This window comes from Gymnodraco acuticeps, unplaced genomic scaffold (assembly GCF_902827175.1).
Source record: "Gymnodraco acuticeps unplaced genomic scaffold, fGymAcu1.1, whole genome shotgun sequence".
Classification (NCBI taxonomy): domain Eukaryota; kingdom Metazoa; phylum Chordata; class Actinopteri; order Perciformes; family Bathydraconidae; genus Gymnodraco; species Gymnodraco acuticeps.
Window position 1 is genome coordinate 1,145,767 of NW_022990459.1, and position 144,179 is coordinate 1,289,945.

Genomic DNA, 144,179 nt, shown 5'->3' on the forward strand with positions numbered 1-144,179 from the left:
CAGCTGGCTGCAGGCGGACTGCGAGAGCTTTGCCAAGACGCGGGACAGGGCCCGGTTCTCAGCCTGCAGCCGCTCCTTCACCTGCCGCAGGGCCTGAACCTGCTTTACCTGGGGGAGGTTCTGCAGGGGGGGGGGGGACAACCACAAGACAGGAAGACAGAGAGGAGGAGGACAGGAGAAGAGAGGGACAGAATGGCAGAACAAGGAAGTTTCAAAAGGATAACCAATAAAAGCAAGTCAAAATGGATTTAGATTAAATCAAGAGGACACCAATTCTACGACTCATTTTCTCTGGCAGGTTGTTCCAAAATTCTAAGGGGACTGATGACAAATCCACGGTCACCTTCAGATTCAAACTCAGGATCAGCAAGAAAAAGCGCATCTGAAGGTCTCAGACTGCAAACCGCCTCATATGCCGCCACTAGTTCTGCTATATAGTTTGTTGTTAATCACAATAATGCTTAGAAAGTGATCAGTAGGCTACAATCTTAAATGTGAAGAGGAGCCAGGATTAGGGTAATGTGTCTGGAGGTACAATGCTGAGTCTGTTCTCCCTGAGTTTAAATCCCTTCAGATTCTTGGTATTCTTACTCAACTGTTTAAGTCAGGTTCCTCATCAAGTGATTTATATGACAGCGATAATGGAAGTTTAAGCTCTTATTTCTGCTTGTTTCACCGGGTGTGTCCTGCTCCTGTGATGAAGAGCTCCCACTTTCAAATTAAGTTTTCAAAATAAACGCTGCTATCTGCTGTAATTGCTCAGAGACATGCAAAAAGACTGTTCTGTTTTTCCGTTGCCTCAGCACGTGGTTAGGAAATCTGGTTCGTTTTAAATGTGACATGGACAAGCTTCATTAACAATCCCTGAACAAAATGTCTTCATCGGGTCAAAAAACTACTTTTTGACACATTCCTGGCCTTATAATGAACCCCATTATTATAGGAACAAATGGTTTGAATACATGCAGCCATTTCTTGTTGTTTGGCAGACTCAAAGGAAACTCTTTGCACGTGAATTTGAATTAAACTACAGGGGAATTAATTGTAGGGTCATAGAAATCACAGCAGGAGTATAAAGTCTCTTTCCTGACAGCAGCTCCACCATGAGATGACGCGCTGTGCTTTTCTGAGCTGGAAATCATCCATAAAGAAGGAATTAGATCGCTGCTGTCTCACACACAGACAGACACTCACTCTCCTCTTCTCCTGCTCTTTTTATTTCCACCACGGCCTAATCTGCCTCTCTTATACCGTAAAGTGCAGCAGGCCAAACAAACCTCCTTCCCCAAAATGCAATTTTTAAACACACCACAGATGAGACTTAGACACGCAGGATAAGCAAATACCCCTCAGATTCGAGCAGAAACAGCAGCGGGGTTTCTCCCTCGCTGACAAACAATGACAAATCGTGGCGTCCTGATGAAGTGACAGCTCGAGTCTGTCACTGAAACTAAGACGAACCCTCGGTGGGAAAAAGAAGGGATTCAAAGCAGCGGTAGATCTGTGAGGATGGGTTTAGCGAAGAGGAGACAGCTCTCTCTCTTTGTTGTGTCAGCAGCTGCACTGTGATGCATCATGGGTAGAAGAGGTCACACAAGGAGAGGACAAATGACTGTATAGTGCTACATGATATACCAATTAAAACAGTGTGATTACTGTTGATGACTATTATTGAGATTATAAAATATCGTACATTTTATAAAAAAAGAGTCCAAAGTTGAACATTGAGGAGTCTTAAAAAATGAAAATTATGACAATTTTGATGAGTAATTCATTTTTTCTGTCAATATTGTGACTCCAAATGTCCATCATAAACTTCCAATCCATTATTATAATGAATGGGCTGTTTTGAAACTGTTTCCAGCTCCCAATGCTTTTCTACTTCTTTTATGAAATGCTGGTTTAACAAAGCAAACAGCTATGGAACGTTACCATGTGTTGTGGGAGTTTACAATGACACTAATTATAAAGCGGTTCCTGGTTTACTAACTAAAACATGACTCCTCAGTCTCTCTCTCTGTGTTGAAGGATTCATAATATTCCTAACCTGACTACAGTGTGTGGTAACTGCAGACATAACGTCGGGGAGGCTCTGTCTGGAGAAACATTTCTTGAATACTTAAACTGTTGGATAAACATTTTCACGTGGGCGTGAGCTCCCAGCGTAGACTCCTCGCTACAAAATTACCCATAATGGCTTTTGACTGAAACATTACTGTCAGATAAATGAAAATGTGTGAACGCAAGAGTGCCCAGCCATGCACTGTTAATGTCAGATTACTTGGCATTGCTCATTTAACAGTCGAGCAGGCAATACATTTTCACCTCAAACGTGATATGTGTTACAAAACGCATGATATGGCTATTCATTGAAGAGCATTTGGGATTAAAAACATTAAGTCTAAACACTTACTTTAGGAATGTATCTCTGGGATGGGATTTTTTGTGTTGGCATGGAAGGAAACCCTTATCCAAACTAGTGTGCCTTCTCACAATCTTTGCCTTCCTCAAGAGCAGACAGAAATATGCTGAATATGTAGCAGAGTGACCTAAGTCAATAGATCAGGGTTTATTTTTAGGAAAGGCGCCTTACTCCCTTTGCTCCACCCAAATGTTCTCATTATCTGCAACAGGGTTGGACCTTGTAAAGATAATGGCTGAATGCCTGCTCTCCCGCTCACTAATGTGGGGATGTGGATAGGTGTCACATTTGTTGACATGTGCAGCAAATAGCAGGCAAGAAAGCCTCTTTCACATAAATAATATCGGGTTTGTTTTTATTCAATAATTGTTTCCATTTATTTTGTTGCAAGTCTGTGCTTGATACAATAGTACATGTAAACAGTACGAATAAATAATAATAATTTATTAAAAACAAACAAATACAAAAAACCCAAAAATAAGGGAGAAATACATTTAAAATAAGAGGGGTCGGGGTGATGGGGCTGTAATGATGCCTTTAAATTCATAAACATCCACATTAATCATAGAAAATTACATTTTACACACATACACAGTGTTTCTGAATCAATATTATTTACCAGTCCATGATGCCACTTCCTGTTTCAATCATATTTTGAAATAGCACGGCTAATTTAATACAATTTTTCTAATGGAAGGACTATTCTTAGTTATAGTTTTTTTCCATGGCTGGTTGATTATTTTATGTATTGTAGTTTTGGCTGTATTTAAATTTAGTTTTGTATGCTCTGTAACCATTCCATTTCTTAAAAAATACGATAAAAGAATGTAGTCCGAATATTCCATTGTGTTAGTGATGTTTTTCTTGTTTGCACCAATTACAAAGTATGAATTTTCCTGCTAGAAAAACGACATATGTGTGCTATTTGTATATGGGAAATACATAGTGACAGTCCTTAAAGTTGGTGTAGGCTGCACACACATCTAACACTATAGGGCTGATACCGTTAGTTAACCTATAGTGCTTTTATCCTTGCAAGAAATGAGTTTTCTGACAGTAAGCACCTGTAGGAAGGTTAAATCACAGCGTGTGGAGAAACCTGCTCGTACAGTGAGGTAATGGCACAAATGTTCAGAGACTGAATATCACTGGAATGCAGAATGTAGAGTTATTACAATGGAGCTTTGCATCAGTGAGCGGCGCTGACTTGCAGTAAGTTAGATTAATTATGTTCCCACTAAGCTGGGGTCATTACGCAGGAGAGCTGCAGGAGGGGAGGAAGCTCAGCTGTATGAATGTTTTTTAGTTAAACTGAGATGGAAAATGATATTATTAATATTAATATATTTTTATTTGAATGTGCACTCTTCCAAAACTGTGAAAATTACTTCAGCAAAACACCAATAATAGAACAAGGTAAATTAACGACTTTTTATAGTTTACTTAACTTAATATGCACTATAAAACCATGAAATTGCAGACATACTATAATGAAAAGCTCAAAAGTATGATAAAGTATGCTGATATATAAATCACTGTCTTTATGGGAACAGTACAGACCTATCATAACATACTTTAAATGTCTTAAAAGTACCACTAATAACTATAGACACATGAAAAAGCCCATGACAGTGACTATATTTACGTGCTGAGCTCGGCTGTTGCTTCGGCTTCAGTCGGAAGTGCTCGGGTATTTTCGGTATCACCCGGAGCGACGGAGGGCAGAGCGAGCGAGCGAGCTCGGCGCTCGAGACAGCGCCATTCATCCAAGAGGACCGAGAGCACACCTGGTCGGACCGCAGAGAGCAGTTTAGCGTCTGAAACAACTTCCCACAGGTGAGTTTCTACCTGACGTTTCACTTCTTCTCTTTCTTGTCAACTTTTGCACACTTTGGTGAACTTTTACGCGGGGAAATATCATCAGAGAGACACAGTTAGGTGCAACTTCTACGCATTCAAGCTAGCAGCAACTACCTGTTAACCTGACGTTAGTGGTTAAGAGTAACGAGGTAGAAAACAAACTTATCTGAAAAAAGAGCTGAAATACAAAGTTTTAATTGTCGTGACTTTGTTCTCTTTACCTGTCAACAGCACCCCGGCTAATCACTTGAGGAATGCTGTGGCATTAGACCCGAAACTCCATATAAACTTTAGGTTCATTCTCACCAACTTTTCGATAAAGGGATAATGGCAACGGGTGGATTTAAGTCAAGCGCCACGACTGACTTTTTGGAGGAGTGGAAGGCAAAACGGGAGAAAATGAGAGCCAAAATGCTGGGGGACATAGCCGCAGCGACTGGTGCTCCTCTGGTTGGCAATAACCCAAACAGTAACCGCCACACCGAGCTCACCAATAACGGAAACCCGGAGAGAAGCGCCTCTGCTGGGAACTGCCTCCCCTCCTCCTACACGGTGGCTCGGTCCTCCTCCGGCACGGCTTTAAAGAGACCCGAGGAGGAAACGCACCACCCCGCTGCCCAACCTGCTGCCCAACCTGCTGCCCAGCCCGCTGCCCACCCTGCTTCACCCACCCCGCCGGGGAGCAACCTGAAGAAGGCCCCGCCTCAGACGGAGAAGGATCAGTGCGCTTCCCCGGACTCCAGCTCCATGGCTTGCATTGACAGTGACAAGGGAAGCCCATCGCCCAGTAAAGTGAAAGAGAAGAATAGCTCTGGCCCCAGTGCTAGGAAGGGGAAAGGACAGATCGAGAAGAGGAAGCTGAGGGAAAAGAGGAGATCAACAGGTGTTGTCAGCATACCATCAACTGAGGTGAGTCCTGCTATTGTTGTATGTGATATTAATGTGAATCTCCTGCAGGGAAATCCCATGTTCTCCACCTGAAGTTAATGGATACAAAACAGATTCATTTTGGCAGGTTTATGGCTTACTTTGACTCTATTGGATGTTGGGTCAGATGTACACAAAGTGGGATAATATGGAGACCAATGTGGTGATAGGGGTGGCTTTCAAATGATTACAAAGACCAGGTGACAATTGTTTGCCATCTTAACTACATCTAAAGTCAGAACACCTTAAAAGTTGCATTGAGAGTAGTGACTGAGTGATACTGAGATTTGCTGAGCCAATATCAATATTAAAAGAATGTAATAATCATTTATCAGCTGCTAATAGTTTTTAACATGACATACACAAGCGTTTTGGATAAAAACCCTTACATTTACTTGATAATAAAAGTGTGTGCTGAGTGGAAGATTTTGCAGTTAAAAAGTTCATCTATGATTTGTATATATCATCTATGAACCTGTCAATCGTTTTGTTTTTTTAGATGAATTTGTCAGTATTTTAGTCTATATATTGAAATTGATGTTGGTTAAGTTTCTGCTCCACACAAATAAACTGTAAATCCAAGATAAACAAGACTAAACTATGACTAATATTAAAAGAAGAAGAAGTGTGTGGTGTGGACAAGCTTAATTTGAGATGGTTAAGATACCCTGTCCCCAAGGATTAATGCGTCTTTTTAAATGCATCCTTCATTTACCTGTACGCACTTGTCACGTTAGTCCTGCGATTTCTTATTACTTATCAGGTGACATGTACGTAGATACTCATACAATTGTGATAAGCTAACTTGAACTGATAATATTTCCCCTGTCAGTCAAACAAAAGATAAGTATGGTCCATTTACCTGTCAATCATGGCTTTAACACCACGGCCAGTGTGTGTTCTTATGTAAAGGAAAGTAGAAAGAAGGCCAACTGCTTTATACTAAATATAATATTGTCCCAAAGGAATTATGGGCCATGTGTTTGGATCAATGTGAAAGATTATTAGTCAAATGTAATTTCCTTAGGTTTGCTTTGTTAGATTTAATTATGTGTACTCTAAAGGGTTATTTGTTACCACTGCTTTTCTCCTTCTATAACTTTAACGTTTCTTGGCAGCAATTCTTAAAAACATCTTGGGACCTGTTTGAAAAAAACGTCTCACTTAAAACACATTTTTCCGTGGAACCTGCGTGTGTGTTGTAGATGTAAATAATTAAAATCCAAGTAAAGCATTTGTTTTGCCACAAATTCTTCAAATTCCTCCTCCCATACATGTGTCTGGTCTAATCGAGCCTCTGTAGCAGGAAACATGTAAGCAGCACTCATTAAGGGGAGGGGGAGGCGAAACCAAGGGAGGCAGGGGTTGTGGACTTGTGATGGAGGTGTGTGTATGGGAAGGCGGTGTTGGGGCTTTCATTGTTATTGAATTGAAATCATGTCACAGTGTTGCCTGATTCCTGTGGTTCTGATACGGAGCCTGCCAACAAGCACACTTGGCGAGCACTGTGACTCTGCATACTCAAATTATACCAGCATTGTTGGAATAAATGTTTTTTCATTAAGGCGATGGCAGTGGCACTCTATTACCACGCTGCTTCCCGCATCCCCTTCTCTTTTATATGATCGCCACCCAGAACCAGGTGCCCTCGAGGCAACTCAACTACGAGTATCACCCTTTTTTCACTTGGCGCTCTACATCCTGTTATTCGACGCTCTGCAGGGCCGTTTGAAAACTGGTCAGCAGCCAGGCTGTAATGCTGGGCTTCAGTACTCAGGGCCGTGCCAGTTTTGTTAGATCGAGCCCATAGGCGTCTGATTATGCAGTAAAGTGGCCGAACACACGATTACTGGGGCGGAGGGGATGTTGGAAGAAATCTGATGACGTTCGGAGCTGGATTGTGTGAGAGAGGCCGAGAGAAAGAACTAAACGTATCTGATCCACAACTTAATGCTTTGGTTTTAGGACCGTTTGTTAAAATGTCCCCATCTCATGAGACAGCTCATTATGTGAGATACACTCAGTATGTGTATATGTTAGCTCTACAACTAACGATTATTATCATTAGCAATTCATCCGTCTATTTTCTTGATGAGTCGGTTTATTAGATCTCAGAGGGGAAAAAAGGCCATCCCAGTTTCTCAAAGTCCAAGGTGCTGTGTTTAAATGTTTTAAGTTGACTCATATCTGCGGCTCTGTTACATGTGCAGTAGTGTAACGGTTATGATAAGGCTTTTGGGGCGTTCCTCCATTATCTCGAAGTGCATCAGAAACATTTCAGAAACCTGGATAAGCCCTTAACCTAATATTGATAAACCCGATTATGCTAGTTTGAATTCTGAACAGTTTCTAAACCTAGACAGCCATGTGTGCAGCTCTCTTATCAGTTGTATAGTAGTCTCTAAAAGCAGTGTATGATTTATAAAAAGAATGTGAAAGTCAACGATAATACATTGGTTGGATTTTGGACTTTTGTTCAGACAAAAGAAGCAGTTTGACAACACTGGAGATCTTCCAGAACTTTGTGATCTCTTAAAGATCAAATGATAAACCATTAAAATAATCGGCAGACTTTTGCAACAGTTCCACTGTTACATGCAACACTCCCACATTTAAACCTATAGCTAGGTGAAGCCCCTGACTCTAAATAACAGCTCAAGTTTTATACGTCCACTTTATGAATGGAAGCTTTATCTCTCAGATTTTCTTAAACTGAGAATCTGCCAGCTTTGGAAATCAGAAAGAAACAACAACTGGCATCACAGCAGAGATGTATTCCTTTTGTCAGATGCTTCCTCTCTCCTTCGGTTGCATACAGAGGACCAAACTATGCAAATGGAGACTCTCCTCACACAAGCCCTCTTTGTGATTTGAATGTGAGCGGACAGGTGTGAAAAGAGATGCATGGGATTATATCCCCGCTCGTTCTGTGCAGAATAAAAGCTTTTGAGCGGGGTTTCAGAGCATCAGGGGAACCCAATCTTCTGCCTGTTGAGGGTGTAATGGCCTGATAACAGCTCCCTGCTTTACTAGAGAAAAGCATCAGGCATCAAGGTGTTTCCTTTCTCTCACCCTGCTCTCTGCCTCAAACTGGAGGCCATTGTTGTTTACGCTGACCTTCGACCTGCTCACAAAATGCTTATGCAACAGAGGAATGTGGAAACGAGTGATTTTAGAGAGATTGAGCATCTTGGAAATGTTGGGTTGTGATGTAAGCGTGTTTCCAGAAGGGCACGCGATTTGTACGACCTCGCTGAGTTATGAGTTTGTGGTGGGACGCCGGAGTCAGGAAGTGTGAACTTTGTTTTCATGTAGACGGCTGGATGTGCCGTAACAGCTTTTTGTCTGCAGCGTCACCCCCCCGAGAGGTCAACAGGTTCAACATGCGATACTGTGCCGTGCGCTCAGGCCGTTAACACTCTGGTGATGGAAAGACATGCAGACAAGAGGGGTCCTTGTCCAACCTGATTCTTTGTTCACATGTTCATGTTATGTTTTACATAAACATATATTAACCTCTAAAACATCGCCTATGCTTTGCCGCCAAGCTCCGCTCAAACCCTCTGTACTTTATCTTAGGTAGCGGAAAGCCGAAAGTTTACAAATAAGCCAAATATAATCTGTTGAATTTGACACATTTGTGGGGTGGAAGCTTTCACTTAGAATATGTATTATTCTGTTTTATGATAATGTGCATTCATTCAAAACATATAATGTGTTACTGTCAGAAAGCATCAATAATTGACTTTCATGACCGTAAAGATTATTAAGGGAGTAATTAAAGGGAAAATATGTTATTTGTTGTCCCCTTTTGACAGTTTTACTTAATGCAAGTGTAAAGCAAGCTCTTTTTCTAAAGATTTAGATTCCCTATAAAGCATTCTGGCATTTAAAATGTTATCGTTGAGTTTCGGCATCAATTCTTTCCTCTTCTCTCTTAAAAACGGGCTGCACTGATATTATGATGTAAATCCCCCATGCCTCGTTTGTTTCCAAATGTGTTTCTGCTCCAGTTCAGCGGGGGGGTGGAGTTGTACTGTATGTTGAAAGAAGGGGCATGCTGAGAGCAGAGACAACTTGGATCCTGTTTTAACACAATTGCAGACAATGCATGGTTTGACACTGGTTTAATGAAATGAGCGCTAATGTGTTTGTTTTTGTCGCCTCTCCAAAAAGAGCAGCTAGATTGATGAGAAATGAAACTCATTGTCATGGGAGGCCTTCACTACCACTGCTGCTTTTCAAGCCCCCCACAGTAATGTTTAAACCCACATATTTACTCTTTTGCCACATGACTTTATATCTGAAAGTACAGGCATCTATTTTCGTTTTTAAAGCTTTCTAAAGATGGTTAAACGTTGTATATTTAAAGATTTAAGCAACTAACTGTCAGTGGAACTTATGATATCACTTGAGACACCTTGGTAACAATCCAAATCATTCTCTTTGTGACTTGAGTCACTCCCTCACAGCGGCGTGTTTATTAGACAGAATAGGCTCTGAATTGCACAGCTGTCTAACAAAATCCAAGAATGTGAATGTGCATGTGGTGGAGTGTGTTTTGCTTGATGTTAAACCCTCTCCAAACAAGGTCACATCATTACAGTAAATACCACGGGGATTTTATCATGGACTTAGGTAAGCATGGAGCTATTTAGGCAGGGTGTTAAACAACTAGAATGCTACATTCTCTAATTGAAACTCGTGTTCTTTAAAGTGACATATCCAAAGCCAGTAGCCCCGGTTCCCGAGAAGACCATTTTGTTTGTTTGACTTACTGTATTGAACTCTGGATTGTTTACGAGGCCCACCGTCACTGGAACATTTTCAAAGGGGTGACTAATGGAAATAAAAGTCCCAGTTGAGCTGTTCTGTGGAATTTAAGGGAATTCCAAAGGAAAAGGAACGAAAAGGAAGCGTCGTCTGCTTCTCCCATGAAGTCTCTTTCCATGCAGATACCTGGGAGTCTCTCAGCACCTCATAAAACACGCAGCACCATTTTAATGGGCCGCGGCACGTGGTTTTGTTCACATTGTAAGAACGTTACGTAAACTTCAGTTCCAATTAAAGGGACCCCTGACTCGATGAGTTATTATGAGGATTAGAGCCAAAGAAGCTGTCAGAAGGATTTATTATGGTATGTCTAGTTAGTTTTCACTTGTGGCAATGTACTACCTCACTTTGTTGTTGTCTTGAGAACAGCATCAAACATCAATACTTTGTTGGAAGTGATCAAGATCTGTCTGTAGCACAACATATCGAGAGTACTGTCTCAGAAATCCCAATTTAACACGTTTTGTAGTTAAAGAGTATTCTTATAAAGCTAATTGTCCTTTGAATACATTTAATAGGTTTGTCTATGGGCTCAGAACAGTCTCATAATACACACATGCACACAGAAGGATTCACGCTTGTATTTCCGGATCCACACTTGTGTTTTTCAAAGCACACACAAATGTGTTCCGTTTCATATACATGTCAATAAAATCCAAATACAGAAAAAAGTTTTACATATATATTTTTGATCCTCACTTATTTGTTTTCCGTGTAAATCCTCTGCACCTGCAAACACAACCAGCTTTCTGTGCACGGAGCGCTGTGCATTCGTGTGTGGGTTTTTTGAGACTCCCCTGACGGTCAGCCGATTCGTACTTGTAATTTTTTCTATCTATAGCCAATCACATGTCTCCTCAATTCTAAGCCAATCACATGAGCGCGCCCCCGCGAGGGTATATTTCTTGCATTCATGACGTAGCGCTTCATGTACGCATTTTGCGCAGTCCGGAGCTGACAGCTCCATGGAGCCTGCCTGCAGGCGCTAATCTCAGGACACCTCCACTCTCAGTACATTGCCACTTTCCGAACAGGAAATGCACGCAAATACAAGCCTTTATATTATTAAGGTACAGCGCCACTTTCCGAACCATTGATGAATGCTTGTGTAAACAAAAACGGCAGGCAAACCCGTTTTTAAATGTGTGTTTCCTGTGTGGCGAATACAGCTGCTTTATTTATGTCTGTATGAAGTTGTTGTGAGTGTGGAGGGAGCAGCTACAGGTTAGCTTAGCCTAATCGATCAGTGCACTACGAAGCCAGTGCTAGACAGTGAACTGTTAACGGGGGGGAGCCCCGCCGGTCATTATCGGCCGATATTCACTCTTAATAGTTTGATCGGTGCTCTCTATAAAGGCCGATCAGGAGAGCTGGATCTGATCGATATGGACATAAACGCGAGTGAAGTGTAACCGGACGCCAGAGAGAGATCAGATCAGCTGCTGAGTCTGATGGAGACACGCTGCTCTGCATGATCACCTGATGCTCCGCCCTCTGTTTAGCGAGCTGACCGGACTGCGCAAAATGCGTACATGAAGCGCTACGTCATGAACGCAAGAAATCATACCCTCGCGGGGGCGCGCTCATGTGATTGGCTTAGAATGAAGGAGACATCTGATTGGCTATAGATAGAAAAAATTACAAGTATGAATCGGCTGACCGTCAGGGGAGTCTCAAAAAACCCACACATGAATGCACAGTGCTCCGTGCACAGAAAGCGGGTTGTGTTTGCAGGTGCAGGGGATTTACACAGGAAACAAATATGTGAGGATCAAAAATACATATGTAAAACTTTTTTCTGTATTTAGATTTTATTTACATGTATATGAAACGGAACACATTTGTGTGTGCTTTGAAAAACACAAGTGTGGATCTGGAAATACAAGTGTGAATCCTTCTGTGTGCATGTGTGTATTATGAGACTGTTCTGAGCCCATATTTGTCTTCCATTGTTTAATGAACAAATGTAGAAATTTCCGGTTTGTTTTCCTTAATATATAGCCTTATACTCAGATGACACAAATATTCAAAGTCCCAACTTCTCTATTGCAGCAAAACTGTGTTTGATATTTTCTGTTTGCACACAAAGTCCAAAGTCCTGTTCTATCCAGGTCACTGCTCTTCAGTTACGGCTGTTTAAGAACTATGCGGAACAGAGTGTAGATTATTACTTAAGAGAAATGTACCCCCTGCACGGCATGCTCAGGAATGCACAGTCATGCAAAGCCTGAACTGCCTCTGAACGCTGACGTTGCTCGCTCTAATCTCGTGAAGAAGAAGTGAGAGTGAGAGCCTCTCTATTGCCTGCAGGGCAGCCTCACTCTCCTCACTCAGTACAGCTCAGCAGTTTCTAGCTTTTAGATCTCAAGTGTCCCAAACTCTGGTCAACTAAGGGTCATATTTTCAACTTCAGCATGGATGACCACTGAAACGGTTTCCCAACCTAAACGCTTCGGGGCTCTGCGTACGACAAACTCGCTCAGCTAGTATTTGACACTATTGCTGTCTTTGTGGTTAATCTTTAACTGCCCACTGTGGACATATGCAGGATATACAAGCAAGGCATCATTTAACTATCATTGTATTGGTGTCAACTTGAAATTCTAAAGAAGCCCCTAAATGGAGCACAAATGATAGATCCAGTGGAATTTGACAGATGATAAAAAGACAGTCCTGAATAAATAGTTAAACCCATTGTGCTGTAAATATTTAACCAAATCCACTTTGACTGTTGTTTCTGTCGGCGCAAAACAATGTCAGAGTGAATCTCCTCGTCCTCGTCTCACCCTGGATTCAGGCCATTCATTTGCCGATAAAGTTTGATTTTGATCATCTTCACTCCGAAACGTGACACCTTTTCGAAGAGTTAATTTGCTCATCTTTCAGAGCATCTAAGATTATTCAAGTTCTTGTATTTGTATATACAGCATTCACGCTGAGAACATTGACACAATATATCTTGGGATGCAATGCCGTTTGAAGTCTTAATGTTTGGGATTTGAAATGTCTTTGTTTTTCGGAGGCATGCAGAGATTAGTTGTTTTCATTCGGCCTTTTGGAAATAAGTCTCTCTCTGTTGTACGTTTGTTGGGGATCATTCCCATTCGGCTGCCAGTGTCTCGTTAGTTGAAAAGCACACAGACACACACAAACACACACTGCAGGGGGTGTTAAGCAAGAGAGGCGTGGATTAGAGGTGTTGGTGAGTGTATGTTGTGATTTTGTGTCAATTGTAACCCATTTGTTGGACATTCCTGTGTGCTCGCTGACCACTGTGGGGAATTCGTGAGTCAGTCCTAATCAGGCCGCACTGCATGATAAGGCATTTGGCAGCCAGCCTGTTTGTATTCATTAAAGTGGAATTACTTGGAGAACCCAGGCTCCACTTTCCCACTCAGTTTAAAATCTGCTGCACATTCAGTATGCCTGTTCCTCACGTTTCAACACTGTCGTCTCTGCTCTGCTCTGGAGGAAGAAATCTGACTTTTTTTCTTTACGTGTACTAACTTACTTTTGAAATAAGAAACAACCTAATCTTCCTCTTATAAATCACATCAGAGCGAAAACTGAGTCTACCTGGGCTAATGTTATATATGCACATCATTATAAGGAGGTTTTTAAAGCAACTGACACAGCATCATCTTGGGAAAGAAAAGCTCATTTCAAAATGTCCAAATGAAAAATGGCCACATTTAGGTTGAAACTGATCAAACTAGGAACTGAAAAGCTCAAGTTAGAACATTGTAATCCTCCTTAAGGCCAGTCATTTACATGTTTTCAAATGCTAGAAGTTATCAAATGCATCTTCCTGTAGCTTTGGTCAACATCTGATCAATTACGTCTCAGTTATCACTTTCGACTCATTTCAAACATCAGCTATAATCAATTATTCAAAGCAGTGCTGGCTAAAATGTGCCGCTGCCACAGTTCTCTGCTCACTCTGCCGTTTTATTGCATCAGGGACAATAAGCCTCAGTTATATTTGTGTGAGTGAATGCACACCAACAGCCTGATTTGTCTGCAGTCCAACAGGTTTCACGCACTCTGTGTTATGTCACCATGGGTCTCACTCAAACCGCTTTCTCCTGATGATAAGCATGGTTTCACACGTGTTACCAAACCTGCTTCTGAGGAGGGTATCATCACGGTCCTCCTCTCGGGTAGAAAGGGAAAGCAAGAGACTCCGACGGAAACAAACTTCATTTCCACTGACTGCAACAAAGATATTTCGATACTGAACCCAAATGGTGCTCTTGGCACTTTTGTTCCCCTTGAATGAAAACAAATAGCATTTATTAGAACGAGACATATGAAGATTCATGCGGCAATTTACGCCAAAGTGAGACTATTTCCAACAGCAGCACATTAATTCAATTCCCCTACGTTTAGACAGCCTGAATATTAGATAGATGTTCCCCTCGTGGCTGTCTACAGAGTTGCACATAGGCCACAGAAAGTTTCACTTGAAAAGGGCACAGTATTGGAAACACAGCTCTGAATAACAGCCCAGGAATGCAGTTGAACTCTTGAAATGGAATAAATATGTGGCTCTAAATTGCCAAACGCACGAAGCCTTGATCTTTAAGCCTTTATTCCCAACAAAGAAACCTGGAAGCTGCTTCGGTCTGGAGAAGCGCCTTCCTATTATCAAGCCTCTCTACTTTCTTTGTGTTTGTGCATGCTGTGTGATGTGTTTATGGAGACAGTGTGCCACGTGACACACGCAACTGGAGGAAGTGATCTTGTACTGTACCACCTACACATGCCTTGTTTCTCATTCCAGCTCTTTTACTGACAAATTGCTTTTATCCTTTTGTTTTGAGGCTCTGTTTCCTTCTGTAATGCCATCTTAGCACAGCATTTATGAACCCTTTACAAGGGCAAGTGGTAGCCGGCAGTACTCAACACCGCAAATAAACTAAGAAACAAAACAAAACAACCACTAAAGACATTTAAAAAAAAAAAAAGCCATTTTATTTTCCACAGCATAATACAAATGTAAAATAAGATTGCCTGTGCTACAATTACAAAATATTACATTACATTACATTACATTACATTTAGCTGACGCTTTTATCCAAAGCGACTTACAATAAGTACATTCGACCAGGAAGACACAACCTTGAAGAAAACAGAATCATATAAGTACATCAGGTTTCATAGAGCCAAACATTTCAAGTGCTACTCAACTGGCTTTAGATAAGCCAGTCCTTTATTAGTATAAAAGTGCTTCGTTAATCGTTCTAACGCTCGAAGTGGAGTCGAAAGAGATGAGTTTTCAGTTTGCGCCGGAAGATGTGCAAGCTATCTGCCGTCCTGATGTCAATGGGGAGCTCATTCCACCATCTTGGAGCCAGGATAGCAAACCCACGTGTTTTCGCCGATGGGAACTTGGGTCCCCCTCGCAGCGAGGGCGCAACGAGTCGTTTGGCTGATGCAGAGCGTAGTGCACGCGCTGGGGTGTACGGTTTAACCATGTCCTGGATGTAGGAAGGGCCAGATCCATTCGCAGCATGGTACGCAAGTACCAGTGTCTTGAAGTGGATTCTAGCAGTTACCGGAAGCCAGTGAAGGGAGCGGAGGAGCGGAGTGGTGTGGGAGAATTTAGGAAGGTTGAAAACCAGACGAGCCGCTGCATTCTGGATGAGCTGCAGAGGTCGGATGGCACATGCAGGTAGACCAGCCAGGAGGGAGTTGCAGTAGTCTAGGCGTACAAATATCAGTACAATGTTCAGTATCTGTAAACAAACTTTGCTCAAAAAACATTTAAAAAATATCTAATTTAATTATAAAATATCCCTCTGAAATTGGAATGCAAATATAGTGCCCATAACTCCAAATATCCGCTCATGAGAGTTCAAGGCCTCAGAACATGCAAAATGACGCTTTATAAGTACCTGAAATCACTAATACAGTACTTAGCGTTAATGATGCCTGGAACAGTGGAGGATAAGTGAACATCTGGGTGTGATTTTATTTGCAGGTTATGCGTGACGTATAGCCACAGTTGACGCCATGAGACTTTATGTTACATTGAGATATGAGGATAGTCAACATGGTGCTCTAGCAACAGACACATAAATAATAATCAGTGCCAAGTTGGCACACCCTCTTACAGAACAGTGCAAACGCAGCGTCAGGACAGTCATGAGTCTCATTGCTTCAATACTGTACAGCAGCGCAATGAATTGTCTTGGACCACCATTTTGGTTTTAAAAAGACAAACAGATCTTGTGTTTCACAAAATGTGTGTCTTATGGCGCATTTCCACTGCAGCGGGGTAGCCCCGTTTAAGCGTCCTCGCTCTGGCCTCAGGCCGCCTCGCTGGCCGTCCGAGGCCGTGGCGCATTTCCATTACAGTTTAGGACCTGGGGTAGCAACGCAGTGTAGGCGGGGCGATCGGCTTTGTTTTTGTTCACATTTCGAGTTGTTCCGTCGAGCTCCCGCTGGATTTGATCATCCCCAATGAGATGTAGGAACGTCGTCACCTCCTCGGTCGAGGTCGACCACGGTGTGCTTTTCTTATTAGACGTAGCCATTTTTGTAGCTCCTCCGTTTACAAAATGCTGTTTATAAAAATGCTGCAAGCTTGCTTCTAGATATATATGCGACGCTAGGGATGAACTCGCGCGCGATCTTGTGACGATTCTCTCTGACCAATCAGCAGTCGAGAGTGTTGACGTCACTAGTTCAGCCCTGGCCCTGGTCTGAGGGAACCACGATTTTATGGGGCCGGAAAAAGAGGGAAAAAGTACCCGCTAGCCGGTACTAGGCTATATGGAAAGGCCACCAAAAACTGGCCTGGCCGCTTGAGGACGGTTAAGGACGCTTAAACGGGGCTACCCGCTGCAGTGGAAACGTGCCATTAGACTAGGTATTAGGAACTTTTTACTTAAAGCTAGCATTCACTTTATTTGAGTTTATGTAAACTTGTCAAAGCTATAATGGGGGTACAATCTATAAAAGGGCTACATTTGCTACACTTTAAGATACTACACTGTTGGATCTATTAAAGCACCGCAAACAAGATGCATCACTTCTAGCCTTCCTTCCTTCCTCAGATGACAACAATAACATAATAGATCATCAGAGGTTTGCAATGTTTTTGAGCAAGTCTAGTCTCACTCATTGTTTTTCTTTACTATTGCTGCAGAGGTGGTTTTGATGCAATGACTTCCCTGATATGTGGGTGTTAACCTCACGTTGATAATCAGGTCATCAGAGGTTATTGCTCCCGAATGTCCTTCATGTTGACGGAAACCCATTTTCAAACAAGGCATGCACCAAGGGTTGCAAAAGCTGTTATTAATTCATCTTGCCTATCTAACATTCTTTTGCCAAAGTAAAACAAAAAATCAATATTGCAGCCGAAAAAGTTTTTCTACAGTGATGTAGCTCTCCTTTTATACAACGTGTATTCTGCCCTCACACAGATCACATCAGAAAGGAACTAGACACTTTGATTTGCGTGAACTGTGAACTCTGACCTTCACACATTGGCCCAATCAGCAGCCTTCTCTGCTCTCACAAAGCTGATAATGATGATTTAAACAACAGCACTAACAGCCTTTACCCTTTTAAGGTGCTGAATTGTAACAAACAAAGTATCATCTATCTGCTTTGGCTCTTTGACACAAACATGAGCTCTTCAGATCTGTAATGTATTGGAGCGTCTTGTATTTAGACTGTCAGTGAGTGGCAGACAGAGCATGTCATTTCCTCAATGTTTGTTTACTCAAGGGTCTGTTGACTCAGCCCTTTTCATTTTTCATCTTCAAAGCTTTGTACTGTAAACTGTCTATAAGCAAAGATCCCAGCAAGGATGTATGTCATACCCCAGGGGAAACACTCTTGGATCATATGCAGTTTGTATTTATTCTCTGAATATTTCCATCCATGCCATTTCTTTTCTGCTTTCTCCCCTCACTAAATAGCAACATGTTGTATTATTGTTTTTGTCTTGTTGCTGTCCTGCAGCAAAACTTTAAGTTAAGTTTTAGACAAGTTGAGGCATTTTAGTTATGCGTTGATGTTCGGAGAAAGAAAAAAGGTGCAGTTATATTTATCATTGTGGTGTCCTGTAGCCCCTCTCCTCTGTGGGTATTAGCCTTTGCCTGTGTTGTTGAAGGCCTCCTAAAAGATTCATAGCCAATGAAAGGTCTCGGTTCAGCGTGACGGATTGGATTTTTTCATCACAAGCTGCCCTGGTTGATTGTGTGCTCCTTCCTGGTTTGTATTTCTGTCTGCTCCTTTATCCTTCTTCTGGTATTTGGCCTGCGGATGCATATGGTTTGTTTTCCCTTGTTCCTTTGTTCTCTCCTTCTCCAATTCTAATAAAAACCCTGCTTTCCTCAGCTATCTCCTCAAACGGCCCATTATTAAATCTGACCACGATGCTGCATGCACCCATAGTCATTCCTTCGCAGATTGCAGGCTTCGAGCTCATAAGTAAACAAGAGGTATAGTTGTGTGTGTGGCCTGTGTGCCCCCTTTTCTCTTTCTCCCCTGCTTCAGTTTTCCTCCTTCCTTGTTTTTCACCATTGGTCCAGTAGTCAAATGTGAAGCTGTCCAGGGTAGGATGAATGACCTGGCATCACCAGCTGTATCTGTCCACTGGGCTGGATTGACCTTCCTCGCGTCAGCCTGAAAGGTCGCACAATCAAGTGCAAACAGTCAAGTGCAAACAGTCATTGGACTGTGTGTACACTTGAAAATTATTTTTAAACAGTTTGTTTTTGTGGCGCAACAACTTCATGATTTTAATAACATGCATGACGGTTCTTTAATATGTGATGTTCAAGTTGGACAAGGTATGATGTTTACATCCAAATAGACCTGTCTCAGTCATCACAAAGCCATTTGAGCCACTATTCTATCTCTTCATTATGTGATTATTGTGCCTCAAACAAATAGACCTATTGGTGGCCACAACATAGAGCACAGTTCTCTATAAGCTCCCTTTTTCCTGTAATAAGGCTGTATGCTAACATTAGTGCTACTCCCATGATGCCATGGCGTGCTGCCAACCAACTCCACATGGTTAGTTTGAGGTATTACCTTGGATATGGTTCCCTTTCAGAAACCAAATAATTCGGTTTGATCGTCATGGTAGTGCCTGGCAACAAGGGCTGCATGAGAAGTACGATTCTAAGGAAAGCTTTGGCCTCTAAAGATACCAAATAAATTGTTTGTTGGAATTGAGTCTTGATTTTTAACCTCCGGAAAGTATTTCTGTATCACATTATTTTCATATGGAAAACTGCATTCTTCCAGTTGACTGTTTTATACATTCAATTGAGCCCTAAATAACAAATGGTGCTTCTTGTACATCACATTATGATCAATCATGAGAATGCTGTGTCATAGCTATTGAACGTCAACATTTTCAGTTGCCTGTTACTTTTATATTTGATTATCCATTGTGGACGTAGATTGTTGCTTTTATGTAGATAACTTTCTCAATCCTGTCTTGTGCCTCCACCAGGAGAGAGTGTAGTCGCACTATAAAAATATATCCAACCTCAAAATCGGAGGAATCCATTTCTGCAGCTTACAGGAGAGCAGCCATGTGATGTACCCGCAGTGACAAGTGAAATAGAATTTCCTTATTTGCAGCGCTTGTTTTCTCACAGTAGCAAGGTACTTGAAACACTATGTACATACTGCATGCTTCTCTGCCGGTAACCGGTTTTTCATTTCCTAGCTCATGTACTTGTGTCATATCTCATGCTTGTTTGCTGTCAAATGGAACTGTAAGAGTATACTCATGATTTAGAGATGATTCAAACAGGCTGTAACCTTTCCCAGCCCATGCTGTTTGTTGCTGGTGGGCCAGTTCAGACTGTGCTTAGCATGACTCACGGTCTGGTTCGGTGTCTGCCGGCAACACAATGGCTTCTGTACACAATAGTCCAGCCTCTCTCCTGCTGGAATGCAAAACATGCTTCAACGGTTTCCGATACTGTTTATCGGAGGATTGTGTTACTCGGCAGGCAGGCAAGGTGCATTACACATTCTAAAGACGCCGACAGAATGCATCCTTTCAAACGGCTCAATATGGCATGATATACAAATCATTAAAAAGGCCAGTACGTACAGTAAGTATCAAAATAGACCTTCATCGGTACACTCCGATTCACCGATTCATTTGGCTTTTAGTGTAAGTTTGACATACATGTCATTAAATGAACCTTGGTAAAGTAAGAGCACTTAAGGCTCACCTCTGAACACAGCAAAGAAAAGACTGTCATTGATCAAAAGAGAATACACCGGAGAGAATAACAGTCCAAATAATGAATGAAACAAATACCTAGATTTCCTCATGTTTTATTATATCAGTTGTATTTCTTTTGAAGTTGAAAAGGATCATTGTTCAAACAGGAAGCCTAAACATTAGGCAGGTGTCGGTGCCTGGCGGTGCGGCTCCTCAGGGACCTGTGGAACATTAGTGTGATTATTATGGTGGTACAGCCTGAAGAAGCAGCCAATCACATGCCACCTGTCAGGCTTATCCTCATGTGCTCAGGACTTCCTATACTTACCATTTCTCCGGGAGAATTCTTCTGGGTGTTTCAGTGGCTGTTGACTTCCTCTGAAACACCAGGAGAGGTAATGACTCGCCTTTGTGTTGTCGCATCACTCAGCTCCTCAGCCATCTTTATCGCTACTCCACCCTCCTCCCACTCACTCAGAGTTAATGGGAGGCCTGTCGTTGGTGGGAAAGTGTCCACCCTCCACTTTGAAGTTTGTCCTCCCTCCATAGGAGTTCTTTAAGGGGAGTATTCAGGTTGTCTTTCTGCGCGGTGGAGAGGAGGATGTAGCTAAGAGGGAGGTTATGCAGCAAGAGGCATGCTTATTGTGCATCATCTGAACACCTGCCATACAAATCACGATTACACATGGTGGGAAATCGATCACTTCCATAATGTTACAGTTACGCATGAGCTGTCACGCAACTGAATCTTTTCACATGAGCCGCAATGACATACCTCTGCCAATTTTTAATCAGTTGGATCATTTTGGATTTCTTAGACAAGTCACATGCTGTGGGATTTAAAGTCTGGGTTATTATTGTGAGCAGGAATCAGGCATGTTGTGTGACTTGACTTATTTTGACAAGTGTCTGTTGGAGACCTGCTGAGAGCTGTGTGTGAGCGCGGTGCTTTCAATTAACCTGGCCGTATTTTCCAGCCAACTTCCTCATTTGCATGCAAAAGCTCTGCGTCTCTCTCCGTCTCTCTCTTGAAGCTTAAAACTGCACTTGTGACGCTTCAAAGACCAGATAAAGAGCTTTAGTCCTGAATAATTAAGAGGGTGTTATCAGCCGCCTGTACTTATCATTTATGTTGCAGGTGTTGTAACTGAATATTGTCTCTCAGGAGGCATCGCCTTTTCAATTTTCAAACTTAAGAAAGTTCTTTACAGGTTAGCATGGCAGTAGCAACATCATAACTAGGCGTTCAGTAGAGATAAAGGGGAATATGTTTCTCTCAAAATTGTTTTTGCATAACAAGCATTGGGCTCAATGGGCTTGAGTTTAGACTGAGGGAATGCCTGAATGCACATTCTTCTGCTTTGTATGCTTTGTCTTCTCTTTCTCCCTACATGCCCCCCCTCCATGCCCCCCTCCATGCCCCGATGAGCGTGTGGGCTTCTTCCAAAGATATCCATTATCGAAATACTGAACTAATTCTCCCACTCAATCTCTTGCTTTCTCTCTTTCTCCCCATCGCCCTCCTCTTCTCACAACTACTGTCCTCTTTGTTCTTCTTCCCTTTACTCTGCTGAGCAAGATAAGACACAGCGGGGCGCGGAAGACTGTGGATTGACGGCAGCCATTTCTGTCCAGCGGGCGAGAAAAAGCAGTTCATTTGTCCATTATAATTCTCCCAGAGTCTCACGAGGAGAGCCAGCGTTCTCATGAATAACAAACACTGACTTTCTGCCTCTCTGCTTTCTCACCTTAGAGCTTCAGGCTGCTGCTGAAAGCCCCACAGAGTTGATTGCACATTTCTGGGGTGATCCTCTCTGTGGGATAGGCTTAAGAAAAGGGAGCAGCGGGATGAGCATGTTTGAAATCTGCCTGATACAATTGAACAGCAAATACAACAGCGATGCAGGATGTTTAGCCTCAGGTAAAAACTGGCGAATAAGCAAAGAGAACTGCATGGACGAAGATGGAGAGCAGTGATAATATATATCCCCATCCTTTCCCTTGTTTGTATGTACATACTGAGATGAAGCAATGCCTTAAATCAGCCCTTTTAACTAGAAGGGAATGGAGAAGGAAATGTTATTGTTTCTCTGAGCTGCTCCACTGACTGTGTGCTGGTGCACCGGGTGGGTGGAGTGGTCAGGAATGCACTAATCACGCTACTGTGCTGCCCTGCCCTTGCCAGCCACATTGCCTTTTGTCTCCACTTGGAAAGCACAACAAAAGAACGTGCAAGGTTTCAACCATTTAGTTGTTTTTGTACGAGTTGTGGGAGAAGGTGGATACAGGAGTGGCACATGTTCTTTGTCTTGGTCTTCCAGGAAGAAAGGATCGCCCCGTTCTTCCCGATCGTATGGTGCTTTCTTCTCTTGCTGTGATGGGAATGTTGTGACACATTCAGTAATCCAGGCCGAGCTGTACCAAAGAGAATGAAAGCTCACATTCACTTCACTCTACTCTCTCTCAGTTTCTAGAACTCCTCACCTGTCCCAAATGTTGTAAAACATCTGCAGAAAGCAGCTTTATTCAGCATTAGTTATGACTCGTTGCATCGTGATGCGGACGTGGACGATTCTGCATCGATGCAGGAACATAATCGATTATAGCGTAGTAACGTTGCTTCCTGATCTTCCGGCCGCGCCTGGACAATAGCGTTTTTTTTTCTGTCACACGAATATCAAATCGGTCGGTGACGCAAAGATCAGGGAACAGAAGTGACAGCGGGACAGCGACTCCCAACACGGAGCAGTCTGCTGTATCCACCAACACAAGCACCAGTCCAGAACCAACAGCAGAATGACTCGCTCTGAATCAGGCCCGGTCGCTGCGGCTCAGAGACACACATCACAACACTCGTTGTCGTCATGTCAGGTTTTTGGTGGATTTAATCAAGTCTTGGATTGCAGAGTATGAATGTCCTCTTGCTATTTTCAGTTGATAAATACTTCTGTAAAGTTTGTGAAGGCAGGAGGAAAAAAAGCTTCCGCGATCACCGTCTCCTCCGTTCCACCAAGCCCCGCCCCCTCCTGAAAAGAATGAGTGACAGGCTGATAGTGACCCGATAGAAACTTTATTATTCACTTAATCACTGAGATATAATGAAGCTAATTTAATCTCCTACAATCATGGGATGTATGTAACAGTAAGACAGAGAATGTAAGTGTGCACCCACATGCACTATTTTAATTTGTATATGCTATTGTAAATACTCCTGTTGTCTGCTGTGTTCAGACTCAAGTCCTGTGTGTGATGCCACATTCAGGACATTCAGTGTCCTTTTTTTAACAGAAGGCCGTTGCTAGAAGCTGCAGCTAGACTGCAGAAGCATTATTTTTTTGTTTTTGAGGATGGAACAATTTCACACACAGATAGAGGGAGGCTAGACCTATACAAATGGTTTACTTTGGTTTATAATTTAATGTCAAGACATTTATGTTATTGATTTCTGACACACTTTCTAAATAATAAAAAGGGAGTTCATATGTATTTACTGCATGTATTATTGATGTAAAAGAAGCCATGCGCAGTAATATAGAAAATTGAGGATGCAACGCATTAGGGCTGTGCGATTATGGCAAAAATCATAATCACGATTATTTGGGTCAATAATTGATATCACGATTATTTTGACGATTATTCATTGACCATTTATTGAACTTTAAAACAAATAATATTTTACCAATAAACAAGATCAACAAATATGTTGAAGTGCACTTCCAAAACCATACTAAACATATATTATTAATATGATAAATAAAAATAAATTAGACCAAAATAAATGAAATCAAATATGTTGCAGTGCACTGTCACAACCTACTGAAAACTCCTTAACAAATAGCCAACATTTTGGTAAAACATATTCCACATATTCCACTCAGTTAAACGTTGAAGGCTGGCCAACCGTCATGGTCCAGAAGTAACAGGAAATAAATGTTGAACTACAATTTAAGACCAAATAAAAATGTTTAGGCCACCATGGCAAATGCTGGTAGGGCTGCTCGTGTCATCTCTTAAAGATTTTTTGCAAGAAACACCAGCCTGTTTACATGGTCTGGTTTCAGAGATGAGCGCAGGCAGGTGACGATATTGCCACCTGTACTGAAGACCCTCAGCCACGCCCCGACACATGGGGTGACGCCGGCCAATCACAAAGCGTTGATGCGTTCAAGTGCATTATTCTGGCACAGGAAGATTATGTTACAGGACATTAACGATAAAACAGAATATTGTTGTTCTATTTTTAGACACATCTCGCGATCGACTGGTTGGGCACCCCTGGGCTAGACCATAGGTGCGTTGTGGTCGCAAAGTAGTCACGGCATTTGTCACATAGCGCAGGCAGCGCAGACCTGCTGAAATAATACCGAGACGGCATCGCGTAACGCTTGTCCAACGTGTTGACAAGTTGCTTAAAGCCCTGGTTGCTAACAGTGCTAACTGGGCACATATCTTTAGCGATGTGAAATGTAATGGCACCTGTAATATCTCTGTGTCTCTGCGAGCTCGTCGCGTAGGCCGTTGCTCTGTACAATGCGTCCTGAAACGATGACTGTGATGATGTGGTGGATGAAGTCGAGCGGGCATCTGCTTTTTGTTGTATTACTGCCCGGTCGTATTGCACTTTGTGGTTGTATTTCAGATGATTAAAGAGATTGGTTGTGTTAGCGTGTGGTGCCAACACAACCTGGTAACAAATCCTGCACTGTACTTTGTTTTGCTCCACGTCGGACTCCTGAAAGCCAAAGTACTTGCAAATAGTGGAAATAGTTTTACCCTTCTTTTTAACGAGTTGCTGCTCTTGTTCTGACATCTTCGCTCGCGCTGAACACTCACAACACATATCACTCCCACGTGGCCGAGTGGGCTTTTAGGGAGGGGCGAAAGCGCACCCAAGCAAAATAATCGTATTTTGTCAATTATGCTGTTTTCATAATCGTCGCAAGCCATAATCGTAATCGCGATTAAAATACGATTAATTGCACAGCCCTACAACGCATTGTTATGCATCGGGATATCGAATCAAATCGTTGACAGGAGAATCGTAATCGAATCGTGAGACTAGTGAAGATGCACAGCCCTAATGCAAACAGAAGCTGGTTGTTTTGTAAGTCCTTGGTGTATACCTAAAAGTATTTAATAAGACAATAAACAGTTAGAAACTGCACACATCTTCTGCACAGGAGCTGCATGCTTTGCATAGCAGAGAGATGTCCTGGTATTGTTTCCTAGAACATGATGTGCTCTACTTTCCTGCAGTATAACTATACTTCTGCTCCGGTGAATTGATATAATGTTGTAACCAGTTGCATTATAACAAAAATATATCTTAGACTGCACATGGTTTGATGGTTTGGCCTGAAGGCAAGCCAAGCACATTCTTCATTAGGCTTATGTTATTTCCCTCTAGTGTATTTCTCTGATTTTTTCCATTTGCAAATGAATGATTGACAGCGGAAACACAGACAGCAAAGCTTTGAGGCACTGGGAACTTTCTGAATGTTTTTCTGAAGGCATAGACATCAGATTGGCTTATTGCTATTTTGCAGTAAGTTAATTGTATTTGTTTTGATTTGCATATTTGGTTCATGAAGAAGCGAGCCATCCACTGATTAATCTGACATATTAAGTCCCTTCACAAATGCTATAATAGTTTATTTTATTTTCCAACACGTTATTTAAGTATCTGAGAGTTTTGTTGCACAGAAAAAGTTCAGTATTACATGAATCTTCCGTCTGCAAACTGAAGTGCTGCCCTACTGCCAAAATTGAAGGCAGTTGATACTTCTGTCATTTCCAGATTGACATTGTGACAGTAAAGCCACTGACAATAGGGGAATTAAACCCAAGGATTTATTCAACATTTACACTGCTATTGAAGGTTGGTTAAAATCAGCATTGTGTGATAATACAAGATAATTGGACAATGTTTCTGGTTAGGAAACTGAGTTATTTTCTCGCAGATCAGGACCTGATTGTGACTGATTGGGCTGTTTGTCTCTTCCTTTCCAACTTGTAAAAACTCAGAAATGTTTCTTTTATTGTGACAGTGACGTGCTGCTCTTGTTAGTTACTTTGAATCGATCAATCATTTGCCTGCTGAGCTGAATCCTTTAATCTCATTATCAATGTAGTTTAATAACCATTGCAACAATGACCTCATTCATTAAATACCTGGCCCCTGCTGTGTGATGTAGGGCCTCCTCCCTAAATCCGCAGCAAAATGTAATACATTTCTCTAGTGGAGGAAGTTTCTCCACTATTAAAAACCCTGCTTGAATATCTGCATTATGTACTTAGTGGATTTATTCTATGCCTGAAATTAGTATCTGCAACTCAGATTGAGAGGATTGCTCATGTACACAATGTAAACCGTAACTCTCTTTTGCCAAGATTCATAATTAGTTAATTAAGTGCTCCATAACAGCTATTTTATGAAAGCCAACAACTCAATGATTCATGTACAAACAGCCAATTATTGTTGTCTTCAAAGTACCACTTCTTCTTTGTCTTTCTCTTGGTTTGCTTCTCTCTTGGTTCATATTTATCAGACAAGACTTAAGAGTCATTAACTGGAAGAGAAGATTAAAGAAAACACAAGTACAAATACAATGTCAGAGCAAACTCACACTCCAGTTCCCTGTCCTCCTCAACAGACTGGTACCAACATGTATTAGATTACAGCTGAGACAGTGTCAGGTAACTGAGGATTCACTTTGTATTTACTGCTGATTTACAGCATGTATAAATACATGACGCTGTCCACCGAGTATTTTTATGTAATACAGAACACAATCAGATCAACTGTGTGGAGAGCAGGACACATAAAAGCATACTTCTGAAACAAAATCAAATATAACCCAGGTAATTTTTCCAAGGAAGGCTCCAAAGACAACTTCATATGATGGAGAATAGTAAAAACATTGGTTAGCCCGAATCCAAACGATCTCTGCTGTGTTTGACTTAAAGTTAATCCCACTAACAAAACTGTTACAAACACTAATCACTGGCTACATTTGTTCAATGTTAAAGGGATAGTGGAAATCCGCGAATTTTGGGTTTAACTTATGTATTTTTATTAAAAATAAGCATAATAAGCAATTTTTTTTAATTTCATGCGCCTAGTTTCATTTTATTTTCAATTTTACTGCGCCCTCTCAATGAAACGAAATACTTCGGGAATCTTCGGGTGATGACGAGAGCAGAGGAAGACGGGCACAAACAATGGCGGACATTCAATAGCATTTGCATGTGAATAGCCGACCTTTATTATGGTGAATAGATGTGTCAATACTTTATACCGAGTATATTTCCATAAATATGATGATTGATTATCAGTAAAAAATTCTACGTGACACAACGACATTGGATTAACCTTGAGATGCGTTTTTATTCCGTTGAACACAACTTTTGATCACAAATCAAAAAAGGTAAGACGTAATTATTGTAATATTTTTGGAACCGGATGTTGTTTACTTTCTCTTTTCTGGCTGATAGCTCCAGGAATTCGAGGTCTTACAGTGATGACATTACATGTGTGGAGTCTCAGCTTTAAATCGTATATCTTGTTTGTGCAGTTAAGATAGTAATAAGGGCATTTCTACCGTGTGTTGTGTGTAAAAAAGCGTTAGCATTAGTTAGCATTGTTTCGCTCAATGCTAATTCAAAGGCTTGGTATTACTCTTGTGTTTTTTCTAGCTAACAATTGTTCTTATTGTCAGTTAGCGGAGTTTCTTACCTTTAAAAGGGTATGAAACATTAATAGTTTCATAAATGTTAAGAAGCCCTGAGACATGTGAGAGAAAAAAAACTGTGGGGACCTTCGGGCTTAACTGGTTAACAATGATTAATATTTGTAAAGGCTACAGGTGATCTTAAGATGCGTGAGCTATGCTTAGGGACCTACCAGTCAAGATTATTTGTGCGTAGGGGTGCATCATCTGGCGCCTGGTCCTGGTCATCCTCGCCATTGCCCATGCCGTGAACCATCACCTCGGGCTCGGGCTCGAACAAATAAGGACGTAATGGTCCATCGTCTGGCTCAATATTGTCACCATCGTCGCTTACTGAACCGGATTCAGATTCAGTTCCTAAAACGACATTTTCGTAGGAAAGCCGAGAGGATGTTTCTGACTCGCTATCATCACTGGATACCTCGTACAATCCTTCTTCTTTGTCTGGCATATTTGCCCTTCCACGTTCATTCTGCATAGACGCCATGGTTTGTTATCGTATCGTCTTCCTGAGTTTTCGTCACTTCCGGTTTGGCTGAAGCGATAATTTCGTTTCTAAAAAACTTCGGGGAAGCTGCAATAAAGTGCTTCTAACATGCGTAAGGCAATTATTATATATTTTTAATCAGGTGTGATTGTTTTGGTACGTAATTATGCTTGTATATAAGTTAAAACGAAACTATTTGAGGTTCCATTTCCACTATCCCTTTAAAGTTAAGATATGTGACAACAAAGCCTTTATGAAGCCTTCAAAAGGGAATATTAATGACTAAAGTTGACATCAATGTGATTCTGGAAATGTCCTGTGATGACTGTGTTTAGGAGCTTTGCCTAATGTGAAGATACTATCACATCATTTTCTATAGAACCTGCTTAACCAGTTTGAAATGTGTGTAACTGCAGCAAGTTTCTTTCCAAAACGTGCTTCCCTTGTGTTTCTTACCAAGCATGTTAGGATATGTAGGTGACTTGAGCCAAGACTCGAGATGTTTTGGTTTCTACAGTCGACATTCGATTTTGTCCACAGTGAAATCCATTTAGCTGAGTTTCATGGTTGGAAATTGCAGTGTAGATTGCACCAGACTGTTTGCCTTGAGGAGAGCAGATGGTAGCTTGAAGTTTTCCTCAGCGAGTTATTGCCCTTCAGGGTCGAGGAAGGAGGGCTTTTGCAAAGTCAGCCTGCTTGAAAAAAACAGACCCCTGCCCTAAACAGATAAGGGCCCGTTTTGACCCCATTAATGCCGGGAAGGATGTAATCTGTGAGGAGAGGAAGAGAAGGGCCGCAGGCATGCAGCACTAAGAGGCAGACCATTGTTACCTCAAGTGGAAATTACATAACATAATCATAGGGTACACACACACCACACACAGTTTGCCGTGTCCCAGTTTATGACTTCATAGGAATTCTGAGCAGGTTGAGTCAACACTATTTGAATTTGCTCAAGGACGTCACTATGCATGCCAAAGTCAAACAATAGTTTCGGCAATGGTGAGAACTTTTCCCGTTTTATTGGCAGAAGCTTTCCAAAGTCACCTTTTTGAAGTCAGTCACATTTTGCATTTTTCCTTCCACAAAACCATAATATATACTTAAAGTAACGGATAAAAGGGGGGGGGGGGACTCAGGACGATGGACAAACACACAACAATTTTCTTTGTAAAAGATACAAAGTGTACAGAATAGAAAAGTGAAATAACAGTATTTAGAAACAGAATGACAATATTAGCTAAATAAAATGCAAACGTAAAAGAAGAATTTGTATCCGATAAGACAAACTGTACCACAGAGAGCCGTAATGCATTCTTGAAAACTGCATAATCAGTATCTGAAATGATATATTGTTATGCTGTATATTGAAATTGAGACTGATTTTGATGGAGTTCACACCATATGCGCCGCCGCAGGGCAACGCTATCTGCCTTTTATCATCCCTAACCAACAACGAGCATCGAAAGCTAGAAGATGATTGAACTTGTGTCTTTTGTGCTTATATCTCGACTTGGTTAAATGCCAATCTCTGCAAAACATCCTTTGTTTGTACGGCATGCAGAGAGCCCACCAGTGCACAAGAAAAATAATTCACTCATCTCTGCTGCATTTCTCGTGTTTTGATATGTGTCTGCAGAAGTAAGATAAGACTGTACCTGCCAGTGAAATGACTCTGCTGTCTAAGTCTGTTTATTGTGAGGCCTTAGATAATATCTCCTCACTTATTGAACACTGGTTCTGTTCAAGGACCAGCAGCCTGTCTTGTCGTATTAATCTCCCGCCATGCATTGCTTTCAGTGGAAATTCAACACTATAGTAGCTCTCTTGGCTTTGACAAAGTACTTTATATTTCACTCTAACTAACTAGAACATCTGCAATGGGAAAGTCCAGTTTGGCTCGAGCGGTCAGTGGCCACACAAGATTTAACGTTCCACCAGATGTCATTTTCATGTTCGGGCGCTGTACAGAGGGGAAAGAAAGGTTTATTTTCCTAAGTGTCTGCTACTCATCTCTGCTGGCGAGAAGAGCGGACTCTGGAGAGTATGGTGTAACATGCCAAAGCAAACCCACAGAAACTTGATGAGCGTCCCACTGCCGTAGCTCTGGGGATAAACTAGCAGTCCATTGAAATTCCTCTGATATTGGAACCTGGCTCGCCGCTCAGTGCTGACTGATTATCTTTTCCACCAGAAGTACAGGCTCACACTCGCACGCACCATCACTGCTTTGGCTCAATTCAAAACAAAAAACTGCTGCCCTTATTTTTCATGTCCTTTATCTAGCTTATGTCCTTCACATTATTATTCTCTATTCTGAAAGTCCATTTAGTGATAAACTCAAATGATTAACTTTGTTATTAAAACCATAAGCCTGGTTTACTTAAGGAGGGAACTTATTAAGAAATGGACCCAGTTGAGCTAGATTGTTTTAGAAGAAACCTACATTTTGAGTTAAACCGAGGCTAAACTACAGCTACTTATATAAATATAAACAATTGGCCACTTTGGACAACATTGACTTTTAAAGTGGATTATGCTCCTGTTAAACACCTCCATGCTTCATTTTCATTTATTTAGCTTTTTACATCCCGATTATATTGTTTTGTTGTTGAAAAAGTTGACGTATTTTTTATAGCATCACATCTTTTGAATTTAGTCAAGCTATCATTAAATGTTCCTGATGGAAGTCCACATGCCTCCTGCCTCTAGCTCATGTTGACACATCACTTTTACAACCAGAGTAAATTAGTCAAGCCCTTATGGACTCTCTGTAATTGTCTTGGTTAACAAAGTGACGACAGGGTCTTAAATGGTACCAAATGGTTTGGGAATGTGTTGTTGAAGTGACGTTATTGCCTGGCTTTCAGGCTCAACATGTCTAAAACTAAACGAAGCATCCCATTAACGTCTTATTTTATTATTCATACCAATCATTAAAAAAAGGAACTCTGAGGCTGTCATTCCCTTCTTTTATTTTGATTGTAAAGTTTGATGTATCCATCATCCAGCTTCAATTGCATGCACCTGAAATGGCCCTTTTCTCAGCAGGAGGCTTCATGAATAGAAATGAAAAAGGGAAATGGTATTGCATGCTGGCAGAAGATGGTGGCTTTAAATAGAACTATTCCCTGTGTTTTCCACTCATTGTTTTTCTTTCTAAGGTGTGTCAATCACAGCTACAGTAGTCCCAGAGGCCCCTCGCCTGCTGCGCTGTGCGGTAGGTAGATGGTATTCAGTCTGCTGTTTGTTTGGAAGAGCAATTCCTACGGGCTATAACCGGGTTCAATGGGAATTCCACATATGGGTTCAGCCATGCAGGTTGTCATGCAATATGAGGCACATATGGGAACTGAAGGTCTGATATTAAGAGACACTTCAAATGTGGCATCAATCTTTTAAGTGATTTCATATTTAAACTGTCTTTCCTCCCACAATAAAACATCTACAGTATAAGCAAATAACAGAGGGTACAATGTAAACTAGAACAGATGGATTCAGTTGTTGTGGTGTAGGAGGAGGACCTCACAGTTGTTACAGATGTTTCCAGTTCGTCTGAAATGATACATTAATAGACTAGTTTGACAGGGTGTCTCTTTATGTCTACAAACGGCACCTTACTGTATACTTGTGGCATTCCCTTGTTAAAGTTATTACAGCTATAAAACGGTGTATACTGTGACTATAATGGGAAACTATTTTAGATGTATTCTCTTATTGCTCACAAGACAAAGAAGACACTTTATTTTCTATAAAGCAGCCTAATCCCTTGCTGCATTTCATTTTACTCAAACAGCCCTCGCCAACCGAGACGTCTAAAATAATTGAATTGTGACCAGCTCTAAAGCGGCAGGGTATGCTACTTGCCAGAGGTATTTATGTTGCTTCTACAAGATACTGTTTCCTTAATTAGGCTGGGATTTGAGCTTAGAAATTCCTCTCCAAAATGCCAGACCCAGCAATCTCATGAGCAAATCATCAGGAAGCCATTCTTCTCAAATGAATGGGTCAGGGCTCTGAGCAAATAAAAATACCTCATCTCTCTGGCATTTTGAGCGGAACACAGATCTTTTGGGGTTGCTATTTGATTGAATGCTAAATGTGTCTGGCCTCTGTTGTTAAAGAGACAACATTCCCTTCGGACTTAAAGTATGCACCTTCCATTAGGGCTGCTCGATTATGGCAAAAATCATAATCTCGATTATTTGGGTCAATAATTGATATCACGATTATTAAAAACGATTATCCATTTACTTTGAAAACATCCATTTATTGGAGAAAGAAAATGTGAACAGTATGTTTTTAACAGTTGATTACCCTGAACTTTAAGTAGAATTCAACTGAAAAACCAAAAAAAACAAAGTAAAAAAAAAACAAATAATGACAAAATAATCGTTTTATTTCGATTACGTTGTTTTCGTAATCGTTGCAAGCCATAATCGTAATTACCATTAATTGAGCAGCCCTACCTTCCATAGGAATGTTTTTACCAGCAATTTGTTTTAAATTGGTGCCAGACGTTTTCTGTAGCTAAAAGTATGCTTTGATACTTGGACGTAATAAAAACACAAACAAACTGGGAAATGATTTGTGCAATGGTTATAAAAGCAAAAGTAGAAAGTCACAGGCACTAATCCTTGGTCGGCGGATCTAATTGTCCATTAAACTGCCTAATTGGTTCAGTTTAAAAGGTTAATTCTGGGTTGATTCTGTTTGGCAATGCCCCCGAAAGTGGCATTAGATTCACATGAAGCCTTTGAGCAGGATGCAGAGGTGAATAGATTTCCAGGTGATATAACAGACCCAAGGCCTTCTTATTGGAGAATAACTGCATACAAATAGTTCAATTATGTGCTGCTTGTTATTTGAAACAGGTCTGTAAATCTAATATTGAACTGCTTCTAATGTATGATCATTTAAGCGGACTCTCTACAAATTAATCTTCACAAAGAAAATGGGATCAAACCATTTTTGAAGGGACAATAACTTTATAAAACAGAGCAATGAACTAGACTGAAAAATCAACAACATGAATATAGAACAAGACAATCTAAAATCAGATTTTGCATCAACAACATTCTTTGACATGAGCAGACTGCAAATGCGTACCGCCCATTCATCCACACCTCTGTTTTCCACGCTGCTTTTTGATCTTGCTCCTGTGAAACTCCATAATGGCAGCATCTGAGTTTGCCCGGAGATGTGACACAACCGCAAACCGGTTATTGCCAGGTGTGTCGTTCAGGTGTTGGTCGGGAAACAGGATGGTTAAGCACTGCCATCAGGTGCCCTCAGGCTGCTACTGCTCTCCAGCTGCACGCACGCACACACACACACACACACACACACACACACACACACACACACACACACACACACACACACACACACACACACACACACACACCACCACCACTGAGGGCGAGGCTGACGAACCACTGCATGTTCTCTCAACAGCTGTCTTTATAATCATTCACTCAGCAGGTGCAGGCCGTCTCAGTTATAGTCTTTGTGCTGTGCAGAGTCACTATTATTCCAATCAGCAAAGCATTTCTACTTTTTGTCTTAAAATCTAAGACAAATATTCTGCCCCACAGCACTTGAGTGTTCTGTGCTTCTTCTTATGTTTATGTTACCCAAGAGCAAACTTCTGTTTTGGTTTTATTGTCAAGGTTATTCTCTTTTACATTACATTACATTACATTTAGCTGACGCTTTTATCCAAAGCGACTTACAATAAGTACATTCGACCAGGAAGACACAACCTTGAAGAAAACAGAATCATATAAGTACATCAGGTTTCATAGAGCCAAACATTTCAAGTGCTACTCAACTGGCTTTAGGTAAGCAAGTCCTTTATTAGTATAAAAGTGCTCTGTTAATAGTTCTATCGCTCGAAGTGGAGTCGAAAGAGATGAGTTTTCAGTTTGCGCCGGAAGATGTGCAAGCTATCTGCCGTCCTGATGTCAATGGGGAGCTCATTCCACCATCTTGGAGCCAGGATAGCAAACCCACGTGTTTTTGCTGATGGGAACTTGGGTCCCCCTCGCAGCGAGGGCGCAACGAGTCGTTTGGCTGATGCAGAGCGTAGTGCACGCGCTGGGGTGTACGGTTTAACCATGTCCTGGATGTACGAAGGGCCAGATCCATTCGCAGCATGGTAAGCAAGTACCAGTGTCTTGAAGTGGATTCTAGCAGTTACCGGAAGCCAGTGAAGGGAGCGGAGGAGCGGAGTGGTGTGGGAGAATTTAGGAAGGTTGAAGACCAGACGAGCCGCTGCATTCTGGATGAGCTGCAGAGGTCGGATGGCACATGCAGGTAGACCAGCCAGGAGGGAGTTGCAGTAGTCTAGGCGTGAGATGACGAGAGCCTGGACCAGAACCTGAGTCGCTTTCTGAGTCAGCTGGGGACGTATCTTCCTGATGTTGTAAAGCGTGTATCTGCAGCAGCGGGTTGTAGCAGCGATGTTTGCAGTGAAGGACAGGTTGTTATCTAGGGTCACACCCAGATTCCTTGCAGTCTGAGTCGGGGAAACAACTGAGGTGCCGATGTTGATTGTTAGGTCAAGAGTGGGACAATCTTTTCCCGGGAGGTAGAGCAGCTCAGTCTTGTTAAGGTTGAGCTTGAGGTGGTGAGCAGACATCCACTGAGAGATGTCAGCTAGACAAGCAGAGATGCGTGCAACGACCTGGGTCTCTGAGCGGGGGAAGGACAGAATTAATTGGGTGTCGTCAGCGTAGCAGTGGTAAGAAAAACCATGCGGGCTAATGACTGATCCGAGCGAGTTTGTCCCCAGAGTCAGAACTAAACATGGAGAAGCAGCGTTCAGTTATTATGCTCCAAATATCTGGAACAAACTCCCAGAAACCTGCCGGTCTGCTGCAACTCTGACTACTTTTAAATCCAGGCTGAAGACTTTTCTTTTTGCCGCTGCTTTTAATTGAACTATTCACATCTTAAACTGCACTGTAACTTTTATCCATGTATTTTTTCTTTTAATGTTTATTTTATTATCTTTTCTTTTTAATGACTGATTTGAAATGCCATTTTCTTAATGTCTTTCATTTTTTGTAAAGCACTTTGACTTGCCTTGTGTTGAAAGGTGCTACATAAATAAACTTGCCTTGCCTTGTTTATAGATACATCTATTTATATAAAGCCGTTTGTCCGATACAGGGATTGTGCAAACCTTTTGATAAGGGTTGCATTCTTGCAAGCTTTGAGCCCCAGTATCAGATAGGTGGGTTATTTGCTTATCAAAACAAAGGTAACTTTCTACATTTTGGAGGATGCTTGGCAGTATTATTCTATAACAACCCGACAATGTGTGAAAGCCATTTGCACTGTGGTTACTGCTGCCACTTTCATAGCTTCCTGGATGCTGTGGACCTGGCTGTACTCCTGCCCAGCATGGCTGTGGTTCTTTTGATAGGTCTGTGAAACCTGAATAGTCCCAGAGTTGTTTGAGCCATGAATGAGTGCGAGGCCTCGGCCAAGAAAACCCAGCATCAGCAGCCAAAAAACACACGATTGGCTGGCAAAACGGCAGCGAGCACTGACTGGCTCTTAGTTCTTGTTCTCATTATAAAAACCCAATCGACAGAAAAACAGCACAGATGTCTGCTACTCGAGTGTCAAAGCTCAACAATGGCTAAAGACATGCTTTCTCTTTGTGAGGCGTCCATCGTGAGGAGGGTCTGCTTTCACAATACTTCTCTGTCCAAACTCTCGGCTTGTTTCTCCTCTGACAAATGGACATGCTCAGTCCATGCCGGGTTGCAAGGCAGACCAGGGCCAACACATTAAAGAGGCTTTGTGGGTAAAGTAGAAGAATGTTCTGGAATACCAAAAATAGCCCATTGTGCTGTGAGATGGGCAAGGATCGGCTGTTCACGTGACGAGATACCAGACATTCCAAGGAGGACGTTTGGGGAGAAATGGAGGCTCCAGGTCAGGGTTCACTTTGTAGTCTGCTGATAACATGCCTATGTGATAAGCAGTTAATAACTCTGAGGAATAATATGCCTTCCTATCCATCTATGAAACAAGTGCAACATGCACACAGTCGGACCGTAGAGGACATGCTCTACAGGTGGTGCTCATACATGATCTCAATTCATTACTCTGGCTCATGGTTTGATTTGATTTTCAAGATATCCTAACATCATATTATGCTTGTCAAAATTACTTTTCTTTTTTATATTCATGCTGATCTTAACCTTGACATGTTGAGAAAGCTCGGGGGAAATAGCTAGTAAGTGAACATTGCATGAATACTTTATGAGAGAGCCTGCAGTAAAGGGATGTCAGGAGATTGAGAGGTGCCTTCATACATACGTTGTAATATTGTTTAGATACAAATCCTGTGAAGGAGCAAAAGAGGGAAGAGGCTGAAGTGTGATATACAATACAGCAGAATGTTGGATCATGCCTCTTATTTTCATCCTCCTTTCTCCTTTTTGTATGATGTCACTTGTTTCTCCTATATCCTACTTATATTTGGAATACGGGCTGTAAGTAGAAATTGGGTAAATCAGTAATTTGTTCTGCCACAAATGCTGCTAGAAAAGTCAAAGTGTTTCGAAGACCTCATTTGTGCAGCAGCTTGTTGGGACTGGCGATTTCCTCAGGAAGGAAGGAGATGTGGTCATTCCAGCGCCGGGGAGAAAACGAGATTAGGGGTTAGACAAAACATGGGACCCACTTCCCCCTCGCGGCCGCCGTATGGCACACAGCAGGCGACCAGTTATTACTGCTGGTTTGCAGGAACAGGATTCATTACCGGGATGCAGGACTCAGGAGAGGTAGGCGGGATAAACGCTCTAGCAGCAGTCACCCCCGGCATGCCCCACCCCTTTTCTATCTGGCTTGAGTTACAGATCTGTGGTCGGGACACACAGATGTAAAAGCTATCTTTCCAAAAGGCCCAAAGCTCTTGTCCCTGCTGAGGAAGAAAACAGTTATTACTTAATGTCAAGTATTAAGAGGATGAGCCTCAGTAAGGGCATTTCAGAGTCACTTACCCTTGTATATATTTAAACCTCTCAAGCTATTGACTTTCTTCCTAAATATACCCTTGATATAGGATTCATATGGTGTTCTTTTTAGGTTTTGGCTTAGTTACTTCAAGTGTACGAATGCTTTCAAGTCAGCCATAGATTTATATACACTACTTTGCAGCATAAAAAACACTATGGCTGACTCCAAACCGCATCTTCTGCATTCAGAATCAAATGTAGCATTGTTTATAGAGGTAAGGCTTGAGTAATACGGAAAAAGATAAATAGCTGCTGGAGAACTAAGCCTGCTCTCAATTTCCTGGGATACAACGGTTGATACCTGGACGAAACCGAATACAAAAACAGGCTTTCTTCAGGTTTAAGGAACTGAAAGCAACGTGTTTGACTCCCACACTGATACACTTTCCTTATTTCGGTCTTTCTTTTGTACGTTTTTACCTCAGGTGGATCCATGACTAAGATTTATTCACATGTGCTGTACCACTAGAAAACATTGTTTAATATCCCTTATTATGGCAGGCCAGGTATAGAGGTGATTCGTCTCGAGAGGCATGAAATGGCGTCTTAAGTCATTTGAAAACCAAACAGATTTGACATTTTCTTCGCAGTTATGTAAAACCAATCTGTTATGCATAAAGTCAACCACTAGCTAAATATTTATCAGGCATTCGAGGCCTAACCATGTAATTACACAATTATCCACGATCCTGAATGATTTCATGGCATTAACCATAATCAGTAAATGTCTTCCATTAGCTATGTTTTACAATTTTACACTTCCTGTCATGAAACCCTTCATTTTGCTGTTAGACTCATTAAGTGACGCTTAAGTGCAACTTTTAACGTCACCTGCCTCTTGATTTCACTTCCTTCAATAAGCACTTAGGATCTCATCCAGAGCTGGATCCTACTTTGAATTCATAATAATTGTTTTGCACCTGAGGCTGGCAAGAAAAATGCTGCTGTCATCAATACTGATTAATTGGATAACATTCAGCTATGGAGCTTTTACAGTGCAGTGGTGTTTTAAAAGCTTAGTAAACTACCGTTACTATAAAAGACGATCAGTTTGTACATGCAGAGGTGTCACAGTCACACAACTATTATGGTCTGCTGAGGGTCAGAGGCACAGTGTGGCCTTCAATAAGCCTGTGTAAAGCAGGCAAAGGTTATTGAAGGTTTTCCCCTGAACTATTATAGACTTCACTGTTTGTAATCCACGTTGAAAAGCTCTCTTAAAGAAAGCTTTTTGAAGGCAATGACTCACAGTTGAGTCCTTAACCCTGATATCGTTATATATGTCAAATCGCCATACAAATGTTGCAAATTAAATATTTAGGACTGCTGTTTTCTGCATATATTCCCATATGCTGAACCAAATATGTCTGTTACAGCCCCGTATTGGCCTGCTAATGTCTATAAAGTATCAACATTGTGATATATAGATAACCTCTTACATTTTGGATATTGTAATATTGCATTATTGTGTTTCTCTTGTTTTAAAGGCTGTATTACAGTCAAATGGTGCACTTTTTTTAAATTAACCACATTTGCCTTTACCCCCTTTACATCTTAAAATCATTAAATCAATGTTACTTCTTGTCAGCACCAATGGTCAACCCTAGAATATCATTCCAATATCGGTATCAAGGTATTCGGTCAAAAATACAGTGATATATGGTTTTCTTCTTATCGTCGGCTCTAGTCTTAGACTTCTTGCCAAGGCCAATGTCTCTGAGCAGAGGACTGAGTGGGGGCCGTGTGGTTTTCTGTGGATGTCTGCGGTGTGGAGTGTAAAGTCCTCTTTATACAGAGTGAATCCCCCTCAAAGCTGCATGTCCTCTCAACCCTGCACGACACCACTCTTTATGAGCTCCTTCAAAGTGCTGATCGTTCCAACCTACTGAGGAGGTCACAGACCGGAGAACATGTTTTGCTAACTTAAAGTATTTGGAAGGCCGTTTCCCACACTTGTATTGAAGCTTTTTCAGACGGTCAGAGATCTGGGGCCCGGCCCAGCTGAGCCTGAGTCCTGCCCTCAGGCCTCGGCCACGTCTGACCCATCCAGAGGAATGCTGATGCAGCTATCTCAGGGTCAGCAATCACAGCTCCACCCCTGTTTTTTTTTTTTAACTGCTCCCCACGTGTAAAGTTGACTCATTTTGAGGTCTGGCTCAGTTGGAGTGAAAATGAGGGTCAAAAAGACTTCAAGTTCAACTCTACGCCTTCACTTGATAAACACATGGATTTGAAAGAAAGTAACCTGCGGCTGTGTGGCACACAAGCTTTGATTCTTTTCAGAATGGCTTGTACGCTGTTTGACTCCACTCTGTCCCCAAACAACCCTTTCATAAAAGACCCTGTGTTGCAATTCTGGAGCTTAATCAAATGAAAGGGCATGAGAAATAAAAAAGAATGAACCCAGACTATCAGGATGATAAATCTTGGAATAGAAAAGTGACAATGTGCAGCCTCACTGTAGCAATGTTCAGCTCGAAACTATTTTTGTATTAGATATAATAAATGACCTTTCACTTCTAAACCTTTCGCTCAAACTACAGTATACCAGTAACATCTTAATGATATTTTAACAAAAGAAAATCTTATTTTTTGTAAGTCAACAAGAGTGAAAATCTTATAATTTCTCTTGTCAGAAATAAATATAATAACTTTGCCACAGATCAGTGGCGGTCCAGTAACACTTTTTGAGGCTGTCATATGATGGCTCACTTCTGCTCAGTTAGCGCGCCCCCCTCGCCCGGACACTGACCTTGGCAGTCTGTAGTTTGACATTAATCGGCAGCAGCTCGGAGAGGGGGGGGGGGGGGGGGGGGGGGGGGGGGGGGGGGGGGGGGGGGGGGCGCACTTTGATCTGTGCCATACCTGATGCAGCCTGTCCGTATTGATGTCTCTGCCGGTGACTCGCAGTCCTGGTTGAACATGGTGGACATCAGGCTGCTCTTCTCTAATAGATCATCTTAATGAAGTCACTGTGGTGTGACCAGTGACAGGTGGTTAATACACACATGTCATTAGGCCGGCTGCATGAGGGGGGGCCTCGGGTGGAGGTGCTCTTTGCTTGTTTGGAGATAAATCTGAGGACTAAGTGGACTGGCAGGGTGACGAGACAGAAGGGATGTTTACATTGGATCCTAACTGGGTTTCAATAAATAATAATCCTGAATTCAATATAAAAAATACTTTTCCTTTAAATCATATTGTCAAGCCCCAATTTCTTTTAAATTACGGTATTTTTAATATTTACCAGAGATTATACATTTCCTATACATTTAGTCGTGCATTTCAACAATTAGTGACTAAGGTGCAAAGAAAATAAGTATTTCTGAATAACCGATTGCTGTTTCACATTTAAAGGTGAGGTAGGTCATTTTGGAGAAACCAGCTCAAGTGCGCTCGAATTTGGAAATACACAGCCGGAACAAATCTGCCACTTCCTTCCAGAGCCCCTCCTCCAACACACACAAACGCGCACATGACCAATGAGGGCACGAGATAAGTTTGTGCACAGATGGAAGGCTGACAGGCAGGTAGGCTATCCAGTTACTTTAGCCGGGCCGGCTCACATGATTGGTCGTGCTTTTTACAGTACTACAGCTTCCACAGATGACATTTTTTTAATGGATTTTTTGTCAAAGCACTTCAGATATTCATTGCTATCGGGATGTTAAGAGCATTCCATGGAATATAACAAAAAGTGTATCTCGAGCCGGTTTCTCAAACTTACCTTACCTTACCTTACCTACTTTTAAGTCGATTTTTTAAATGATTTTTTTATGATATTAAAATCTAATAAAATTGTAAAAAAGTGGCTGAAACTTCCTTTTTTTGGACAAACTCAAGACAGAGATGTTGTAAACAGATAGTTGCACTAATGGTTGCCATGGATGCCACTGTTGCTATAATTTTCTCTATTGTGTTGTTGCAGAGAAGGTTTTACTTCTGTTTTGAATCTTATTCACAATCCCATATATATATATACAGTATATGGGATTGTGTATATATGTGTACAGTATATTATATACTATTATATTACTGTATACTATGTACTCTATTTAACCTTTCTTATTTTTCATGAAGAAAATCAGCAACTCTGTCTAAGTGTACATTAAGTTGACATGAGCCTTTGACAGCCCATCACTTTGAACCTTTGTTATATTGTGTATAGCTTCAGGTCTACTGCCACACAATGTACTCAGCTCACTCAAAATAACCACAGCATCCCTTTGACAGTCACTTAAACGGCAACTGTCAGAGAAGGGGAGTTAAAGCAGACTGCCTGCTGTTCTCCAGACAAAGAACCTGATGCGTTCAGATATCTGCAGCCAGCAAAAGAGCATCATAAAAGATGACTGATCCTTTTCCTCCCCAAGGAGTGAGTTTCCAACCACAACACACACTCCAATAGAGGTGAAGCTCCAGATGTATCTTCTTTAATTCTTCTTATGCAGAGTGACGGACTTGGCTCTGGAGTTTGGTGCAGACCAGGATCTGCGTTTGACTTGTTTCACTAAAGTAAACACTGTTGTGAGTTCCTGACTCTTGGCCCTGCTGTAAACAGGAAGCAGAGACAGTTCTGGAAAGCTGGCTGCTAACGCTCATCTTTTTAATCTCTTTGACTTGGCATGTATCTTCATAACAAGAACCCATGTTCCTCAAGTTATGTGTATTTACTTTAGGCTGTATTTTACATTCATAACCTTAATTGTAGTTAATTGGTGGGGCAGTATAGATGATATGATTAATTAACATGCTATTAAGCAAGTGTTTTGTATATTGTTAATCAGAAAGTTCTGGCGTGCATTAAAACGTGTCCTCGTGTAATCAGTTGAATCTGGGCAGCATGCACCAAACAAATGTAATTCATATTGAGTGTCAAGCCATAAAAGACATTCTGCAAATATTGCTATAAAGAAACAAAATACACTACATAACATTATTTGTTCTGATAATACAAAGTGTGCTTTCTTTTACAAGCTTTAGGACAATGATCTGTTAGAAGTGTCATTAAAAAACAATGCTTTGTATCTCTGACACTATTTATGTTCAAAGTTATCCAATTTGTTCTAACTCCCTTTGTTTGGATTAAATCTCAACAAATCCCTAAAACATTTCAAGTCCAAGCATCCCTCCACACCTTCCCTGCTTGTTTCCATGCTTCATGGTAAGAAAACTGCCATAAGAATCCACAGACCCATTCTTATGAATTCAGGGGCAAAAACATCCCTTATATGGTTACACTCAGATCCCCTTCCCTTTTTTCTTCTGGAATAGAAGAAATGCAAAGCAATTTGGAATACTAGCAAACAGACTGCATGGCTATCCAACATAAACTTTGAGATTCCCAATTCTGCGTTTCAGGCACGTTTTCCCATAGCAGAGGGGTTAGTCACTGCCATTTACTTTGTGTTGACGCAGACAAACCTCTATTTCATTTCAGTTTTTAATCTCCAAAACCTCTGCCATTTTGTACCCACATATTGTGAGTACACGTTCAAATGCTGAGTGGCAATGCAAGAACACCTCATATGATGTAAGTAATAGTATCTCTGACTCTTTTATTGTGTCCACCCCTGTGCACATGCATGTTAGAGATGGAGAGAGGTGGTGAGTGAATTTAGGAGGAGAGTGCTAAACTCTGAGTCAAAAGAAAAGGGCCTGGTGTTTTCCCCAAGGGCAGCTGATAACCCGTTTGGCAGGAAAGGCCTTGCAAATGACTGCATTCCTTGTTAACCTTGTAAGGCTATTTTTACCACTAAAGGGTCTTTTGAGCGGGCACCTTTTGTTCGCCCTCCAGCATGAAACAGGAAAGACTGGTTTTCATTGCAACCCTCTGGGAGCTTGGCTCCGATCTCCGTCTCTCGTCACGATCCAACCATCCATCCTAATGCTGATCTCTGTTTACGCAATGAATCTTCAGGGCTCCCGACACATGAACCCGGTAACTCCGCTGCACAGTTCACTGTAAAGTAATGCAAATAGTAAGCTGAGGCTGTGCACATAATTCACGATAAAGCTAAGATTACAGGAAGAAAAGTTGGACGTTTTCCCAGGGAATGTGAACAATCTGTGCCTAAATAATGAAAGCTAACTCCCCACTCGTCTGTCCAAAAGTTGTTTGCTCGGTGTATGTTTGTATATGTATTTCATTGTTTTTTCAAGGGACATTCCTCTGGTCAGAAATCCCCTCTGACTGTCCCCAAGAGGTGAAAGGTCCGCAAACAGGCCGATTTCCTGTTGCCTGACCAGAGAGTCCATGTAGTGTTTGAGCTGCAGCTCCTCAGGGATTCCTGGCAGTGAATGTGATCATGTCCTAAGAGGATTAAGAGGAGACCCTGGCTGCAACGAGCCAGAGGTCGACATCGCTGTGATGGTGGGAATGACCTCGTCTGTCACCACACATCTGTCAGTGTACTGAAGTGACCAAGCAACTGTCGTCAGGGACCTGATTTCTTTGCAGAGTGTAAACAATACATTTGATTTCTCAATACAAAAAAACAAGAGAAAGACGTTGAAGACAATCCTACAATGTTACGAGATCCCATGTGCATGACAAAACTAGAAGTGGGAAAGAATATCTCAGTCAGAATTTATTAAATGATTAATGGGAACTTCAATACACACAGCTGTGCATCTTTGTATGCAAAATAATAAAAAAGAGACGGAAACGGACACTGTAAATTGGCATGGCAAGAAAATGAGAATGAAGACACAAAGCGGGTGCAGATGAAAAAACAACTAACTATTTAAATATGCAATTAAATGAAACAGCCATATTTCAAATACACTCTGGTTAGAAAATAAAGGATATAACCTGCATTTAGACATCGTTTTTATAGTAACCTTGGGCCTCTTTTACAAAGGCAATTTTCTTTGAACACAGTAAATATCATGGTGTCACATTTATTTCACGAATGATTGCTGACAAATGTGCAAGGCCCAAAGGGCTTCGCATGCTTATTCATGGGTTGCCGGCATTAGTGAAATCAGCCAAAACTTGTTCTCTGATTTCTTCAGTCTTTTCCCTGTAAGCTGACTTCTTGTGTTGCCTGTTAAACATATTCTCTGGGACTGTACTCGAGCCACCAGAGGCTGATCAAAACTCATCTATCATCTCTTCATCTTCTCTCAGAGCCTGGATGAACTGGAGGATGATGACGCCGTGGAGAAGAACAGGAAGGAGGAGAAGGAGCTGGTTCAGGCCAACACTTTCCAGAACGAGGCCATGGCGGCTGACCCCGCCACCGGACACTTAATGGTAAGGAATTACAAGACGGGAGGTAGGAGGACAGAGCTGCGCATCTTTAATGGTATCTAGCTGAAATGTCAGCCTCAATACAGTGAAGATTTAATATAGAAGGGTCCCATAACATAGTCTTATTTTCCACCACACTCTACACAAGCTAGATATTGTACATGGTTCCTGCCAAACAGAGGCACTGTTGCTCAGAGAGTTTGTGTGACAAGCTGCAGTGATGCAAAACCCTAAGGTGTCTCTGCGTTTCATCATCACTGTGAAATCGGTTAAAAGCCAAAGAAACATATCCTTAATTCCTCTTAAAGCTACTAGGAGAGACTCACACTCCCATGTTAGGTTTTTGGTGGTGTAATTGTCTAATTCCTAAGGCTGTTGGAACATACAGAGTGTGACATAAGCTTGAGATGTGTCTAAAGCAGCTACTGTTAATGTGACTCTATAGAGAAATGGATTTTAATTGTATCAATATGAGCAGTGAGATTAATTGCCCTTAATTGATTAGTTTGAGTCATAATGGAGCACTATCTTCAGCTTCTGCAGTAGAAATATTTGCTGCTGTTTTCTATCCTTGTAAACTGAATATATTTTGGTTTTCGGGATGTTAGACAGATAATTTAAAAAAGTCACTCTGGGCTTTATAATTGTTTTAAAACCAAATGAGTAATACATTATGCAAAATACCAATTAAGAATTCTAGATAATGAAAATAACAGATTCAGAAACAAGTATCCGGTCTTTCACACTCTCACATTCTTTGTGCAGCTTCACAAGGTCCAAAGCCACATCAATCCAACATTATTTGCGAGTCAGGGTTAGTGTGCTTTTGTATAGGGTGTCTGGTTCTTAGCAGTGTGAATCAGTTACTGTTACAAAATAAGTCTTTTAATCTTGGCAAGCAATACTGTGCTTGTTTAATAAAAGTCAACTCGTGCAGAGACAGTCTGCTCTTCCTACAAATAAGTCCAGGAAGTGTCTGAGGAGTAAATCAATTAGTAAAAGTAGTTCATATTCAGAAGTGCATTGGGTGCAATTTCAAACTCAACTTCAAACACACTCAACTTCCAACACATGGAGGGATTTCCAATAAAGATTTGAGCACACGCAGGAAATGAAAAGCATCCAGCTGTGTACGAACGACTGAAACCTCCTCTGTTTGTATTTCGGTAAAACATCGTCTGATTTACATGAAAATTGCTATTCGAGAGGAATGGAAGAAATCAAATGGCTGCTCCACACAGTGACAGCTCTCATGGATGCTGCTCAGAGTTCCAGATGGATCGGCTGTTCTGCATCAGCAGGGCTCTTTCTGATTCAGGCTGGAACCGTCTGAGGCTGTTTACTCGAAGCGAGGGGCTTGTGTATGAAAAATGTACACAAACACCGCACTAAAAGGAAGACTGTGACAGCACCTGCTGGGATGTAGAAAATAAAAAGCAGAGGATTTGACTCTTTACATAAGGTAGGAGTGAGGAAATAAATAAGCCATTCTGTGGAATCCGTTTTCTGCAGCTTCTCCCCTTCCCGAGTATTTATAGTAGGGATGTAACGATATATCGCGATATCGCGGTAAATAAATGTCTCAATACCGTCGTGAGCAGTGGCGGCTGGTGGAAATTATTTTAGGTGGGGCTTTTGTAATGGTGAACATTTTGAGAAATGACCCCTTAAATGATGACTTCTGGTGATGTTAGAGATATGAGAAGACTGATCAATACCTCCATAATCTTCAGTGTGGTTAGCTATGAATCTTCCAAATACCTTGTCCTGGACATAGTTTCTACAGTAAACTGCAACAGTACCGTAGGTCCAAACAAACTGCAGAACACCGGTTCTTTGGGAACACTCAAATGATTTAATTCCCATTTAAAATCAGGAAACTAAATACGAACATTATATGCAGACACAGACGTGGTTCAGAAACACAGAAATATTAGAAAACAGACCATTAAGGCAACAAAATCTAGTTTGATGGATGCTGTCAAAACTCAACTATATACAATAATGTGTGTGTGTGTGTTTATTTATCACAGGCACATAGTATCTGTCCCCGGCTGTTTGAAGAGCAAGCATGGGAAACAAAAGACAGCGTTTACCTGTTTGCATCCAGCTAGTCACACACACAGTTACAATCACACTCCCTGTAATTTACATAATAGATAGTTTAGCTTCTCACCATAATTTGCTGTGGCCCACTGATGTTAACGATCGTAACTGAAAGGCTGCCTGTCAAACGTAAACATTCAGCCACGTGACTCGCAAACTCTCGCAAGAGTTTTACACAAGACGGATCCTTTCTAGCCATAACCAACTCACAGACTGTCAGGGTTTGAGTTTTTGTGTGTCTAGTTTCGGGGTTATTTTGCTGTTCTGTCCTCCTGTCGTTAGTTTCCCTGGTGTGTCTAATTGTCTGATTGTGTTCACCTGTTGCCCTTGTGTTTCTCCTCCCCTGCCCGGCTGTTTCTCATCTCGTGATTACCCCTCCTTGTATTTAGTCTTGTCTCTTCCTGTGTTGGTTCATTATTTGTCGTTCATGTTGGTCACAGTCCCTTTTTGTTTGGATGCTACCTCGTGCCTTGTACCTATTCATGGATTCATGGAGAATGAACCAACCTCTGTCAGGGTTGGGGAAAAATAGGACCCAAATGCAGAATGAGGAGGGAAGCAGGTTTCAAAATTGAACAAAAGGCGAGCTTTATTCACAAAAAGCTGAAAAAACAAGAATCCATGACAAGGTAGCATCCAAACAAAAAGGGACTGTGACCAACATGAACGACAAATAATGAACCAACACTGAACACAGGAAGAGACCAGACTAAATGCAGGGAGGGGTAATCACGAGACGAGAAACACAAGGGCAACAGGTGAACACAAGACAATTAGACACACCAGGGAAACTAACGACAGAACAGCAAAATAACCCCAAAACTAGACACACAAAAACTCAAACCCTGACACAGACTGCATCGGGCGCTGAAATTGCCGCCCTTTGAGCATCAGATCTGACGACTCTGATTGACTGAAATGATGTTTCGGCGGCATAGTTTACAGATAGCAACAGTCAGCAATGTGTTGGCTGCTGCTGCTCTGGCTGAGGGCTCCTTTCTTAGCACCTAGACGAGAGAGGGTAAGGATATGCTACGGCCAGGCAGGAAACATGACTTATCAGTAACTTTAGACATCGTTTAGATACAATTTTAAACGAGATTTTATTTTTGATTATACATTTTACTGATACCAACTATATAATATTACCTTTTTTTCATTAAAAATAAAAATATATATTTTTTCAATATATTTTTTATTTGAAATACAATCAAACATGTGGGAAGAGGGGGGACGGCGCCCCTAGCGCCCCTATGGGCCGGCCGCCACTGGTCGTGAGACTGACTAAATCTACCGCAATTGTATTTAATTAAAAAAAAAAAAAAAACTTTATTTAACCAGATGGTCCCATTGAGATCATCGATCTCTTTTTCAAGGGAGACCTGTCCAACATGGCAGCAAGTAGGTTACAACATGAACATAAAACAACAGATAACACAAAAGGACATCGTGTTTACAGGGCTACATCATGTACACACCTAGAGACATTGACAAGTACCAACAGTATATTTATCTCTCGCCCTGTCAATAAGCCTCACCTTGTTGGCTACAACTGTATTGTTTTTGAAGTGGTGGAGAGACAATGCACAGTTTTACCCACTGCTGTTACCCATGGCCAAAGCATATCTCTCTGTCCCAGCAACATCAGTACCAAGCAAGAGAGTTTTTTCCACAGCAGGGGATATTGTAAACGACCAAACATCCCAGCTTCTACCTCGAAATGTGGACATGCTCATATTCCTAAAAGATAACCTTGATGATGCTGAGTGAGTGAGTTAGAGTTGAGTTACTTGAAAAACTAAAGTGAAACTTGATTTATTCTATTGCAGGGTCTGATTATTATATTGTTGACACTTTAAAATACTACTATCCTACTGTACAAATCAGATTTATTATTTAATAAAGAAAAGAAGAAATTCACATTTTCTTTTCCTTTTATTTTTCAATATCGCGATAAATATCATACCGTGGACTTTTTATTGCGATATTATCGTACCGTGAGTTTTTGGTATCGTTACATCCCTAATTTTTAGTGAGAGATTCTCAACATCTGAAACTGAACATGTCCATTTATGAATGCCGAATCTATTCTCACAGCATGTCGTCTATCGCACACCAGATGTGGTTTTGCAGAAACTAGCCTTTAGATGTCTCACTGTCACTCATATGACATTCATAACCTGCTGGGGGTCTGGTGCCAGCGTGCTCATAAAGAGGCAGTCTGGGAGAAATAAAGAAGGTCCAGTGTGGTCAGCAGATTTACTACAGAGCTGTCAGCTTGACATCTGTAAAGATGGAGCATCCCAAAAATGTGCCGTTCCTCTCGGGCCCCATTTATCAACGAGAGACAGAGATTGCCATGTCAGGCCTGATATGATATACGGCGTCCAGTCAGGCCTCTTAGCTAGTATCAAGATATCTGGACAACATTTGTTTTCTAGAAGCTCAGTTCAACTTGTGTTCAGAGCTGTAGGGCTGTTAACAGTCTCAGAACATTTCCCAACACAAACAAGCTGTTACTCCTCTGTTTGCAGCATAATGGAAACACAAAGGATCTGAATTAGTTTATCAGATGTTTTAGATTCTGTAATGATGTGTATTTTCCATCTCTTTGTGGGACATGTGTTCCACCGCACATTCTATCAACAGAAATCTTTTCATAATAGTGCAACTTTTTAAATGAAACGAAAGATGAGCCATTTGAATAACCTTTGTGAGATTATGATGGACATTGTTGACATTTTATAAACTCAAGTAAACAACCCAAGTATGCACAGACATTTTCTGCAAGGTTAAATCTGACAAACTAACTCCATGGTTATATTCCTTTAATCTGTTTTAGTTAGTTATAAGTCTGACATTTGAATAAAGTACACATCACTGTTAGCAGTTCGACTCAATTCTTGATAAGAGATACGTTTTTAGAGAAGTACTCATCTGGCTTTTCATGTCCACCCATGGCAGCTGTTTATTTGCTTATAAAGTCGATATCTGTGAGTGTGCATGGACAGGACACACACCTTCTTCCAGTGAGACAGGACTAATGTATCTGATATGTGCCGGTGCGAGAGGCCCTCTGCAGGCATGTGGTCCTGGTTATCAGGCCTTACCTCCCTCCGGTATGCAAGTATTACATGAAACCTGCTTCAGTGATCCTGCAGTCAGAACCATACGTACGTAACATTCCTCGGGATCATCTGCATTTAATGTGGCGCCAGGTCCACTGCAGAGCAATATCATTTATTTTGTACCTCTCTATCACATGCAAAACACACACTGTTATCAACCCCCTTCCAGCACTTTTTTTAGCAAGCCTAATTATCATTTTTAATTAGCACCTTTCAATAAAAAAACCGTGTGCTGATGCAGAGCATGTTGTCTGAACAGCAGGGAAATGTTCACCACCATCTCTTGGCATCTCAGCCAAGAGCAGCAGCCCCGGTGATGACAGCAAACGCAGTTTCATCGTTTAGCTTGAAACAATATTTGATCACCCTCATAACTGTTGATTCAAGATTGCTAGGATTACAGTTATATAAGCCGACTGAATCGCAATCATATTTATCTTCGACAGGACCGATACCTGCAAAAACACTTGGTGAGAAAGTGAACTATATTTGTACAAAACAGGGTCCCTTAGCCACTTATTCAGATCTATTTTAAAACCTTAAAAAGAATAATACACATGCAACAGATGTACAGGGTAAGAGGTTAACATGATTTTCTGCAGCTATTTTCTTCGTAGACTTCAGATTAAACTTTCTTTTATTTTCAGCCTTCCATTAATGTTCCAGTTTGGCCTTTTGACAATTGTTTCTTCAGCCAGCATCAAAGGCTGAGACAGTGAACCGAGCATCTAAATGAAAACAGCAAACACATCTCTTTCATAACAATAGACGTCGCCTACGTCACAGTAATGTTTGCCCATAATTATTATCACAAAGGTACACGTCATAAAATGAATTGCAGCAGTAAGCAAAGTAACAAACAACACTCACCTTTGAAGAGCACCTCTCAATTGAATTGATTGAATGCCTCCAGTCAAATTGTGATTTTTATCACAGAAACGCGTTCAGAGAAATGCTTTGAGTACTTCGCTGTCGGCAGCTGGATGGAAAGCCAAAGATCATCTTTTCATGGAATAAAACGGCATTCCTTCTGAATCTAACAAGCTGTCGACACAAATCGTAGACCCCGTCAAGCTGTGAATGCTCAAAAAAAGACATTTGTTTGAATTACACATTGAAAGTGGCCTGGAGTGTTCCTTACACTACAAAGAAATGCACTTCGTGTAGCAATCTACTCTAGCTCAGGGATAAAGCACTTGTTTTATTGTTGATATTTGTCTCTGTATTCTTAGTAGCTCTGCAGCCGGGGCTTATGGGAGCTGTCAGCGCCGCTCAAGCATGATAAATAAAGTTGCACAGGCTTTGTATTGTGTGCAGTGAAGAAGACGCCCATGAATTACACTGACCTTGTCTCGCAGATACCTATCCCAGACAGGAGCTGTGCACTCTGTGAAACACTGCCAAAAAGCTGCAGCAGTAATGGGATGTTTCTGCAAACACAATATGCTTTTATTCTCAGATGTGCTTCATGTCACAGAGGGATATCGGTGATCAGTTTATCCCTTAGTCATAGAAGTAATCAGAATCTGAATACGAGGGGAATTATGTCAACAGTTGATCCATTAACAATAAAATACAATAAAATGATCCAGTAAAATGTAAAAATATTTATAAAAACAAGTTAAATAAAAGGTGTTTCAAATAAATAATATAGAACAATAATATAATATATATGTGATGTAATAAAGATATGTTGCTGAATTGCACACTGTATGATGGTCTGCCATAATTTAGAGCCGTTTGATATTGTACAGTTAAGCCTGTAAGGCATTCATTTGTCTTCTGCTGGTTAAAAACCTTACTTATTTTCTAGGATTTCATTCATACCAGTTCCATAAGGTTGATTTATTTTCACGCTAGCCACAAGAAGCAGGAGATACCATCACTGTGCTTCAGCTTCAGAGTCTATTCTCAGAATCACATACAAATTGTTTTGACTGTTACAGGATTGGCATCGCCTCACAACGCCTGCTGACCGCTCTGACCTCCCCTCATATTGTTGTTTAGACTATTTCAACCCCTTTTCAACTCGGAAAATAATCAATCCAGTCCACTGACCCTTTTCAGAAGGCAAACAGACTTTGAATAGGAAACTTGCTCATGTCGGATCTTACAAAAACAGATGTATTAAAGTTCCTTGGGACATGTGAAACCAAGCAATTGTTTCCTATGCAGTCAGCCTCCTGTGGGAAACCAGACGACTGGGTTTCAGGTCAATTGTGTTTTTCAAAGAATCCTGTTGGTTTTTATTCAAGTTACACTGGACTGTGGCATCAAGAGAGTAAACACACATTTACATATAGACAGCATTTTGTATGTATTCCCTGTGATCTGTTGACTGGAGGCTTTCATAGAGGTTAACTACTGCTTGAAAACAATATTATCCATTACAACTCAACAAAAAATGTGTTATTTGAGGATACAGACTTCCATTTTTTTTTCAGTTTGGGTTTACATGACTGATGCATCCCCTTTACTCTAGGATAGGGATGTAGTAGTACTGAAACAAATAGTTCAAAGAATATCAAAAAAAGAAAATGTTGACGATTCATGATTTCAACTTCTTAAATCAAACAAAATATAACTTAAAATACTTTTTTTTACATTTGAAGTCCTTAATCTAAGGGGTTATAGACATTATTGTCTATAACCCCAGTATGCAAATGCTGGACATCAACCGTGTTTTTTCTGAAGTCCAATAATATGTATTACATTTAATGGGTTTTGGCCAAGTACACATGACAGGTAGCACCATCTTTCTGTCTTTTACTAAATTCCTGATAAGACGGATTCTGGAAATACTGAGCAGTGTCAAAACAACTGGCTTTTCAAGTCAAGCCCTTGCAGCTGTTGGATTACACCAAATCCTCAAATTGCATCAAGCGCTCTTAAATCCAGCTGTTGCTTGAACCAGGTCAGGTGCGCAGAAGATGAATTATTTATCATGTGACCAGACTGCCCTCTTACTGTCCTCCATCTTAGTAAATCTATCCAGGCTGGAGCTAGGGAGGAGACGAGGGTTCGGTATCTCATCCAGGAGTAATGGATGATATGTCACAGAGACAGAGAGGCTGGTGCATGCTAAGAGGCGGGCACAACGTTTCCCCCTTGCCAAAGCCAACTTCTGACTGATAGATTGTCGCAGAGCCAAGGACCCTCGATCAAACCTGGGACCCTTCACTGCACAAGACCTTAGGAGAGAGGAGCTGCGTATTCCTCTCACACACCTCATTTTTCCAGGGAAATGCTCTTTTACCTCAGGCCATTTTCAAGGGAGCATCACTGCTGTATGATCTAAGCAACCTTTAGATCATACAATAATGGGAAAAGAAGATAAACATGTTGCAAGACAAGATTGCCTTCCACAACTTGGGGCAATAGGGCTCCTGTAGGACTATTAAATGGAACAAAGCTCATCTGTATAGACGCTCAGCAGCAGCGATTCACAAACAGTCACACACAACCTTAAGGCTTTCTATAAATGGGTCTCCGTCCTGATACATTTCTCTTATCCTGTAGATGGAATTCTTTTTTTCCTTTTTGCTGAACCTTCTCCACCCAAGGCAGATGAACACAGCAAATGATATCGAAAAACTCATTCTCATATCTACTGCTTTTATGAAATCAGAGTCTGCAGAGCACTACTATTCAAAGGATTTAAAGGCTAGTTTTGGTAATCTTAAGTCTTCTTCTCTGAGAATGCAACATATAACATACTTAGCATAAAAAAGGGCAATAGACAAAATGTTGCAGGTAAGGAAAATGCATACAAAAAAGATAGAATACATCACACATAATGATAAAGCAAATATATCTTAGTGTAATAAAACGTTCTTATTATTAAAACGTATTGTATTACCGTAATAAAATTAGAATTTTCAGACTCTTCTGTTATTGTTAGGTATAGGTGATTCTTTCCTTTCTGTTTCAGGAAACCTCCAGATCTGGGAACGGCCGTCACAAGAGGTGAGTCTTTTTTCTTGTTTTATTATCCGGACACTTAGAGCTCAGTTTATCTGCCTCAGCATCACTAGTAATGTGTCAGGAGGCAGAACAGAGGCCGGGATGAGAAACACACTTTGTGTAATTAATTACGAGGGAAGATTCCCTCTGAAGGGGTCCGAAGCCCTTTTCCTGATGTTGTCACCGTGGATCGTTTGCCTCCCTGCTGCTCTTTTCATGTATAATGGCTCAAGAAAGATGCCTTTTATTGACATATTTGAACAGTGGTTGACAGGACACCATCTGGACCTCGTAACCACCATTTGTTCACTGCGTATCTGGTAGGGCGTTTTGAAGAAAAATCATTTGCTTTGAAAGGATTGGAGTCTAAAATCTGTGCTTCATTTCGGCCAAGATTGCACTTGATAAGGGGCTTTCAAACTTCAAAAAGATTGATGCTTGCACCAACAACTCCTTCTGGACAGATTTTTTCTTTTGATTTCATAGAATTTACTGTAGAAGTTTTGGCAGAGAGCACAGAAATGGTGGACGAAATGAAATATGCTTTCATCTGCTTCCATTATACTTCCCTACAAATTAAATAGGAGTGACTAAACTCTTGAAGAAAATTAGAGTAATTAGATGAAGCCTCACAATGCAGCCTGTAACACACAAACATTTTAACAAGTGGTGAAGTCCTTTTGAGAACATTGGCGTGTCCAGCATGAATTTATTTAGCTTTTTTTCGTGGCCAAACAACAAAGTTCTGCAGCTGACATTCAGTCTGGCCTGTAGTCATGGCGGCTGCTCTCCTCAGTTTGCCTGGCTTCACATGGACGCTCCACAGATCTGCAGCAGAAAACCCGCCAGGTGGGCCGGGCAGCACCAGAAGTCTGACAGAGCAACTTTATCGATACGTGTCTAACTACAATTGACCCTCTTTTCGAGCCTCTCCTGCTTTAGTCCCTTTATCTTGTCTCTAGAAGACATTCATCTGAACAGTGTGTTCATACTCTCCACAAAAACACCCTTTGTAATAAAATGTAGCTTTTTGTGCAGCTCTGATATATCCTATCATTTGTTAACCATATCTCCTGTTGATATATTGATATGAACTGTACGTTTTTATCATGTCTTACTTATTTCAAACCAACATTTTAACTGATAATATACATGTTTTGGGACCATTTAGTAGTTAGGGTTTGTTTAGTTTTGATGGTATTTGGTTAGAGTTAGGTGTTTTTAGCTTATAAACGTTTCTGTATAATACATGAACTCCCCTATTCTCAACTCCAGCTTATCCGGCTTTCCAATTTCCAATACCTCAATTATGTCTGTATTATTCTGCTTGAATGTGTAACCCTTTGTGAACACAATTTGGAGATAACTTGAGGCATATTCAAAAGAATCCCCAGATATGCACATTAAAAAGCAACAACTTTTAGCATAAAGCTGCTTAATTCCAGAGCTAAAACAGAGAAGGGTCAATATGATCTAGAAGTAAACCTAGTACTGCTTAATAAATAAGAAATATATAATCGACTTTTACTGTTGTATGTTGAAATTAAATTCTATTCAAATATCTAGGACTTGACATTGTCTGCTTTTTCTGCAGTTAGCTCATGCTGCTTATTAGCTTTTCAACCCTTTTTTGTGTGTCTGAAGCTCGTTCTAGCTTTCAATTTATTAGCTAAACTATCTACCAATCATACCTCATCTTGAATAGTTTGGGGGCGTGAGATATTGAAGTCTTACAAACAAAAATACACCTGGGCCAGCCCTGCCTACTTAACTTAAAGGGGACATATCATGCTATATTTGAACAATATATTGTAGGGCCATACCTATATAAAGTATATAAATACATATATTTTTTTCAAAATACCAAACAGATCCTGCATTTTAGACATGCCTCATTTCGCTCCATTTGCTCTTTCCAGCGCTGTTTTTGCAGGGGCTGATTCTGTGAGCTGCAGCTGACCACGCCCCCCTGCAGGAGAGGGGAGCGTGCTCTGAGATCAGCTGCTGGGCGGTCTGTAGAGGGGGAGAAAAAGAGATCTCCGTCCTCCGTGTTTATTCTTATAGAAGTAAGAAGAGAAGTAATGGGGCAGAAACCCTCCTTTTTACGCAGCGGTCCAGACATAGACATCAAACGGCGACACATATTCAGTTGCCAGTTACTTTGGCATTAGGGCAGGGATATCTAGATACTTTCCAAGGTTTGACATCATGAAGTGTGCTACTTTTAAAGCAAGCAACGATATTTTCAAATCTGTAATCAAAAAGCTCCTCAAAAATGCTATCGAAGCAGTTCTTGCCGTTGCTACGTTAGTTCAAACAGTAACAACGGACTATTTTTCTTAGCGGATGCATGTCAATTTAAATCAATACAACTATTTTTTAAATCAATAAAATCATTTTCTAAATCCATAAAGCATTTCAATTAATATTGGGAGTCATGTCGTTACTTTGTCGAGAATGTGGCCATGTGTAATAAGCGGGATCTTGATCCCTCCGCTTCGCGTCGGGCTCCTAATCAGCCTGTCGGTGTTCTTTTCCCCATAATGACCGCGTCGCTGCACATTATCCCTTACATATGATTATATAGTCATTATTCATTTGTTTTAAAGCAGGAGGCGCAAAAGCTTGCTTCGGGGAGGGAGAAAAAGAGCCACAGCGGAGAATAAACAGAAGGGCAACCATGGCAACCATGGAAGGGAAGTCTTCTTCGCTGCTTTTGTGGCACTTACAGGCCTGGTATATGTACTACAGCGTCTCCAGCGCTTTCGAGCGGCAATGGCCGGCTGTGGCCCAACCTCTCATTCCCCTGATAGGTGGAGAGTTGACCACTAAGCGGAGCACCCCTTTTGTGACATAGAAAATAATTCAAATCTGGATCAGTCTGTATCAGATCCGTTACAGCCCCTTTTTTAGAGATTTGGGTATAGAGGAAAAGAGAGAGGGTTGTGTTTTCTGACACTTGGTGAGTTCCCTGACACACCGGGGACACATATTCATGTATAAAAGACGTACAAGAGTGCATTTTGCATGATAGGCCCCCTTTAACTTGAAATCTCAGCAGCCATTGAAATAAAAAGCAGTGGCTGGCGTGCACTTGCAAGCCTCCAGCGATAAATTACAATCATTTTATGCAAAGGGTCGTAGAGAGATATAAGTGATTACTTTAGCAGCTCAAAACAGCTCTGAATTGCTTGATGTTTTCTTTATTTTTAAGGATTGGCCTGTTGAGGCGGGTTGTTAATCTGTTGTTTCAGTGCTGCGTGTCGAGGTTTCCAATGTCGTTTTTGGACATATTGACACTTGAGTTTGTAGGAGACATAGTTCTACCTGTGGCTGCTGCTGTTATTTGCTCTCCTGTCTGAGCTTTCTCCTCTCCCCCCTGCTGAGACTCCCGAGGGCGCGTGATTGGCTCAGCCTCTCTCTCCCCCAGACCTCACGCTGCAGGGTGCTAATGGGCTGCGGTGTGATATTTAGTTTCGAGGCCATGGATGTTTAGGCTTAGCTTCATCACCTGCTGTGTGTTGTTTGTGTGTGTGTGCAAACAGGGAGATTTTTCTTGAATCACGATGACATGCAAGGATGTTGGCACGCATGCCATGCCACTCTTTTGTGGCTTTTTTTCAGCCTCATGGAGAGGGGAAGCAGTCGTCGTCACGCTTTGTAATGTATACGTGTTTGTCCATGCAAAAGCGGTTTGCATGTGTGCTCGTGCCGATAACGACTACCCATGAAGACTACCCATGAAGACTGCATGAGAGAGACAAATAATACACACGTTATCTTGGCGTAGGCGAGTGCCAAGGAGAGCGTTTCAAGGACTCCTTCTTGATCATACATGATGTTCCTGCACTTTGTGGCTCTCTGTAAAAATAAGCAAGACAAAGCCGTTGGTCCTGTAAATGTCACGAAACTGAAAAATGCCACTTCTGCTTGTGTAGTAGAAATGCCACAGTAACCTCAAAGAGGACGGAAACTGAGAGTCAAGATTTTAAACGTATGTTTACATCATGTGGCTTTTGTCTCAAAACCAGGAATCCTATATTCGCCCAACAGCGGGGAAATGTCAAATGTTGCTCCAGATAAAAGGCAAAATAAAATTATTAAAGGAAGAGGTCTATAACAATATACAGTAATAAATCGAACAATCAAATTGATTCGCTGTACGTTTTTGTCCACAATAAATATTTGTTTGACATTTATATTTTTGCTGTATGATTTAAGAGGGAATGATAGTTTCATAATTCTCATATTTATTGAAAATCATTTAATAGATCATGGTGTGATTTTTTTTTTTTTGTGCAGGAGCTGTTCAAAACAAAGTTCTTTTTTTATGTCTCTAGAATATTATTTGTAGACCAAAGTACTTTGTAAATATGTCTAATAATGGGAACATCGTAGTTGGCAGATCCTGAAAAGAATGCAGATTGTACAAAGGAGTTATATTTGTCCTTTGTCTTGAAATATGCAGACAGCCCCCTTCAGACAACCCAGTGAAGCCCACTGACGTACAGAATCATTTCATTCCCAGGGAGGTTTTATAAACCTGGCACAATGTGTTCCTACCGGGGAGAGTTGGTAGTTGTGTATTGGTGGGTGCAGAGCCAGCAACTCATTCCAACTTTCCACGTCAATAATTATTGAAATAAGGTCAGTAATAAAATATACTGCGCATGAATATTCTTTCCTCGCTGCACCGGAATCTGTCTCTAAGTAGCGAGAAGGTGAAGAGGAGATAAGGTTAATGTTCTGCTCGAGCTGCATACAAAAACCTCTTGTTTTTTCCCCACAAGCTTAAGAACAGTGACGCATGAGTGGCCACCGCCATTCTTGAGCCTATTTGAAGTTGTAAATTGTTTCTTAACCAGAATCCTTTTTGCACTAACATTTCAAATCCTTGACGGCCTTTTCTTTCCAATAATGGAATAAAAGGCACAGGGTTGTTAATAATGCACGTCTAATTGAAAGGGCATGCAGAAAATGTTCCCACCTGTTCTTTTAATGATAGATGTGTCATCATCCATCCAGCCATCTTCTCCCGCTTATCCGTGGTCGGGTCGCGGAGGTAGCCGTTCCATGTGTCATAAGCTTAATAGTGTGGCTCTGATTCCTACCTTTAAACAGTGTGAATACGGTATTGGACAATTTAAATAGTGGGAATAGCCACTAAATGCCCAAGAAAGGTGATGTTCATTTGTCACATTGCAGATTTTGTCACCTTAACTCTTAAATAGAATTCAGTTAGATGGGCACACTTTTAGTATTGAATGTATATAAATATATTCCTAATAGGTGTGAGAGCTCCTCTCTGCCATCAGGAGATATATATGGTGAAGAGAAATAGCAAGCATAGTATTTTTGTGTAGGTATATAGTATATGATAAATATATATGAATAAATAAAATGGTCTTTTCCTTAAAGATTATTTGAATTGGGGAAATAAAGTAATTTAATATGACGTTTATCCTGTTCAAAGAACGTTATTTTTCACAAGAATTATTCAAGAATTCAAAGTAAAAAATAAATAATTGATCATTTGAGTTGCATCTAATGTTATATTTCTGTTTTTGTGTGTTTGTAACAGCTCTTCAGGGCCGGGTTCTGAGGAGGAGGGGGGGGGGGAACAGCAGACAACGACACAACCGTCACGCCAGAGATGAGACTTTAGAGAAGAGGATGGAGGAGCTGGAGGCGGTACGTCTTCTGACCCTGGGGTCATATTACTGCTCGGTTCCACTCGTTTTCCACAGAAACTCAAGAAAGTTACATTGTGTTAAAAGGAATAGACTCAGTTTATTGTCGTTTGATAGTTTACTTCATAAAGGATGCTATTAGACTTCAAACACAAACATCTTTGCTGATGGAAAGGTGAGTAAGTGTTGGCATCTTATCTTGGTCCGGATGAGTCAGAATACACACTTTTGTCAGGTTTGATCACCTCCCTGCTGTGAGAAGGTCAGTGCTGTTGTTCTTGAGGGTTTGATTGATATTTATAGGAACATTTTGCACACTTGCTGATTATCTTTTAGTTATTACTTTGGCTAATGCGTTTCAGTGATTCATACCACCAGTTCTTCCTGCTGCTTTTAATAAAAATAAGGTTTAATTACGATGGAATAAGAACAAACTGTTCTTTTTAATCACATGTTCTCTCGGTTTGTTTTTAATTAAATTATAATCCATAGTTTCAAACAGATATCAAATGAGCAACTCATTACATGTATGCCACGTTGAATCATTTTTTAAATGATATAAATATTCTTTTAAGTTCTTCATTTTCTTAACTTTATTTCCCTGCACTAAGGTGTAAAAGCTGATTTGTGATTCAAAGTGTCAAGCATATACGTGTGAAGCAATACAGATGTTCTTTATATAGATATCATTTATAACATTTGAACATATTTCATTCAAAAATATGTTTTATGTGTTATTCAAAGTCAGCTTCATGTCTGAAAATCAATACTGAGGAGAGTACAGAGCTGCCCTGACATGAACAAAAACATTTCTTCTTTGAACATGCTTTCTTGTGGCGTTTCATTCTCTTCCAGTATGCCCAGTGTGTTACCGTCAAGGTGTCAGATTCACCCTTGAAATAGAAATCTCAGCAAGTGAAAGCAGACCTGAAGAAGCTGACTCCTTTTATCACCTCAGGAACATCGCCAAACTCCGCCCCACACTCACTCTGTCTGACGCCGAAAAGCTGGTCCACGCCTTTGTCTCCTCCAGGCTGGACTACTGCAATGCGCTCCTCATCGGGATCCCTAACAAAAGCATCCAGAAGCTCCCATACATTCAGAACAGCGCTGCTAGGATCCTGATGAGGGTGCGCAAATATGATCACATCACCCCCATCCTTAAAGCACTACACTGGCTACCCGTGGAACTGAGGATCGAATTCAAGGTCTCCGTCCTCACCCACCAGTGTGTCCATGGAACTGCCCCTCCCTACCTCAAGGAACTCCTCACCCCCCATACCTCCTTGCGGACCACCCGCTCCAGCAACTCCAACTTCCTCAAACCCCCCAGGACTAAGCTCCGTACTATGGGAGACCGGGCCTTCTGCTCGGCTGCTCCCAGTCTGTGGAATGCTCTCCCCGACCAAATGAGAGCACCACAGACCGTGGAGGCTTTTAAAAAAGGCCTCAAAACCCATCTCTTCAAAAGAGCCTTTGCCTAGACCTTTTTATCACCCTTTTATTTTTTGTTATTGCTTTTTATTAATTCTACCGTGTTGTGTAATGTTTATTTATACTGTTCATGCTCACTACTTGTAGCACTTCGGGATTTGAAATCAAATATGAAGTGCTTTATAAATGGAACCCATTATTATTATTATTATGTTCACTGGGTTTCCTCCCTCTTTTTCCCTGTGTGTAACCAAAGATAAATCAACCGCAACCACCACGGAAATATCAAATCACAGAGGAATCATCCGTTATATATGCCTTAACTTCCAAATCCTATCAACTTTTCATTGCCTTTTTTTTTTTTTGGAAAGTCCATCCCAAGTTCTGAGAGCCTTTAACAGCTGCACTTTGTTCAGTCGAAATGTCACTTTGAGACCTTTGATCGGTTGCCTGAGTTGTGATTTAATGGCTGGAAAGTGTGGCTCAGAAATCCTCCTCAGTGTTGTTGAAGCGATGACCTTTTACAGTGCAGATATGTCTTTTCCTCCTACACCACTCTGATCTGACACCCAACCCCTCACTGCTGCCACTGCAACAAAAACATCTCTAAATAAAATGTCACTTGGGTGGGTTTCGGAAAAAAGCTTTTTAAAGTAAGAACTGCTTTGACCTCAGTGGCTTGGAGGTATTTCTCTGAGTAAAGGCTCTGGAATCATTTCTAAAATCCCATTTCATGCACTTATTTTTGTGCATTGTTTCCTCGGGCGGGGGTGGGTATGTCGAAGGTTGGCTCGTATGACATTGCTGCCAGGTAAATCTCTGAGTCTCCAGCCTGCAACGTTAAATCCTTAGACATTGCTTACATAAGTCAAACAAGTACCAACATGAACAGTATGTTTGATCTTTAGAAACTATATTTCTCACAGTGAAACCTGTTCTACAAAGCCAAATAATATCAGACCACAACCCAGAGTGGAAGGAAAGTCACATGGCAAGATCAGATGAGCTCAGGTTTATTATAGGAGTACACAGTAATTTACTTTGGAGCATACGTTAACATAGAAAGAGGAATTAAAGGGGCCCTATTCTGCTCATTTTCAGTTTCATAATTGTATTTAATTTGGTTCAGTTTGGTGTGTAAGGCTTTAGAGAAACATTTTGTGACCATTAACAAAAACCTTTAAGTTGTTCAGACAAGGACATGTGTTACGAGTCTTTTTAAAAACACACACAAATATATAAGAGTAAATGTTTACTAGAAATATAAATATACTTAAAAGTAAGTAAATACAATAAGAATATGACATAAAATAGTTATCATTCTCTCCCTAACATACCAACTCTCTGAAGCTAAGTAGTATCTAACCTCAACCTTGTTGTGAGGACATGTCATAGAGCCAGGTCACGCATTCAGAGAGAAACAGCTAATATACATTTGGCCTGCGTTACTATTAAGGAGTACATGAGATGTATGTTCTTATACTGCAAAGCTGCATTTATCAGTAGTTCCTTTTTAAAAACAAGAATGAATAGAGTTTGCGGTTGCATTTATGTCCCCTACATTAATGCTTTGTACTGCAGAGAGATGCCAGACCTCCTCTACTCAGGACTTTATTATAATATTCTAAACCACATCCCCGAAAAACCTTTTAAAACATGTTATTTTGAGTTTTTCCTTTCAGTCAGCAATGCCTCAGTGAAAGTGTTTTGAAACTGACAATAACAGTTTCCAATACAACTGAAATAATTACAGTTTTAAGTAATTGTTTGAACCTTTTCCTCTGTAAAACATATCTATAATTGATGTAATCATGTTGCCCGTGTGTATCCAGGAGCTGGTCAGAGAGCGCCAGGAGAACGAGCGGCTGCTGAAGGCTCACGAGGACAAAGACGACCTCATCGGGAAGCTGAAGGAGGAAATCGACCTGCTGAACAGAGTGAGTCCAGTGGTGTCTGATATTTTGAGCGCTCCTTTGTGGTTTCATGTGTGGGCGGCCTGTGTGGGTTGAACATCATCATGTGGCATTTTAGTGCACTTTTCTATAAAAGCTTTGTGTTTTTCTACACTGATTATTTATTAGACACAAACAAACAGTTATGTTTGGATCGACACACTTACACGACGACAGCACATATTTTACACAGAGGCATTGTATGTGCAATTTGTATTCTAAAAACTCACCGGAGGTCTGATGACATTTCAGCCTCATAGTTACTGCCTCCCAGTGTTGCATGTAATATTAATGTCTTATTGATTTCTCCACCAAAAACTAATGTGCTGCCTGGTGGATACAAATCTCAGATTGTACATCTCAAGCTAATCTGAAAATATATATATCTTTTTGTTTTATTAGGCAGTTCACCTCCCAGGGTGTTTTGACAGATCCTTTTGGTGAATAAATGAAAGAAAGAAAGAGATGGATGTGTAAGAAAGTGTGCAGCTGAAGGCACCGTATTTAACACAGTCTTCAACTTTAAAAAACAATCTTTTACTTTTTCAGTGCTGTGAGGTTAAATCTCTCGCTCTACTTTCATTTGATACACTCTCAGGCAGTGTGTTTTATGGTACACTCAGAACTAGCTTACAGTTTTCATAGTGTGCAACATTCAAAGAAGTTAATTCAAACCTCACATTCAGTAAGGTAGAGCCTCCAACTCATACTTGCCAACCCTCCCGATTTTCGCGGGAGACTCCCGATTTCATTGCCCTCTCCCGGTTTCCTCCCAGGGTCATATTTCTCCCGATTTCTGACAAAATCAGATTTACTCACGACTGTTTCCACTCGGACTTTAATACAGCTACACCAGGGGTGGCCAACCCGCGGCTCTCGAGCCGCATGCGGCTCTTTGCCTAGTTTCATGCGGCTCTTCAGTTCATATCGAATTTTCTGTGTGAGTTTGGGGGAGAGACACTGACTCCTGACTAGTGTTGCACGGTGTACCGATACTTGAAAGGTACCGCGATACCCTGCCATTAAAAACGGTACGATTCCTCCGTTTCATTAGTATCGGTACTTTAAGAATGACGGGGAAAGTACTCCGGTGAGAAAGCGCCGTTTAATAAGAGCCGTGTGTGTTCAGCGCTCTGCTTCCACTCCCTGCACTGCAGCCGTGCCTGCAGTCCCTCCCCTCTCAAGCACGCTCTAAGTGCCTCCCCTCTCTCGTGCACGCGCTAGCTGCCAGAGCATGTGAGAAAACGAGAAGCATGGCTGCAAATGGGAGTGCAGCTGCCGCTGCGCCTCGGCTTGTTGACAAAAGACGCCAGAAGCGAAATTTGGAAGTATTTTAGCTATATCTCTGACAGTGAGGGCAAGCCTACGGACACCACGAGGCCTGTCTGTCAGACATTTATTAATTTTATTTAATACGAATTCTTGTCATTTATTTTATTTATTGTTCTCATTGTTTAAAAGTGTGTGTTATGGTTCTGGTGTGAAATAAAGCACAATAATTACATTTAAGACCGTTTCCCTTTTTTAAAGAAAATATCGAAAAATAATCGGAATCGCAATTCTTGACTTGGTATCAAAACCAAAATGTTGGTATCGTGACAACACTAGCTACTCCTGACAGTTAAACCTGATATTTAGTAGGTCTGTTAAGTATTGAATGCTGATAATTCTGACGTAATTTGGCCGGTCAAAGTTGTTTGGGCTCGGATAAAATCGCTCCGTTACTTTCGTCCCGTGTTATGTATGTGGTGTGTCAGTATGAGAGGATGACAGCGCGTATAATTTTTATGTGGCCCAAGAGCCAATCACAATAATACCTGCGATGCAGTGAAACAATCACCTTTGAAGGGGGGAAAACCTATCGTTGATTAAACATTATCCAGTGTTTCCCCTACCATTGTTTTGGAGGGGCGCTGAGCCCCGCCAACGGAGCCCCGCGCCCCCCCTGAAATTCAAGGTGTTTAAAAAAAATATATATATAATTTTTTTTTAAAATATATATATAGCACCAAATTGCAAATAATCTATAACTACTGTCACTTTTCACATTGAACATGTGCTCTTTTATTAAATAAACTAAACGCTTTCATTTTAAGTTATGAGTTTAGTGTTTTTGACCCTAAGAAACACTGATGCATTAATCAATAACAATAATCCACAGCTCCTCTCTCTGCTCCAGAGGATTTAAAAAATATATATCCCAATGCCACAAAAACGCATCAGTGACGTGGTTGAAATCTTGTCTCCAGAAAACAAAAAACTGAAACAAGCGGTATCAGTGACTGTGTGTTTGATGTGGCTCTTTGCAGTAACATAGAAAAAATGTGGCTCTTAACCTCTGACTGGTTGGCCACCCCTGAGCTACACCATTGTTTGGTTTCCATGGTAGCGCGTCTCTTTAGCAGCGTGCGCAACTCAAAGTCTGAGAGGGTGAGGTGTCACAGACAACTGAACAAGAATCAACAACTCGACCCTCTGCTCACTCCTTTCCTGTAAAATACAGGTCCAGCCCACACATATGCTCCATGGTGCTACAGGCCGCAAGGCAGTGCACTTACAACTACAATAAGTATGTTAATGTTAATCTAATACAGCTCCGGCAATCCACTACTAGCACCACCACCCCCCCCCCCCCCCCCCCCCCCCCCTCGCCCCACGGTGGTTTTGAAATGCTCCCGATGTCTGAGGTCTCAAGGTTGGCAAGTCTGAGTCCACCAAATCTTCAGCCAATCAGTGTGCTATTGTCAATCTATCCAGAAAAAAAGATTACAATCAACAGAATGGCTTTGTTTCACTGCTGCCTGCAAGGCCTCATTTTCTATTTAAAATTCAGCTCATTTGTCAGATTCATAATCCAGCTAACTGTGAACAGCGCACTTTTTGAGTTTATGGGCTTTTGGAGTTTTTGCTCAAGTTTTTTTTGCATTTTAGTACGTTTAAAAGAATCTGACAGAAAAAGGGGAAAGCATAAAGAAATCTAAAAGAATTGTACACTAGTTTTATTTCTTCATGAATTAGTCATTATGCATTAGTAACAATTATTAATTATTCTTGGTTTAAGAATACTTGGTTCATGAGAACTCTTTTAACCTGGGGGTGGATTAGGCAAATGAAGCCGCTGACGTCACTTCTTCTTCTTCTGCTTTGGGTTTACCGGCAGGCCGCAAACCACCCAAAGTCCCCGGCCGGAAGTCCCCGGAGTTGGGGACTGGCTTCAGTAGAAGCTGCTGGGACTCCCAGCAGCTTCTACTGAAGGCTTCCGAGTAAATCGCCAGAACGCCGACACCTCCTCATCTCCACCGCTCCCATGTTTTATTTTGTGTTGCCATAAGTTAGTCTCTCTGCGTTTCTGCGCTGGGCTAATGCTAATAATGCTAATGCGAGGATAATAAAATGGCGGCTTCACAAAACTTTTTGGGAGTTTTACGGGGCGTGGTTTGCAATCCGCCCAGCCAATCAGAAATATAGCTCTTTTCTCACAAGAGAGCCGTACGAAAGTCCCTGCTCTCTAGCAGCTCTCTGCTCTCTAGCAGGGACTTTCGTGGGGGTAAAAAGGTTCTCATGAACACATTTTAGTACCGGCTCTTTTTGGTGTGAACGCGATAAAAGAGGCTAACGTCCACGCTAGCTGCTATATGTTTTGCATTGAGGTGATACTTGATATGCTGCGGTGATATGCGAATTTCTTTTTGCATAATTTGCACACAACCGTGCTCTTATCGACGCTTCCATCCGTCCGTTTTTTAAAACAACATTTCCCACTGTTGTTCACTGTGGTTTGTTGTTGTCTGAAGTCATGAATGTTAGTTGGTGCTCCAGTATAATCGGTACGCCTGAAACTCATCCAGTGAGAAACGTTCCGCGGTGCAAAAATAAGTGCGATTAAAATGCGTTAATTTTTTTAACGCGTTAATTTTTGTGTAATTAATTAATCTTAATTAACGCGTTAAAGTCCCGGCCCTAGAAATAACCAAATCTACTTTTTAGCATCTCTAAAGCAAAACATAGCAGGGGAAATAAAACACTTTCATCTGTAATGTCCCGAGAACAGCAACTAGGCCAATAAACGTTGCTGGGTTATTATCTCGCCTCTTCAGTCCTCGTGATACACACTGCTACCGCTCTGCAAACACTGAGTGCAATATTGCATCCCGCTGATAGCATCACAGGGACAGGAAGCTGGTCCGAAGCAGAAGGCCTTTATGTAAGGACGGTAAACGTGGTGATAGCCATCAGAAATGGCCCCAAGAGAGGCCCCCGCAAGGCCTGATGGGAAAGCAGGAGATAACAGCTGATCCAGTCTCTGTGCAGAAGAAGATTGAAGCCTCAGTGAAGTTTATTTGGGAGAGAAAGAAAAGATAACTGCTGGACTTAAATCTCTTTCTTTTCATATACTGTGAAGAGAGAAGTCCTGCTCTTATCCCACATACATCAGTGTGATTCAATCTTCAAACTTATGAAGAAGTAAGTTGTACATTTGGTATTTTCAAAGGTTAAAGGGCTAGTTCGGATTTTTTGAAGTGGGGGTTATATTAGGTACTTTCATTCATAATCAGTATGTACCTTCAGTAGAAGGCAAAGTAGAGACCTGCTTTATAAAAAATGTATTTCAGCTACCTAAAAAAAGGTCTGCTTCTCTAAACTGAAGGCAAACCATGTACTGAGTGTAATACGCTGAATATGTATACTATACATTATACAACCCTACACTATTATTGTTTCATTTTTGGCCACTTGGAGCAGTGGAAATATGGCGAAAAAGCGACATAATTACAAATTGATAAGGCAAACTTTTAGCACAACTATTAACACATTCAGTAGATTAGGAGGAACAGTATTGTTAGTTTGAAACACCGTTTGCAACCCTTTGCTGAGTGTAAATCCAATATTCTCTCTTTTTAGCACTGTTTTTGTCTCACTAGCTACACGCAGTGTGAGCAGGTAGTAAACAGTGGGTTTTGACATGAGGTCAAAGCAGTGAGGATAAACCAAAACAGTACAATTGCAACCCAGATCACCAAACAACTTACTAACTGAAGCTCATTTTAAGACGCCATAAAGCCAAGGAGAGCCTCAAATTCAGGTACCCCTCAATAGGTTCACCACTACAATCTGCATCTTTCACATCGTCACTTTGTTATCCCAAGAATATCCCTTATGGTTGCCTTAAACACAAAGGTCTGAAACTCGTCTGCACATCACTCGTCAGCATGACGACACTGACCTCCTCAGTTTGACTTTCTCTCTCTCTGTGCAGTTGATCTTGTCTCAACAGCCACGATCATGATCAGTGATGGAAGAAAACAAAAATAAGGAGTGTCACAACCGAGAGCCTTTCTCATTTCTACTAATTAGAGCTGCTAATGTCTCATTTGTTGCCATTAAGGCTGGCTGTAGGGGGGGGGACGACGACGACACCACGCAGCAATAACGCCAGTCTATTGACTCAGAGCGCAAGGCACTCCGAGTCAATAGCCTGGCATTAGAACATACTTTACCCTCTTAAACTGTGCAATTCATATTCAAATTGAAACTAGTTCACTGCTGTATACAGTATATTGTAATTTACATGCTATATATAGAAGTACAAAGTGCACATTTTTACCTTAATTTCTATATTTATATTCATATTTTCATTCTATTTTTGTATTTTATTTAACATTATACTTAAACGTCTTCTATTCGTACACATATCTTTATTTTATTTGATATATGTTATCCTTATATTGCACAACCTTACTTAAACGTCTTACATTTATATACTGTACATATTTGCATAATTGTTTTGACATTACACCTTAATGTCTTTTGTTTGTATAAATATCTTCATTCTATTTAAATGTATATTATTTGATGACTAACTTTTGAGATGTTTATATCAATAAATATATATATTTGTATTTTATTTAATAAAAAAGTGGAGCAACTGTCAAAAACCCCATTTCCCCAGGATAAATGACCTATTCTAATTGTGATTATTTAACACTCACCTGGCAGGAGCCTCAACCGTACGGTGGCTGTTGTGAATATTCTCTTTAAATAATACAGAAAGTATTAACCCGGTTTTGCCTTTTTTCCTCAGGACCTGGATGACATCGAGGATGAGAACGAGCAGCTGAAAGAGGAGAACAAGACTCTGCTGAAGGTGGTGGGTCAGCTGACGAGGTAGAGACCCCCCCCCCACCCTTGAAGATCTGCTTCCTCCTGACCCCCTGCAGCATGTCCTTAAATCGGTTTAATTCTGTCTCTCTGTGTGTAAGAGGTGAAACTGTAAAGTAGAGGAGCCTCACAGCCCTGAGTACATCCCCCCCCCGAGGAGGATTTATCCCATTGTTGGTGAAGGCTGAGTGAACTAGAGGCAGTCTCACGGGATTGATTGTCATCGTATACATATTTAATGTAAATGTATTGTATATAGGCCATTTAGATTGTTCATTTTGGGGGGATATTTTTTTTTTGATAAGGTCTATAAAAGCAAAGGTAAAATGAATGTATGTGCTCAAAAACAAGCACACAAAGTCTTTTGAAACTTGTATAACGGTTTAATGAAAAATCCTCCGTATCGCAGCCGTCACCCAGGTAACATGAAATCTCCAGTGTTATTTCAATTAAGAGCAGTTTTATCAGTGTAACAATGGAGCTTCTTTTGAGGACCAAATTCGACATCACTGCTACTGTACCGTCAGCCAAAGTCTCACAATACATGTCAGGGTATTCTGACATTTCTATCCAAATAATGTTTTAAAGCTTGGTGCTATCTAATTGAACATGAGTGCTAGAGTTACTTCCATCCAATCATTTCTCGTTAGACTAAATTCCAATTCGGAAATCTACAAATGAAGAACATTGTATTAAAAATCATTCCAGTTTTAACGTTAACAAGACTTTATATGAATCATGTGCTTTACGCATTTCATTCCTAACATCTGAGTATATATATATGTGGAATCTTTTTTTAAAGCTCTCTGTAATTGGTTTACAAGTTATGTCTTTGCAATATTTGATAGGCTGCTCTGATTATGGCATCTAAGATGTGTGGAGTGAGCTACAGTGCATTTTTGTGTGTATGGTAACCAAATGAACTGAAGGAACATACTATTTGAAATGCATCTTTTTGTTTACTCAAGGGAACAGGCTTGGCTGGTAGTGGCATTTTACTTTCTGTATTTAGAGCAAATAATCTGTAGGTTTTAGAAGGCTCTGCTTCCACAAATATCACGTGTTTTGGGGGTAGACGTAATCCCCTCCGCAGACAGTCATCACAGATCTCTTTCCATGACATTATGCATGTACAGAAGATTAAGTCATTTAATAAAAGTTTGATTATCTCTCTCAGTCGACTCGCTTCTGTTCATTAAGACTAATTTGATGTGATGATACCATGCCACTGAGTCGCTAATGCAATGTGACGGTGGCGGGGGGCTCAGTTCCTCTGCCTAACACACACACACACACACACTCTTATGATGATTCAACGTGCCAATCACCATCCTGGGACAGAGAGCTCCACAGAAGCGGTATTAGCTTCTGAAATGCAGTCATTCCCTCACCTGGCAGGACTAATGTCAACTAAATCTCCAGATAATGGCCTCTTTCAGCTGCAGGCTCTCTATAACCCATATTAGCATTTTTATGAAAAGTTGTATAGGGTCTGTCATTTGGAGGGCAATTCATATCTGTCTCTAGTCACAATGGGCTTCTGGTTGGCTCCTTACGGCAACATCAAGACATCCTATAGAGTTCAGAGCGTCTGATCACTAAGGATTCTAGTTCCACTGGGTGTGAGTGTGTTTTGAAGAGTGGATCTCTCGTTTTGTTTTGGATGGTTGCAAGAAAAGCCATGTTTGAGACTTTTGTTCATATTGTAATCTTGTTTAGTGTGAAGAAAGCATTAGACTTCACTCAGGTCATGACTTTAGTATGTTGTCTGGTGATTAAGGGGTTTTAACATTCTAAATAACTTTACCACTTTAAATTAATCAAAACTAAATGATGTGTAGCTTTGAAAGGCATATCTTTTATACGATATAATAAACCATTAATGTTTAAATATATGGGGCCATTTCCTATTTACGTCAGCATATTAAGTCTTTACATAAGAAAACTTATATAATGAGAAAAATGTAACTTAATTGTTCTGTGACGTTATGAGGTCATAGGTTTACTTTACAAATAATCAAGTTGTCTGAAATTAAAGTCCCACATTAACCAGAACAAATATATATATTTCTCATGGAGACACATTGCTCCATATAAGGAGGTGCATCAGTATTGGACATAAAGATATCCTTCATTTTTTTGCAAGTTTAGCATGAAGTATACCAATGATTGAACATTTAGAATACCTTCTTTACTGTGATTAAGTTGTGTGTTGGGGTGACCCAAGTACTCCTGATGAGCGTGTGTTGATATCACTTGATGATGTGCTACAACCCTCCTGTCAACCACTTAGTGGCAAAACAAGCCTTATATGGGCGCAGTGGAGACAAACCATCATGCTCCTGACATTCCAGAAAGTAAATAGCCTGTGGACATTGAATCATGGCTTCCTGACACATTTATCCTTTGAGACCCCACTCAACAGTTGGACATAAAACAGCTGACAGTAACTAAATCACTCAACATCTGAAACAATATGGCAATACCAAAATTAAAACATTGCTTTAATATATTTGCTTATTTTGTTGTGTGCCTTTGTTAGTTAAATGTGTCCTCCACCAATCCGCCATTTTCCTTTCTGTACCATCCAAGCCACACTTACTTTGTTTTGCTGTATGGTGCCTTGCAATGATGAGCATGTGTCCAATCTAGTTTGTTTCTGTATGTTCTGCTGTGAACAGAAAGGTCTTCCTCCTCATCAGATCCTGAGAGGCTGATAGCGGGACACAGATGAGAGGCAGGCCCTATCTTGTTCTTGTCGAGACCCGGCCATATTTCATTATCAGTAGCTCTTGTGCTCCTGATTCTCCGGCCAATCTCCTCCATCTCCAGGGTCTGTGGTGCGGGGAAGCACTCATCCACACGGAGGATGGCGGGGGTCAGAAAGAGGACTGGACATATTTGTTCAATTTCCTCTGCACTATTCCTCATGCTCCACTTTGCCACAGCAGCCTATTTTTTATCTGAAAATGCACCTTTTACACCTCATTATCTCCAAACTAAGTGATATCTGAGGTGACACTTTGAAGGCGAAACCAAATTGAAGTGTCCTGGGAGGATGGGGAATGATTGCGTTCAGACCCCTCATCCCAAGTCATAATGTCACACTGTACCTCCAGCACAATCACTTTCAAGTAAATGTGATTCCTTCTTCTCGCCCCCTATGAAAGTGCTTTTTGAAATCCCGCTGCCAGTGCCGTTTTCCTGAAGACAAACAGCGACGGTGCCGGAGCTGAAACTGCAATAACGAGACTTCAGACGCCTCGCATGCACTTCCCTCCACACCTGGACCACATGTGGATCTGCCCTTTGTTGAAATGCCCTGTAAAAGTCAATGGCATACTAACAGAGTTCACAAACTGAGAGGAATCAACTAATGGCTCTCCAAAGGTGTGACATTTACAAAACGGCATAATTTAACTCTTCAGACGACATACTGAATAGGAGGACAAATGGGTTTTCATTCACCAGAAAGGATAATAAAACAGCTTGTTTTTCTATAAATGTAAAATGATAATGCTACATTGCTTTTGCTTTATTATAAGCCAGGATGTAATAGTTTTAAAGGCTTTATTCCATTTTCAGCCCATTTAGAAGACATTTTGACGAGTGACTATTACTTTATCCGGCAGCCATTGCATTATCAGGTGCTCTGAGTCTAAGGCACATCCAAACAGTTTCTATCCGCACCATTTTATCACCACGATTACATAAACATCCCTCTTATGCCTAAATGACTCCTATCTATCCTTACCACCCATTATCCTAAAAAAAGGGATCTATTTGAGACGGTACAAACCCATATTCTGCTCCTGTGGTGCATTGGTTTGGATTTTATATCTATATCCCATCTTCTGTTTTTAAGCTTTAGACCAGGGTTTTCCAAACATTTTTCACTGAGGCCGCATACAGAACAAATATACGAAGGGCTGGGCCCCTAAAGGTGAGGTATATTGCCTCATAAGTTAAGTTATAAGTTAGCTAAATCAATCAAATGAAGTTCAATTAGGCTAGATACTTGAATATGCTATCACAGCTTTCCATAGGGTTTCATTTATTTTTGTTACAAAAAGTGTTGTAGCTTATCCCTTAACTCAGAAGCCTCAGATTGCTTAAAGTAAGGGGAAATAGGAAGGGTATATTTGAGGCTTACTATATAAATAAGTTATTAGGCTTTTTTTATCAACTAAGATTGACTGAATTTATTTGAAAAACTACGCTTAATAACACGTGATTACTGGGTAATATATATTTTAGAAGTACAACATAAGGCAAGCACACGTTTCATGTGAGGGCCATTTCAAAATGAACAACGGGCCGCAGTTAGTCCCCGGGCCGTAATTTGGACACCTCTGCTTTAGACTAACTTTGTCCAGTTGATGTGTGTCCATTGGGCTTAAATAAAGTAGTTCTTATGTGGTGAGGCTTTTATAAAGACGTGGAGTAGAATAAATAAGAATCAATTATCTTCCTGACATTCAGAAATGTATTCTGCTACGGTATAAAAAACTTTGTGAGTATAATTATCCAGAGACACTTTTTGATTTGGACTTCCATATTCATGAGGAAGCTGCAGAATAAACACGGAGCACCTCCAGCTGACAGAGTACACAGGGGGTTGACTTTTCAATGCACTTGAAATGAACAAAAGACAAATATAACCACAGTTCATAGTCACGGTCAGATTAAGTCACTGTGGCCCCCGGGGTCAAAACTGAGTTGTTGGGGGCCCCAATTAGCTTTCAACACAGAAATATGGAGAATGTTATGGTGACACTTTATTTGACCAAAACCTTAAGGGCCATGGATATAGAGAGGCAGTTCCCTGGTTGTTCATCTGGAAAGCTTTTACATTTACTTTCTACATTTATTTTTTCACATATTTCCATATAATGTAGTTTCTTATCAAAGTAGATACACATCCAAATTGATAAAAACACACATTTTTTGCATAAAATGTTGAGCGTAATTACATGCTCTGACCACATTTACCAATGCATGCATTTTGTTCCTGTGAAAGCGGACTTTTCATGTTCAAAATATGTTTATGTCTACTTTAAATGTGCGTATGCAGAAATTACGATTAGGTCAGATGATCAACACAATACACTTTTATTAAATTTATTTTAGGATAAGAAGTATTGATATTGTTATAAATAACTGCTTCAAGAAAGAGATAACATATTTATCATAGGATTCTTTTTTTGGATTTATAAAGAATTAGATTAATGGCCTCACATGAAAAGTGTATTCAGTTCAAGCATATAAACCAACCACAGCCAGACAATAGACCTGTTCAATTTGTTGTGACACACACACACACGCACACGCACGCACGCACGCACGCACGCACACACACACACACACACACACACACACACACACACACACACACACACACACACAGCAACAACACAGGCAGAGGATGACGGACTTGAGTGGCTTGTTTCTCCTTTGGGAATTAAGTCATCTGTTCCCGGAGATCTCTTTCTCAGGGCTCCCCGGGGTTGTCATGGCAACGAGATAAGACTTGTGTGTATCTCAATCAATCCTTTAAAAAATGTGTGTCCAATCACATCCTTTCAAGTGAGTGCGGACCCCCCTCCATTGCACATCCACACACAACTCCTCTTCCTGTAAACACCCACTGACAACACACACTCATACACACACATACAGGATTTATATAAAACCATCACACTGTGCAGAAAATGCCAATGTATTGACTCGGTGACTCAGACTTACTATGAGAGTGATGGCTTTACATGTGCCCCCCCCCACAGCTTCCGAGTGGCTGCTGGGAACATTATTGATGCTCTATCTTTTCACTGCGTTCAACTAAGTGAATTGTACGATGATAAACAACACGTTTTATTGTTGCAGAAACTAAACCAGCCAACAAGTCATCCTGAAGGTGGAGAGATTCCCCTCCCAGCATGCATCACTTCCTCCAGTGGGTGGCAGTGTTCCCAGCTCATTAGTGTGAAACCAGATGAAGTCTGTCATGCTTCTGATGTTGTTTCCTGCTGGAACACCCTCATAATTTAATACATAGGCAGAGGAGAGCATTCATTTATTAAATATATTGTAAAACATTTTTCAATTTTGTATTTAATTATTCATTTATTTGTAGGAAACAAGTACAGAGAAACATTGACAGTTGCAGAAGCATTGCCCAAAGTCCTGTATTCTAATTTACAACACAAGTCCCCTGATGTGCATTGATATTTTAAGTATGCATTCAAATGTTACAGTTTAAAATCTTTTATTGAAAACATATAATGTAAAAAATATAACAAATACATTTAAATAGTTGAATCAAATAAACACAAATAATGACTTTTTCGAATAACTTTTCAAAAATCTCGAGCTATCACTGCAGGACATGACTGTTGCGGAAAAAAAGTTATTCCTAAAAGTTAAAAAAACACGTAGCGAGGGGCAGCCTTACATTTTTGTTAAAATATGTTGAGATTGATGTTGTAGACACTTACATACGTGTAAAATTGAAACATTTATTGACATTGTTAAAAACAACTTCAGGTTAAAGCAACTATGAGAAATGTGTGTTTTTTTTAATCCAGAACTTTGCTTTCTTGGTTGTTATGGGATGTGAGTGGTAAGCAGTGTTTGATTTGATGAGACCACTGTAAGGGAAACTTCTGTGTAGCAATGCAGTGGGAGTCACCGACTCAGGAAGGAGACACGGTAGGAGCAGGAACTTTGATGTCAAAACACTGGAGGTTTATTTGGAGTTACGGCCGGAGGATTCACATCACAAGTCACAGCAGCCTCGGTGAGACTGCACGGGTGGGTTGCCACGTCAATTCTAAAGAACTCTACCTCAGACCCATGTATTTAACTAGTTCTGAGAGCATCATCAAACTGCTGCATAACAAGATAAAATCATAACACCTCTATCAGCTGACGTCAACAGGCAGGAACATAGAATCATAACACCTCTATCAGCTGACGTCAACAGGCAGGAACATAGAATCATAACACCTCTATCAGCTGACGCCAACAGGCAGGAACAGGGAGACATAACACTGAGCACAGCAGCCAAGGTTACGAGGTGCGTGTGCTCAGTGAGGACAGTTTGAACTGATAAACTGGGTCAAAGTTATGGGCCTTGGAAAATATTCCACAACAACCACTTGTAGTGGAGCTTCTTCTTAGTCGACATTGATGCTCTTCCTGCACAAAACATTGACGTACTGTTACATAACACTCCTGCTTCCTCCTGCTACTGTCTGTTAATACAAATATAATAATGGAACACATCACCCTTTTATCCTGCATGTTCCATTATCAAAAACGTCATTTATGCCACATCTTTTCTTTATGATGTATTTATGATTGACTATGGTAATCAGGTTGCACAAGCTACAAAAAAACTGTTCAGCTGTTGCCACTTCCATCATTTTTTCCCCTCATTTGGTCTTCCATTTTAATAAGCCCAAACCTCCAGAGAGGGAGCATGTGAATCTGAATGTTGTTGATGACTCACAAAGTCCGTGCCAAGCAGAATAGGAGGCAGCTCTGGGGAGCATCAGCAGCCTCTGAAGGTCACTCTACGCTGTTACCATGACAGCGCCGGCCTCCCTCAGAGAACTTGGGAGCCGCTTGTGTTGCGTGTAGCGTGATTTAAGAGGGAGAACCTGCGTTGGGATGCGAAAACAACAACTCCTGCTTGGCATGTGTGCACATACAAACATGAAGTCCCCTGCCACCCTCCTCCTCATCATCAGCACCAGCAGCTAGTCAGCAGGGGGGAGGCAGAGGTGCTCATTCTCTCCTGGGAACGACGTACACAAACATTGAGCAGGTCGTTAAAAACATCTATATTAATCGTTCAGTTAAATCCTGGGTGACTGGAAAACAAAGTTTGACTAGAAACACTCATCATCCATCTGTCACCTACACTTACTCTGAAAAATCCACTGAAACGCGGCCGTCTCCATCCTCTTTGTCCTTCCATTCACATGTCAGCCATCACCACCCACGGCTCTTTGCCCTATCTATGGAAAAACGTGTGTTGGCAGGCGGTACACAGGTGGTGTATGGCTGAGTAGGAGTGTGCAGTTCATCCATATATGCATGACCATTCCCATGGCTGCTCACTGGGGAGCGCACTTCATAGGCAGTCCTAACAAAGCAATTATCCCTGTTAGGTTTCATTTGACTCCTGATAAATGTGCACTTTCCTGCAGGGGTTGGACCTTGTATACAGAAAAACCTCGGTCTCAACTTTAGTTGTTAATAGCAATCCTGTAAATTATGTTTTTACATTTTAAATGGGGCTAAGGGAGCTAGGGAACGTTTTAAACCACAACACAAATATGTACTTTTTGTCCACTAGATTACATATTTTTTAACATGTAGCAACCTTGCATTAATCTAATGATTTACTGTCACTGTCTCTTATGATTATGTATATTATTTTAGATTTTGAAAACATGAAAATACTTTGTTGCAAGTGAACAAGATTCATTTTCACATTTAAAGAGCCACATGGTTGTGGGTGTCAAACACCAAGAAGCAGAAGCATTGACCTGAGGTCCATCCCATTAACATGATGTTGCTTTAATTTTGTGTCAGAGTGTGGTCACCTTCACATGGGAAATCACTTTTTGGGGACACCTGCTATGCTGATGATCTTACTTGGAAGGCAAGCACTAAAAAAGAAAATGTTATTTCAATTTATTTGTCTAAATATGCATGCCTGCAGCTGTTATGAATGCAACAATTGCTCTTTTCGTATGGAGCCGGACTCACCGAGGTTTGATATTTTTGCCTCCCTTGAACGTGTGTTATCCATGAGCTGTGTGCAGCCTTCTGTCCTGTTTGTTTTGGTTTCCACAACTGTCATTTGATTGCTGCCAATTATTTCCTTGTACAACTGTCTACTGTTTAACCAAATACTTTCCAGCTGCTGCATAAAAAATGAACCAAGTGTGTACTTCTGACTGTTTGTGTTTGTATGTGAGTTACTGCGTGCTTCTGTGAGTCCAATATTTTGCTGTGATCCTCTTTCCCTTATTTTTTGAGGTTGCTTCAGTGGAGCATTGCGAAACACACATTCAGACCCCGCTATGCTGAGTGGGCTTTCAGGAGCATCATGGGCAGGTGACACATGGCTGAAAAGGTCATTCTCCACGTGGTGCTGCCCATGATCCCATAATAGCAGGAATCATCCACTGGGCGCATGGTGGTGCTGTATAGATCCAGGAAAAGCTGTATGGCTGGTATGGCCTTCAGAAAGGTATGTGAAGTATTGACATTTAACACAAAGAAAAAGCAAAACAGTCAGCACCCACATAACCTTCCATTGTGTGTCTTGTACAACAGCCTGCACATTAAGATTGTTTTTCTCAAAACCATGACAGGATCTTGATGTGTTCTGAAAATCTGGTTGTCACATCAGATGTTAAGATCTCTGCCAATCCACAAGAGACCTCCAACTTTGGCATCCGTCACCATGAAAAAAGGTCATTGTGAGGCGGCATATGGGATTGGGGAGACAGAGAGGGAGCAAGAATGGACTGAAGCAGCATATTTTCCACTCTAGTTTACATAATGGCTGGCTGCTAGGGCGATATTGCAGGAAACGTTGGGAAACAGCAGTGTTGATGGTTTTGAAACTCCTCTCCAAAGCCATTAGTGATTAGATAAAGGATGTAGATGGACTTGTAATGATGCTCTCCTGCATGTTCTCTCTCTCTTTATCTCTCACTTCAACCAGATGAAAGACACTCTCTAGGCTGTTGCTGTGGACATTAATTTACCCTAACAGGCACTGTATGGCCACTCCACCACCTGCTATTGCACATTTCTGCTTTAATCATTGAGTTTTTTTTGGTAAGAAATAGGAACTTGAATAATGCAGATTCTGAAATGAAGTGTAACCGGAGCCCGTAGGACCACTATATTACCACTATATTACCAGATTTGACAAACATGTAGCCCAATCAGAGCCTCAGTGTTTTTAATTTGGGATGTTGGATGTTTTTGGCCTTTTGGTAATCCAAGGCCAAAAATGTTAGATATCTTTACATGTCATTGTAGGCCTATAACATGTGATACGTTTTCATCAAAGAGCTGAGTATAGGCCTACAGTGTACTTTTTTCAGCCTACATCATGATGTAGCCTATTAGTAGAATGTAATTAAATGTTTTTGCAACTTTATACTATTATGCCACAACTATTCAAAGGTATAGCCTACATTGCATTTTTTTCTCCACTGAACATGAATTGCATAATTTGTATTATGTATTATTTCAGGTTAATAATCCTCAATTTAAATTCACAAGTTACAGAGCAGTATGGTACAAGCAACTATCAGCTTTGTCAGTGTCAAAAACAATTCCCCCCCCCCCCGCCTAATCAAACTAAAAGTAAACTAGTGCAGAACAACTTGAATGCACCATTTCCTTCCTAATGAGGTGTTCTTTCCAGCTGGTTGATTTCTTCCGCCATGTTTTTCGGACCTTTAATTGAGTGGCTTGCTTGCTGCTCACACTGTTGTTTTTTTGTAATTTAATAAGAAAGTTTGACTACCTACAGTCTGAACATGTCCGTTTCTGGAAGAAGTAACGGTGTTTGTGCTGCTCTGTTAATGGTTAGTTCCACTGCTAAACGTTAGCTAATGTTGGCTAGCTAACATGCTAATTAACATCGATGAGTCAAACTAACTTCAACTGTCAAACTCGCCACTTCAAAACGGAAGCAGAGTTTTCCTGTCCTGCTCATGGTCCTGCTGTCGTCGTGTTTCCCGAAACATGAAGATGTAAACTGCTTCAAAAGTCCAAGGTAAGAATATGTTGCATTTGGTAACACAATGAACTTTAATAAGACTCAGAGGCGTAACAAGGTTGTGATTGGCCCCGGTGCAAATGTTTTTTTGGCCCCCGAACCCCCATATATATCTATCTATCTATCTATCTATCTATCTATCTATCTATCTATCTATCTATCTATCTATCTATCTATCTATCTATCTATCTATCTATCTATCTATCTATCTATCTATCTATATCTCTCTCTCTCTCTCTCTCTCTCTCTCTCTCTCTCTCTCTCAAAATCTATTTAAAACTCATAAACAAATAAACAAAATTCCCAAAGTTGTCTTGAAATTAACTAATTAAAGGGATAGTGGAAATGGAACCTCAAATAGTTTCGTTTTAACTTATATACAAGCATAATTACGTACCAAAACAATCACACCTGATTACAAAAATATAATAATTGCCTTACGCATGTTAGAAGCACTTTATTGCAGCTTCCCCGAAGTTTTTTAGAAACGAAATGTTCGACTCAGCCAAACCGGAAGTAACGAAAACTCAGGAAGACGATACGATAACAAACTATGGCGTCTATGCAGAATGAACGTGGAAGGGCAAATATACCAGACAAAGAAGAAGGATTGTACGAGGTATCCAGTGATGATAGCGAGTCAGAAACATCCTCTCGGCTTTCCTACGAAAATGTCGTTTTAGGAACTGAATCTGAATCCGGTTCAGTAAGCGACGATGGTGAGAATATTGAGCCAGACGATGGACCATTACGTCCTTATTTGTTCGAGCCCGAGCCCGAGGTGATGGTTCACGGCATGGGCAATGGCGAGGATGACCAGGACCAGGCGCCAGATGATGCACCCCTACGCACAAATAATCTTGACTGGTAGGTCCCTAAGCATAGCTCACGCATCTTAAGATCACCTGTAGCCTTTACAAATATTAATCATTGTTAACCAGTTAAGCCCGAAGGTCCCCCCAGTGGACCCCTCCCACAGTTTTTTTTCTCTCACATGTCTCAGGGCTTCTTAACATTTATGAAACTATTAATGTTTCATACCCTTTTAAAGGTAAGAAACTCCGCTAACTGACAATAAGAACAATTGTTAGCTAGAAAAAACACAAGAGTAATACCAAGCCTTTGAATTAGCATTGAGCGAAACAATGCTAACTAATGCTAACGCTTTTTTACACACAACACACGGTGGAAATGCCCTTATTACTATCTTAACTGCACAAACAAGATATACGATTTAAAGCTGAGACTCCACACATGTAATGTCATCACTGTAAGACCTCGAATTCCTGGAGCTATCAGCCAGAAAAGAGAAAGTAAACAACATCCGGTTCCAAAAATATTACAATAATTACGTCTTACCTTTTTGATTTGTGATCAAAAGTTGTGTTCAACGGAATAAAAACGCATCTCAAGGTTAATCCAATGTCGTTGTGTCACGTAGAATTTTTTACTGATAATCAATCATCATATTTATGGCAATATACTCGGTATAAAGTATTGCCGTCTTACAGTCTTATAGTATTACCTATAGTGAACATTTCTGAACAAATTTCACCCACTGACGACGAATGGCTGGGTTTCTTGGAAACGCATGAGTCGATACGCCATTCTCTGCATTTGCTGTCGCACTACAGCCATACAAAACACATCTATTCACCATAATAAAGGTCGGCTATTCACATGCAAATGCTATTGAATGTCCGCCATTGTTTGTGCCCGTCTTCCTCTGCTCTCGTCATCATCCGAAGATTCCCGACGATTCCCGAAGTATTTCGTTTCATTGAGAGGGCGCAGTAAAATTGAAAATAAAATGAAACTAGGCGCATGAAATAAAAAAAAATTGTTTATTATGCTTATTTTTAATACAAATACATAAGTTAAACCCAAAATTCGCGGATTTCCACTATCCCTTTAAATAAACGAAACGAAAAATATAGCCTACTTATGCAAACAACATAAAACGGAGCATTATTTATTTCTACTTGAATGTCGCACTGCACCCGCTTTGCGATTATGTAGATTATCTCATTTTGAACAGCTGGACTCAAGTATTTCACAGAACCTTGTGGTCGCTCAACAAGTTCTTTCAGAACCGGATCGTAACATGCTAAAAGTTCTATCATATTGAGAAAGTTTCCACTGTTGGGCTGTCCAAGAATCTCCCTATGTCCTCTAAAAGCCAAGTTACAAGTGGCCAGAGTGATTGTAATGTTGACAATTCGCTCAAGTACCTGTCTCCAGTAATTAGCAGCATTCCTTGCATTCCTCTCCATGTTTGCATCGATTTTCCCGTTTTTCTTCCACTGTTCATATATGACACACGCTCCGACATGGACCTGAGATTGTGCATGTGAGTCAATCCACAACGCATGTCCACGCATCACTGTAGAACGGTGCACCTCGGTCTGCGAACAGCCAGCACGGCTCACAATAGGCACAGTCCAGGGTGGGGGAGTAACACAGCCATGTCCGTGGCAGTTTGATACCTGCTCTGGTAGTGGTGGTGTAATACATCTTGGAGAAACACCTGTTTCCTTGATGTGTGTCTCTGTGGAATGGGCCGATAGGCCTACATGGACCGGTTGCTATAATATAGCCTATGATCTTGGCGTCGGGGGTCTCAATAGTGCCATAAAGTCCCCTATCGGTTGAGGGCGGGGCCCTTGCGGGAACTGTAGGACCACCCCCGGGCACAGCCAAATCCATCCTCTCCTCCTGGCTCATGGCTGGAGAAGAAGGTCGCACAGCCACGGATACAGCTTCACTTGTGGAGCTAGATGATGGTGAGGCAGGTGAGCTATCGTTAGCCTCCGGCTCCGGCTGCCGCTGCACGTCAACATTACCAACGTTAGCGTTCGATTTCGAGGACGATGTATGACAAAAAAAACGGTCTAATTTTGTCTGTTTAGCCTTTACATCTCCTTGTTCTCTCTTGTCCTTTCTCTTTTGAGCGCTGCTCTTGTGTTTTGGTTTGCTGTACATTATAAATGCAAGCTATTCAATTTGTTATAATTCTGCCGATCTTGCTGCTGCTATAGCTGTGTAGTACATATAACTTTTGAAGTTGATTAAACGGTTCGCTCGTCACGCAAAGTATCACATGACATGAAAGGGAGCAAGGTCATTGGACAGACAAATAAAAAAATAATTTAGGTTGCTAGGTTACGTTGAAGACTGCGTGAACCAGTCAATGCCATTGGGGCCCCAAAATAAAATATATTTAAAAAAAATGATATATAGGCTATAAATCTTCTTTTTTTTTTTTCTTTTTTTTTTTTTGCATGGGCCCCGGTGCAATGCACCGGCTGCACCGTCGATAGTTACGCCACTGATAAGACTGAATGAATGGTAGTAGTCTGCCATTGAGTGCTTGGCTAATATATTAATTATGTAAGCTAGCTTCGACCTGCGTGAGCTATTTTCTTCATAAACTTGTATTTAATGTATTAATAATTTTCTTGTAGTGGCTCATTTTTGTTGTTGTGTTTGGAACTTATTTTGATGCATTCATGCTGTTATTTATTTATTTAGTGAGCTTGTTTACTGGCAGTTCATATTATTGAGAATATAGAGATAGGGAGTCAGAGGCGGTGCAATGAAGGTGCAAAAGGGAACTTTATTTGAGAGCAGCTAAGGTCATGTTGTCCGGTTGCAGTCCGGGAAGAAGAGTGAGACTGAGAAGTCAGGAGGGCACACAACATATATAGTAAACACATAACCTGTCCGTGTGGGAACAATACCCCCAACTGTAGTTCCATGTATGAATTATGTCCCAGTGTAATAGGTGGTCACCACAATAGACTGTATAGAAATATAGTGGTTAACTGGCTTGCATGCGATGGTTACAATTAGTCTTTAATAGTCTTGTTTTGAGGTGGTTTGTCGCAGGTTGTTCCTTTCTTTTGGTGATTTTTCTATGGGTTTAATGTGATCTTGTATTTCCTGTAAAACTAGACTTGTGTTTTTTTTAACATTAACATTAAACATCAGTCTAAGCATACATTACTGAATATATATTTATCTTCTGCATGGCTGACATCGATGTATGTGATGCTTATTCTTCGCTTTGCATTTAAATATTTAGCTTTGGACTGGTTTTTACTGTTTTTAGAGCATTTTATCCTAATCATATCTCTACATCAGGATTATTATCACACTGCCAGTCTATGTTGTTTTGTAGGGCCTTAAAACCGAACATAAACTCAACATTTTCTGCATGGATATACAAAATAGTCTGCTCCTCGTAATTTGTAGATTTGTTTGTTCCATTCACTCTCAGTTTGAATTGCTGCAGTGCAGAGCGATAAACATCTAAATAGTGATTTGACACGGTTGTTTGATTTATTTCTCATAGAACATCAGCTTCTTTTCACAGATTTGCTCTCTTAAGTAAATCTCACCAACCACTTCTCACTGATCTCAGACACATTGTCATTTTCAGAATCACTGCTTTTCAAAATCGCATTTAAAATGTGGCTATCAGAAGTTTGCTAGCCACTTATTTGGAAGGTTGTCTGCTGCTTGAGCTGCTATTTTTTTTAGTGAGAAAAGCAAAGGCAAAGAAAACATTGGAAATTGATGTTCATCTGTGTGTACTTGAAACACATTTACTGTGCCTAATTAAAATATCTGTAATTGAGAGGCATAATGTGATATTTGCTGCTAATTTAGTGCTTTATTTGCAACTGGAGCAATTGATGTGTGGAAATGATATCTAGGACTTAGTGTACTACCTTGGGAGCCCTACATTTAAAAGAGATTGGATTTGCCAGTTGTTGGAAATGTATTACAGTTAATGATATGGCACACTACAAATGCTAGAAAACCAACCCTGGCCTTGTACACATTTAATTTCTTGGCTGTTTATTATTACATGGACACAATGGATATTTTTAGGATTTTGGCAGTTCTCTCATGTACTCCCCATGTAATGTCCATTTTCCGCAGCAGGTGCAGCTTGCATCAGTCACTTAATCATGAGGAAATGGCTTTAGCGGAAAGCAGCATTTTGCTCATAACGCCAAAGCGTCGGGATGGACAAATATATTGAGTCGAGTGCTTTACTCCAACAGTTTAGAGCGTGCAGGCTGCGGATTCGCAAGCGTACCTCCATTACTTTTAATCGTGTTGTAGCCAGGATTGCAGTGCATGCTGGGAGATGCATCTATAGGATCCAAGGACTGCACAGAAGTGGAATCTATAGGATAAGCTCAGCTCTGAGTGCATGGGGATGGAGACTCGGCTATAATGGCATTGTACAATGGCACCTAGCTGCAGGCACAGGATAGCGAGAGCAGCTGATCACGTGATGTCACACATCGCATTTCCCTCAGCCTGTCCTCATCTGCCTTTCAAATGATAAGCCTCTGTCAGCCTCACTGACCACATGTGATTGGAGGCTCTAAACAGGCATAGACGAGTAATCGACTTCCTTTCATCTTTTCTATAACTTTACTGATCTGAAGACTAAAACAACAGCGTTTGAGTTGCAGTCAAGTGATGAAAAAAGTGGCAGTGGAGACAGCCACTCGACCATGAGCTGCATTCAGTAACACTTCCAGCTGACGGCTGCTGAGCTGCATCAGCCCTGCTTCTCTGACTGAGGCCCAAATCCAAACCACACCCTACCCACTTCCCCTCCGTGATGGAGTGAACTCCGTCTGTACTCACACTCGCAGCTTAATGAGGCTCCCTGCTTTCAGGTGGAGGGTGTAAATACAGTGGCAAGCTTTGAGACAAACTCCCCTCTCTCTAGCTGAAACAGAAAATGCCATAATTTTTGTAACAATGGTTTCAAATCAGCATCTCTTGGATTAAAAAATAACAAAAATAAAACCCTACAAATCTTTTATGGCATATCTTTTTTATAAACATATTTTTGTTTTAAAATCTGATGTTTATAAGCTGCTTAGTTTTTGCAAAAGTCTGTGTAAATGTACACAACTTTACTGTTTTCTAGACTAGCCATGAGTAAATGATCCTGAGTTTAAACAAATACGAGGTAACCATAAGGTTGTTAACATCTGTATGAAGATATTAAATGGCTCTTGTTGTGCAGTTTATCAGTGAATGTTTCCACGGAACTGTTTGTAAACAGCGTGTTTCATGACGGACGGACACAGCGTTGAGTCCGGTCAGGTAGAGCAGCAGGTGAAGTCAGGACCGATGCAGACTCGCTGTTGGAGGGCTTGATAACCCACTCCCCCTCCACACTCGTTGGTTTGGAACAGCACTTTTAATGTGGCGGACCCTCTGCGCAAACGTAGGGGTAGTTTGTAGGGGTAGTTTGTAGGGGTAGTGTGTAGGGTGGTTTGGAATTGGGCCTATGAAACAGGACTGAGGTGATGAGTGGTGAGGTATCAGCCTTGTGAGAAAGAACATTTGCATCCCATTCTTTAGTTCCTTCCTCTGCAGAGCTTCATGCCAAACGTTCACAGATTGGCAGTGCTCAAAGGCTGTAATTTTTTCCACTTTTTACGTATTAGTTCCAACAACATTTCCTTATTTCCATAGGCTACCTCTTCTGCGTATGACATTTCATAAACTAAGCATCTCAGCGTTTTCTCAGCAATTTCCTGTTCACCTTTGGACTGTAGTATACATTTTCATTTCTGTTCTATATCACAGTAATTTCTTTATTTATATATGGTTGAGAGGCTCTCTGTTGGAAAACGATTTGAAATTATACATATCTTTTACCGTAGTAGTAGATGTCAATCTTTAGCTGAGGCTGTTCTCCTAAAAGCCTATGAATGTGCAAAGTGAAAATGCTCTGGTAAAGTCCCATATCTAAAGAATACTGTAAGTGAAAGAAATTGCTTTATAATCCACATAAAATGCAGTTTAGTGCTGTATGTAATGAGTGTTTCTGTCGTGACAATAAAGAATAGGCAACTACTCACTCTCTGCACCATGGGACGCCATCCTTACAAAATGTAAAGGAAGTGGATTTGATCAAAATACAACCAGATAATCTGGTTGTATTTTGATGTAACTGTGCTGTATTGGATGATAATACAGGTATTTCTTTGTAATTATGACCACTTGAATATAAAGCTTTATATATATTTCTATCACTCTCATTGGACAGTTTTCTTGATGTGTTGTGGCTTTTAACCTACAGTCTGCAGTCTATAATAGTGTTTATGCAAAGAAAAAGGCTGCTTTGACTCCAGACATCCCATTTTTCATAACCAGAATTAGAATATTCATTAACAAAATGACTTAAAATCAATATACAAACATAAGAAGTTAAAGTAATAATTTGTAATAAAATACAGATATTTATAAAAACAGAAGATATTTTTAATAAAATATCAACAAAAAAAAAGAAAGAAGAAAAACTTTTATATGTAAACATATAAGTTTAACATTCACAATACATACATATCCCATTTATCATAATATATACAGTGGTGTGTACTTTAGCTGCTGATGGTGAAGTAAGTCCTCTGCTGATTTGACACTGTAAAAACATTAAAGAATTTAAGTTTTACATCACAGCTTTTGGATGAAGTGATGGCTTTTCCTCTAATCTAACTTTAGTTAGCAGGTTCTCCTCTTTTTATTTCCCCTCAACTCTGACCATTGAAACTTTCTAGTGTGGGTTTTGGGTCTGTTAACCCTTACTGATATACCGTGGATGTTTTGATGAATTGACAGTGCCAGCAGCCGTATCGAGCAAGGTGGCATGACACTTCTTCAGAGAGTGGGTGAAAAAGTACCTAATAAGCACATTTCAATGATGATGATAGACGTCTCTGAGTGTTATGTAAAGGCTTAATTATGCATAATACTGTCCAGAAAATTATAGGCTGTCAGTCGCTCCTGTCATCTCTACTGAACCATCCGGTGATGAACTGTTCTGGCCTTTAGAAACTTCTCTGCCCCCTACAGGTGTGTATGGATCTGCTTTGCAATCCAAGCTTTTTATACTTGAGAACAACTTTCATTGTTTTGCTCAAGTTTAAGGTAGTAATCAAAGCATGAATTGCATACTGCTACTTTATAAATGCAAGACCTCTTCTGGATGTTTACTGCCTTTTAAAAAAAAAAAATGTGCATAAAAGTTTATAATTTCATCATCAACTTCAAAAGTAATAGAAATTGAAGAAATCCCAGCAATACTAGTGGAAGTTTCTCCATTTAACCAGCAGTAGTCCGTTTTCTTTGCACCTTTCACACGCTTCACCTTGGATCTTGCATTAGTTTTGTAGTTGAACACCATAACGCATGCATTCATTATTCAAACACCCTCAAGTGATCCACCTTCAATGTTCTAATTCATAATTCATAAAAGGGCTAATAGTTCCGAACCAGAACATTTCCACCATCCTTGGAAAATAAGTAATTACAATAACCCTTTTTTCCTTTGTGATTGTTTCCGAGTGACTCTTAATCAAGAGTGTGGGTTGATCGCTCATTATAAATGACAGAGCAGGGCAAAGTTGGTGGCCAATTCAAAGGCCAATAATCAAATCAAATCTTTTTAGTAATAAATGCCGACTGTTTTCATTTGCTACGGTGCAATTACACATCTAAAAAGACTGCTGCGACAACAATATGACTGAATGAGCCATTGTTTGAGTGCTTTTATAAATCTTGGTTATTTGTTCACTGAATTACATCAATATTTGTCAGAAATATAGTTCTACATTTCCACACAGTAGGTACCAAGAGGCTAGTTTTTAGTCTAGTGTATTAAATTATTATGTGGATATATATGTTTGGATTATTAAGAAGATCTAACTCAATACATCCGGAGATCAACAGGATGCTACTTCATTGTTTCATGGTGGGAGCTGTGGATCTGTAGCATGCTGTAGCACTAGCCTACAGCTGTGAGACTCCACGTCACGTGACAGCCTGACTAAAAATAACCTTCTCTCCAACACATGATGAGGATGATACCAGCACTAAAAATAGGCCCTCCGGAGGGAAACAAAATGATAGTAAATCATGAGTGAAGCTGTGTCTGCAGTGCAATAGAGAGACGGTTTAATCATTTGGCCGTGAAACAATACAATATCAGCAAAGCCTGTGACGGAATGATTTGCTCCGTAAAACTATTGCTTAGTACATGTCAGGTGTGCTTGTTGCTAATTGACTTGGTATCTATCAGGTATGCACGCTCATAATTGACTGGGGGAGTGATCGGTAGGAAATGAATCGAGCTGTCACCTTCTATTGGCTGGGAAAACAAAGGCATCATTTTAAGGGGGGCAATTAAGCAGAATAGTGTGCTTACTATTTTATATTAATTAAATAAGACTGTAGAAATATTGTAGAACAGAAACATGCTCATTGTATTAGTTTAAACCCAAGCTTTCTCTAATATCTAATTGCTTTTTTCACCCAATAATCCTATCCAAATGTATTCATTTAACTATCATATAAGACAAAGTGTGTTTGAAGATTTGCACACCTTACAGACTGGAACTAGGTCATATTTTATAAATAAGAAATGACTTGAACAATCAAGCCTTTATGTTCAACCAGTTACTATACTTTATTATGTTTGTAGAACAGTGTTTCTGCTAGGGCTGTGCGATTATGGCAAAAATCATAATCACGATTATGTGGGTCAATAATTGATATCACGATTATTTTGACGATTATTCATTGACCATTTATTGAACTTTAAAACAAATAATATTTTACCAATAAACAAGATCAACAAATATGTTGGAGCGCACTTCCAAAACCATACTAAACATATATTATTAATATGATAAATAAAAATAAATTAGACCAAAATAAATGAAATCAAATATGATGCAGTGCACTGTCACAACCTACTGAAAACTCCTTAACATAGAGCCAACATTTTGGTAAAACATATTCAACATATTCCACTCAGTTAAACGTTGAAGGCTGGCCAACCGTCATGGTCCAGAAGTAACAGGAAATAAATGTTGAACTACAATTTAAGACCAAATAAAAATGTTTAGGCCACCATGGCAAATGCTGGTAGGGCTGCTCATGTCATCTCTTAAAGATGTTTTGCAAGAAACACCAGCCTGTTTACATGGTCTGGTTTCAGAGATGAGCGCAGGCAGGGGACAATATTGCCACCTGTACTGAAGACCCTCAGCCACGCCCCGACACAGGGGGTGACGCCGGCCAATCACAAAGCTTTGATGCGTTCAAGTGCATTATTCTGGCACAGGAAGATTATGTTACAGGACATTAACGATAAAACATAATATTGTTGTTCTATTTTTAGACACATCTCGCGATCGACTGGTTGGGCACCCCTGGGCTAGACCATAGGTCTGTTGTGGTCGCAAAGTAGTCAGCTGAAGCCACATCTCTCTCAACTTCCCCACGGCATTTGTCATATAGTGCAGGCAGCGCAGACCTGCTGAAATAATACCGAGATGGCATCGCGTAACGCTTGTGCAACGTGTTGACAAGTTGCTTTAGCCCTGGTTGCTAACAGTGCTAACTGGGCACATATCTTTAGCGATGTGAAATGTAAAGGCAAAGTGCTTGCAAATAGTGGAAATAGTTTGACCCTTCTTTTTAACGAGTTGCTGCTCTTGTTCTGATATCTTCGCTCGCGCTGAACACTCACAACACATGTCACTCCCACGTGGCCGAGTGGGCTTTTAGGGAGGGGCGAAAGCGCACCCAGCAAAATAATCGTATTTTGTCAATTATGCTGTTTTCATAATCGTCGCAAGCCATAATCGTAATCGCGATTAAAATACGATTAATTGCACAGCCCTAGTTTCTGCTAACCTGTATTAACTGGATTTTGACTAGGAAAATCTTTTGAAGTTCGAAAAATGTAAATGTAAATGTCTCCCATTAGGCTGAATCATTACATTATTTGTGAACATATTGTAGTGGACACGTTGAACGGCACCTTTCATTTATTTATTTAATCTTTACAAAACGTTGCTATATACACATTTCCACCTGTAATTATTTTACTTTTGTGTCCATCACAGAAGCTAGATGAATTAAGAATGCATATTTGAAATATTTTGGAGCTAAACTGTACGACCAAGATCCTTAGATACTGTAAGGATTAACTTAATGTTTTTCCTCTTTATTCATTGAAAAAAGTAGTGTATGATATATGACATTACATATTGTCAAGACTTAAGGACCACCATTTATTTCCAACACTTATGGTATGAAATCGACAATACACGCATTGACTTATCACATGTATGGGGGTGATTTGTTGCCCTTGGGTAAGAAGAGAAACTAGAGAATGCAATTCCTGAAGAAATTGCTAGTGGGAATGCTTTATGCTGAAAAGCTGACGCTAAACTGCTATGCTGAAATGTAATGTGTAAGAAGAAAGTGAATCATTTAGATTAAAATGAAATGTGTAAGAAGAAAGTGAAGAATTTATATTGAAATAAAATGTGTAAGAAGAAAGTGAAGAATTTAGATTGAAATGATACATGAACACTGGGGGCTTGAATGTGTGATGAGAGAAGAAAAGAAAGTAACAAGGCTTGGAAAAGCAGCAGAATATTTGAACCCGCAAACTTCGGAACTAAGTTGATGGCGAATGATCTGTCGCCATGGTAACGGCATTTGATGACACCCCATAATACGCTTAGATGCGTTGATGGCTGCATCGTTACCGGACCTGGGAAGTTTTGGGCTGTTTGGAGTATTTTCACTGAAGTTATGAGAAAACCGTGTTTCATGGCGAGCATTGTGTTGCCGTGGCAACGGCATTTGAAGAAATCTCAAAACTGTCCCGTAGATGTCTTCACGTCTGGACTGTTAGCACACTGCTATCTGAAGTCTGCTGCTCTGAGCTGGGTTGGAGTGATGACATCATCGTGTTCCATGACACAGGTGTGTATATTTGAGCTAATGAGGCGTCCAGAGATCACAGGTTTCCATTGTTCTGAATGAGAGATGAACCTCTTACATGTGAACGTTTTGTGGAAGAACCGTAACAGATATCTGTGAAATTTCAAAACGTGAAGCATGTCAAGGAAGTTGAGTATCTGAAGTGTAATTTTTGTGTAGTTTCGGGTTAATAATGTGGCCTTTTTGGCAGATTAACTAAAGGTGTGCGGCTGCTACCGTGAGGAAATATCAGCCTGAAATTACAATGGGCTTTAATGGAGGCATGTTGAAAGTTTTTGTCACTTCATGCCCTCAAGAGGCATTTTGTTTAATTATTTTGCTTAATTATTTGTCATTTTTCAAGCTACGATATGTTTTCCTACGTTTGTCATGATAAATGATGTCTCAGGAAAGTAGGGTTTGGGAATTATGGCAGTTTTAAAAAAATATATGAAGGCAAATTTCAAGATTTTCTACCCTGACATCACGCACTCTAGTTCATGTTAAAATCTGAAGAAAACCTCTTTAACAAGGTCTGAACAATGTTTAATATCTCTTAGTGTGATTATTCGTGTTTTACACGAATAATGTCAGAAAGATGTGTAACATTCGAAAGTTAGAATGGGTTTCTGAGTGAAAGTATGAATTAACAGTTAGCAGTTGAAGTCGCATTAAGATTTGTTGAAGTTGAAGAATTTCTCCATTGACTTCAATGTTAAAAATGTGATGTATTATGGGATGTATCTCTGGAATTATGAAAGTTATGAATGAGAAAAGTAATAGCAATCGATTCCCGACCGAGCTGAGCGTTTTGATGTTTGAACGGAGTTTCTGCGATGTTCAATGCGGGAAGAGAAGAGGGCCAAAATAAGTCGGCGGAATAATAATACACTTTTCGTGCGTAGAATACCAGTTAGTTGGAATGCTGTTAATAGCATTCCCACAAAAATATCCTTTGTATCAAAGGTCAATTCACTTAAGCAATAGCTCACGCGTCGGGCCGAACCACGCCCCTTAGCTGTGATATAATGAGCATATACCACGATGAGCTATTGCTTTTATAAAACGGTTACCAAGTGTGGCAATATGAAAGAAAAATATACACTCTAATTTAAATAGTTTTTATTAGTAAATAATGATGTTCAAAATAAAAATAGTCCCTCCGTTGCCTTCTGCACGAAACATAGTGCGAGGTGGTTGCAACAACACTAACAGCTAGCGAACATATTAGACATTATTTGGCTATTTATTTACATTCATTTGTATGTTGCCGTTTATTGTGCACCCACTAAAAAACTGTCCAGCATCAGTAGCATGACTTACGTGGTTACTTGTATAGGTTGAGGTTGTTCTAGGCTGTTGCTTGGCGTGGTGAGAATATTGCTCCACTTTCTCCGGTCCCCGAGATTTGGCTTTAGTAGCTCTGGAGAGAGCTTTCGCACCTGTGGCCACTAACGGTCATAATTTCTCTGCTTTGTTTCAAGACCTGCATCAGAAAGCTTTTGAATGGTGGTACTTTTCCAGTTGGTCTACCTGCTCTTCACGTAGCTCTGCATGTCGTCGTTTAGGTGCTTTTTTTTCCTGGAGATAGGCACTCCTCAATCCACTCCTCCATAGTAAGACCCCCCCGGAGGTCGAAGTTAATCTTAAATGTTTCCATTTTATGCTTTGTAAGTTTGTTTCGTAACGGAAGAAATGTAAATATATTTATAAAACTGACAAGTCAAATCAAGCAATCTGATTGGTCGATAGTGTTTTTGCGGACCTCTTTGATTACAGATTTGAAAGAGAGTTTAGCATGTAAGGGCGGTAACACGAGCAATTTGTCTGAACATTTAGCAAAAGTGCTCCACATTCAGACGGAGAAATGCACCGGGTTCGACTGTCTTTCTAGTAGCTCTGTAGCCCCATCCATGAGTAACGTTTCCACGTCAGGTGTTATGTATGCTAGCAGCAACAAACAGAGTTAACTCAATGATACAAACATGGGTTACTGATTAGAGGAAGCTGAGTTACTCTTTATTTTGTTAAAGTTTCAGCTGTTCTGTTTACAGTTCTGTCATATATTATTTATTTCATTTAAATAAAAACCTATGTTAATTTTGTTCAAAATGTGTTTAGTTAACACATGGGGTAGGTAATTTTGGAGAAACCAGCTCGAATGCGCTAGAATTTGAAAATACACAGCCGGAAGAAATCTGCCACTTCCTTACAGAGCCCCTCCTCCAACACACACGAACGCGCACATGACCAATGAGGGCACGAGATAAGTTTGTGCACAGATGGAAGGCTGACAGGCAGGTAGGCCATCCAGTTATTTTAGTCGGCTAAAATGATTGGTCGTGCTTTTTACAGTACTACGGCTTCCACAGATGAATTTCTTTTATGGATTTTTTGTCAAAGCACTTCAGATATTCATTGCTATCGGGATGTTAAGAGCATTCCATGGAATATAACAAAAAGTGTATCTCGAGCCGGTTTCTCAAACTTACCTACCCCACCTTTAATTTAATAATATATGTATTTTTGAATCAAGTATTCATCTTTATTGTCTTCATTGTTAGTTTCCACATGCCTAAAACAACCTCAAGTTAAATCTAAAAGTTGATGGCTAAATAAGAGCGTTTGAGAAATTGTGCAAGGCATACAGTAATAGTCCGAATAGTCGATTAATCGTTTCATTAATCGATAGATTAATTGATTATCAAATTAGTCGTTTGCCACCCTAAGTTGAAGTGTACCTATGATGAAAATTACAGGCCTCTCTCATCTTTTTAAGTGGGAGAACTTGCACAATTGGTGGCTGACTAAATACTCTTTTGCCCCACTGTATATTACCTCGAGGGCACTTAACGTAGAGTTGGCTGACCTGTCACTGGGAGGCAGCCATATTGGGTCCAATAGGTAGACGATGTGCTCTCAGGCAAACATGCTAGCCCCATTTATCAAGCACCTGAAAATGACTGGACTGACAGACAGGTCGATGTATGATCAAAGATGTTATCATGTGTTGGTGCATGGCTAGCCCAAACATCTTCAGGGCTGTTGGGGAAACTTCTGAAGCAATTGGAAACAGGACTCAGAGAGACACAAGGAGAGCTGGAGCTTTGATGGCAAACACTGATGGTTTATTTGGAGTTACGGTCGGAGAATTGACAAGACAGGTGGTGTGTCACAAGTTGACACAGCGGTTGCTAAACCAATTCTGAAGAACTCTTCTGCAGCTTGAGGTTTTAACTAGTTCAGAGTGTAATAATCAACATTCTTTATCAGTGAGACTAAACAATTATGGACCCTGAATCTAACTAGAGCTGTCGTCCATAGAAAAGAATGTGCGCCAGGGAACTTACATCCCTGAATAGTAAACTACCTCGTGGCGGCTTGTGCTCTGTCATAGACTGGCAACAACAATCAATCAATCAATCAATCAATGTTTATTTATATAGCCCAATATCACAAATGTTACATTTGTCTCAGTGGACTTTACAGTTTGTACAAAATATCAGTATGACAATACGACACCCTCTGTCCTTAGACCCTCACATCGTACAAGGAAAAACTTCCGAAGAAAATCCACAGTTTAAAGGGGAAAATGGGAGAAACCTCAGGGAGAGCAACAGAGGAGGGATCCCTCTCCCAGGACGGACAGACGTGCAATAGATGCCGTGTGTAAATTGAAAAGATAATACATTTGCAACATAGGTAGTCCAAATGTTTGGAAATGCATGTGTGTATAATAGGAAGATGAATCCACGAGGATATCCATCCAGGACCTATGATCCAGGACCACAGCCACGACTCAAGATCCAGGGCTCGCGATCCAGGACAGAGGAGCGCAGGATCATCCATGACTCCGGATCCCGGCGTATATAGACACCAAAAAGAAAGACATTTGGGGAAGCTGGGTTAATCGGAACATGAGAGTACACAGGTATAGACGGAGAGAAGGAAGAAGTAAGATGTCCCCCGACAAGCTAAGCCTATATCAGCAAAACTAGGGGCTGAATCTAATCAGCCCTAACTATAAGCTTTATCAAAAAGGAAGGTCTTAAGCGCACTCTTAAAAACGGATAGGGTGTCTGCCGCCCGAACACAAACTGGAAGCTGATTCCACAAATGTGGAGCTTGATAAGAAAAGGCTCTGGCTCCCATTGTACTTTTAGAGACTCTAGGAACAACCAACAACCCTGCATTCTTGGAACGCAATGCCCTAGTAGGACAGTAGGGTATAATGAGTTCTTTAAGGTAAGATGGCGCCTGCCCATTAAGGGCTTTGTAGGCGAGAAGAAGAATTTTAAATTCTATCCTGTGTTCTATAGGGAGCCAGTGTAAGGCAGCCAGAACAGGAGTAATGTGGTCCCTTTTCCTAACTCTGGTTAGTACACGAGCCGCAGCATTTTGAATCAGCTGAAGCGACTTGACTGACTTCTTGGTACACCCTGATAATAAAGAGTTACAATAATCCAGCCTTGAAGTAACAACTGCATGGACTAGTTTCTCTGCATCATTTTGAGGCAAGATATGCCTGATTTTTGCAATGTTACGTAGATGGAAGTAGGCGGTCCTTGAAATTGATTTTATGTGGGCGTTAAAGGATAAATCCTGATCAAATATAACACCAAGATTCCTTACAGTCTCACTGGAGGCCAAATTAATGCCATCCATAGTTAGTATATCCTTAGATAATTTGTTTCGTAGATTCTTCGGGCCAAGTACAATAACTTCAGTTTTGGTCGTGTTTAACATCAAAAAGTTTAAGGTCATCCACGTTTTTAAGTCCTTAAGGCAGTCTTGAATTTTATTTAGATGATTAATTTCATCAGGCTTGATTGATAAATATAGTTGAGTATCATCCGCATAACAATGAAAGTTTACAGAATGATTCCTTATAATATTGCCTAACGGAAGCATATATAATGTGAACAAAATAGGTCCGAGCACTGAGCCCTGTGGCACTCCATGGCTAACTTTGGTTTGCGTGGAAGATTCATCATTGACACGTACAAACTGAGAGCGTTCAGATAGATAGGACCTAAACCAGTCTAAAGCAGTTCCCTGTATGCCAACTAAGTGCTCTAGTCTTTGCAATAAGATATCATGGTCGATAGTATCAAATGCAGCACTGAGATCGAGCAAAACAAGAATAGAGACACGTCCCTTGTCAGAGGCTATTAGAATGTCATTTGTGACTTTAACCAGAGCTGTCTCTGTGCTATGATGTGTTCTAAAGCCAGACTGAAAAGCTTCAAATAAATCATTGTTTTTTAAGTAATCACACAACTGTTTTGCGACCGCTTTCTCAAGAATTTTTGAGAGGAACGGAAGATTGGAAATAGGTCTATAATTGGCTAAAACCTCTGGATCGAGGTTGTGCTTTTAAGAAGCGGTTTTATCACTGCTACTTTGAATGATTGTGGAACATAGCCTGATAATAAAGACATATTCATAATATTTAATAAATAAGTGCTAATTAATGGAAAAACTTCCTTCAACAGCTTAGTTGGAATTGGGTCTAACATGCACGTTGATGGTTTAGAAGAGAGAATCATTGAATTTAATTGTTCAAGGTTTATGGCTGAAAAGCATTCTAGTTTACTATCTAGTGTAATATTAGAACTTACGTTTCCGGGAGCTGTTGATAACACTATACTGGTCAAAGGCAAGAGGTCATTAATTTTGTTTCTAAGAGTAACAATTTTATCGTTAAAAAAGCACATCAAATCATTACTACTGAGTGCTATGGGAATAGAAGGCTCAATCGAGCTGTGGCTCTCTGTCAGCCTGGCTACAGTGCTGAAAAGAAATCTTGCATTATTCTTATTCTCATCTATTAATGAAGAGTAGTAGGCTGCTCTCGCTTTACGCAGTGCTTTCTTATATTCATTGAGAGTAATATGCCAAATTAAACGAGATTCTTCAAGTTTAGTGGAACGCCATATCCTTTCAAGTTGTCTCGACTTTTGCTTTATTTTGCGGGTTTCGGCATTATGCCATGGAGCTAATCTATGTTGTTTTATTTTCTTCTTTTTCAAAGGAGCAACAGAGTCTAATTTTATTCGCAGCGCATCTGTAGCACTATCAACAACATGATCAATTTGGGGTGGTGTACATTTTGTATAAGTTTCCTCCCTTACATGCAGACATGCTATCGAGTTAAGTATTGGTGGAATCTCTTCCTTAAATTTGGCTATAGCACTAACAGATAGGTTTCTGCTGCAGGAGCTTTTGACTAATGCTTTGTAGTCTCGTAACAGTACTTCAAAAGTTACTAAGAAATGGTTGGATAAAGCAGGATTATGCACCCAATCTGCTCCTCCTTAAGAGAGATAGCAACAATACCCAAGGCCGTAGAACTATGTCTTGGGAAAAGAGACAGTAAAGAGAGAAAATTATGAACTGGGTCGAAGGTTGAACACCTAAGCAAATGATTCCCTAATAGGGGCAAGTCTGGCGATAAGGCTTGTTGGAGGCCTGGATGCACCGATGAGAGGAAGGGGCTCCCCTTCTACTTGAATGACCCCTAAAAGGATCTGCGGTGAAGGATGAGCACGTTGCCTCTAGGCAGAGATGGAGTACTCGAGTCCTGGACTCGGACTCGAGTCGGACTCGAGTGCCGATTTTCGGGACTCGTGACTTGACTCGGACTCGCGCACTGATTGACGCGACTCGGACTCGGACTCGTGAATTCTCACGCACGATGACTTGGACTCGGACTCGAACACAGATAATGATGACTCGTACTCGGACTCGGCTCGGACACTCCTTGGATGACTCGGACTTGGACTCGGACTCGAGCAAGTTTTCTCTGGAGTCTGATGTCCTCTGTGTCCTGGCGTGTGCACCTGCGAGGCGAGTTCACGTACTGGGCGCGCCCCCGCTGCTATACCAGTCTAAAGATGTCCAGAGACACACCCCACATCGTGCTGTATGCTTTTAAAGATTTCGTTTCCATATTGGGAAAGAGCAGCTTAAAATGCACATTATGTGGACAGAAGATAGAAGAGAAGACTGGGACAACTTCGAATTTCAATCGACACCTTTCACGGCGGCACCCAGAAAAGTAAGTAGAAATGCTATTGTTAGCTTGCTAACTCACGTTAACGTTAGCCACTAAATTGACTCCACAAAGGTTTTAAGATGTCGGGTTAGATGGAGGTAGGGGTTGATATCACATCCTAGGGACCAAGTGCAGTTTTATTGTCTAGATAGATACTGTTAAAAATCTATACATGTCCTTGGTGATACTGCAGATGATGAGTAGCCTAGCCCTAGCCTACAATTCTTCCACACACAGTGACGTCACAAGCTACCCACAATGCAACGCGCGCCATATATCTATATAGAAATACGCCATTTTCCTGGAGGTGCTAATATCCTGGAGGTGCTAATATAAACAGCTAGGTAATGTAGCCAGGCAGAGCGCACTAGGTTTTTTTTCTGAATTAACGACCGAAGAAATCGCTGCATGTCTTTGGATTACATCTCTGGACTTGAGGGGTGTGCTCTAGGTCGTTACCAGCGTAAACTAGAGCTGTGTGGGTTGTCCGATTGCCCTTACAGACTGCCTGCAGATGTATGGAAAAACGACTCTCGAAAGTGGCCTTCGGTCGATTTTGGCAGCATCTACGTCTATCTTCTAGAAACACCAGGTGAATACTCCACTTGTCACAATAATATTATCATGCCAATGCATATATGTGGTATTTTAGAGTTGACTAGATATTGATTAAGGCAATAGACTATGATATTCTGCTTGCACCTCGTGTGAAATGGTGGATACCAGAAGTACGGTGTCGCCCTCGGCCCAAAACCCGTATGTGTGTGTGAAAGAATGAACGTGAAAATTAGAGACTGAAAATGATCTCGGTCACGGAGGCTCCATAACACATTACTCTAAGGATGGAGTTCATATATATATAGGTAGGCTGTATTGAACACTATCATCAGAGTAATGTGATAAAATCAATAAGTAAAGATTCAGCAGATAACATGAAAGCACATGGCTACTTAACATGCAGAATGTCGTCATTGTACATGCTAAGTAGCAATGTGCTTTCTGGGGCTTAATCTTTATTGATATCATTTAAACGTTCACTTATTGGTTGTTGGACATTGTGATATTATTAAAAGCAATGTAGAGGAGCTACAGCTACATTTCAACACATATATCCACTAAGATGAATACATGAAGACTTGTGACTCGGACTTGACTTGGACTCTTCTTGGGTGACTCGGACTTGGACTCGGACTCGAACACAGGTAATGGTGACTCGGACTCGACTCGGACACTCCTTGGGTGACTCGGACTTGGACTCGGACTCGACTACGACTCTCCCTAGGTGACTCGGACTTGGTCTCGAAGAGTGGGGACTCGAGAGTGACTTGGACTCGTGAATTGGTGACTTGACTACAACACTGCCTCTAGGGATGGGTATCGTTTGAAATGTATCGATTCCGATTCCGGTTCTGCTTATCGATTCCGGTTCTTATCGATTCCCGGTTTCGATTCCAAAATTGTAAAAGAAAGAGGTCAAACGTTTAGACAACAAAAATATCTTTATTCTTTTAAGCTTTAACTGACATTTTTACAAATAAAAAATATACATTCAATACAAATGTATTGCACAATAGCTGTGCTTTATTTTAACTGAGCTATGCCTGTGGCAAGCTATTAACAGGCATTGCACTGTGCCTTGTCTTTTTCTTTTTTAGTGTAGTGGAGCCTCACTTTAGAGCGTTTACCGCGATCCATCTTTGGTGTTATGAAGTGACTGAGCTCGTGAACTGTCTATGGGAGGGCGGGGGAGCCTCGCTGCGGGGCAACTGTGGACCTCTGTCGCCTGTCAGCACAACTTACATGATGCCGTTTAAAAAAATTAAGGGCGGTGCCGGCCGTCAGCAAACCGAGCCGGCCCGTTGACGGCCCGCTGACTAGTGTTAATTTCGTCAGCTATTTTTTTATTTAGTTTTAGTCTTAGTCCTGTGTTAAAGGTGACATGTCATGCTTTTCCGGTTATTACCCGTCCTCTTGTGTGTTATGAAGGTTTTTATGCATGTAAATGGTGTGCAGAGTCAAAACCCTCAAAGTACACCCTGTAGCGAGTAAAACTCTAAAACAGAAAATACCTCCCCAAAACGCCTCGTTGGAGATACGTCACTGTCCATTTGATTCTTCCTGGTACATCATGACGTCATGTCGTCCCCGGAACGAAATGGACCAATCCGTGGAGCCGTCACGTTAAGCCCCCGCTGATTGGTCCAAATTGACCAATCCACGGACTTCCTCACACACATCCGATTGGTCGGGACCAGTCAGCTCTGCTGATCTCTCCTCCCTGGCTGCAGGCTGATAACAGACAGTTGGGATCGCGGCGAAATTCTCTCTGCAGACCCATTCTCACAGCGTTTATCAACCTTTTTCTTACTCAATATCAAGCCACACTTATTGTTTTTACTTCGGCTGTGACTTTGTGTGTGCTCAGGGAGGGTGAGTTTGGCTGTGTTTCGCTGTGTATCGCTAAACAAGGAAATCACACCTCCACAGAGCTCAGCGCGATTCACAACGTCCCGACTGGTCCCGACCAATCGGAGCACACTTGGCTCACAGGGAGGGGGGGCAAGAGCTGCAACGAGCCGTTTAGTGGAGAGTGAATACTGCTGAATACACATACTTTACAGCAGTGGTTCCCAAACGGTGTGCCGCGGCACACTGGTGTGCCGTGAGGCAAGTCCGGGTGTGCCGTGGGATTTTGTGACAACCATACGTTATTATTGCAATATACAACTACACAAAAATAATAATTTTTAATTTACTATATCAGTACTTTGTAGGTTTATATGTACGTAATCTGCGCGTCCACATCTCCACGTGCAGTGCTGCATAAACATGGCTGAGTCAGCGATAACTTTCGAGGGGTGGAGGTATGCCCATTATTTTGAGTTCGTCGGAAGAATAGACAGGAATGTGACGGCGAGGTGCAAACTGTGTCCAGGCCAGAAGCTGTTATCCACTGCTGGAAACACCACGTGGTCAAACCTCAACACACACCTGCAAAGAACACATGCTAAGGTGAAGCTAACGCACACGCTATTTGTTGTTTGTTTATATCACGCAGTCTGTTCTTCTTCTCTGTCTTCCGGTTGTTGCCTGTTTTGAATGACAAATACACACTACCGCCGCCTGCTGGTAAGGAAAGTTATTGCCACTCACGCATGCGCAGTTCGTACGTGCTCGGCGAGTAAATTAACGAGTTACTTTATGTAGATAGTATCGAAGTAGTGTAATATATTACTTTTTTTTTAGTAAGGACCCCATCTCTGGAGTTGGCGTTCTCTACTCTGATTTACATGAAGAACAACAGGAGGTCACGGCTCTCTGTTGAACAGGACTTGCGAGTGGCCCTCTCCTCAGTGCCACCAAGGATTACAAAATTCTGCGCGCCCCGACAGGCACATGTATCTCACTAAATCGGCAACATATTTACAATAGCATGCTGATTGCTGAAATATTACATTTATAATGTGTAGTTCAGGACCATGGACAATGCTGCTTCCTTGCATTGACAGTTCTCTGTGCTGAATTTCTGCTGAGTTTCTTTTGCCTCATTTTTAATGTTGTGACCTGTCTGGTTTAAATGAGTGTGTTGCTGCTTTGATGAAGCCTAATTTGATAACGTTTCAAATTAATTTCTGAAATATTTCGTTAATAAATATTTCATGAGTAATATAGTTGTCTTTGTCACATTTTATTTGGCATTAGTAAATAATTATGCACATTTACAGATATTTTACATGATATGAGTGATAACACGTGTTATAAGGGCTATTTTGCACAATAGGTGTGCCTTGAAATTTTTACTTGTCCTTTGGTGTGCCTTGGGCACAACAAGTTTGGGAACCACTGCTTTACAGAGATGCTGTATGTGAAACCAATGTGAGTTTGGAAAATTGCACAGTATAAATCTATTCTAGTAGACCTCAACAATGGAATTATGATCAGTGGAAATGGCCATGACATGGGACCTTTAAATGTCCTTTTTAGTTTTAGTCATATTTAGTCACCTTCATCCTGTTTTTATTAAGTCAAGTTGTAGTCTTATTTTAGTCAACTAAAACAGTAACTATTTTAGTCAAGATTTAGTCGACTAAAAGTCTGAGCATTTTAGTCATATTTTAGTCTACTTTTTGTCAATGAAAACTGTTGAGTCTTTTTTAGTCATCAGATTATATAGAACATTTCAGTCAAACTAGTCTAGAAAATACCAATAATTTGTCATTTTAATATATATAAATAAATAAGATTATATCTTGTCCTTATTTGATGAAAAACACAGGTTGAATGATTAAGAAGCTTTGCAGAGAGTATCTGGTCAGGTTTGTGGTGTTTTTACCAGCTGTGTTATGGCCACATTGCTTCCCTTCTGATGAAACAATGCATTCGCTTTTTTTCTCTGCCTCATTGTAGCGAAAATGGGCCCAAATATCACATTGTTTCTTTCTCCCAAGCAGTGGTGGCTTTAGACTTTTTCGTTGTCAGTCATTTTGACGGACAGGATCGTAACATTTCCGTCATAATCCATTATTACCCGTCGAGTGCACAATGTATCACTCACTCGCGCTGACGGGGGGGTATTCGGTTAACGCGAGTGCGACCACTGCTCCCAAGCCCTGTTGTTGCCATTTTATTTTTCTGTTAAATAAGGTTAGTTAGACCATGAGTTAGACCCGAGTCTTCCTGACAGTTCATAGTGTGCCGCTGCCCGGTGTAATTCAAATGTACCGCCACGCGCAGCACAGACACACAGCTGCTGCCCTGCTGCAGCACCGGAAATGGAACTGCTGGGAGAAAAAAAGGCTATCAGAAATGTAACGTTATCTTTGATAATATTTCGTCTCCTCATTTTTCGTCAACGAAAGTAAAGAGAGATTTTGGCATAGTTTTTATTTAGTAAACTACATTTCACTTTTCGTCAACGATATTGCATGATGATTTCGTTGCAGTTATTGTTTACTGCCGTCGGTGCCGTCTCGTCATCGTCTCGTTTTCGTCATGGAAAAAAAGGTCGTTGACCAACATATTTCGTCATAGTTTTAGTCAACGAAATTAACACTACCGCTGACGGCCCTCCAGAACACACAGATGGCCAGTCCGCCCCTGTATTCCACCGGGTCACCGCGGCACAGACGGACCCGGTGGAATACAGGGTCTACCGCGTTTAGGAACCGTTAAGCAGAACCGAAATTGTGCATTTTGTATGGGTACCCGGCAGGGCCGGACTGGGAAAATAAGTCAGGCCGGGAATTATACACCCAGCCAGGCCACTACCAGTTTTCTTTTGTGCCATTTTTCTGGATTTATTTGTCAATATTTACAGCGTTGCTGCCCGTAGTGATAGCCCTAAACTTTAAATCTACTACCCCAGAATAAACATATGGACATGGGTTACTGTTTAAAATAATGTGCAAATCTATTTAGGAACCTATGTGAACATATTTTAAGTGGGGGTGGACCTCAAATCCTATAGGGGGGTCCGGGGGCATGCTCCCCCGGTAATTTTTTTTTTTAAATGTTGGACTTAAATGCATCAATCTGGTGCACTTTGAGGGGGAAATAAAGAGACTACACCCATATGAAATAGAACTGTATACATTTAAATAATCATAAAATCAGAATAACATGGCCATAACCAATAACATACCATATCCAATATGAAAAAACATTGAAACTTGTTTATTTATTTGTTTTTGGTTCATTTATAGTTGTGAGTGTGTCTGGGCTCCTGAATCAGCCTTTCCTGTCTCCCTCCTCTCCCCCTGCTCCTCTTTGAGGCAGCAGCAAAGACTAGTTTTAGCTAACAAGTTTATCTTGCCTTTTTTCACCTAGTTAAAACATTTATTTTATTATTCATGCATATTTTACTAATCACTCCCCCTTCAAATGGAAATATGTGTTTACATAAATGGTGACCAAACCGTTTGAGACCCACAGAGAACTTAGACTAAGTTAACTATCTAAACACTCAGAGATTCCTTTACCTCACCTGAGCTGTAGTTATCAGCCTCTAAGTCTGACAGAAGAGGACTCTCCTCCACCTTGTTGACAGCTCATGATATGCGTTAGCGCAGCTAGCTAGCACCAGATGCTAACAACAACAATACACGTAACCGGTGCGCGCGCTTTCTCTCTCGCTCGCTCGCGCCACACATACACACCCTCCCGAGCTTGAATGACACACAGAGACCAATCGAGGGCATTTGTATGATCTGTATGCAAGTGGCCATGTCGGCAGGCCACATCATGTAGACAGCCAGTCACCCTCTGTGAGGCAGAGTCAGACCCACATTTGCGCAGCGTTGCGTTCACAATACATATATAAAAAAAGAATCCTCAGGCCAGCAGGCCACTTAGCAGGCCAGGCCATCGGGAAACCTCCCGGTACCTGGCATTTTCTTATCGGTTCTCATCTGGAACCGAGTTTCGGTTCTCAACCCTAGTTGCCTCATTTCGTTCTAACATATTTTTGTAAGTAGAGGATTTGATTTACACACATAATCTCTGTACATTTATCTTTAAAACCTGAGCATGTGCGACTTTATGTCCAAAAATACAGCCAACACTAAAGATACAGGCCGGTCTAAATATTATTACAGTCAGTGATGCGCTTATAGTGTATTTAGAGAATTACTTCACCATGTCTCAGCTTGAAACTAATCTCCACAACTCAATTTTGCCATAACAAAAGAAAACCATTAGCAGGCTCAGTGATGAGAAAACATTACAGGACTTTTTTCCCCCTCAGGATTCTAAGATTTCTAAAGTGCGAAAATTGTTGTCTTTGTCAATTTATAAACATTAATGACTTAAAATGTCGATTATATATTTTCATCTGCTACCAATTAAGATGTCAGAGAGGGAAGAAATATTGAGTGACAATCCGTCAATTCCTTTGAGGCTTAGTCTATAGTATATTTCCAATAAAATAATAAATGTAGGGCTGTCAGTCGATTAAAATATTTAATCGCATGATTGTCCATAGTTAATCGCGATTAATCACAAATTAATCGCACATTTTTTATCTGTTCTAAATGTACCTTAGAGGGATATTTTTCAAGTTTTTAATACTCTTATCAACATATGAGTGGACAAATATGCTTTATATGTGTGTTTATTATCATTTGAACAATGACAAATATTCTCATGAATATTAAACACAACAACCTCTGAACATTACAAATATTCAAATATTCGCCTCAATTCAACCTGGAACCTCTCAATACTGTGTGTGTGTGTGTGTGTGTGTGTGTGTGTGTGTGTGTGTGTGTGTGTGTGTGTGTGGTGTGTGGGTGTGTGTGTTGTGTGTGTGTGTGTGTGTGTGTGTGTGTGTGTGTGTGTGTGTGTGTGTGTGTGTGTGTGTGTGTGTGTGTGTGTGGTGTGTGTGTGTGTGTGTTGTGTGTGTGTGTGTGTGTGTGTGTGTGTGTGTGTTGTGTGTGTGTGTGTGTGTGTGTGTGTGTGTGTGTGTGTGTGTGTGTGTGGAGACACTGTGATGGATCGTTGGAGCTATGTGCAACTCAAGGCATATGCTCGAACGGGAGCTGCCTCGCTGCAATCATGTTGCGCGCACTATCCGTGCTTAGTGTGCTGACTTTTCGTACAATGTCCCACTGTCTGGCTACCTGCATAAAGTCAAATGCTCGGTGAAATGTCGCTCCTCTGTTTTCATTGAAACAGCTCCTTATATCCGTTAGCGCAGCTAGCTAGCACCAGATGCTAACAACAGCAATACACGTAAGGTATGCCTCGTTCGCTCCACACATACACACACCCTCCCGGTCCTCCCGATGGCCAGTCGGTGCCTGCCGGTGAGCGTGGAAGTGTGGTCTGCCGGGTCTGCCACAAGCGGGCGGCAGGAGCGGGGCTGTCAGCATCAGCTTGTAGAATGTATTTTAAACTTGATGCTCTCTGAAACTCCAGGGCGGCCGAGGACAAAAAATACACATGCGTTTAATCGCGTTAAAATAATTAGTGGCGTAAATTTTTGTTTGCGTTAACGCGTTATTAACGACAGCCCTAAATAAATTAGGTGGAAATAGCAGGTCAATGAAGCCACGGCACTGGAGCCTCATTGCCCTGTTGTAAAGCAGAGGCCACTTCCACTGGGACAGCAGAGAGAACATGACAAACTCCACTGGGGCGATTGCCAAGACACATCTGGCTGCCTTCAAAAGCGGAGCCTGATTCTAGGAGAAATAAGTAACTGATGACCTCTGACAGTAATCATTCACAGGAGAGGAAGTGAACAGTGGCAAAGACGATAAAGTGCACCTCTATTGATTTCCTTTTCATCTAAAAAAGAATAATTGTGATCACTTGCAATGGCTTTACACAAAGACCTGGCTGTGAGTTTTCAGCCTTCAGCTGCCATTTTTCGACAAATGGCATGTTTTCTGCAAGTTTGAATGCAAATAATAACAATTTATCAGGTGCAACATAATCAAGGTGGAAGAACATCATTGATTTCCCTTGTTGCTGTGATTGAGAATCAGTGAAGGTGTGTGAATCTTTGTCATTCGAAATGTACTCTAAGCCAAATGGCCCTGTAATTGGCATCTTTTCCGTGAATATGTGGATGGAGAGTTTAAGTGATGGCAGGGTAGGTACAATCAATAGAGAAAGATTGGTCCACCCAACAGCATACAAAACGTTACTTAGAGCTGTTTACTTGCTACAGATCTGGGAAATTGGCAGACATGTTTAAGAGAGATTAAGCTCTTAATTTGAATCTCAACAGGCCTATTACCCAGACTGCCTGATAAAAACGTCCATTGATTATGTCCAGTTTACCCATGTTTCTCAATTGCAAAAGCCACATTCTAATTAGATATTGACTGCGACATGATGGACAAATATTTGTATAGGTTTATTTCTCATATTTTTTGATAAAGAGCATTTCCTTTATGAGTAATCGTGCTGAATGTTGATGTGATTTAATATGCAGCAGCATTGACGAGTAGATGGCCATTTGTTATGCATAGCATTTTCTCCAGAGTATGACCAGGCTGTGATCTTTCAGACAGCTGGTGTCCATAAACTGACCATGGCAGTAATTTCCATCCAGCTCTGTCAACTGTCTTTTCAATGTCATCTTGAGATGTGTAATTTTTTCAAGGGTGGGCTTGCTTATTTCTATGCAGATTCATCTGGCATCTTCGTGTCCGGTCACCTCTATTTGTCACCCATCACGTCTGCTCTCCACCACCATCATCTGCGCCGGGTCTAGCCTTGTCATCTGGCCGTTAACAATCAGGCGAGCTGACAGCCGCCTACCACTTACCCAGCAGGCATTTTCTCTACATACACACGCATGATTTGGAAGAAAGGTGCAACTTTTAAGCCCAATCTTCATGCTTAACCACACACACACACACACACACACACACACACACACACACACACACACACACACACACACACACACACACACACACACACACACACACACACACACACACACACACACACACACACACACACACACACACACTCATCTCAACCTCAGGTGGTGTGAGTGGGCGAGGGGAGAATGGGGAGGGGGATTGCAGGGATGACAAAGTGGCGCATGTGTGTCACATCATCCATCAGTCTGTCACAGGCTGTCGCCCTGCTTCTCTCAGAGATGCTGTTGATCTGTAAACAAGAGAAAGAAGCACCAGGCTTCCCGGGGCCCTGTGTGTGCAGACAGTCAGGGCAGGGCCCGCCCCTCCCTTCATGAATCAAGTTCTGGCAGAGCGCTGATGTCACCAGTGGGTGCAAGTGGGGTTTTGATCCACACAGCCAGGATGTGGCTAATGCCTTTTGAGGAATAGAGTGGTACAAGAATGAGTCCTTAAGAGTTAGCGGTTTAGCATTTCCAAGTTCCCTTGTCTGGCAGTCTATTTTTTTTTCTTAATGCGATTTTGGTTAGATTCCTGAAATCTTGATTGGTGGTAAACACAAGCTTTCGAGATTTTTACGTTTTTTTCTACTACATAAAATATGTCAGTAAATACCCCACAGTTGCACTGCTGAAGCTTTTATGTTTCCTTAAAATGGCGGTTGTTGACTAGAGGCTGAATAAGACTTCTAAATGTCATCAAGCAGAACTTTAGGAACTTTTAGGGATTCATCATTTTTGCATCATTCTCATTACCATAGTATGTGATAATGAAATAATCATCTTGTGATTTTTTTTAAAGAGGATGTGTACCTGTTTGTAGAAACAGACTTGTATTATTATCATCTATGTAGCACCACAATCTTCCATTCAACATTGTTCTTCACGTGTCAATACATTTCCGACCTGTTGTGCATAATACTAAGTTATTATTTATGTGGAAGTGATGACAGTTAGATGGATTGTATTGATAGTAGGGATCGACCGATATGGCTTTTTCAAGACCGATACCGATTATTAGTAATCAAGTAGACCGATAACCGATATTTGGAACCGATATACATTTGCAGTAAAATCAGAAAATCTTGGTGTCAAAATGTAGAATAACACAAACTCCAACACAACTCAACACAACTTCTTTGAAATGCATTTAAGCATATATTATGTTTAATGAACTTTTAAACATCTTACAACTGGTTTCCTCTCTGTGCCCTTTTCTTTAGTGCAGCCATCTGCAATGAGTTAGAGAGAGACAAGAAGTGGGGCTGCAGGCTGACATGCTTAACTAACAATAATGCTTAATTTATTTTATCAAAACAATGCCTGTCTATCTAGCATAACATCCCAATAAGCTGCTAGCAACTGCAAAACACTAGTGCTAGCTAATGTTTTGCAAACTATTAAAAGTGAGGCTATTAATTTACAGTAGACCTAACGTTAGTCATTTGCTAGATACATGTTGGCTAGCTAATGAGCTTCACATATCAACCTGAAAAACTGCGAGGCTCCACTCGCACCATAGTTACTCCGCTGCGAGACGCTGCACGCACCCCCAACTCTCACTGACTTCCCGCGTCCCTGTGTAACTGGGAAACTGATATAATTGGATCATAATATGGCTTGTCTGTTGATGTTGGACATGGAGCTGTCAAATTTCAGACTTGATCTGACAAATAAAGTAATATTGTATCGTATAAGATCGTGGTGTTTTTGCAACTTCAGCATAGGTGATTGGGAAGTTTATTGAACTTCGGTTTAACACATGTATGGCTCTGCCGCTCAGCGCTGCTGCTTGCTTCAGTCTGTGTCTGCGTTCTTTCGCACCTGCCTCTCTGGCTGGCTCCCGCCCGGAAAATCTTCAGTAATAGCCTATCAGATAGCGCTGTGGGCGGGACATTGCTCGTGTACACAGAGTGGTGACTGCAGCCAGAGAAACGGCCGCATCAGAGCCAAAGTTTTATCGGCAATTTGATTTAAAAAAAAGGCCAATACCGATAATCGGTCAAATGCGGAATATCGGTCGACCCCTAATTGATAATCACCTTTGCTGGCTGAGCTCGGGTGTCTGTAAACTAATTGGCTACTGATGGCCACATTCAAAATCACCCCAGCATCCTCTCATCACTCACTGAGCCGAGCGCTAATCTGCTCTATGTTGGAGGGTGGGGGAAGGGACTCCTTTATTGGCCCTCTAATTATTTTCCCCACCACATGATTAATATTGTCACTTTGATTTTGTTCTGTGCCCATTAAATGAGAGACTCTGTGACAAAGGACAGCGCTTGTACAGCGAGGGGTCAGCAATATTTGCTGCCCCGTCATGTCCAGGCCTCAGAGTCACCTCTGTCCTCCAGGATGGAAGTTCTCAGGGCCCGGCTTGTGTAGTGCTAGCTGCCTGGTGGGGGAGGCTGAATGGTACAGAGCCAGAGCCACAACAGGGCCAAACAAATGCTGAATTGGACCAGGGAGGTTGCAGCTGGTGTTCCTGTTGTAGACGATGTCAGGGTGGCAGTGGAGCCCATCCAAACCAAGGAGCTCTTTCATATCAAGACAAACTGCTATCAGGGCCAATTGGCACTGCACAACCCACGGCCAGAGCCTTGGCCGGAGACTCTCAAGGACAAGAGGTTTAACTTTGGCTGGATTTTTTTGTTTTTTGTAGACTGATACACGGACCTATTATCAGGCATTGCACAAAGGTAAACATTGCCCCATCAATACTGCAGTCTATTGAGAAGGAGAAGTTAAAGAACTTAGTTTTCTGAAAACGTTCAAACTCTGCCTTAATCAGCTGTTAAGAAACTAGAATACATTCAAATAGGTACAGATCATAATATTCAAAATTAAATCAAAAAGGATCTTGGCAAAGTTAAGTTATTATAAATCAACAGCAATCAAACCGAGTAAAGATTATTCTTTATTTTGGAAATGGCAGTTTTAACTGCACATATTTGGTACAGTGTAAAGGGCTTCTCACCCCAAAAACTTATAAAAATATACAATTTCATATATTTTTGGAACATTATTTGTACCTTATGTGTATGTTAGGTATAGGATATGGTCACGATGTTGTGAATGAAAAAAGGATTTGTTACTATAAACGGACTATTGATTATTGGATTCCCTTGATAGAAAACGTGCAGAGGAGAATGACATTTAAGTGCAGGTAAAACAGAGATCACCACAGAAGCCGAGTCTGTGACTGGAAATAGTCAGACTCTCTTATTTTTGGTTTTAGAGGGGACCAGACTGATGAGATAAAACAATTACATGAAAGAAGATAAATAAATAGATTGCCTTACATTGAGAATGATTTACACTGATATACAAAACTATTTTTTTTGGTTACAATTTCCATTTACCAAGACTTAAATGTTTAAAGAAGCAAAAAAAAAGTTCGTACCATCATCCCACCAATTATGCCAAAGGTTAATCAGCCCATGGTTTGGAATTCATCTAATTTCTTTAATTCTACTTCTGTCATTGCTTTGAACCGATAATGTTTGTCATATCATTTTTGATGTCCACACCAAAATTTGTTTTTGATACCTGTGTACATTTGAATTTGATTTCTTTGCCTCATACTGTATTGGCATTGTATTACTTTACAGCAAAACACATTTTTAAATCCTAGTGCATATTAGTTTCCATATGAGTAAATGAGCATAAAGGATCTAGCTGTAATTGCATTCAATAATTAAACCAAACCCATGCTGACACCACTCTTTTGATTTAGATCTATAATGTATAATAATTAGGGCCGGGACTCGATTAAAAAAATTAATCTAATTAATTAGAGGCTTTGTAATTAATTAATCGAAATTAATCGCATTTTTAATCACATATACATATTTGACCTAAGAACAGTGAGAAGCAATTTTTTTCACATGGATTTTAGTATACCATTACTTAGGCGCATTCACACCGCAGTACTTTTCCCACAAAGGTTCATGAGAACTTAGTTCATGAGCACTCTTTGAACCTGGGGGTGGATTAGGCAAATGAAGCCACTTCTTCTTCTTCTGCTTTGGGTTTACTGGCAGGCCGCAAACCACTTCACGGCGTATACTGCCGCCCGGAGTCCCCGGCCGGAAGTCCCCGGAGTTGGGGACTGGCAGAAGCTGCTGGGAGTCCCAGCAGCCTTCCGAGTAAATCGCCAGAACGCCGACACCTCCTCATCTCCACCGCTCCCATGTTTTATTTTGTGTTGCCATAAGTTAGTCTCTCTGCGTTTCTGCGCTGGGTTAATGCTAATAATGCTAATGCGAGGATAATAAAATGGCGGCTTCACAAAACTTTTTGGGAGTTTTACGGGGCGTGGTTTGCAATCCGCCCAGCCAATCAGAAATATAGCTCTTTTCTCACAAGAGAGCCGTACGAAAGTCCCTGCTCTCTAGCAGCTCTCTGCTCTCTAGCAGGGACTTTCGTGGGGGTAAAAAGGTTCTCATGAACTAATTTTAGTACCGGCTCTTTTTGGTGTGAACGCGATACAAGAGGCTAACGTCCACGCTAGCTTCCACGCTAGCTGCTATATGTTTTGCATTGAGGTGATACTTGAGGCTTGATGTGCTGCGGTGATATGCGAATTCCTTTTTGCATAATTTGCACACAACCGTGCTCTTATCAACGCTTCCATCCGTCCGTTTTTTAAAACAACATTTCCCACTTGTTCACTGTGGTTTGTTGTTGTCTGAAGTCATGAACGTTAGTTGGTGCTCCAGTATAATCGGTACGCCTGAAACTCATCCAGTGATAAACGTTCCGCGGTGCAAAAATAAGTGCGATTAAAATGCGTTAATTTTTTTAACGCGTTAATTTTTATGTAATTAATTAATCTTAATTAACGCGTTAAAGTCCCGGCCCTAATAATAATTAATTACCATTCCATCCATCCATTATTTATACGCTTATTATTTGCGTAGTGTCGCTAGGGTCCCACCTTTGACTTCACATTCAGTGATCAACTCTTTCACACCCACAGGTGTTTTTTCAAATATAAAGTCAACATCGGTTTTACCTGCATGGCAACACCTCATAAAGCTCCTCCTGAATAACTCCTCACCTCACATGTCATGTTTTCATGAGAAAACACAGGAGAGAGAGCTCTATTCATTCTGCTGCAGGTTTCTGTCTGACCTTTGAGTGCAGCTGGGTGCTACTTATATTCTGATCTCTTCTGCAGCCAATGGAAAACATTGAATGCGGCCTGAGGTAGCTAGAAATGGCATTACTGGTAACCTCCATATTCATGAATCAAGTCACCTGATAACTTTTCTTCTAAATTCTTAAGTGGTTAATTTCCCGAATGGGAGCATATATGTGACTTTTAAGGGTTTAATGACCATAGTATCTATATATGATGGAGAAATATACCCGACCTGGTTCAAATCCGACCCGTGGCTCATTGCTGCGTTAACATCTCACCTCCATATTAAAAAAAAGGCCAAAAGAATAATCCTTAAGCGTACATTAATACAATCATCAAAATTAGAATGAACATTATAAATCAACTCGTATGTATAGCTGAATCATTCAAAATCAGTAGTGTTGAATAGCATATTGAATCTGATTTTGTCTATACTCACTAAAACCTTTCCATTGGTGTTGAGGTCAGTTTGACAACATATTCAATCACTCTAATGAAACACTGTCCTTGCAGGTGTGTTGTGGGGCTGTTCTCGGGGGAAATCATCTTCCCTTCATGTTCTTGTAGGGTGGTGTGTGTGTTTGTTCATGTGCAAGGGCACGTCACTACTATGAACTCACACACAGAGAAATGCTCCCATGGATACTAAGATCTGAGGGGCGGGGATCTTTTTGTGTGTCCTTGAAGGTGACAGGTTCCCAGAGGGGCAGTGTAACACAAACGGAGCATGTTAATATGTGCATAAAGGGTCATCTTAGGTTACACACTGTTGCCCAACAGCCAAGAACTCAGTGATGCAGTGTCCCTCTTACTGGAGGGATTCCTAGGAACTGCCGTGTGACGTTGCCGGCTTAAACACCCCTGAATCTCTCCTGTCTTTCTCACACCTCCTCCTCCCGTTCTCTGCCCCCGGGTTTTCTGTCTCTCAGACTTTCACGATGGGCATCCGCCGCTTTGGTTTGAACAGAGGGGCGATCTAGCGCCATCCAAACTGCTCCCACAAGACTGGCTGTATAGACGGCAGACAGAGCCATCATCCAGCCCTCCCTCTCTCCTCCAAACCAAGCTCCACCTCTCACTTTCTCCCTCTCTCTCCCTCTGTTTCTCTCCAAGCCTCACAGTCACACACAAACATACTCTCTCTCTTCTAGACTCCTTTCTCCTACTCCAGATGAGCGTGCCTCCTGGTCAGGGCGAGCAGATTTGGAGCTGAAGGTGTGCTCTTGTTGCCAGGTAGGAACCCAGCTTTCCTTTTTTGGGCAACCCCGGAAGTTACAAATAAATGGGGTGTCCCTTGTTGTTTGTTGTGGGTGTGTTTTTGTGGCCGGGTTGGAAGTGTGTTGATGTATTGATGACATAATCGGGAAGGGTGGGTGCTTCGAAGGTGGCACAGGGGAAGTACACTTTGCTACAACTCCCAGCCCCTCTTCATTACACACAGTTTTTGGCGCCCTTTTTCCCCCGCACCTTTCACAGCCATGTGCTACAATTGTCTTTTAGCTTGTTTGCTTGTACACTGGTGTAGGTACAGGTTGGAGCGCAGCTGGTGATATCAGATTGGCGGCAACATATAGAGCATGTCTCTGGTTGCGAGGGGAGACCACGGTGTGGATGTGTGGGCGGATGGAGAGACAAGGAGAGGAGGGGTGGGGAATGGAGACAGACGAGCAGCTGCTTTCATCCCATAGAAGCTAATCCCTCCGTTTGTTCACCTCTCTTCATCAGATAAAATGGGCCGGCTGTGTCTCTCATGCCCGGTCCTTTTTTTCTCCACTATCCTCCATCCTTCAATTGTGATGGGTTTATCTCGGGAAAGGAGGAAAGAGGCAAGCTATTGATTGGGAAATGAGCTGTAATGCCATTTGAAAATGGACCTCCCTCTCTGTCTGTGACTTTTTCTCCAGCATGCGTTTGTTCCTCTCTGCACCTTCTGCTTAGTCTCTTAAACAAACTCACCAACGATAATGAGTACCTGCTCATTGACACAATCCTGTAAGCTGAGGAATCTATACAATGATCAGATAGATACCAGAGCCACTTGAGTTGCATACCCAATATCTCTGCTGCTGTTGTGATTGGTGGGCACTTGGGATGTGCATCTCCATCACTGAGGCCGATGCGATGCGCATCTCGATACGTTGCCACGATACGATACATTAACGATACATTTGAAACACCAGGCGATGCGATACGATTTGATTCAACATTATGCGATTCGGTGTGATACGATTCAACACGATGCAAAAATAATGATACTTCAATATGGTACGACAGAGGATTTTTGTTTTATTCCTTATATGCAGCAAATCATACATTAACAAAAAAGTGCTTTACATATTTGGTACTGCACATCCCATCATGCCGTTTATTTTGTTACCTTTAAAAGCTCTCCAGAATACAGTACAATTGTATAACACCTCACAGTTAAACAATGTAAGGATGCATTGCTCATGATTAACAATGTGCAAATAACAGCTACCATAGTACAATGCCCATACAGCTGCCAGCCTGATGTGCTGAACAGTCATTCATAGGCTAACTCACCAGTGAGCAGAAAGCAGTGGATTCTATATGAACAATGAAGAATACAAATAACCTTTCACAAACAGGTATTTCATAACTGCTTACAGTAAGGAAGACATTTAAACTATTATTGGCCGTCACAGACTGCTGTAAACTAAACACCACTCTCTCTGACAGAACACCTCACTGAGTGATTTAACTCGTATGTCTAACTTTGAGGTTTCTCTTTTCAGCCGCAGACCCCATGTCGCCTCTTTATGTGCGTCGCTAAGTTCCTCGTACTACTTGTGTACTTTAAAGCGGCTCGGCATCGTTAACAATTTGCGAGCAATTTTTCAAGTTGACCGTCTGTAGTATATAGTGCCGCGTACATATACCATCAGGACGTTACTGATGGGGTGCGGCTGCGGAATGATACTGTGTGTATGCAAGCCCGCATCTAGGACGGATCTATGTATCATGGCTTTAGACCTGTTAAGTAATAAAGATACCTCATACAAAGGTCTACGGATACCTTATTACTCTCCATGACCTGCGGTCAACTATATAGCATAAAGGACTATTACACCGTCTTTCTTGAACAATCCGAAGTGTTGCCAAACGTTTGATTTGTAGGTATTTTTCGGTGCGCTGTGTTTCTCTTTCTCCTCAACTTCCGTGTGTGTTGATAACTGAGACTCTCGGCCTCCGTAGTGGCGAAGCAAATATCAAAGATCGTCTCTGCTGAGCGTTGACAAGATGAGGGGATGTTATATGAATGAATCGTTTTTTTACCGATGCAAAGACGCTACGCAATCGATGCATCGCGAGTTCAACCCGGTTCAACCCAAACTGTAGCCGATGTGCACTCTTTCAACCGGTGCACTCGCATCTTGAACGTTTATGCCGGTGCACCGATGCGAATCGGTGAATCTTAACATCTCTAGTGGGCACCCTTCTTCCTGTAAAGGAGGCTTATCACCTCCCACAGGTTTTCTGATAGATTGTCGAATAGCTACTGCACAGCACACATATAATGTGTGACTCCTTGCTCTCTGGAACCATGTCAAGCATATCCGTGGTGATTGTAGCGTGGCTTTGCTGACAAATAAGGTATCATAAAAGACGGGCGGCCTATCACCTCTCGCCTGCTCTAGGATTACCTAATATCTCAGGAGGCTGGATCAGCCAATGCAATGGGAGAGAATAGAGAGGCAGGGGGGTGGGTTTGGGGTTGCTCAGGTGTTGCTGTTTAGCCTCACGCTCAGAATACATTAGCTAGGAAGCTCCCATGTGTCAAGCTGTTACCAGGTGACAGAGAGAGTGAGAGCAAGGCAGCACTCTATGCTTCCCCCACCCAAATCTAAATGACCCCTCAGCTCATTTCCCAAGGCAGAGCTTATGTTTACATACTCTCTGGGAGCTTCTGCAGATGCTCCATTTCATAAGCACTAACTGAATCAGACAGGCTGAGCACGAACTGATGGATGCAGCATGGACTGTTGGCTGGCAATAGCCTTTTGAAACAGGCAATGAGCATTTCTTATGTCCTTGGGTTCCGGGAGCCCTGACCGGTTGTCATAATTGCCCAGGACTTTTTTTAAAGTTGCGTGATAAAACTCAACAGATTGTGAATTCCTCTTTTTGGCTGTAAGAGCTCAACACATCATCTCTTAATGTTATTTACACAAAGACTCAGAGAGTAGGGGCAAATGTTGACCTCCAAATTAATCACGTGTCAACTATCGCCCGAGGTGTTGTCTGCTTGTATCAGGCTTGTTAAAGAGCTATTAATGAGTAGTACAGGCCCATAGTCCCGAGCCTGATGTTCGACAGACGCCCACCTTTCACCTTGGCTGAAAAATCTTTACCTTATAGCCAAAGGAAAGGATAAAAAGGGCATCTGCCAGTATTTCTTTGCATTTGGCTGAAGCCTCTCATTGTTAAACAGTTTATTGCTGTAGAAAATGGATAAAGAGTGAAAGGAGCACAAGTGTAACTGAAGCAGCAGGTCAGAAAAATAATGCAGGAAGTCTTTGTTTTTGCTCTGGATAGAAAATACAAAATGGAGGTTATAAATAGCATCTCTCTTATGATTTGACCTTGTGTGGCCATTTGGTAGTGGGTGCCTGTGAGGAGGGACGTGCCCAGATCAGTGACATCGTCACCAGACACCGAGTCATTCTGCTGGAGATGCATGCCTCTGGGCTAGTTTTCATGCTCTAATGCTAGACTTGTTTTCCTTATAATCACAGTCTCCTTATCCGTGTATCACATACAGTAGGGCTGATTAAAGTAATTGTTCACTAAAACTTAGACTATTTTTTTACGCCTAGTTGAGAAATTGACCTCTGTTTTTCAACAAGTAATCATGCAATAGCATCACTTTAAATTTTGTGTTAACAGAGTAGTGCTCATCAGAATTTTTAGAAATGATTCTTTCTGCACGAAGAAAGCATAACTAATTAACATTTGAGGGGGCAGTCTTATTATCATCATAATCAATAGCGGATAACAAACAATGCATAATGATGTGAGGAAGTATTACAGGATTATCATATTTTTAATAATTCAGGAAAATATGAATTCATGATGTCCTTTTGGATTTGATCAATGATTTGCACTACAGTAGGATAAATACATTGCTTGAATACTGTAAAAAATATAAATATGCTCAATATAATGGGGGAAGTAATCAAACGTATCTTTAAATGAGAACAAAAGACACAGCAGTCAATCATAAATCAATCTGTCCTTCAAATTTCAAACTTCATATATTCAGTAGCAGAAAGAGAGGAGTTGCTTTCTCTGTACAAACAAAATAAATGAAGTAAACATGCATCACTTCTGAAATGTAACATTTATATAATTAAGCATGAAATCTCCCTAAATTAACTTGCTCAGTGTTTCAGTTCCTCCAAATAAACATGGCTGCACACAGTTTTCTATTAACTGTGTTTGTTTTCTTCTTGGGAATGAAATATTGAACATCGCCCGTTAGCAAGCCGGCATGGCATCACTGGGTGAGATCATTTTCTACAATGTTGTTTTGCACATTAACCACTGCATTGTCTTTGGATATCAACTTATTTTGCGCATAAACACTTGTTATATGCTTTCTAGGTAACACTTTACAATAAGGTACACAAAATGTGCTTTGTTACGGAGTAGTGAATAAGGAACGACTAGATCAGGGGTCGGCAACCCCTGGCACGCGTGCCACCGTAACCAGTGGCACAATAGGAATAAGTGTGCAAAAATATTAAAAAAATATTTTCGGATCCTGAACGAGACCGCCGCCAGAGCGCGTCTCCCCGTTACCTGCAGAAGGAAGCCATGCACGCAATGAAGCCCCGCTCTCTTTAACTCCAGGCGACTTTCTGCCGCTTTCCTCCGTGGTGCAGTGCTGATCGTTTCCCCACAGAGGAAAGCACTTCACAAATTGCAGTACCCATAAGGAGCTGTACAAATGCCGCAGTTTTTGCGTGGCTGTGTCTTTAGTTGAAAGCCCTGTGGCGATCTGCTGATCTCTCATAGAAATAATATGCTACACAGGGGCGGACTGGCCATCTGTGTGTTCTGGAGAATCACAGAACGGACGATCGTCCTTATCATTATGCCGTTTAAACAAATTATTTAAATTTGTTTGTTAAATTCGGCATCATGTAAGTTGCGCTGACAGGTCCGCACACTGCTTCCCCGCAGCGAGGCTCCCCCTGCCCTCCTGTTGACAGTTGATGAGCGTCAAGCTTTTATAAAATAAAACCCAAAACTGCACTCTTCTGCACTTTAATTATGGGCAAATAAAAATCCATCAAAAAACAAGAGAGCATCAATGTTTTAACGGGTCACAATCATACTTGCCAACCTTGGGGCCTCAGAAATCAGGAGCATTTCAAAACCACCGCGGGGGGGGGTGCTAGTGGTACGCCGGAGGTGTTAGATTAACATTAACATGCTTATTGTAGTTCTGAGTGCAATGCCTTGCGGCCTGTAGCACCATCCACTTGATGGAGCATATATGTGTGGGCTGGACCAGGAAAGGAGTGGGCAGAGGGTCGAGTTGTCGATTCTTGTTCTGTTTTTCTGTGACTCTCTAGTTGCGCATGTTACGCCCCTGATAAAAGGGAAGAATTTTTGACAAGAGTCAAAGTTAGGTTTCATTCTTCGGTACTTTACTCGAGTCAGTCAACAAATGCAACACCTTTCAATAGCACATACAACTTGGCTATTAACACTGTATTTCAATCATGAAACTTCTTAATTACCACAATATCATTGATAAGATTATATAATTGACAACATATTACATATAACTGTGTCCATACACAATACACAAGATGGCGGCAAATGCAACACCTTTCAATTCTTTCACACACAGTGACGTCACGAGCTATTTGTAGAGGAAACTTCTGTGTAGCATGCAGTGGAGTTACCGACTCAGGAAGGAGACACGGGAAGAGTCGGAGCTTTGATGTCAAACCACTGTGATTTATTTGGAGTTGGTACCAGAGTATTCACATCACAAATCCAAGAGTCAGAGGTTCTGACTCCACGGTAGAGTTGCCACGTCAATTCTGGAGAGCCTCTCTCTTGCCAGCCCATCTAACTGGTTTCGCAGAGAGTAAACAACATATTTGAGGAGATAGCCTAAACAGTGTGGGAACACAAAGCTACTTGCCTCGGACACTTATGACCTCGAAGATTTCACCTTGGAGTCCACAAATACAGAGAAGGAAGTGTCCCAGTGTACCCACAACACAGACCATCTGTATCCCAGTATTGACCGGTCACAGAATGGGAACAATAACATTATTGGCTAAGCCGCCTGTGTCCTTAAAGAAGGTAAACAGACATCGAGGTTTGTCCTGTATGTTACTAATTGGCGTCTTATGATAATTATTTCCATAACACTACCCACAATGCAACGCGCGCCATATATATATATATAAATACTAGTGGTGCACGATATTTATCGGCCCGATAATTATCGGTCCGATATTAGGAATTATGACGTCATCCCGATAAACCCGATAACAGTATTTATAGCCCCGATAATATACAATATATTTTTTGGGTAAAAAAAAAGAAAAAAATACTGCGGTGTGGGTGGATTGGGATGAGGGGCGCTTGTTTTTCACTCGGCTCCTCCCGTTTTGCCAGTACTGTGGTATTAGTGGTTTAGGAAGAGGGGAGTTTTTCACAAATCCAGCGCTCCCTAACTCATGCCTGGCTGTGACGTAAATGGTGTGCGGCCGTGAAGCCAGGACAGTAAACAAACATGTCGCCGGTAGTATGGGACTATTTCAAAGTTTCAGAGTTAGATAGTTCGCTTGCTATTTGTATTAACAAATGCAATGCAGAAGTTCCACGAGGAGGGAAAAAGGCAACGAGCTATAATACTTCCAACCTGATTAGTCACCTGAAACATCGCCATCGCTACGATGGTGTGTTAAAAGCGTACGAAGACGCCTGCGCTGCTAAACTAGCGGCGAATCCAAAGCCAGCTGCAAAGGCACCGGGGCTTTTACCTATCGACGAGGCTTTTAAAAAAGGCAAGAAGTTTGCCAGAGACGACCCCAGGGCTAAAACGATCTCTAACTTCATCATAGAAATGATGGCGCTTGATGAGAGTCAAAACTGTTCTTGGCTTTGTTTTGTTCATAGTAGTAATGCTCATGTCATTTGCTCACTACTAGTCTTTTTTTTACCACCAGGTGTGCAAAAACTACAGGTACATTTAATATATATATATACTATATTATTATCGGTTATCGGTATCGGTATCGGTCTTGAGAAGCAGGAAGTTATCGGTATCGGTTTCAAAAAACCAATATCGTGCATCCCTAATAAATACGCCATTTTCCTGGAAGTGCTAATATCCTGGAGGTGCTAATATAAACAGCTAGCTAACGTAGCCAGGCAGAGCGCACTAGGTTTTTTTTCTGAATTAACAACCGAAGAAATCGCTGCATGTCTTCGGATTACATCTCTGGACTTGAGGGGTGTGCTCTAGGTCGTTACCAGCGTAAACTAGAGCTGTGTGGGTTGTCCGATTGCCCTTACAGACTGCCTGCAGATGTATGGAAAAACGAATCTCGAAAGTGGCCTTCCGTCGATTTTGGCAGCATCTATCTTCTGGAAACACCAGGTGAATACTCCACTTGTCACAATAATATTATCATGCCATTGCATATATGTGGTATTTTAGAGTTGACTATATTGATTAAGGCAATAGACTATGATATTCTGCTTGCATCTCGTGTGAAATGGCGGATACCGGAAGTACGGTGTCGCCCTCGGCCCAAAACCCGTATGTGTGTGTGAAAGAATAGCACATACAACTTGGCTATTAACACTGTATTTCAATCATGAGACTCCTTAATTACCACAATATCATTGATAAGATAATATAATTGACAACATAGCAGAACCCTCACAGAATTATTTAACTAAAATATAAAGACAACATATTACATATAACTTTGTGCATACACAATACACAAGATGGTGGCAAATGCGCTCTACGCAGTGTTTGTTCATGTAACCATGTAGACGTTACACATTCTCGGCTATCACACACATCAGCCCAAGCTGATCAAACGTAATAATAACACTCAATATTTCACACAACTACTTTAAAACACTCCTTACACATGTTATGTTATAGTTTGGCCCAATTTGTTATGGTTTTGTACTATCTACATACCTGATAAAAGGGAAGAATTTTGACAAGAGTCAAAGTTAGGTTTCATTCTCCGGTACTTTACTCCTTTACTCGAGTGAGGAAAGTACCACGAAACCCCCCAGATATATGGGCGGAGACAAGAGCAATCGATCTCCGTCTCCCAAATCAAGGCCATCTAGTCGATCACAGTTTAACAGATCACACGTCTCCAAAACAAACACAAACAAGCGCAGACAGAACACCTTCTCATCCTTTCCAAACATCCTACAATTAAACTACATTAACAAAGGTCAAAGGTAACAGTTAAAATACTGTCAATTAAAAAACAATCTATTACACGCACACGATACTAAAGAGACGCGCTACCATGGAAACCAAACAATGGTGTAGCTCAGGGGTGGCCAACCCGCGGCTCTCGAGCCGCATGCGGCTCTTTGCCTAGTTTCATGCGGCTCTTCAGTTCATATCGAATTGTATATGTGTGAGTTTGGGGGAGAGACACTGACTCCTGACTAGTGTTGCACGGTGTACCGATACTTGAAAGGTACCGCGATACCCTGCCGTTAAAAACGTTACGATTCCTCCGTTTAATTAGTATCGGACGGTACTTTAAGAATGACGGGGAAAGTACTCCGGTGAGAAAGCGCCGTTTTAATAAGAGCCGTGTGTGTTCAGCGCTCTGCTTCCACTCCCTGCACTGCAGCCGTGCCTGCAGTCCCTCCCCTCTCAAGCACGCTCAAGTGCCTCCCCTCTCTCGTGCACGCGCTAGCTGCCAGAGCATGTGAGAAAACGAGAAGCATGGCTGCAAGTGGGAGTGCAACTGCCGCTGCGCCTCGGCTTGTTGACAAAAAAGACGCCAGAAGCGAAATTTGGAAGTATTTGAGCTATATCTCTGACAGTGAGGGCAAGCCTACGGACACCACGAGGCCTGTCTGTAAGACATTAATTAATTGTATTTAATAGGAAATCTTGTCATTTATTTTGTTTATTGTTCTCATTGTTTAAAAGTTTGTGTTATGGTTCTGGTGTGAAATAAACCACAATAATTACATTTAAGACTGTTTCCCTTTTTTTAAGAAAAGTATCAAAAAAGAATCAGAATCGCAATTCTTGACTTGGTATCGAAACCAAAATGTTGGTATCGTGACAACACTAGCTACTCCTGACAGTTAAACCTGATATTTAGTAGGTCTGTTAAGTATTAACATAATTTGGCCGGTCAAAGTTGTTTGGGCTCGGATAAAATCGCTCCGTTACTTTCGTCCCGTGTTACTTTCGTCGCGTGTTACTTTCGTCGCGTGTTACTTTCGTCCCGGCTCCCGGTGTGTATGTGTGGTGTCAGGTGTCAGTATGAGAGGATGACAGCGCGTCTAATTTTGATGTGGCCCAAGTGCCAATCAAAATAATACCTGTGATGCAATGAACCAATCACCTTTGAGGGGGGGGAAACCTATCGTTGATTAAACAATATCCAGTGTTTCCCCTACCATTGTTTTGGAGGGGCGCTGCGCCCCGCTAACGGAGCCCCGCGCCCCCCCCCTGAAATTCAAGGTGTTTAAAAAATATATATAATTTTTTTTTTAAATATATATATAGCACCAAATTGCAAATAATCTATAACTACTGTCACTTTTCACATTGAACATGTGCTCTTTTATTAAATAAACTAAACGCTTTCATTTTAAGTTGTGAGTTTAGTGTTTTTGACCCTAAGAAACACTGATGCATTAATCAATAACAATAATCCACAGCTCCTCTCTCTGCTCCAGAGGATTTAAAAAATATATATCCCAATGCCACAAAGATGCATCAGTGACGTGGTTGAAATCTTGTCTCCAGAAAACAAAAAAACGGAAACAAGCGGTATCGGTGACTATGTGTTTGATGTGGCTCTTTGCAGTAACATAGAAAACATGTGGCTCTTAACCTCTGACTGGTTGGCCACCCCTGGTGTAGCTGTAATAAAGTCCGGGTGGCAACAGTCGTGTGTAAATCTGATTTTGTCAGAAATGCGGGAGAAATATGACCCCGGGAGGAAACCGGGAGAAGGCTATGAAATTAGGAGTCTCCCGCGAAAATCGGGAGGGTTGGCAAGTATGGTCACAACTGCAGGTGACTCGTTATCAATAGAGTATGTGGAAGAATGGACATCTCCTATGTCATCTGGCATTTATTCTGAGGACAACAAATACACAATGTCCTTTAACATCCACGTTGCACGTCACTGCTCACTAGGGCTGTAGCAATACACTAATCTCACGATACGATACGATACACGATATTCAGCCAACGATACGATATATATCACGATATTCAGCCAACGATACGATTCAATATAATTCGATAAACTTATATCATTTTCTGAAAGATTTTAAAGGGACAGTGTGATTTTGGTGACATCTTGTGAGTGTTCCATTGACTTGGATTGAATTAATTCAACTGAAAACTGAAAGCATCAATTATACAATATATGGCTCTGACAGAGAGTCTACAGCTTGCAAATGCTGGACAAAATGAATCAAAAGATGTGGTGAGAAAATTAGTTTCATTTATTGAAACAGTGCAAACTGTAGCTTACAAGCCTTTGAAACGTAAGTACATAAAGTGCAGTATCACAATGGACAATGGAGAATTAAAAGGTGCAGCAGGTGGCGGAACACGGGGGATTTGAATGGGACTTGTTAGAAATTAAAATCAATGTTTTGATGGCATAATGTACCTTAAACATACCGTCAGTTTAAATGCTGTTTTATACTGAAAAACCAGAAGTTCTCGTGCACAACCAGTTGTTAAGCTTTTATTCTGAAAATCCTTCATCTCCGGTTAGCATTTAGCATGTGGCTAATATACCATTTACTATAGAGGTGAATTTAGTAGCGATATGACACAGAGTGTTGCACACCGAAACCTACTGATTTCAACACTACAACTATAGACGTCGAGATATTATTATTGCTGAATATTAAATGAAGGTACAGTTTATTTGAATATTGTAGTGCCGAGAGATAGGGAGTCGGAGGCGGTGCAATGGAGGTACAAAGCTTGCTTTAATGAGCAGCAGAAATGTAGATGTTGTTGGGTCGCAGCCCGGGACGACAAGAGAGAGAGCCAGGAGGGCACACAACATATATAGATAACAACACATATATGTCCGTGTGGAAACAATAGCCCCAACTGTAGTTCCATGTATGAATTATGTCCCAGTGTATTAATAGGTGGTCACCACACAAGCCCCCCCAGAATTCAAACATGGCAAAAAAAATCCTCGCGTCCGTGGAGGAAGCACCACAGGGGCCGAGGAGGGTGGGGCCGCAGGTGAGGACCGGGCCATGGAACGGGCCACGAAAGGGGGCCGCAGGAGAGGGCAGGGGCCCTAACGAGGGCGAGGGCACCCACACCGGGGGCGGGCCGTCGTAAGGGGGCCGCAGTAGGTGTCGCGGAGAACCCAGCAGGAAAGAGCGCAACCCGGCCGCAGGCAGACGCACAACGGCGGTGGGCACGAAGTCCTCGGCAGGCGTCGAGGTATCCCCGGAAGAGAGGAGCAGTCCCCCCGGGAGGAAGGAGCGCAACCCGGCCGCAGGCAGACGTGCAACGGCGGCGGGCACGAAGTCCTCGGCAGGTGTCGAGGTATCCCCGGGAAGCAGGAGAGCAACCCGGCCGCAGGCAGACGTGCCGCGGCGGCGGGCATGAAGTCCTCAGCAGGCGCTGAAGCATCCCCGGGAAGCAGGAGAGGCCAGACAAGGTCCCGGAGCGCGCCACCCATGGGCCGATGGAGCACGGGCGACGTCCGGAACTGTCGAGGCGAGAGGGGGTCCAGGAGTGCGCCACCCAGGCGCCGATGAACGTGAGTGGCGTCTGGATACCCCCGGAAGGCAGGAGAGGCCAGACAGGCTCCGGAGCGCGCCACCCACGGGCCGATGGCAGCATGGGCGACGTCCAAAACCGTCGAGGCGAGACGGGGTCCAGGAGTGCACCACCCAGGCGTCGATGAAAACGTGAGTGGCGTCTGGAACCGCCGTGGAGGTGGTGAAAAATGTGAGAGTGTCCACATGAGGTCAACCGGCTGGTCGAACCTCCTCTCCGGCACCAGAAAAAAAAAAAAAAAGGATCGATAGCCGTTAGCAGCTAGCTGGCAGCCATCGGTAGCTGCTAGCCGTAGCCGTTAGCTAACATGGTTAGCTGCTAGTCGTCGATAGCTAGCGCAGCCTGGACTTGCAGCCGCACGCCCCGAAGAAACAACCCCGCGTGGAAGGAGTCTGGTTCTCTCCCCTACCCAGCAGGTCGTGCATCGTCTCCGTGTAGATGGAAGGCCCGCTGTCCTCCAGTGTCGAGACGATGCGGGAATGGCGAGTGACGTCCTCAGCCATTCCGCGCGGGGCGCACCGAGCCTCAGTCCGTGTGCCCATGGCAGCCACAGACGTCTCCAACAATCTCTGGCATAACGAGAAAAACAGCGCTTTTCGCCATGTTCGGGTCCGTCCCGGAAACTTCACGAGACGTTGTCAGGGTCACCAATGTAGTGCCGAGAGATAGGGAGTCGGAGGCGGTGCAATGGAGGTACAAAGCTTGCTTTAATGAGCAGCAGAAATGTAGATGTTGTTGGGTCGCAGCCCGGGACGACAAGAGAGAGAGCCAGGAGGGCACACAACATATATAGATAACAACACATATATGTCCGTGTGGAAACAATAGCCCCAACTGTAATGTCCCAGTGTATTAATAGGTGGTCACCAAAATATGTTTGTTTACAGACGTGGGTAGCATGAGACAACATTCGGAACTACCGGAAATTATACCAGCCGTGAGGTATTTTTGGAGTATTGATTACAGCGTTTAAAATGTATTAAATGAAAAGTCATGAAAGAGATAAGGAGGAGAAAAGGCGTGTTTAGTTATATATTTAATGTACAATGTCTGAATCCTCTGTAATGCGCAACAACGAACATTGGAGACGTGGAGGGCTATGGCGTTGTATTTGTGCCTCTATCCTGAGCACGCAATGAAACATGTTGAGCATAGAAAATGCTATTGAGCGCGCACTTGAACATTTTTGAGCACAGAGAAATATATTTTCTCATAAAACTCCTGCTCCGTGCGCAAGCAGACCGCTGCACGCGCTCTCTCTCCCCCGCTCGCTCGACCTCTCCAGCCTGTGCGCGCTCAGCTTTGCCTGCGCTCGCTCAAGTTGTCACTAGTGATGTGTCGGTCGCAGAGATGGGGGCTGAAGTCTAATAGTCCATTTAGCTTAGGAACCTTCCTAACGGAGTGAAATGACCCGGAAGTACGTCACTGGCAGCCATGATAAGTGCCGTTCCAATTCTCCAAATGAAAGGAAAGGAGGTTTCAAACTTCCTTTAAATTATAACCTCCTTTTAGTTTAGGAACCACTGGACCTCCCTAACCGAAAGGAGAGGAGAAAATGCTGCCCCACAATGCATTGCAGCCGCAGCATTTGACGTCACGCAACAGTCGGCCGTTCACGGACACAAACGATAATGGGAGAAATTATATCATGAAAGTTACGGTGCTTATTAAGCTTTTTAAAACGTATGTGGTAAGTTGCCAAAGTGCTTTGTTTTGAACGTTCATCAGTATTATAATCAAAAAGAGAAATATGAACGTTAGTTTTTACTGAAATGATCAAATAAAGTCAACATTTCACTGAGCTGTGTGGAGTTTGTTCAACTTATAAAAGATGTTTGAATGGTGATATACACAGTGATAGGTGTTAAGGACTAACGTTTATAATAAATAAATTTGTATTTATTTTAAGATCTTTTAATAGTTCATACAATCATACGTATTGGGATCATTTGTATTAATGTGGACCATAGGGAGAGGGTGACGAGCATAAGTTTCACTTTCCTTTTTTATTTCAATTCCAACTTTGGTCATGAAAAATATGTTTCTCTGCTCTGTCAGAGCACGGTGCAGAGTCTCTAGATGAGTTTATAGTAGTCCCTCGTTCTTATTATACATTCATGTTGTAGTCCGCTGTATAGAAAACTGTGGTTTCCATAGTTTCCCCACAGCAGTAGACGCACATTCATGACGTCCGCTGGCGCATCATAAACACGTCAGATAGTGAAAGTGCATTCGGATTCTCTAAGCACCGCAGTCTCTTCTCCTAAATCCTTTTGAATTCTCCTATCCACTATCTCTTAACCCCGTGACGTTTCACTCAGAGGTCAAGGAATAGGAGATAGGTTTAGAATTTAGGAGCTGATTTTTGGATTATCGGAACGCAACCGGGGACTCGAGTTTGTGACTCGGACTCGAGTCGCACACACAGAGACTTCAGACTTGACTTGGACTCCTGCTCAAAAGACTTAGGACTCGACTTGGACTCGTGTTTTGGGACTCGTGAACAATCATTGTGTTTTCTATTTTTGGCGTATTAAAGGTGGGGTAGGTACATTTGAGAAACCAGCTCGAGATCGCTAGAATTTGAAAATACACAACCGGAGAAAATCTGCCACTTCCTCACAGAGCCCCTCCTCCGACACACACGAACGCGCACATGACCAATGAGGGCACGAGATAAGTTTGTGCCCCGATGGAAGGCTGACAGGCAGGTAGGCCATCCAGTTACTTTAGCCGGGCCGGCTATCGGGATGTTAAGAGCATTCCATGGAATATAACAAAAAGTGTATCTCGAGCCGGTTTCTCAAACTTACCTACCCCACCTTTAACATTAACATTAACATCATGGTCACACCTTGGCGACCGGCGGGACACCTGCAGCTGTACCGCTTGTAATTAGGTTCAACTATACAAACTTCGAACAAAACACCGACGGCACCAACAAAAGGAGAGCACACTGCAAAGTCTGCAATATTAAAATCAAGGATGCTGGTGCAACAACGTCAAATTTCATCAGGCACTTGAAAACTCACCCGGAGAGGTCAGTCACATTAACGCATATGGACGGTTAGCAAACATGTTTAGCTCAGCATCAGCTATATAATGTTAACTTAGCTTGCTACTAGCTTTGTAACTGAATATTTGAAAAGATGAGTGAATGTTTGCTTGTCACACTTGTTTGCGTTGAGTGGCGTTGACATCCAACTCTTGACATGACATAAAAAAGGTCGGTAACGTTAATCATTACGTTCCGCTGCCACCATCTACTGGCTAACGTTAAACGTAGAAAAATACATAGTTACATACATAAATACATCTGTCGGTTTATAGGCAGGTTAAAGGTTTATTGTTGACCACGTAACGTTAATGTTACAGGTTTATCAGGTTACCATTACACTGGGTTTGAGTGAGAGGATAGAGGAATATGTTTATTTATAGTAGACTTAAAAGATGTAATTAGAGACCCAGTGTAATTAAACAATACGGTTGCAGAGGTCAAATTTTAACATTTTTGTCCACTGGCCAAATGGCTAGCCTAGTGAATGTTGAAATGTTACCAGCCACTCAATAGATTGCCATTGTTATTTTTGGCTGGTGCGTGCAACATACAGTACCAGCCACTTGCATGATTTACCAGCATTTGGCTGGTAAATGGTGTTAATGGTAGATATCTCTTTTGGAACAGGTCATGTTTTAATATCACCAGTTCAGTATATTTCAGATAATATTGCAGCAATAGTTTTTTAGTTGCAAATGGCACAGAACAAATGTATACTTTTAAGTACTTTTAACACAGTTTCCCTGCGGGGGATTAATAAAGTATTTGTGATACTGATTTCTGATTCTGAAGTGTTTTGCTTATAAGTTGTTTGCATTTAGCTAAAGTGTGATGTTTTTCCTCATATTGCATAGCAATAGCCTGTTTAAAGTGATCATATAACAAACAACTAATCAGTACTGATACTGTATGCTAATAGATATAGGAGTGATAATAATACAGTAAATTCTTTGAATTTCTTAGATATAGCTGTGCAGTATTCTTAACAGACTGGATAGCAGCAGACAATAGAAGGCTTATTACAACCAGAAGAGACATGAGACTTTTATTTTTTAGAGACTTGAGACTTGACTTGGACTCGTGACCAAAGACTTGAGACTTGATCAAGTCTCACCCCACAAAGACTTGAGACTTGACTTGGACTCGTGACCAAAGACTTGACTTGGACTTGCAAAAAAAGACTTGTGAACATCTCTGGTCGGTCGCGAACGAGCCGGCTCAAAGAGCCGGCTCTTTTAAGTGAACGACGGGAGCCGGCTCTCCCCCGCGAACGAGCCGTTTTTTTTTGTTGCGGAGGGATCTAAATCGGCATGAAGGCACATTATGCAATGTGCACATTATCCCGCTTATTACATGGCCAGACAGGGTCGGCGTCATGGGGGGTTATTCGCGGGCCATGCCCCCCCAAATGAGTCACTGTACCCCCCCAACGCAGGGTTGGCAAGACTTGCCACTTTGCCGTTTTTTTCTTTTTTTAATCATATAAGTGAAAACGTTTCTACTAAAGGTTTTTTGTGTGAAATACATCAGAAATAAAGAATACAAATATAAAACACAGCCTGAGGTGTGCTCACTGCTGCTCTCTGATTGGTGTGTTGCTTGACCAATGACCCCCGACCTTTTTTTTGTTATCATTACGTGGCTGTGTGTTTAGATGAAAGCCCAGTGGCGATCTGTTCATCTGTTATACTGATTATACAGTAAAGCCATCGAAAATAATATGATATACAGTACAGTACAAGTAGCCTACTTCTGGGTCTCTGTGTTTCATTCAAGCTCGGCTCTGTGTGGCACTCGAGCAAATGTTGTGAGTGCGCGAGTGGTAACGTGGAATGTTGTTAGCATCTGGTTAGCTAGCTATGCTAACGGATATAAAGGGCTGTTTCTACACCAAGGTGGAGGAGAGTCCTTTCCTGTCAGACTGAGAGGATCTTATAACGTCAGCTCAGTGGGGTAAGGACTCTCAGTGTTTAGATAGTTCACTTTAGTGTAGGTTATCTCAGTGGGTCTCAAACGGTTTGGTCACCATTTATGTAAGTATTTTCGAGGAATACCTTTATATGATCATTATAGTTGTTAAAGAGAGAATACATGAAAAACGGGTATGAAATACTATAGGACAGTAACACAAGAATACAGTTTAAAAGGGGAATGATTAGTAAAATATCCATAAAGAAAAAGTAAATCTGTTTACAGTTGTGTTTCATATGGATGCTGAGAGGTGTAGGCTATCCATAGATCTCTTCACTTTGCTCTCAAAGTGCACCAGATTGATGCATTGAACTTCAATATTTTAAAAATAATCTTCCCGGGGGAGCATGCCCCCAGACCCTCCTAGAGGTTAGGTCCACTCCCACCTAAAACATGTTCACATGGATAGGATACTAAATACATTTGCATACTTTTTATATGGTGGCCTATGTCCAAATCAAATCAAGTTTTATTTATATAGCACATTTTTCAACGATTTTTGGTCGAGCCAAAGTGCTGTACATATAATAAAAAATAACCTACAGTAAAGACACTTTACAACAAATACAACAGCGCAGTTTGTGCAGAATATCAGTATGAGAAAACGACACCCTCTGTCCTTATATGTTTCTGTTTTGGTGATCGTGCCACAACCGTGCATGTATGCAGAAGTCATAGGTGCGCTATACAATAGCACTACACTCCTGCAATGTGTGTGAAAGACAATAGACTTTACAGCATGTTTTTTTAAATTGAAGTTGCGTTGGTGTTTGTGTGTTGGTTGTTGACGGCAGTGTGTGCCCCCCCTTGGTAAATGATTTCCCCCCCATTCGATTTGTTCTGGAGCCGACCCTGTGGCCAGATTCTCAACAAAGTAACGACATGACTCCCAATATTAATTGAAATGCTTTTATGGATTTAGAAAATGATTTTATTGATTTAAAAAATAGTTGTATTTATTTAAATTGACATGCATCCGCTAAGAAAAATAGTCCGTTGTTACTGTTTGAACTAGCAACGGCAGGAACTGCTTCGATAGTGTTTTTGAGGAGCTTCTTGATTACAGATTTGAAAACATCGTTGCTTGCTTTAAAAGTAGCACAATTCATTATGTCAAACCTTGGAAAGTATCTAGATATCCCTGCTCTAATGCCAAAGTAACTGGCAACTGAATATGTGTCGCCGTTTGATGTCTATGTCTGGACCGCTGCGTAAAAAGGAGGGTTTCTGCCCCATTACTTCTCTTCTTACTTCTATAAGAATAAAACACGGAGGAGGGAGATCTCTTTTTCTCCCCCTCTTATGAGAGCCCATCAGCTGATCTCAGAGCACGCTCCCCTCTCCTGCAGGGGGGCGTGGTTTCTATAGCTAATAGTTACTGAAATAGAGCCCTGCTGTTTTGTCAGGGCCTTTTCTTTAAATATAATTTTAAAATGTCGATACAGTAGCCCCTTTTTTAAAATAGCCTAGTTTTTATAGGTGTTGCTATCTGTTTTGTGTAGCGTGGTTCTTCTACAAGCAAGTCAGTGCATTCATTGGGTGGTATCAGAGAGTTACAAGGGTCTGTAAATGCAATGAAAACATTTGGCCACAGCAAATCATTTAAATTAAACATGTAATTTTCACTTTTGAATACTTCAGTACAAAGGATGTATTGAATAATTTAAGTGATATATGTGTACACATATACATCATTAATTAGTCAAAACAGGGCTACATTTGATTGAATTAAAAGGTATAATATGTGGTAAACTGAAGAGCCGCTTGGGAGCCGAAAGAGCCGGCTCTTCTTGGTGAGCCGAGCCAAATGATCCGGCTCACCAAGAAGAGCCGGAATTCCCATCACTAGTTGTCACAGCGTTACAAATGTGCCACAAAACCAACCAATCGGTGAACTCGAGAAGGTCAATTCTGATTGGCTGGTCCAGCGCCATGGAGAGAGAAGAGTTGCGACAGCGGAAGTCCAAAATGCTTGATCGTCACGTGGTTCAGAGAGACTCAGAAAGTTCCCGGAAGTTCGTGGCGGGCCATTTGAATCACGATTTGAATGCATTAATAATAGGATAGAAATGCAATTTTTGCTAATTAGTGGTCAATAAAGGTTTTGATTTGCAATATTTATACAACATATCGATATGTGTATGTAGTTACATCAATGTGTTTTGTTTTTTTTAAAGTAAAATGTGCTAATATTTGAGGATTAAGATAAAATAAGAAGTACTTTATTGATACCAATTGGGGAAATGTTTACGCTGCAGCAGCAAAAGACAAGGCATTGTACATTAGACAGTTAAAAGACTAGAATTAAACAATCGAAAATGTAAACATCTTAAATAGACATAAAAAAAAGTAGAAAATATACATAGTGTGAACAGCTATTTTACCTGTTAACATATACATTTTAGGCTAACGTTGCCTTTGTTACAGAGCCTGTTGCTGTTGTTTATTGCTTTGAATTCTTTAAAACAAATATTATCTTCTTAAACTTATATGGTAGTCAGGAGCATCACATCCTAATGTTTATTGATATATTTAGAGGGAGGGGAGGGAAGGAAGGTTTCAAAATTCAGATTAGAATAATTTCTACCATTTCTTTAATTCATGGTGGTTTCAGTAATCCCCTGGTAATTGAGGACATAAGTAATCTAAATGAGTAATGTAATCTTTATGACTTTCAGAAAGGACAGGAGACCCACAGGTGCCTATCAATGATTGTCAACTGACAGCACAATGAGTCAAAGGACTAGCAGCAGCAGCATGATGATGATGTTACATGTGTTGTTTTAGGAACATCCATTGTAAATAAATGGAATTCAATACACATTGAATAGCATATCATGCCGTTTGTCTGTGCCTTTTCCTCTGTTGTCCTGGCATATAGTCTCCCCCATGGTTTGCTGTGCTGCCTGGGGATGCTCCAAGCGCTCAGAGAAAGGAGTATGAATGTAAGGTTTCCCCACTGACAGAGAGGAGGAAAGAATGTCTGGCTCAAGTCAGCAGGAGCAATTTAACTATCACAAAAGACAACAACAGCAACAACATGTGAGGTAATCATATTTTTAACTAAACAAAGACCACACCATTGGGAAGCTTAATGTCTGTTTAATCAAAAATAAGGAACAGGGAGAGGCTTGCAAAGCTCTGAGAGCTGAGAGTCAGGGTGAGGGTCTCAGTGGGTATTCAGGCTCCATTGAATCCCCCTGGGGTTCTTGTGCTGAAAGAGGGAGACAAAGACAGGAGAAAGGGTTATATACATCTAGCAACCTATAGGATGGGAAATTGCTGACCTATTTTAAACTTACCTTGTGTTTTCACTCTCACTTAAGTCCCTCTCCCTTTGCCATCAATCCAAAATCAGCTGAGCTGCAACATAATACAGACAGGTAATAATCAACAGAATCACAAGGACAATATGGCTGTAATAAAAACACTCACCCATAAGTTACGTTGTTGTTTACTGTTTAGAAGTCTCAAATATCCACTCTAAATCCATATCAATAACACGCCCCAATGTTATATTTAACTAATATGTAACTCCCTCCACCCCGGATAAAAGCACGTTAAGAAGCCCCTTTTCTCTAATTCCACAACGTTGGATTAATAGGCTGTTCATGGATAACGTGTGTTGCTAACTTTTCCGGTATTCTAGCCTAATCTGTTTAGTTGTCCGGTTGAAAATTAACGCAAGCGCTATGCCCATTGTAGAACAGGAAACAGAAGTTGGTCCAGGTTCTGGTCAACCCAAAATTGTGATAGAGAGAAAAACATGTTTTGTCATTCTGCCACCTCTAATGCTTACAGCAAGTAATCAATACCTCAGAAGGGTTCATGTACATGTAGGCTACGGTTTGTTAGCTGTTTGTTTAAACTACCCCTATAGCTATGTTGCCGGCTAGCAAACTCAGGCATTGCAAACAATAACGTGATATCAGAAAACTAGAAATGTATTAACTCACCTGACACTGTGGCGTACTATTCTCTTCATTCGAGTCTGTCATGTCCTGTAAATCTTCTTCTTATCGTGTCCACAAGGCAGTCAGTTACAGGGCTTAGTTAGATGTGGTTCAGCCACAGCTGATCTCCAGGTGTTTTCTCTTGGTGTTCTGTGGCTTACTTACAGCTTTCAGCGTAGCTTGTAGCGTAGCTTGTGCAGACTAGCTTGCGGCTAGCGTAGCTTGTGGCTTGTAGCGTAGCTTGTGGCTGTGTTGTAGCTTGTAACTGTTGCTTGTAGTGGTGATAGGATTAGCAGTATCTAGTCGATCTAGTTGATCTTGTCGATCTTATCGATCTCGTCAATACTCCTGTAAATGTCAACGATGGATGTGTAATAAGAACGTCAACAGCCTGATGGCAACCGAAAATCCCTCTCTCATCTCAGATAGAAGATATGATTGGAGACGACCAGCCAATCAGAATTGACCTTCTCGAGTTCTCCGATTGTTGTTTTTGTGGCACATTTGTAACGCTGTGACAACTTGAGCGAGCGCAGGCAAAGCTGAGCGCGCACAGGCTGGAGAGGTCGAGCGAGAGGGGGAGAGAGAGCGCGTGCAGCGGTCTGCTTGCGCACGGAGCAGGAGTTTTATGAGAGAACATATATTTCTCTGTGCTCAAAAAAGTTCAAGTGCGCGCTCAATAGCATTTTCTATGCTCAACATGTTTCATTGCGTGCTCAGGATAGAGGCACAAATATAACGCCATAGAGGGCCAGCCCCCAGCAGCCCACAGGGAGGAGCCAGCAGAGGATATTTAACAGCTGGAAAGGTGTAGCTCGCTCTCTTCCCTTCGCTCAGGAGAGCCAGATCACAGCTGTTTTTCTGACTGAACCATCTTCTGCTTGTAACATTACCGCGCTTTTTATTAATTAAAGTATACATTTGAACCTTCTCAGAGACTCAATTAGTCTCCTTTTTATAGCTTCTCTCCTGGACGCGACAATAATGAACACAGTTATCAGACTTAAGGTATCGATACCCGCGGCTGAAATATCGATACTTTCTCGGAAAACTAAATATCGATATATATCGCAGGATCGATTAAATTGCACAGCCCTACTGCTCACATCACTGTCATAGTATATATAATATATATATATATACACATATTACAGAATCGCAGAATAACTACGAAATTGCCAAGATAACATTACCGTATTTTCCGGACTACAAGTCGCACCTGAGTATAAGTCGCTCTTGTCAAAAAACGTGTCGAAAAAAAAACATATACAGTTGCAAGAAAAAGTATGTGAACCCTTTGGATTCTCCACACATAGCGTTGTGTGTTCCTTCCAAACAACTCAACTTTGGTTTAATCTGTCCACAGCATATGTTGCCAGTAGTGCTGTGGAACATCCAGGTGGTCTTTTGCAAACTTCAAACATGCAGCAATGTTTTTTCTGGACAGCAGTGGCTTCCTCCGTGGTGTCCTCCCATGAACTCCATTCTTGTTCAGTGTTTTACGTATCGTAGATTCGTCAACAGAGATGTTAGCATGTGCCAGAGATTTCTTTAAGTCTCTAGCTGACACTCTAGGATTCTTCTTCACCTCATTGAGCATTCTGCGCTGTGCTCTTGCAGTCATCTTTACAGGACGGCCACTCCTAGGGAGAGTAGCAACAGTGCTGAACTTTCTCCATTTATAGACAATTTGTCTTACCGTGGACTGATGAACATCAAGGCTTTCAGAGATACTTTTGTAACCCTTTCCAGCTTTATGCAAGTCAACAATTCTTAATCGTAGGTCTTCTGAGAGCTCTTTTGTGCGAGGCATGGTTCACATCTGACAATGCTTCTTAAGAATAGCAAATTCAAAACTGGTGTGTATTTTTTATAGGGCAGGGCAGCTTTAACCAACACCTCCAATCTCGTCTCATTGATTGGACTCCAGGTTGGCTGACTCCTGACTCCAATTAGCTCTTGAAGAAGTCTTTAGCCTAGGGGTTTACATACTTTTTTTACCCTACACTGTGAATGTTTACATGGTGTGTTCAATAAAAACATGAAAACATATAATTGGTTGTGTGGTATTAGTTTAAGCAGACTGTGTTTGTCTATTGTTGTGACTTAGATGAAGATCAGAACACATTTTATGACCAACTTATGCAGAAATCCAGGTCATTCCAAAGGGTTCACATACTTTTTCTTGCAACTGTATAAGTCGCTTCGGTGTATAAGTCACATTTATCCACTGAAGTCTTCATCCTCTGTCGCTGTGAAGGTCTCACTATCACCGAGCTAGCAATCCATCCAGTTAAACACTTTCAAAGAAACTCCAGCACAGATGTCAGCTTTACTGAAGTTTAATGAATTGGTGAAACTGTAAACACAACACAGACATGGCACACTGTTATTAACTGCCCGACTGACTGAGCTGAATAAACAAAAATAATCCACACAATGAGCTACGGCACATAATACTGATACGTTAATTAGCCTAGCTGCTAATTAGCTTAGCCACTCGGAATTCTCACTGTATTTATACAGTCGCTGTTAAACACTTCCGCCAACTCCGGTGTCGATAAAGCAGCATGTCTTGCTCCGGGCTGTGCTCAGACTCTTCATCAGAATCAGCTCCGATTAGACCTTTTTGAATCCCGACAGGATGGTGTCGGTCGTCACTGAAGCCCATGCTGTGTCGATTCATCCCAAAACATCCTGGAAAGTTACGTGACTTTTTTTTTCTTCGGTGCTACACTTTATATATAGCCTACAGTCTATGGTGCTAAAGCAGTTTTCAGTTATCACATTGTATATTGTGCCATCTATTGGCCGGAGTTTGAACGCAGTCAGACGAAATTCAATAAATAAGTCGCTTTCGGAGTATAGTCACAGGATACAGCCAGACAGGTAAAAAAACGCGATTTATAGTCCGGAAAATACGGTATCTTTGAGTAATCAAATATAATACAAACATACCTGAGGACAACAAACACACAAGGTCCTTTAACATACACGTTGCACGTCACATCACTACAAAAACAGAAGACAGGAAACTCAGTTAGTACAGAACTCATGGTAAAATACCCTTATTACTTATCGGATCTGCACCAACAAGATATCGATTAGCAAGCTGAGATTCCACAGATTCCAGAAATATAAGTATCATCACTGAGCGATCAGAACATCACACAACGTAGCTTTACGGAGCAAACATGGCCAATTTGGCTTATCTTTTGCTGTTTCTGATCAAAAGTTGTAAATAAAAAACATCTATATTGATTCTGACTCTTCTACATCCAACTCACAAGTTTATCATTACTTTGAGAAAAAAGATTATTAATTTTCCCTTTTTAGAAGTGAAGATGAGTCAATTGTTCTGGGAATGTCATTTTTTAGCCTGAGGCCTGAAAAACAGGCTCTGGGCTCAACTGGTTGATGAATAATTCATTAATACAGTACCCCCCAGTCTGTTTACCAATAAATAACCATCAGTTCTTCAATCGCAGTCACTGAGGAACTCCTCATTAACTAACCATTAACTATCTAGTCGTTCCTTATTCACTACTCCGTAACTAAGCACATTTTGTGTACCTTTTTATTGTAAAGTGTTATGTGTTAAGTGTTACTTGTATACAAATCCTCTTGTTTCCTGTAGTTTCCATTCAAATGTGAGAGTATCAATTGTTCTAACGGTCATAACAAGGGATATTGTTGTGAATATTTCACACTCAAACTGATCGGTCGGACTCGATTTGATAAACCAAATTAAAATGAATGTAACTGAATTGAATTTCCCAACAATGACAACATGTTATTTTCATCTTAAACTCACACATTTCAAACGCACTGATAATTTCTGTCCAAAATCTCATTAGCTGCTTCTTGGCAAAGCTACTCCGAGGGAGAATTGAGATTGAACTTTGATGCAGTCTCTCAGGATTTTGGTCATAGTCAACCTGATAGAAACGATTCAGTTATGAGGACAAAAAAAGAATGATTCCACCTCATTATCTGTTTAGTTTGACACTAACATCAGCGCCTTGCTTATGAAAAACATTTCACAAAGACCACCCTAGTTACATCATGAGTAAAGTAATAAGGCACTAATTGGAAAAGGTCCACCACACAGCTTTTATTGCTGGGCTATAAAAGCTGTTTTAGAGGCCTGACACTGATAAGCTCATTATCTTGGTCTAAGTCCTGATTTCAAGCTCGGTGTTTGACAGGCTGTATAGAAGTCAGGACTGCTTGATCTCTGTAGACCCACCGAGATAAGACTCAGATTACATGATCAATCCACTCGCACATCATCTCACAAATACACACATTCACATTGTTTTGACACAGCTTAACAATGTCACATACATATTCATTAAAAAAAGTTTTTCTTTACATCGTGTTATTTTGTTATCGTTTGAGCCAAAGCTATCAAAGCAAAAAAGTCCACCTGCCAACCTTTATGAATTTAATATAATTCGGCTCCATCACAAAGCTTTTGTGACAGTGCGGCATCACATGGTGTAAAGAGATGGGCATTTGCTCCCAACGCAATTTGTGCGGATGAACCAAAGCATTGTTCAGTTCAGCCAAAAGCCCATTCTTCCAGCTGTATGCAACTGCATTCAAACTCATATTTATCTGCTGCAACTTAGCCTTTACAGTTGCCGTTTAAGTCGCAGTGAGTCGGAAAGGATCAGCCCCACAGCGTGAACAATGTCTAATGAAGCCAGTCAAAAAACAAGTCTGTGTTGGATATACTACGTCTGCCTCAGTTTGCAGTCTGCTTAATTAAATACACATAAGTGAATGTAATCAGAAACGGCAGAATTAATTAATGTTAAGAAATAGTTTTACTGGATGTTATTCATTGAATCCTTTCATTGTGTATTTAAGGAGTTTTTTTATTTCCTGGCTTTGTCTCGATTGTCTGTCAGAGAGATTTTCATTTACAGAAGTTATCTTGGGTGTACGCGTATAGCGATGGTGGCGGAGGGGAGCTGTTTCATTGTGATAGGTAAGGACGAGAAAATGATTTTATGGCAAAACCTCCAGTCTGAGAGCTGTAATTTTAAAATCTCCTTTAGGGGGAAATTGCTTTTGCCCTCCTACAATTTTTTAATATCCTGATTCATACTTAGGGCTGGTAGAAGGCATAATCTACCCGTAGTATCTTTCCTGCTGCTGCCCGAAGGTGCTGTGGGGGGAAGTTATTAGAGATTAATACTGGGGTGTGTGGGACTACTCAGGGACACGAGCCAGCCCTGCCCTGTGTGCTCCTCGTCTGTCCTCCTGAGCCCCCAGCCTCGCCTCTACATAGTGGGCGAAACATCCCCTTTGCTTGATGAAAGACTAGATTAATTATTACTGAAGGGCAGGCAGTATAAAAAAAGATGCCCTGGAGGACAATTTCAATGTTTCATGAATGTAATGAGGCGTTTTAATAAAAAAAAACTCTCCCTGTGCTTACCTGAAACGCTCATGCACATCCACCCAGCCCTAAAGACACATGGGGGCATCTCATGATGCACCTGCAAGACGTGCTGATATCAAGGCAGTGACTGACTGGGGAATAAAATAGAGGAGGAAGTGAACATCACCCCCAGGGTAATGTCAGTAATAACCTTACCAACTGCTGTTCTTTGTGTAATTGTCTTTTTCGCCCCCATTGTTCAGTCTTTTTGTCTGAAATGATTAGATTAGAGGTGCTCCACTATTTCCCCCTGTTGATTTAGCCACTTCACTTTGGCAGTGTTAGTGTCAGCATGGAGATGAGCCTGGAATCTAAATGACTAGTGTAGTGTCCATTCTTCAGCGTCTCATTCATGACTTTGCAAGAGTAAAACAGCTGCCATTTTGATAATAATTGGGTAATGTGGGCCGAGTATCACATAGTCGAACGCATCAATTTTAGCAACAATTACACATTCACTACTCAAATCATAATGCTGAGTCTAATCTGAGGCAGAAAAGGCTAATTGTGGTTTTACAGCCCAAAAATGCTCCCATGACTCTGTTGCTAACCCCAGAATATTTCAGCACAACAAGGGGAAACGGAGTAAGGGATGTCCAGGTAAGTCTTGCTGCTCCTGAGAACCCTTGGAGGATTCATGAATCATAAAGCTACACGACACCCAGCAGTGTGTGCAAGATGCAGTGGCACGGAGGGATACACAAAGCAATTAAAATCAGTGTCATCCTCGGTGACACAAATGACCTTGGTGGATTTAAAATGTGTCACAATAATTCCAACATGTGCTGGAAAGCATGAGTAGTTGTCACAGATATACAACGTATTGCCTCTTTCATTGCCCATTTCCCTGCCAAGAGAGTGCAAATTGGACTGAAGAGTGCAGATTTTTCAAGTGAATCACATCACTGTATACTCTTGCTACCAATCAAGGTCATTGCATGCCAATTAAATTCACTGTGGATGGATTGGACAGAGTCATCGTACAAAATCATTGTTGCAGCCATTATATTTTCAAATGACCCTTGTGTGAAGATGGTTTTATTCTCCTCTCTAATCCAGCCATGCAAGTGGCATAAACTGTTGAACCAGTCCTTATTTCCTCGTTGGAAAGGAACCCCCCTCTTACACTATAGCTCAGCCCTGCTGTGGAAAAGAGATTGCGAAGGAGTGCCGAGAGATCAGGAAAGAGGCATTCCTCCTTTCACCCCACCTTTTCTCATCTCCTGGCCCCGACAATTCTCCATTACTGTTAGTTGAGCAGCATTTGTGCCCTCCGCTGCAGACCGCTGAGATTTGCCTCTGATGCAAACATCCTTGTTTGTCACCATGGCAACCAAGTCTCCTGCCTGCTGTAGGTTGTCATGCCAGCCGCCTCCCCCCTTCTCTTCTTCCTCAGCCATTAGCACTGTACTGTAGATGACACGTGCGAGAACATGCCTCTACCCGATCGGTCTAGCTGCTCTCATGACGTTTCATTGTTTTCCATGCTACTTTTTGAGGGGGCCCTCTTTTTCCAGCAGCTATATACAAATATGTTGCATAGTATTTCAACCCTCAACTCCAGGAATGTTTTCACTTGAGAGAACTGCCAACCAGCACAGCCAGATTCAATTAGTGGTATAATAACACAACCAGCAAAAGCCCACAGCTCAAAGACGGAGAGATATAACAGCACGCGGCCTCAATTTCCACTCTTCTTGTATACTCTACAAACCAATTCATCCTTGAAAAATTGAGCAGTCTGACATGTTTGGGGCTGCCATGAAGAATGATGCAAGTGTGGAGGAATAAAGGTTTGTGCTGTGCAGAGTTCATCCTCAAAGCCAAGCTTTTCTGGGGGGCAGACACAGGCCTTTCTTCCAAAACATGTCCACCCAGTCTTACGACAAAACACTCATTACCACAGTGCCACGGGCCAACACGGCCCACATGGGGATAATAACTAGGCATCTGCTTGAATTTGATATAATGCTGGCCTACTGGGTAGTCTTGGGTCTGCGATAGAGCAGAAGTTATTGTGGTCTACCCTCCTGTTGTGTCCGGGTCAAATCTGACCGATTTACTACTTTCATCAATCATAACTTTTTTGTTTTACATTCGATTGCATTAAGGCTTTATGATATCCTTCACAGTAGACATTTGAACATATACAATTGCTCGATGTAGTCCTGCCGGAGTGCACCGGAACGACCGACACTATCATAAACAAATGCCCACACACACACACACACACACACACACACACACACACACACACACACACACACACACACACACACACACACACACACACACACACACACACACACACACACACACACACACACACACACACACACACACACACACACACACACACACACACATTAATGGTTTTTGTGTTAATGTACTGTAATAGCAGTTAAAACAGGACCGGTCAAATTTGACCGCGAACACCAAAGTAAGGGGGGGGAAACAAACACAACAGGAGGGTTTCATTTCATTTCATTTCAAACCTTTATTTAACCAGATTGGTCCCATTGAGATCATATATCTCTTTTTCAAGGCAGACCTGCAGCATATACTGTAGGTTCCACATGAAACATAAAACAATAAAGGACATCATACATTATATTTACAGGATACATTTACATAGTTATAGACATTTACAAGTGGCCATAGTATCAACGAGCATTCCATTTAGCCTAGCTTTAAAAACATGCAGAGGAATGAGATTGCTCAGTTTCAATTCTTGCTGAAGATTGTTCCAAGCAAGTGGAGCTGCGCACATAAAAGCTGTCTTACCTAAGACAGTCCTTGCTCTTGGCACATCTAACAATACTACATCATGCGATCTCAGAAAATAGCTGCTTGCAACTCTCTGTGTTATCAGAGAGCAGATATAATATGGGAGTTTACCCAACAAAGCTTTATAAATAAACACGTACCAATGACTGAGCCTCTTACAGTAAGTGATGGCAAACCTGCCTTGGCATACAGGGTACAGTGATGTGTAAGTGCTTTACAATTTGTGACAAATCTCAGTGCGCTGTGATAGGCGGCATCTAACTTGTTCAGGCAATAGGCAGGTGCATTCATATACAACAAATCACCATAGTCCAGCACAGGTAAAAAGGTCACAGTGACTAGCCTTTTCCTGGCCTCAAGCGAGAAACAGGACTTGTTTCTGAAAAAGAAAACTAGTCTAACCCTCAGCTTTTTAAGCAGGTAATTGACATGAAGTTTAAAAGTAAGTAAAGCTGTTTGACTCCTGCACTTTGCTGTTTTAGCTAAAGCATT

General features: G+C 41.3%; 2 protein-coding genes across 2 annotated transcripts in view; both read left to right on the forward strand.

Moving 5' to 3' along the window:
* Positions 1–4,104: 4,104 nt before the first annotated feature.
* Positions 4,105–70,373, forward strand: pawr (PRKC, apoptosis, WT1, regulator). Its single transcript, XM_034226012.1, is given in 8 exon segments — positions 4,105–4,258; positions 4,514–5,191; positions 44,643–44,768; positions 53,931–53,965; positions 59,544–59,571; positions 59,573–59,653; positions 62,919–63,023; positions 69,121–70,373. Coding segments are annotated over 7 exon segments (1,044 nt in total). The 5' UTR covers positions 4,105–4,258; positions 4,514–4,609; the 3' UTR covers positions 69,208–70,373.
* A 44,140-nt stretch (positions 70,374–114,513) lies between these two features.
* The window catches only part of syt1a (synaptotagmin Ia), a 193,841-nt gene continuing 164,175 nt past the window's right edge, over positions 114,514–144,179 (forward strand). The window contains exon 1 of the mRNA XM_034225858.1: positions 114,514–114,645. The gene's annotated coding sequence lies outside the window, so the exon portion shown is untranslated. The remainder of the gene's footprint in view (positions 114,646–144,179) is intronic.